This window comes from Phyllobates terribilis, unplaced genomic scaffold (genome assembly GCF_046119375.1).
Source record: "Phyllobates terribilis strain yellow unplaced genomic scaffold, ASM4611937v1 Scaffold_14__1_contigs__length_39327217, whole genome shotgun sequence".
NCBI lineage: Eukaryota > Metazoa > Chordata > Amphibia > Anura > Dendrobatidae > Phyllobates > Phyllobates terribilis.
In genome coordinates, this window is record NW_027362774.1 from 35,788,798 (window position 1) to 35,932,976 (window position 144,179).

At 47.5% G+C, this 144,179-nt stretch overlaps 1 protein-coding gene across 2 annotated transcripts; it reads left to right on the forward strand.

Annotated features, from left to right (window-relative positions):
- Positions 1 to 31,942: 31,942 nt before the first annotated feature.
- Positions 31,943 to 97,399, forward strand: CRISPLD2 (cysteine rich secretory protein LCCL domain containing 2). Of its 2 annotated transcripts, none has more exons than XM_073659910.1 (15): positions 31,943 to 32,279; positions 43,930 to 44,185; positions 73,592 to 73,710; positions 73,795 to 73,927; positions 74,178 to 74,293; positions 74,580 to 74,680; positions 77,176 to 77,355; positions 80,309 to 80,369; positions 81,155 to 81,221; positions 87,997 to 88,127; positions 88,203 to 88,246; positions 91,406 to 91,478; positions 91,585 to 91,660; positions 93,688 to 93,821; positions 95,669 to 97,399. In XM_073659910.1, exons 2-15 carry the CDS (start codon positions 43,955 to 43,957, stop codon positions 95,721 to 95,723), a joined length of 1,521 nt encoding a protein of 506 aa, XP_073516011.1. In that variant the 5' UTR covers positions 31,943 to 32,279; positions 43,930 to 43,954; the 3' UTR covers positions 95,724 to 97,399. The 2 variants fall into 2 exon arrangements, with proteins under 2 accessions (XP_073516011.1, XP_073516010.1); XM_073659909.1 differs by lacking the exon at positions 31,943 to 32,279 and adding an exon at positions 41,723 to 41,939.
- The last annotated feature ends 46,780 nt before the right edge of the window (positions 97,400 to 144,179 follow it).

Genomic DNA, 144,179 nt, shown 5'->3' on the forward strand with positions numbered 1-144,179 from the left:
ACACAGTATCCAGATGAGGTCTGAACAAGGAGGAGTAGAGGAGGATAATGACTTCACGTGATCTAGACTCTATGCTTCTCCTAATACCTCCCAGAACTGGACACCGTATCCAGATGAGGTCTGACCCAGGAGGAGTAGAGGGGATAATGACTTCACGTGATCTAGACTCTATGCTTCTCCTAATACCTCCCAGAACTGGATACAGTATCCAGATGAGGTCTGACTAAGGAGGAGTAGAGAGGGATATTGACTTCACGTGATCTAGACTCTATGCTTCTCCTAATACCTCCCAGAACTGGATACAGTATCCAGATGAGGTCTGACCAAAGAGGAGTAGAGGGGATAATGACTTCACGTGATCTAGACTCGATGCTTCTCCTAATACCTTCCAGAACTGGACACAGTATCCAGATGAGGTCTGACCAAGGAGGAGTAGAGGGGGATAATTACTTCACGTGATCTAGACTCTATGCTTCTCCTAATACCTCCCAGAACTGGACACAGTATTCAGATGAGGTCTGACCAAGGAGGAGTAGAGGGGATAATGACTTCACGTGATCTAGACTCTATGCTTCTCCTAATACCTCCCAGAACTGGACACAGTATCCAGATGAGGTCTGACCAAGGAGGAGTAGAGGAGGATAATGACTTCACGTGATCTAGACTCTATGCTTCTCCTAATACCTCCTAGAACTGGATACAGTATCCAGATGAGGTCTGACCAAAGAGGAGTAGAGGGGATAATGACTTCACGTGATCTAGACTCGATGCTTCTCCTAATACCTCCCAGAACTGGACACAGTATCCAGATGAGGTCTGACCAAAGAGGAGTAGAGGTGGATAATGACTTCACGTGATCTAGACTCTATGCTTCTCCTAATACCTCCCAGAACTGGACACAGTATCCAGATGAGGTCTGACCAAGGAGGAGTAGAGGGGATAATTACTTCACATGATCTAGACTCTATGCTTCTCCTAATACCTCCCAGAACTGGGCACAGTATCCAGATGAGGTCTGACCAAGGAGGAGTAGAGAGGGATAATGACTTCACGTGATCTAGACTCTATGCTTCTCCTAATACCTCCCAGAACTGGACACAGTATCCAGATGAGGTCTGACCAAGGAGGAGTAGAGGAGGATAATTACTTCACGTGATCTAGACTCTATGCTTCTCCTAATACCTCCCAGAACTGGACACAGTATCCAGATGAGGTCTGACCAAGGAGGAGTAGAGGGGATAATTACTTCACGTGATCTAGACTCTATGCTTCTCCTAATACCTCCCAGAACTGGACACAGTATCCAGATGAGGTCTGACCAAGGAGGAGTAGAGAGGGATAATGACTTCACGTGATCTAGACTCTATGCTTCTCCTAATACCTCCCAGAACTGGACACAGTATCCAGATGAGGTCTGACCAAGGAGGAGTAGAGGAGGATAATTACTTCACGTGATCTAGACTCTATGCTTCTCCTAATACCTCCCAGAATTGGACACAGTATCCAGATGAGGTCTGACCAAGGAGGAGTAGAGGGGGATAATGACTTCACGTGATCTAGACTCTATGCTTCTCCTAATACCTCCCAGAGCTGGACGCAGTATCCAGATGAGGTCTGACCAAGGAGGAGTAGAGGGGATAATGACTTCACGTGATCTAGACTCTATGCTTCTCCTAATACCTCCCAGAACTGGACACAGTGTCCAGATGAGGTCTGACCAAGGAGGAGTAGAGGGTATAATTACTTCACGTGATCTAGACTCTATGCTTCTCCTAATACCTCCCAGAACTGGACACCGTATCCAGATGAGGTCTGACCAAGGAGGAGTAGAGGGGGATAATGACTTCACGTGATCTAGACTCTATGCTTCTCCTAATACCTCCCAGAACTGGACACAGTATCCAGATGATGTCTGACCAAGGAGGAGTAGAGGGGATAATGACTTCACGTGATCTAGACTCTATGCTTCTCCTAATACCTCCCAGAACTGGACACAGTATCCAGATGATGTCTGACCAAGGAGGAGTAGAGGGGATAATGACTTCACGTGATCTAGACTCTATGCTTCTCCTAATACCTCCCAGAACTGGACGCAGTATCCAGATGAGGTCTGACCGAGGAGTAGAGGGGGATAATTACTTCACGTGATCTAGACTCGATGCTTCTCCTAATACCTCCCAGAACTGGACACAGTATCCAGATGAGGTCTGACCAAAGAGGAGTAGAGGGGATAATGACTTCACCTGATCTAGACTCTGTCTTCTCCTAATACCTCCCAGAACTGTACACAGTATCCAGATGAGGTCTGACCAAGGAGGAGTAGAGGGGATAATGACTTCACGTGATCTAGACTCTATGCTTCTCCTAATACCTCCAGAACTGGACACAGTATCCAGATGAGGTCTGACCAAGGAGGAGTAGAGGGGGATAATGACTTCACGTGATCTAGACTCTATGCATCTCCTAATACCTCCCAGAACTGGACACAGTATCCAGATGAGGTCTGACCAAGGAGGAGTAGAGGGGGATAATGACTTCACGTGATCTAGACTCTATGCTTCTCCTAATACCTCCCAGAACTGGACGCAGTATCCAGATGAGATCTGACCAAGGAGGAGTAGAGGGGGATAATTACTTCACGTGATCTAGACTCTATGCTTCTCCTAATACCTCCCAGAACTGGACGCAGTATCCAGATGAGATCTGACCAAGGAGGAGTAGAGGGGGATAATTACTTCACGTGATCTAGACGCTATGCTTCTCCTAATACCTCCAGAACTGGACACAGTATCCAGATGAGTTCTGACCAAGGAGGAGTAGAGGGGGATAATGACTTCACGTGATCTAGACTCTATGCTTCTCCTAATACCTCCCAGAACTGGACACAGTATCCAGATGAGGTCTGACCAAGGAGGAGTAGAGGGGGATAATTACTTCACATGATCCAGACTCTATGCTTCTCCTAATACCTCCCAGAACTGGACGCAGTATCCAGATGAGGTCTGACCAAGGAGGAGTAGAGGGGGATAATGACTTCACGTGATGTAGACTCGATGCTTCTCCTAATACCTCCCAGAACTGGACACAGTATCCAGATGATGTCTGACCAAGGAGGAGTAGAGGGGGATAATGACTTCACGTGATCTAGACTCTATGCTTCTCCTAATACCTCCCAGAACTGGGCACAGTATCCAGATGAGGTCTGACCAAGGAGGAGTAGAGGAGGTTAATGACTTCACGTAATCTAGACTCTTTGCTTCTCCTAATACCTCCCAGAACTGGACACAGTATCCAGATGAGGTCTGACCAAGGAGGAGTAGAGGGGGATAATTACTTCACGTGATCTAGACTCTATGCTTCTCCTAATACCTCCCAGAACTGGACACAGTATCCAGATGAGGTCTGACCAAGGAGAAGTAGAGGGAGGATAATTACTTCACGTGATCTAGATTCTATGCTTCTCCTAATACCTCCCAGAACTGGACGCAGTATCCAGATGAGGTCTGACCAAGGAGGAGTAGAGGAGATAATTACTTCACATGATCTAGACTCTATGCTTCTCCTAATACCTCCCAGAACTGGACACAGTATCCAGATGAGGTCTGACCAAGGAGCAGTAGAGGAGGATAATTACTTCACGTGATCTAGACTCTATGCTTCTCCTAATACCTCGCAGAACTGGATACAGTATCCAGATGAGGTCTGACCAAGGAGGAGTAGAGGGGATAATTACTTCAGGTGATCTAGACTCTATGCTTCTCCTAATACCTCCCAGAACTGGGCACAGTATCCAGATGAGGTCTGACCAAAGAGGAGTAAAGTGCGATAATGATTTCACGTGATCTAGACTCTATGCTTCTCCTAATAACTCCCAGAACTGGACACAGTATCCAGATGAGGTCTGACCAAGGAAGAGTAGAGGGGATAATGACTTCACGTGATCTAGACTCTATGCTTCTCTTCATACATCCCAGAACTGGACACAGTATCCAGATGAGGTCTGACCAAGGAGGAGTAGAGGAGGATAATGACTTCACGTGATCTAGACTCTATGCTTCTCCTAATACCTCCCAGAACTGGACACCGTATCCAGATGAGGTCTGACCCAGGAGGAGTAGAGGGGATAATGACTTCACGTGATCTAGACTCTATGCTTCTCCTAATACCTCCCAGAACTGGATACAGTATCCAGATGAGGTCTGACCAAGGAGGAGTAGAGAGGGATATTGACTTCACGTGATCTAGACTCTATGCTTCTCCTTGTTATGATCTGCTACTAAAGCTAAGGAAAGAGAGGAGATCTGTCCCTACTATAAGACTCAGCTGAATCCCTACGATGTAACAGGGAACCTGATCCTGCGATCAGACTTGCTAAAGTCCTAATCTAGTCTGTACGGAGACCTATAGATGTGGGGAGGGAATCCCTACAAGTACTAAGGACTGGGAGGAATATGGGACACCTCCTAACAGAAATAGTAGCAGACAGACGAACAAACAAAATAGATAGAACATAGAGGTCCGTAGACCAAGCAAACTAACAGAGTTAGATACAGAGCACAGGCTAGCTAGAAAGTAGATATACAATGAAGTCCAGCAAAGCCAGAAGGGCGGAGCAGGATTAAATAGGCCAACAAGGTCATGTGACCAGCAAAGGAAAAAAAACCTAACAGCAAGGTTCTAACAGTACCCCCCCTTCTAAGAGGATCCTCCGGATCCCCTAGGACCAGGCTTATCAGGAAATCTCCTGTGAAACGCTCTGATAAGTCTGGACGCGGAAACATCATCTGACCTCACCCAAGAGTTATCCTCGGGACCGAAACCTTTCCAGGCCACAAGATACTGCAAACTACCTCTATACCGTCTAGAGTCAAGGATGCGAGAAATTTCATATTCCCCGTCCTCCACCACCGGAGGAACAGAGGCAGAGGCGTCACCATCCGACACAACAGCTTTTTTTAACAGAGAGACATGAAAGACCGGATTAATTCTCCAGGAGGTAGGAACCTCCAACCTAACAGCAGATTGGTTGACAACCTGAAGCACCTTAAAGGGCCCTACAAACTTGGGACCCAATTTCTTAGAAGGAATCCTCAACCGCAGATTCCTAGAGGACAACCAAACCATGTCACCAACAGCGAACAAAACCTCCTGTCGTTTCCTATCAAAGTAGTCTTTAGATTTTCTGTTGGCCTCCTGAAGATTACCACGCACATCCGTCCAAACTCTTTCCAAATCACCGGAAAAATTCTCCTCCTCAGGCACGGCAGATCCCAACTTGGAGAACGACCCAAACGACGGATGTCTCCCAGAACAACAAAAAAAAGGCGAACAACCAGCAGAAGAAGATGTATGATTGTTCAGAGCAAATTCGGCAAGTGGCAGAAACTCAGACCACCCCTCTTGATTGTCTGCCACAAAACAACGCAAGAACTGCTCAACATCCTGGTTTTTCCTTTCTGTCTGGCCATTAGATTCAGGATGATATCCGGACGAAAACGACAAATGAATTCCCAACCTGTCACAAAAGGCACGCCAAAAACGAGCCACGAACTGAGGACCCCTATCAGAAACAATGTCAGTAGGAACGCCATGAAGTCTGACAATTTCCTTGACAAAGGCCTTAGCGAGAGTTTTAGCGCAGGGCAGTTTGACGAAGGGAACCAAGTGACACATCTTGCTAAAACGGTCCACGACCACCCAGATGACAGTAAAACCCTCAGAGGGGGGAAGGTCAGTTATAAAGTCCATAGCCAAATGTGTCCAAGGAGCACTGGGGACCTCCAAAGGACAAAGCAACCCCGCAGCAGGAGTATGTGAGGACTTAGATCTAGCACATATAGTACATTGGCGCACCCACTTAATGACTTCCTTCTGCCATCCAGGCCACCAAAAACTGCGACCCACCAGTCTCTTGGTCTCAGAGATTCCGGGATGACCTGCCAACCGAGATTCGTGACACTCAACAAACAAATCTCTCCTAAAGGTCCCAGGCACAAACAACCTCCCATGAGGAGTGTTAGATGGGGCATTCTCCTGAGCTTTAAGAATCTCATCTTCCAAAACGGAGTCTAAAGCAGCTATCACAACACCTTCTTGTAAAATGTTTTCCTCTTTCTCAGCACCGACTATGGGAGAAAAACTGCGAGATAAGGCATCCGCCTTAACATTCTTAGTACCAGGGATGTAAGTAACGGAGAAATTAAACCGCGAGAAAAACAGTGCCCACCTAGCCTGACGGGCATTCAGGCGCTTGGCAGCATCAAGATATATCAGATTTTTATGATCCGTAAGAACCTGAACGGGAAATTCCGCACCTTCCAAGAAGTGGCGCCAGTGTTCAAATGCGAGTTTAATAGCCAATAATTCCCGATTACCAATATCGTAATTCAGTTCAGTCTCCGAAAATTTTTTTGAAAAAAAGGCACAGGGATGTAATCCATCCCCGTTATCCTGAGACAATACTGCGCCAACTCCCACAGAGGAAGCATCAACCTCAACCAAAAACGGCCTAGTAACATCAGGCTGCATAAGGATGGGAGCAGAGGTGAACCTCTCCTTGAGATACACAAAAGCTTCAATGGCCTCAGAAGACCACTGAACCGCACCAGCACCTTTCCTGGTGAGATCAGTCAGAGGTTTGACAATACTAGAAAATTTTTTTATGAATTTTCTGTAGTAATTGGCGAAACCCAAAAACCTCTGTATTGATTTCAAACCAATAGGCCTAGGCCATTCCTGCACAGCCTGAACCTTAACCGGATCCATCTCAAAACCTTTGCTGGAGATAATGTAGCCCAAAAAACTAATTCTCTGTACAGCGAACTCACATTTCTCCAGCTTAGCAAAAAGCGAATTGTCCATTAATAACTGTAATACCTCACGCACGCTCCGCCAATGAGACTCCAGATCTGGCGAATAAATCAAAATGTCATCCAAATACACAACCACATTTTTACCGATCAAAGGTCTAAGGATGTCATTAATCAGATTCTGAAAAAATGCAGGAGCATTAGTAAGACCAAAAGGCATAACCAGATTCTCAAAATGACCCACAGGAGTGTTAAAAGCAGTCTTCCATTCATCACCCTCCTTCATGCGCAACAGATTGTATGCTCCCTTAAGGTCAATTTTAGAGAACCACTTGGCCCCCACTAACTGGTTAAACAGATCAGGAATCAATGGCAGTGGGTAAGGATTGCGTACCGTAATTTTGTTAATCTCACGAAAATCCAGACAAGGACGTAAACCGCCGTCCTTTTTTTTTACAAAAAAAAATCCAACCGCCACAGGAGACTTAGAGGGCCTAATGTGACCGGCGGCCAAACTTGTCTGTATGTATTCCTCCAAAGCCTTCCTCTCAGGAATGGTAAGGTTAAATAAACGACTTTTAGGAAGAGTCGCTCCAGGGACAAATTCAATAGAACAATCATAGTCTCTATGGGGAGGCAAAACCTGCGATTCTTTCTCAGAAAAAACTCTCCAAAAATCCTGAATAGGAACAGGCAATTCTCCCCTATCCAAAGCTGCAATACGCCCGTTACAACACTTGTCATAACATTTATGGCTCCAGGATTTAATTTCACTGGTAGAGCAATCCAGTACAGGATTGTGAAATTTTAACCAGGGCAAACCCAATATTACTGGAGAAGGCAAGTTATTCAACACTACCAAATCCAATTTCTCATGGTGAACACCATTAATAGTGAGAGGAAATTCACTGACCTTGAGAGTAATATTCTTCAAAGGGGAGCCATCCACAGAAACCACAGCAATGGGGGATGATAAAGGTTCAGGTTTTAAATTGAGTTTTTCCACGAATCCCCCATCAATTACATTCAGTGTAGACCCGCAATCAACAAACACCCGAAATTCCATTAATTTTTTCTGAGCAATCGTGGAAGCAGCTAAAAATACACCCTTGGAATTTAAACAGGCAATACGGGCGTGACTGACCATTTTTTTTTCTTTCTTCATACGAAGCTCACAGCCTTTAATCAAATGACCAGATTTTCCACAATAGAAGCACAAGCCTTCCGAAAAACGACGGTCTTTTTCTTGAGAGCGAGGTGCCACCGATCCAATCTCCATCGGTTCACCACTGTTAGTGCACACATTATCATAACCAGAAACTGACATAGCAGAGGATTTGCTCTCATTAACCCTAGCACGCAGTCTTCTATCCACCCGTATAGCTAATTGCATAGCCTGTTGCAAATCCTCAGGTGTAGGATAAGCAATTAGCAGGTCTTTAACCCTTTCACTGAGCCCAGCAAGAAATAGACTTTTCAGAGCAGAATCGTTCCACCCTGTTTGAGTGGACCAACGACGAAAATGTGTACAATATTTTTCCACATTACCCGATCCTTGTTTTAGACGTCTCAACTCAGTCTCAGCTGATGCGACACGGTCAGGATCATCATATAATAGTCCCAAAGCAGAAAAAAAACTATCCACTGATCTGAAGCATGAATCACTAGGTTGCAAAGAAAAGGCCCACTCCTGAGGCTCTTTGCGCAAAAGTGACATTATGAACCCTACGCGCTGGGATTCATCCCCAGAGGACTTAGGTCTCAAACGAAAATACAATAAGCAAGCATTTTTAAATGAAAAAAATTCTCGGTGTTCACCAAAAAATAAATCCGGCAAACATACCTTAGGCTCCAAGAAATGTGCTCCAGGACAGTTACTCACGTGCTGACGGAGTTCGGCCACCTCCAGAGAGAGTCCCTGCAGGCGATGAGCCAAATCCTGAACCGACACCATGATGGAACAGAAAAATCTTTCCTTAGAGAATTTGCAGGCTGGACTTACTGTTATGTTCTGCTACTAAAGCTAAGGAAAGAGAGGAGATCTGTCCCTACTATAAGACTCAGCTGAATCCCTACGATGTAACAGGGAACCTGATCCTGCGATCAGACCTGCTAAAGTCCTAATCTAGTCTGTACGAAGACCTATAGATGTGGGGAGGGAATCCCTACAAGTACTAAGGACTGGGAGGAATATGGGACACCTCCTAACAGAAATAGTAGCAGACAGACGAACAAACAAAATAGATAGAACATAGAGGTCCGTAGACCAAGCAAACTAACAGAGTTAGATACAGAGCACAGGCTAGCTAGAAAGTAGATATACAATGAAGTCCAGCAAAGCCAGAAGGGCGGAGCAGGATTAAATAGGCCAACAAAGTCATGTGACCAGCAAAGGAAAAAAAACCTAACAGCAAGGTTCTAACACTCCTAATACCTCCCAGAACTGGATACAGTATCCAGATGAGGTCTGACCAAAGAGGAGTAGAGGGGATAATGACTTCACGTGATCTAGACTCGATGCTTCTCCTAATACCTCCCAGAACTGGACACAGTATCCAGATGAGGTCTGACCAAGGAGGAGTAGAGGGGGATAATTACTGCACGTGATCTAGACTCTATGCTTCTCCTAATACCTCCCAGAACTGGACACAGTATCCAGATGAGGTCTGACCAAGGAGGAGTAGAGGGGATAATTACTTCACGTGATCTAGACTCTATGCTTCTCCTAATACCTCCCAGAACTGGGCACAGTATCCAGATGAGGTCTGACCAAAGAGGAGTAAAGTGCGATAATGACTTCACGTGATCTAGACTCTATGCTTCTCCTAATAACTCCCAGAACTGGACACAGTATCCAGATGAGGTCTGACCAAGGAAGAGTAGAGGGGATAATGACTTCACGTGATCTAGACTCTATGCTTCTCTTCATACATCCCAGAACTGGACACAGTATCCAGATGAGGTCTGAACAAGGAGGAGTAGAGGAGGATAATGACTTCACGTGATCTAGACTCTATGCTTCTCCTAATACCTCCCAGAACTGGACACCGTATCCAGATGAGGTCTGACCCAGGAGGAGTAGAGGGGATAATGACTTCACGTGATCTAGACTTTATGCTTCTCCTAATACCTCCCAGAACTGGATACAGTATCCAGATGAGGTCTGACCAAGGAGGAGTAGAGAGGGATATTTACTTCACGTGATCTAGACTCTATGCTTCTCCTAATACCTCCCAGAACTGGATACCGTATCCAGATGAGGTCTGACCAAAGAGGAGTAGAGGGGATAATGACTTCACGTGATCTAGACTCGATGCTTCTCCTAATACCTCCCAGAACTGGACACAGTATCCAGATGAGGTCTGACCAAGGAGGAGTAGAGGGGGATAATTACTTCACGTGATCTAGACTCTATGCTTCTCCTAATACCTCCCAGAACTGGACACAGTATCCAGATGAGGTCTGACCAAGGAGGAGTAGAGGGGATAATGACTTCACGTGATCTAGACTCTATGCTTCTCCTAATACCTCCCAGAACTGGACACAGTATCCAGATGAGGTCTGACCAAGGAGGAGTAGAGGAGGATAATTACTTCACGTGATCTAGACTCTATGCTTCTCCTAATACCTCCCAGAACTGGATACAGTATCCAGATGAGGTCTGACCAAGGAGGAGTAGAGGGGATAATGACTTCACGTGATCTAGACTCGATGCTTCTCCTAATACCTCCCAGAACTGGACACAGTATCCAGATGAGGTCTGACCAAAGAGGAGTAGAGGCGGATAATGACTTCAAGTGATCTAGACTCTATGCTTCTCCTAATACCTCCCAGAACTGGACACAGTATCCAGATGAGGTCTGACCAAGGAGGAGTAGAGGGGATAATTACTTCAGGTGATCTAGACTCTATGCTTCTCCTAATACCTCCCAGAACTGGGCACAGTATCCAGATGAGGTCTGACCAAAGAGGAGTAAAGTGCGATAATGATTTCACGTGATCTAGACTCTATGCTTCTCCTAATAACTCCCAGAACTGGACACAGTATCCAGATGAGGTCTGACCAAGGAAGAGTAGAGGGGATAATGACTTCACGTGATCTAGACTCTATGCTTCTCTTCATACATCCCAGAACTGGACACAGTATCCAGATGAGGTCTGACCAAGGAGGAGTAGAGGAGGATAATGACTTCACGTGATCTAGACTCTATGCTTCTCCTAATACCTCCCAGAACTGGACACCGTATCCAGATGAGGTCTGACCCAGGAGGAGTAGAGGGGATAATGACTTCACGTGATCTAGACTCTATGCTTCTCCTAATACCTCCCAGAACTGGATACAGTATCCAGATGAGGTCTGACCAAGGAGGAGTAGAGAGGGATATTGACTTCACGTGATCTAGACTCTATGCTTCTCCTAATACCTCCCAGAACTGGATACAGTATCCAGATGAGGTCTGACCAAAGAGGAGTAGAGGGGATAATGACTTCACGTGATCTAGACTCGATGCTTCTCCTAATACCTCCCAGAACTGGACACAGTATCCAGATGAGGTCTGACCAAGGAGGAGTAGAGGGGGATAATTACTGCACGTGATCTAGACTCTATGCTTCTCCTAATACCTCCCAGAACTGGACACAGTATCCAGATGAGGTCTGACCAAGGAGGAGTAGAGGGGATAATGACTTCACGTGATCTAGACTCTATGCTTCTCCTAATACCTCCCAGAACTGGACACAGTATCCAGATGAGGTCTGACCAAGGAGGAGTAGAGGAGGATAATGACTTCACGTGATCTAGACTCTATGCTTCTCCTAATACCTCCCAGAACTGGATACAGTATCCAGATGAGGTCTGACCAAAGAGGAGTAGAGGGGATAATGACTTCACGTGATCTAGACTCGATGCTTCTCCTAATACCTCCCAGAACTGGACACAGTATCCAGATGAGGTCTGACCAAAGAGGAGTAGAGGCGGATAATGACTTCAAGTGATCTAGACTCTATGCTTCTCCTAATAACTCCCAGAACTGGACACAGTATCCAGATGAGGTCTGACCAAGGAGGAGTAGAGGGGATAATTACTTCACGTGATCTAGACTCTATGCTTCTCCTAATACCTCCCAGAACTGGACACAGTATCCAGATGAGGTCTGACCAAGGAGGAGTAGAGGGGGTAATGACTTCACGTGATCTAGACTCTATGCTTCTCGTAATACCTCCCAGAACTGGACACAGTATCCAGATGAGGTCTGACCAAGGAGAAGTAGAGGGAGGATAATTACTTCACGTGATCTAGATTCTATGCTTCTCCTAATACCTCCCAGAACTGGACGCAGTATCCAGATGAGGTCTGACCAAGGAGGAGTAGAGGGGATAATTACTTCACATGATCTAGACTCTATGCTTCTCCTAATACCTCCCAGAACTGGACACAGTATCCAGATGAGGTCTGACCAAGGAGCAGTAGAGGAGGATAATTACTTCACGTGATCTAGGCTCTATGCTTCTCCTAATACCTCCCAGAATTGGACACAGTATCCAGATGAGGTCTGACCAAGGAGGAGTAGAGGGGATAATTACTTCAGGTGATCTAGACTCTATGCTTCTCCTAATACCTCCCAGAACTGGGCACAGTATCCAGATGAGGTCTGACCAAAGACGAGTAAAGTGCGATAATGACTTCACGTGATCTAGACTCTATGCTTCTCCTAATAACTCCCAGAACTGGACACAGTATCCAGATGAGGTCTGACCAAGGAAGAGTAGAGGGGATAATGACTTCACGTGATCTAGACTCTATGCTTCTCTTCATACATCCCAGAACTGGACACAGTATCCAGATGAGGTCTGACCAAGGAGGAGTAGAGGAGGATAATGACTTCACGTGATCTAGACTCTATGCTTCTCCTAATACCTCCCAGAACTGGACACCGTATCCAGATGAGGTCTGACCCAGGAGGAGTAGAGGGGATAATGACTTCACGTGATCTAGACTCGATGCTTCTCCTAATACCTCCCAGAACTGGACACAGTATCCAGATGAGGTCTGACCAAGGAGGAGTAGAGGGGGATAATTACTTCACGTGATCTAGACTCTATGCTTCTCCTAATACCTCCCAGAACTGGACACAGTATCCAGATGAGGACTGACCAAAGAGGAGTAGAGGGGATAATTACTTCACGTGATCTAGACTCTATGCTTCTCCTAATACCTCCCAGAACTGGACACAGTATCCAGATGAGATCTGACCAAGGAGGAGTAGAGGGGATAATGACTTCATGTGATCTAGACTCTATGCTTCTCCTAATACCTCCCAGAACTGGATACAGTATCCAGATGAGGTCTGACCAAGGAGGAGTAGAGAGGGATATTGACTTCACGTGATCTAGACTCTATGCTTCTCCTAATACCTCCCAGAACTGGATACAGTATCCAGATGAGGTCTGACCAAAGAGGAGTAGAGGGGATAATGACTTCACGTGATCTAGACTCGATGCTTCTCCTAATACCTCCCAGAACTGGACACAGTATCCAGATGAGGTCTGACCAAGGAGGAGTAGAGGGGGATAATTACTTCACGTGATCTAGACTCTATGCTTCTCCTAATACCTCCCAGAACTGGACACAGTATCCAGATGAGGTCTGACCAAGGAGGAGTAGAGGGGATAATGACTTCACGTGATCTAGACTCTATGCTTCTCCTAATACCTCCCAGAACTGGACACAGTATCCAGATGAGGTCTGACCAAGGAGGAGTAGAGGAGGATAATGACTTCACGTGATCTAGACTCTATGCTTCTCCTAATACCTCCCAGAACTGGATACAGTATCCAGATGAGGTCTGACCAAAGAGGAGTAGAGGGGATAATGACTTCACGTGATCTAGACTCGATGCTTCTCCTAATACCTCCCAGAACTGGACACAGTATCCAGATGAGGTCTGACCAAAGAGGAGTAGAGGCGGATAATGACTTCAAGTGATCTAGACTCTATGCTTCTCCTAATACCTCCCAGAACTGGACACAGTATCCAGATGAGGTCTGACCAAGGAGGAGTAGAGGGGATAATTACTTCAGGTGATCTAGACTCTATGCTTCTCCTAATACCTCCCAGAACTGGGCACAGTATCCAGATGAGGTCTGACCAAAGAGGAGTAAAGTGCGATAATGATTTCACGTGATCTAGACTCTATGCTTCTCCTAATAACTCCCAGAACTGGACACAGTATCCAGATGAGGTCTGACCAAGGAAGAGTAGAGGGGATAATGACTTCACGTGATCTAGACTCTATGCTTCTCTTCATACATCCCAGAACTGGACACAGTATCCAGATGAGGTCTGACCAAGGAGGAGTAGAGGAGGATAATGACTTCACGTGATCTAGACTCTATGCTTCTCCTAATACCTCCCAGAACTGGACACCGTATCCAGATGAGGTCTGACCCAGGAGGAGTAGAGGGGATAATGACTTCACGTGATCTAGACTCTATGCTTCTCCTAATACCTCCCAGAACTGGATACAGTATCCAGATGAGGTCTGACCAAGGAGGAGTAGAGAGGGATATTGACTTCACGTGATCTAGACTCTATGCTTCTCCTAATACCTCCCAGAACTGGATACAGTATCCAGATGAGGTCTGACCAAAGAGGAGTAGAGGGGATAATGACTTCACGTGATCTAGACTCGATGCTTCTCCTAATACCTCCCAGAACAGGACACAGTATCCAGATGAGGTCTGACCAAGGAGGAGTAGAGGGGGATAATTACTGCATGTGATCTAGACTCTATGCTTCTCCTAATACCTCCCAGAACTGGACACAGTATCCAGATGAGGTCTGACCAAGGAGGAGTAGAGGGGATAATTACTTCACGTGATCTAGACTCTATGCTTCTCCTAATACCTCCCAGAACTGGACACAGTATCCAGATGAGGTCTGACCAAGGAGGAGTAGAGGAGGATAATGACTTCACGTGATCTAGACTCTATGCTTCTCCTAATACCTCCCAGAACTGGATACAGTATCCAGATGAGGTCTGACCAAAGAGGAGTAGAGGGGATAATGACTTCACGTGATCTAGACTCGATGCTTCTCCTAATACCTCCCAGAACTGGACACAGTATCCAGATGAGGTCTGACCAAGGAGGAGTAGAGGGGATAATTACTTCACGTGATCTAGACTCTATGCTTCTCCTAATACCTCCCAGAACTGGACACAGTATCCAGATGAGGTCTGACCAAGGAGGAGTAGAGGGGGTAATGACATCACGTGATCTAGACTCTATGCTTCTCCTAATACCTCCCAGAACTGGACACAGTATCCAGATGAGGTCTGACCAAGGAGAAGTAGAGGGAGGATAATTACTTCACGTGATCTAGATTCTATGCTTCTCCTAATACCTCCCAGAACTGGACGCAGTATCCAGATGAGGTCTGACCAAGGAGGAGTAGAGGGGATAATTACTTCACATGATCTAGACTCTATGCTTCTCCTAATACCTCCCAGAACTGGACACAGTATCCAGATGAGGTCTGACCAAGGAGCAGTAGAGGAGGATAATTACTTCACGTGATCTAGACTCTATGCTTCTCCTAATACCTCGCAGAACTGGATACAGTATCCAGATGAGGTCTGACCAAGGAGGAGTAGAGGAGGATAATTACTTCACATGATCTAGACTCTATGCTTCTCCTAATACCTCCCAGAATTGGACACAGTATCCAGATGAGGTCTGACCAAGGAGGAGTAGAGGGGATAATTACTTCAGGTGATCTAGACTCTATGCTTCTCCTAATACCTCCCAGAACTGGGCACAGTATCCAGATGAGGTCTGACCAAAGAGGAGTAAAGTGCGATAATGACTTCACGTGATCTAGACTCTATGCTTCTCCTAATAACTCCCAGAACTGGACACAGTATCCAGATGAGGTCTGACCAAGGAAGAGTAGAGGGGATAATGACTTCACGTGATCTAGACTCTATGCTTCTCTTCATACATCCCAGAACTGGACACAGTATCCAGATGAGGTCTGACCAAGGAGGAGTAGAGGAGGATAATGACTTCACGTGATCTAGACTCTATGCTTCTCCTAATACCTCCCAGAACTGGACACCGTATCCAGATGAGGTCTGACCCAGGAGGAGTAGAGGGGATAATGACTTCACGTGATCTAGACTCGATGCTTCTCCTAATACCTCCCAGAACTGGACACAGTATCCAGATGAGGTCTGACCAAGGAGGAGTAGAGGGGGATAATTACTTCACGTGATCTAGACTCTATGCTTCTCCTAATACCTCCCAGAACTGGACACAGTATCCAGATGAGGACTGACCAAAGAGGAGTAGAGGGGATAATTACTTCACGTGATCTAGACTCTATGCTTCTCCTAATACCTCCCAGAACTGGACACAGTATCCAGATGAGATCTGACCAAGGAGGAGTAGAGGGGATAATGACTTCACGTGATCTAGACTCTATGCTTCTCCTAATACCTCCCAGAACTGGATACAGTATCCAGATGAGGTCTGACCAAGGAGGAGTAGAGAGGGATATTGACTTCACGTGATCTAGACTCTATGCTTCTCCTAATACCTCCCAGAACTGGATACAGTATCCAGATGAGGTCTGACCAAAGAGGAGTAGAGGGGATAATGACTTCACGTGATCTAGACTCGATGCTTCTCCTAATACCTCCCAGAACTGGACACAGTATCCAGATGAGGTCTGACCAAGGAGGAGTAGAGGGGGATAATTACTTCACGTGATCTAGACTCTATGCTTCTCCTAATACCTCCCAGAACTGGACACAGTATCCAGATGAGGTCTGACCAAGGAGGAGTAGAGGGGATAATGACTTCACGTGATCTAGACTCTATGCTTCTCCTAATACCTCCCAGAACTGGACACAGTATCCAGATGAGGTCTGACCAAGGAGGAGTAGAGGAGGATAATGACTTCACGTGATCTAGACTCTATGCTTCTCCTAATACCTCCCAGAACTGGATACAGTATCCAGATGAGGTCTGACCAAAGAGGAGTAGAGGGGATAATGACTTCACGTGATCTAGACTCGATGCTTCTCCTAATACCTCCCAGAACTGGACACAGTATCCAGATGAGGTCTGACCAAAGAGGAGTAGAGGCGGATAATGACTTCAAGTGATCTAGACTCTATGCTTCTCCTCATACCTCCCAGAACTGGACACAGTATCCAGATGAGGTCTGACCAAGGAGGAGTAGAGGGGATAATTACTTCAGGTGATCTAGACTCTATGCTTCTCCTAATACCTCCCAGAACTGGGCACAGTATCCAGATGAGGTCTGACCAAAGAGGAGTAAAGTGCGATAATGACTTCACGTGATCTAGACTCTATGCTTCTCCTAATAACTCCCAGAACTGGACACAGTATCCAGATGAGGTCTGACCAAGGAAGAGTAGAGGGGATAATGACTTCACGTGATCTAGACTCTATGCTTCTCTTCACACATCCCAGAACTGGACACAGTATCCAGATGAGGTCTGACCAAGGAGGAGTAGAGGAGGATAATGACTTCACGTGATCTAGACTCTATGCTTCTCCTAATACCTCCCAGAACTGGACACCGTATCCAGATGAGGTCTGACCCAGGAGGAGTAGAGGGGATAATGACTTCACGTGATCTAGACTCTTTGCTTCTCCTAATACCTCCCAGAACTGGATACAGTATCCAGATGAGGTCTGACCAAGGAGGAGTAGAGAGGGATATTGACTTCACGTGATCTAGACTCTATGCTTCTCCTAATACCTCCCAGAACTGGATACAGTATCCAGATGAGGTCTGACCAAAGAGGAGTAGAGGGGATAATGACTTCACGTGATCTAGACTCGATGCTTCTCCTAATACCTCCCAGAACTGGACACAGTATCCAGATGAGGTCTGACCAAGGAGGAGTAGAGGGGGATAATTACTTCACGTGATCTAGACTCTATGCTTCTCCTAATACCTCCCAGAACTGGACACAGTATCCAGATGAGGTCTGACCAAGGAGGAGTAGAGGGGATAATTACTTCACGTGATCTAGACTCTATGCTTCTCCTAATACCTCCCAGAACTGGACACAGTATCCAGATGAGGTCTGACCAAGGAGGAGTAGAGGAGGATAATGACTTCACGTGATCTAGACTCTATGCTTCTCCTAATACCTCCCAGAACTGGATACAGTATCCAGATGAGGTCTGACCAAAGAGGAGTAGAGGGGATAATGACTTCACGTGATCTAGACTCGATGCTTCTCCTAATACCTCCCAGAACTGGACACAGTATCCAGATGAGGTCTGACCAAAGAGGAGTAGAGGCGGATAATGACTTCAAGTGATCTAGACTCTATGCTTCTCCTAATACCTCCCAGAACTGGACACAGTATCCAGATGAGGTCTGACCAAGGAGGAGTAGAGGGGATAATTACTTCACGTGATCTAGACTCTATGCTTCTCCTAATACCTCCCAGAACTGGACACAGTATCCAGATGAGGTCTGACCAAGGAGGAGTAGAGGGGGTAATGACTTCACGTGATCTAGACTCTATGCTTCTCCTAATACCTCCCAGAACTGGACACAGTATCCAGTTGAGGTCTGACCAAGGAGAAGTAGAGGGAGGATAATTACTTCACGTGATCTAGATTCTATGCTTCTCCTAATACCTCCCAGAACTGGACGCAGTATCCAGATGAGGTCTGACCAAGGAGGAGTAGAGGGGATAATTACTTCACATGATCTAGACTCTATGCTTCTCCTAATACCTCCCAGAACTGGACACAGTATCCAGCTGAGGTCTGACCAAGGAGGAGTAGAGGAGGATAATTACTTCACGTGATCTAGACTCTATGCTTCTCCTAATACCTCGCAGAACTGGACACAGTATCCAGATGAGGTCTGACCAAGGAGGAGTAGAGGGGGATAATTACTTCACGTGATCCAGACTCTATGCTTCTCCTAATACCTCCCAGAACTGGACGCAGTATCCAGATGAGGTCTGACCAAGGAGGAGTAGAGGGGGATAATGACTTCACGTGATCTAGACTCGATGCTTCTCCTAATACCTCCCAGAACTGGACACAGTATCCAGATGATGTCTGACCAAGGAGGAGTAGAGGGGGATAATGACTTCACGTGATCTAGACTCTATGCTTCTCCTAATACCTCCCAGAACTGGGCACAGTATTAAGATTAGGTCTGACCAAGGAGGAGTAGAGGAGGTTAATGACTTCACGTAATCTAGACTCTATGCTTCTCCTAATACCTCCCAGAACTGGACACAGTATCCAGATGAGGTCTGACCAAGGAGGAGTAGAGGGGGATAATGACTTCACGTGATCTAGACTCTATGCTTCTCCTAATACCTCCCAGAACTGGACACAGTATCCAGATGAGGTCTGACCAAGGAGAAGTAGAGTGAGGATAATTACTTCACGTGATCTAGATTCTATGCTTCTCCTAATACCTCCCAGAACTGGACGCAGTATCCAGATGAGGTCTGACCAAGGAGGAGTAGAGGGGATAATTACTTCACATGATCTAGACTCTATGCTTCTCCTAATACCTCCCAGAACTGGACACAGTATCCAGATGAGGTCTGACCAAGGAGCAGTAGAGGAGGATAATTACTTCACGTGATCTAGACTCTATGCTTCTCCTAATACCTCGAAGAACTGGATACAGTATCCAGATGAGGTCTGACCAAGGAGGAGTAGAGGAGGATAATTACTTCACATGATCTAGACTCTATGCTTCTCCTAATACCTCCCAGAACTGGACACAGTATCCAGATGAGGTCTGACCAAGGAGGAGTAGAGGGGATAATTACTTCAGGTGATCTAGACTCTATGCTTCTCCTAATACCTCCCAGAACTGGGCACAGTATCCAGATGAGGTCTGACCAAAGAGGAGTAAAGTGCGATAATGACTTCACGTGATCTAGACTCTATGCTTCTCCTAATAACTCCCAGAACTGGACACAGTATCCAGATGAGGTCTGACCAAGGAAGAGTAGAGGGGATAATGACTTCACGTGATCTAGACTCTATGCTTCTCTTCATACATCCCAGAACTGGACACAGTATCCAGATGAGGTCTGACCAAGGAGGAGTAGAGGAGGATAATGACTTCACGTGATCTAGACTCTATGCTTCTCCTAATACCTCCCAGAACTGGACACCGTATCCAGATGAGGTCTGACCCAGGAGGAGTAGAGGGGATAATGACTTCACGTGATCTAGACTCTATGCTTCTCCTAATACCTCCCAGAACTGGATACAGTATCCAGATGAGGTCTGACCAAGGAGGAGTAGAGAGGGATATTGACTTCACGTGATCTAGACTCTATGCTTCTCCTAATACCTCCCAGAACTGGATACAGTATCCAGATGAGGTCTGACCAAAGAGGAGTAGAGGGGATAATGACTTCACGTGATCTAGACTCGATGCTTCTCCTAATACCTCCCAGAACTGGACACAGTATCCAGATGAGGTCTGACCAAGGAGGAGTAGAGGGGGATAATTACTTCACGTGATCTAGACTCTATGCTTCTCCTAATACCTCCCAGAACTGGACACAGTATCCAGATGAGGTCTGACCAAGGAGGAGTAGAGGGGATAATGACTTCACGTGATCTAGACTCTATGCTTCTCCTAATACCTCCCAGAACTGGACACAGTATCCAGATGAGGTCTGACCAAGGAGGAGTAGAGGAGGATAATGACTTCACGTGATCTAGACTCTATGCTTCTCCTAATACCTCCCAGAACTGGATACAGTATCCAGATGAGGTCTGACCAAAGAGGAGTAGAGGGGATAATGACTTCACGTGATCTAGACTCGATGCTTCTCCTAATACCTCCCAGAACTGGACACAGTATCCAGATGAGGTCTGACCAAAGAGGAGTAGAGGCGGATAATGACTTCAAGTGATCTAGACTCTATGCTTCTCCTAATACCTCCCAGAACTGGACACAGTATCCAGATGAGGTCTGACCAAGGAGGAGTAGAGGGGATAATTACTTCAGGTGATCTAGACTCTATGCTTCTCCTAATACCTCCCAGAACTGGGCACAGTATCCAGATGAGGTCTGACCAAAGAGGAGTAAAGTGCGATAATGACTTCACGTGATCTAGACTCTATGCTTCTCCTAATAACTCCCAGAACTGGACACAGTATCCAGATGAGGTCTGACCAAGGAAGAGTAGAGGGGATAATGACTTCACGTGATCTAGACTCGATGCTTCTCTTCATACATCCCAGAACTGGACACAGTATCCAGATGAGGTCTGACCAAGGAGGAGTAGAGGAGGATAATGACTTCACGTGATCTAGACTCTATGCTTCTCCTAATACCTCCCAGAACTGGACACCGTATCCAGATGAGGTCTGACCCAGGAGGAGTAGAGGGGATAATGATTTCACGTGATCTAGACTCTATGCTTCTCCTAATACCTCCCAGAACTGGATACAGTATCCAGATGAGGTCTGACCAAGGAGGAGTAGAGAGGGATATTGACTTCACGTGATCTAGACTCTATGCTTCTCCTAATACCTCCCAGAACTGGATACAGTATCCAGATGAGGTCTGACCAAAGAGGAGTAGAGGGGATAATGACTTCACGTGATCTAGACTCGATGCTTCTCCTAATACCTCCCAGAACTGGACACAGTATCCAGATGAGGTCTGACCAAGGAGGAGTAGAGGGGGATAATTACTTCACGTGATCTAGACTCTATGCTTCTCCTAATAGCTCCCAGAACTGGACACAGTATCCAGATGAGGTCTGACCAAGGAGGAGTAGAGGGGATAATTACTTCACGTGATCTAGACTCTATGCTTCTCCTAATACCTCCCAGAACTGGACACAGTATCCAGATGAGGTCTGACCAAGGAGGAGTAGAGGAGGATAATGACTTCACGTGATCTAGACTCTATGCTTCTCCTAATACCTCCCAGAACTGGATACAGTATCCAGATGAGGTCTGACCAAAGAGGAGTAGAGGGGATAATGACTTCACGTGATCTAGACTCGATGCTTCTCCTAATACCTCCCAGAACTGGACACAGTATCCAGATAAGGTCTGACCAAAGAGGAGTAGAGGCGGATAATGACTTCAAGTGATCTAGACTCTATGCTTCTCCTAATACCTCCCAGAACTGGACACAGTATCCAGATGAGGTCTGACCAAGGAGGAGTAGAGGGGGTAATGACTTCACGTGATCTAGACTCTATGCTTCTCCTAATACCTCCCAGAACTGGACACAGTATCCAGATGAGGTCTGACCAAGGAGAAGTAGAGGGAGGATAATTACTTCACGTGATCTAGATTCTATGCTTCTCCTAATACCTCCCAGAACTGGACGCAGTATCCAGATGAGGTCTGACCAAGGAGGAGTAGAGGGGATAATTACTTCACATGATCTAGACTCTATGCTTCTCCTAATACCTCCCAGAACTGGACACAGTATCCAGATGAGGTCTGACCAAGGAGGAGTAGAGGAGGATAATTACTTCACATGATCTAGACTCTATGCTTCTCCTAATACCTCCCAGAACTGGACACAGTATCCAGATGAGGTCTGACCAAGGAGGAGTAGAGGAGGATAATTACTTCACGTGATCTAGACTCTATGCTTCTCCTAATACCTCGCAGAACTGGATACAGTATCCAGATGAGGTCTGACCAAGGAGGAGTAGAGGAGGATAATTACTTCACATGATCTAGACTCTATGCTTCTCCTAATACCTCCCAGAACTGGACACAGTATCCAGATGAGGTCTGACCAAGGAGGAGTAGAGGGGATAATTACTTCAGGTGATCTAGACTCTATGCTTCTCCTAATACCTCCCAGAACTGGGCACAGTATCCAGATGAGGTCTGACCAAAGAGGAGTAAAGTGCGATAATGACTTCACGTGATCTAGACTCTATGCTTCTCCTAATAACTCCCAGAACTGGACACAGTATCCAGATGAGGTCTGACCAAGGAAGAGTAGAGGGGATAATGACTTCACGTGATCTAGACTCTATGCTTCTCTTCATACATCCCAGAACTGGACACAGTATCCAGATGAGGTCTGACCAAGGAGGAGTAGAGGAGGATAATGACTTCACGTGATCTAGACTCGATGCTTCTCCTAATACCTCCCAGAACTGGACACCGTATCCAGATGAGGTCTGACCCAGGAGGAGTAGAGGGGATAATGACTTCACGTGATCTAGACTCTATGCTTCTCCTAATACCTCCCAGAACTGGACACAGTATCCAGATGAGGTCTGACCAAGGAAGAGTAGAGGGGATAATGACTTCACGTGATCTAGACTCTATGCTTCTCTTCATACATCCCAGAACTGGACACAGTATCCAGATGAGGTCTGACCAAAGAGGAGTAGAGGGGATAATGACTTCACGTGATCTAGACTCTATGCTTCTCCTAATACCTCCCAGAACTGGACACAGTATCCAGATGAGGTCTGACCAAGGAGGAGTAGAGGGGATAATGACTTCACGTGATCTAGACTCTATGCTTCTCCTAATACCTCCCAGAACTGGATACAGTATCCAGATGAGGTCTGACCAAGGAGGAGTAGAGAGGTATATTGACTTCACGTGATCTAGACTCTATGCTTCTCCTAATACCTCCCAGAACTGGATACAGTATCCAGATGAGGTCTGACCAAAGAGGAGTAGAGGGGATAATGACTTCACGTGATCTAGACTCGATGCTTCTCCTAATACCTCCCAGAACTGGACACAGTATCCAGATGAGGTCTGACCAAGGAGGAGTAGAGGGGGATAATTACTTAACGTGATCTAGACTCTATGCTTCTCCTAATACCTCCCAGAACTGGACACAGTATCCAGATGAGGTCTGACCAAGGAGGAGTAGAGGGGATAATGACTTCACGTGATCTAGACTCTATGCTTCTCCTAATACCTCCCAGAACTGGATACAGTATCCAGATGAGGTCTGACCAAGGAGGAGTAGAGAGGTATATTGACTTCACGTGATCTAGACTCTATGCTTCTCCTAATACCTCCCAGAACTGGATACAGTATCCAGATGAGGTCTGACCAAAGAGGAGTAGAGGGGATAATGACTTCACGTGATCTAGACTCGATGCTTCTCCTAATACCTCCCAGAACTGGACACAGTATCCAGATGAGGTCTGACCAAGGAGGAGTAGAGGGGGATAATTACTTAACGTGATCTAGACTCTATGCTTCTCCTAATACCTCCCAGAACTGGACACAGTATCCAGATGAGGTCTGACCAAGGAGGAGTAGAGGGGATAATTACTTCACGTGATCTAGACTCTATGCTTCTCCTAATACCTCCCAGAACTGGACACAGTATCCAGATGAGGTCTGACCAAGGAGGAGTAGAGGGGGTAATGACTTCACGTGATCTAGACTCTATGCTTCTCCTAATACCTCCCAGAACTGGACACAGTATCCAGATGAGGTCTGACCAAGGAGGAGTAGAGGGGATAATGACTTCACGTGATCTAGACTCTATACTTCTCCTAATACCTCCCAAAACTGGACACAGTATCCAGATGAGGTCTGACCAAGGAGGAGTAGAGAGGATAATTACTTCACGTGATCTAGACTCTGTGCTTCTCCTAATACCTCCCAGATCTGGACACAGTATCCAGATGAGGTCTGACCAAGGAGGAGTAGAGGGGGTAATTACTTCACGTGATCTAGACTCTATGCTTCTTCTAATACCTCCCAGAACTGGACGCAGTATCCAGATGAGGTCTGACCAAGGAGGAGTAGAGGGGATAATGACTTCACGTATTCTAGACTCGATGCTTCTCCTAATACCTCCCAGATCTGGACACAGTATCCAGATGAGGTCTGACCAAGGAGGAGTAGAGGAGATAATGACTTCACGTGATCTAGACTCTATGCTTCTCCTAATACCTCCCAGAACAGGACACAGTATCCAGATGAGGTCTGACCAAGGAGGAGTAGAGAGGATAATGACTTCACGTGATCTAGACTCTATGCTTCTCCTAATACATCACAGAGCTTTATTTGCCTTTTTTGCTGCTGCATCACCCTGTTGACTCCTGTTCAGTCTATGATCTATTAGTATACCCAAGTCTTTCACATGTGCTGTTGCTTAGCTCTATTCCTCCCATTCTGTATATGCTTTTTCATTTTTCTTGCCCAGATGTAGTACTTTGCATTTCTCCTTGTTATAAACCATTCTGTTACTTGCTGCCCACAGTTCCAGCTTGTTTAGATCTTTCTGGATCCTCTCTGTCTCTTCTCTAGTATTAGCTATCCCTCCTAGCTTTGTGTCATCAGCATATTTAACCAGTTTTCCCTCAATTTCTTCATCTAAATCATTGATAAACACAGGTCCCAGGACAGAGCCTTGTGGTCCCCACTTAAGACATTCTTCCAACTGGATGTGCCACCATTTATGACCAGTCTTTGGGTCCGATCACTGAGCCAGTTATGAATCCACCTAACAGTTGCCTTGTCCATTCCATAGTTGGTCATTTTTTCAATAAGGATGGTGCGAGATACATTGTCAGATGCTTTACTGAAGTCAAGAAATAGTATATCTACTGCGTTTCCCTCATCCACACGGTCAGTGATTCCATCATAGAAGGAAATTAAGTTAGTCTGACATGACTATGCTGGCTCCGATTAATCACTTCATTCTGATAAAGGTACTTGCACACATGTTGTTTAATAATTTGTTCAAAGATCTTTCCTGGTATAGAAGTCAGACTCACTGGCCTATAGTTCCCTTGGTCCACCTTCTTCCCCTTTTTGAAAAGTGATGTCATCATATACCAAGATTAGTGATGTCATCATATATAGAGGCGAGTGATGTCGTCATACAGAGAGGCGATGATATGTACAGAGCTGAGTGACCTCATCCATACAGAGGAGAATGTTGTCGTCACCCCGCAGATGCAGATTTCTTGTGAGTTGATTTGAACTTTTCCTGACGGTTTTGAGCTTCAGTATCAGGAGGCCGTGAACGCGTGTCGCCCTCTGCTGGTCACAGCAGCTGATGGACTCCATGAAAAGTAGGTGAGTAGAAAAGGAAAAAAAAAAGCGGCACTATTCCGATCGCATACCTTGGTTGTGATCAGACGATACTTGTTTCCTACGGCCGATGCCGGGACTGACGGGGTCTTGTATTCAATAGAAGGCAGATGGAGGCGGCTCTGATACACGGGATGTTCCTGGATGAAGCTTTATTCTTCTAACACAAGATTAAATCATGGAGCCAGGGAAGCGGCGATCCTGACGGACAACGGCCGCTCCGCGCCTGGATGACGGCCGCTCCGCGCCTGGATGACGGCCGCTCCGCGCCTGGATGACGCTTCATCCGGTCCAGGTACAAACAGGACGTGGGGGAAAGGCTCTGAGGTAGAGAAGGCGCCTGCTGTCCGCGTCACATCCACAGTCCGAAGAGAAGGCGCCTGCTGCCCGTGTCACCTCCACAGTCCGAAGAGAAGACGCCTGCTGCCCGCGTCACCTCCACAGTCCGAAGAGAAGGCGCCTGCTGTCCGCGTCACCTCCACAGTCCGAAGAGAAGGCGCCTGCTGCCCGTGTCACCTCCACAGTCCGAAGAGAAGGCGCCTGCTGCCCGCGTCACCTCCACAGTCCGAAGAGAAGGCGCCTGCTGCCCGCGTCACCTCCACAGTCCGAAGAGAAGGCGCCTGCTGCCCGCGTCACATCCACAGTCCGAAGAGAAGGCGCCTGCTGCCCGCGTCACATCCACAGTCCGAAGAGAAGGCGCCTTCTGCCCGCGTCACCTCCACAGTCCGAAGAGAAGACGCCTGCTGCCCGCGTCACATCCACAGTCCGAAGAGAAGGCGCCTGCTGCCCGCGTCACATCCACAGTCCGAAGAGAAGGCGCCTGCTACCCGCGTCACATCCACAGTCCGAAGAGAAGGCGCCTTCTGCCCGCGTCACCTCCACAGTCCGAAGAGAAGGCTCCTTCTGCCCGCGTCACCTCCACAGTCCGAAGAGGAGGCGCCTGCTGCCCGCGTCACATCCACAGTCCGAAGAGAAGGCGTCTGCTGCCCGCGTCACCTCCACAGTCCGAAGAGAAGGCGCCTTCTGCCCGCGTCACATCCACAGTCCGAAGAGAAGACGCCTGCTGCCTGCGTCACATCCACAGTCCGAAGAGAAGGCACTTGCTGCCCGCGTCACCTCCACAGTCCGAAGAGAAGGCGTCTGCTGCCCGCGTCACATCCACAGTCCGAAGAGAAGGCGCCTGCTGCCCGCGTCACCTCCACAGTCCGAAGAGAAGGCGTCTGCTGCCCGCGTCACATCCACAGTCCGAAGAGGAGGCGCCTGCTGCCCGCGTCACATCCACAGTCTGAAGAGAAGGCGCCTTCTGCCCGCGTCACCTCCACAGTCCGAAGAGAAGGCTCCTTCTGCCCGCGTCACCTCCACAGTCCGAAGAGGAGGCGCCTGCTGCCCGCGTCACATCCACAGTCCGAAGAGAAGGCGCCTGCTGCCCGCGTCACCTCCACAGTCCGAAGAGAAGGGGCCTTCTGCCCGCGTCACATCCACAGTCCGAAGAGAAGACGCCTGCTGCCTGCGTCACATCCACAGTCCGAAGAGAAGGCGCCTGCTGCCCGCGTCACCTCCACAGTCCGAAGAGAAGGCGTCTGCTGCCCGCGTCACATCCACAGTCCGAAGAGAAGGCGCCTGCTGCCCGCGTCACCTCCACAGTCCGAAGAGAAGGCGTCTGCTGCCCGCGTCACATCCACAGTCCGAAGAGGAGGCGCCTGCTGCCCGCGTCACCTCCACAGTCCGAAGAGAAGGCGCCTGCTGCCCGCGTCACATCCACAGTCCGAAGAGGAGGCGCCTGCTGCCTGCGTCACCTCCACAGTCCGAAGAGAAGGCGCCTTCTGCCCGCGTCACATCCACAGTCCGAAGAGGAGACGCCTGCTGCCCGTGTCACATCCACAGTCCGACAATTAGTTTGTAACATCAACAACAATAATACATTAAATTATAATAACATAGTCATTTAGACTTTATCATTAAATCCGGCAGGATCCCCGGCTCCATGATTTAATCGTGTGAATAAAACTTCATCCAGGAACATCCCGTGTATCCATCCCATGTATCCGTCCCGTGTATCCGCCCGGTGTATCCGTCTCTTGTATCCGTCTTGTGTATCTGTCCGGTGTATCCCTCCCGTGTATCCGACCCATGTATCCGTCCCATGTATCCGCCCTGTGTATCCGTCTCGTGTATCCCTCCCGTGTATCCGCCCGGTGTATCCCTCCTGTCTATCCGTCTCGTGTATCCTTCCGGTGTATCCCTCCCGTCTATCCGTCTCGTGTATCCGTCCGGTGTATCCCTCCCGTCTATCCATCTCGTGTATCCGTCCGGTGTATCCCTCCCGTCTATACGTCTCGTGTATCCGTCCGGTGTATCCCTCCCGTCTATCCATCTCGTGTATCCGTCCGGTGTATCCCTCCCGTCTATCCGTTTCGTGTATCCCTCCCGTCTATCCGTCTCATGTATCCCTCCCGTGTATCCGTCTCGTGTATCCCTCCCGTGTATCCGTCTCATGTATGCCTCCCGTGTATCCGTCTCGTGTATCCCTCCCGTCTATCCGTCTCGTGTATCCCTCCCGTCTATCCGTCTCGTGTATCCCTCCCGTCTATCCGTCTCGTGTATCCGTCCGATGTATCCCTCCCGTCTATCCGTCTCGTGTATCCGTCCAATGTATCTCTCCCGTCAATCCGTCTCGTGTATCTGTCCGATATTTCCCTCCCGTCTATCCGTCTCGTGTATCCGTCCGGTGTATCCCTCCCGTCTATCCGTCTCGTGTATCCGTCCGGTGTATCCCTCCCGTCTATCCGTCTCGTGTATCCGTCCGGTGTATCCTTCCCGTCTATCCGTCTCGTGTATCCGTCCGGTGTATCCCTCCCGTCTATCCATCCCGTGTATTCCTCCCGTCTAACCATCCCGTGTATTCCTCCTGTCTATCTGTCTCGTGTATCCACCCCGTGTATCTGTCTCGTGTATCCTACCCGTGTATTCCTCCTGTCTATCCGTCTCGTGTATCCGTCCCGTGATGGTCCTTGGACCCGATGTGCAGCTTCTCCATCCATGGGGCTGTGGCGTGCAGAGGATCACACCATCCTCTGGGACTTTACCTGAAGGTGACAGATCTGTGAATCCTGTATTTCGGCTCCATCACCTGTTTTGTGGCAGATATCCTGCTTGTTGATGGTTTCCATTGATATCCAGATGATCTGACTGTCACAGTATTACTTAGCGGCTCCTCTGCCGGCGAGTATGATCCTGACTACATAGATCGTCAGCTCTGTGCTCCGGTGTGTTCTGTATCTAAAGGCCGCCGGGACGGTAACCGACCTCCAGAGCCCTGTCTGCGGGTAGATGTTATCTGCTGCATTATCCCTGTACTGTGACATCACTCTTTGTATTATCCCTGTACGGTGACATCCCTGTGTGTATTATCCCTGTACTGTGACATCACTGTGTGTACTATCCCTGTATTGTGACATCACTGTTTATTATCCCTGTACTGTGACATCACTGTGTGTATTATCCCTGTACTGTGACATCACTGTGTGTATTATCCCTGTACTGTGACATCACTGTTTATTATCCCTGTACTGTGACATCACTGTGTGTATTATCCCTGTACTGTGACATCACTGTGTGTATTATCCCTGTACTGTGACATCACTGTGTATATTATCTCTGTACTGTGACATCACTGTGTGTATTATCCCTGTACTGTGACATCACTGTGTGTATTATCTCTGTACTGTGACATCACTGTGTATTATCCCTGTGCTGTGACATCCCTGTGTGTATTATCCCTGTACTGTGACATCACTGTGTGTATTATCTCTGTACTGTGACATCACTGTGTATTATCCCTGTGCTGTGACATCCCTGTGTGTATTATCCCTGTGCTGTGACATCACTGTGTGTATTATCCCTGTACGGTGACATCCCTGTGTGTATTATCCCTGTGCTGTGACATCACTGTGTGTATTATCCCTGTGCTGTGACATCACTGTGTGTATTATCCCTGTGCTGTGACATCACTGTGTGTATTATCCCTGTGCTGTGACATCCCTGTGTGTATTATCCCTGTGCTGTGACATCACTGTGTGCATTATCCCTGTATGGTGACATCCCTGTGTGTATTATCCCTGTACGGTGACATCCCTGTGTGTATTATCCCTGTGCTGTGACATCGCTGTGTGTATTATCTCTGTACTGTGACATCCCTGTGTGTATTATCCCTGTGCTGTGACATCACTGTGTGTATTATCCCTGTGCTGTGACATCACTGTGTGTATTATCCCTGTGCTGTGACATCACTGTGTGTATTATCCCTGTGCTGTGACATCACTGTGTGTATTATCTCTGTGCTGTGACATCACTGTGTGTATTATCCCTGTACTGTGACATCACTGTGTGTATTATCCCTGTGCTGTGACATCACTGTGTGTATTATCTCTGTGCTGTGACATCACTGTGTGCATTATCTCTGTACTGTGACATCACTGTGTGCATTATCCCTGTGCTGTGACATCACTGTGTGTATTATCTCTGTGCTGTGACATCACTGTGTGTATTATCTCTGTGCTGTGACATCACTGTGTGTATTATTCCTGTGCTGTGACATCACTGTGTGTATTATCCCTGTACTGTGACATCACTGTGTGCATTATCTCTGTACTGTGACATCACTGTGTGTATTATCCCTGTGCTGTGACATCACTGTGTGTATTATCTCTGTGCTGTGACATCACTGTGTGTATTATCTCTGTGCTGTGACATCACTGTGTGTATTATCCCTGTGCTGTGACATCACTGTGTGTATTATCTCTGTGCTGTGACATCACTGTGTGTATTATCCCTGTACTGTGACATCACTGTGTGTATTAACCCTGTACTGTGACATCACTGTGTGCATTATTCCTGTGCTGTGACATCACTGTGTGTATTATCCCTGTACTGTGACATCACTGTGTGCATTATCTCTGTACTGTGACATCACTGTGTGTATTATCCCTGTGCTGTGACATCACTGTGTGTATTATTCCTGTGCTGTGACATCACTGTGTGTATTATCCCTGTACTGTGACATCACTGTGTGCATTATCTCTGTACTGTGACATCACTGTGTGTATTATCTCTGTGCTGTGACATCACTGTGTGTATTATTCCTGTGCTGTGACATCACTGTGTGTATTATCCCTGTACTGTGACATCACTGTGTGCATTATCTCTGTACTGTGACATCACTGTGTGTATTATCCCTGTGCTGTGACATCACTGTGTGTATTATCCCTGTGCTGTGACATCACTGTGTGTATTATTCCTGTGCTGTGACATCACTGTGTGTATTATTCCTGTGCTGTGACATCACTGTGTGCATTATCTCTGTACTGTGACATCACTGTGTGTATTATCCCTGTGCTGTGACATCACTGTGTGTATTATCCCTGTGCTGTGACATCACTGTGTGTATTATCTCTGTGCTGTGACATCACTGTGTGTATTATCCCTGTACTGTGACATCACTGTGTGTATTATCCCTGTACTGTGACATCCCTGTGTGTATTATCCCTGTACTGTGACATCACTGTGTGTATTATCCCTGTACTGTGACATCACTGTGTGCATTATCTCTGTACTGTGACATCACTGTGTGTATTATCCCTGTGCTGTGACATCACTGTGTGTATTATCTCTGTTCTGTGACATCACTGTGTGTATTATCCCTGTACTGTGACATCACTGTGTGTATTATCCCTGTACTGTGACATCACTGTGTGCATTATCTCTGTACTGTGACATCACTGTGTGTATTATCCCTGTGCTGTGACATCACTGTGTGTATTATCTCTGTGCTGTGACATCACTGTGTGTATTATCCCTGTACTGTGACATCACTGTGTGTATTATCCCTGTACTGTGACATCCCTGTGTGTATTATCCCTGTACTGTGACATCCCTGTGTGTATTATCCCTGTACTGTGACATCACGATGGGTATATAGCAGTCCTGTGGCACCATTACTCTTCCTTTCCCCGTCAGCAGAGCAGCTGTGCTGGTGGGAGGGTCGTGGTGCCCCCTGCTCGGACCTGTGGGCGCTCCTGCTGCCGCCGTGGTCCCTGCACACTCCGGCGGCTGCTCCTGCGGCGGTCACCTCGCTGCTGCTGCTGCTGCTTCTGCTGCTGTTATCTTCTCCCGGAGCCTTCACCCTCCGATGTCTTCATTTCGTCAGTGAAGAAAAACTTGCCAAGAAAATCGACTTCCAGGAAAAGCTCGTCAGTCCCCGCAGAGTATAAATAGGAGGAAGCCGGAGCCTGGAGTCAGATCACAGGAGGCAGCGGACCCCTGAGCGTGTGCGGAGCGAGCACAGGACCCCCGGCCTCTATATAGCAGGTAGGACCCCCAGCCTCTATATAACAGGTAGGACCCCCAGCCTCCGTGTAACTGGTAGGACCTCCAGCCTCTATATAACAGGTAGGACCCTCAACCTCTATATAACAGGTAGGACCCCCAGCCTCTATATAACAGGTAGTACCCCCTGCCTCTATATAGCAGGTAGGACCCCCAGCCTCTTTATAACAGGTAGGACCCCCAGCCTCTATATAACGGGTAGGACCTCCAGCCTCTATATAACAGGTAGGACCCTCAACCTCTATATAACGGGTAGGACCCCCGGCCTCTATATAACGGGTAGGATCCCCGGCCTCTATATAACAGGTAGGACCCCCATCCTCTATATAACAGGTAGGACCCACGGCCTCTATATAACAGGTAGGACCCCCCATCCTCTGTATAACAGGTAGGACCTCCAGCCTCTATATAGCAGGTAGGGCCCCATTGGCCTCTATATAACAGGTAGGACCCTCGGCCACTATATAATGGGTAGGACCCCCGGCCTCTATATAACAGGTAGGACCCCCAGCCTCTATCTAACAGTTAGGACCCCCCCCATCCTCTGTATAACAGGTAGGACCCCCCATCCTCTATATAACAGGTAGGACCCCCCATCCTCTATATAACAGGTAGGACCCCCAGCCTCTATATAACAGGTAGGACCCCCATCCTCTGTATAACAGGTAGGACCCCCATCCTCTGTATAACAGGTAGGACCTCCAGCCTCTATATAGCAGGTAGGGCCCCATTGGCCTCTATATAACAGGTAGGACCCTCGGCCTCTATATAACGGGTAGGACCCCCGGCCTCTATATAACAGGTAGGACCCCCATCCTTTATATAACAGGTAGGACCCACGGCCTCTATATAACAGGTAGGACCCCCGGCCTCTATATAACGGGTAGGACCCCCGGCCTCTATATAACAGGTAGGACCCACAGCCTCTATATAACAGGTAGGACCCCCCATCCTCTGTATAATAGGTAGGACCTCCAGCCCCTATATAGCAGGTAGGACCCTCGGCCTCTATATAATGGGTAGGACCCCCAGCCTCTATATAACAGGTAGGATCCCCGGCCTCTATATAACAGGTATGACCCCCAGCCTCTATCTAACAGGTAGGACCCCCCCATCCTCTGTATAATAGGTAGGACCCCCCATCCTCTGTATAACATGAGTAGGACCCCCGACCTCTATATAACAGGTAGGACTCCCGTCCTCTATATAACAGGTAGGACCCCCATCCTCTGTATAACATGAGTAGGACCCCCGACCTCTATATAACAGGTAGGATCCCCGGCCTCTATATAACCGGTAGGACCCCCGGCCTCTATATAACAGGAAGGACCCCCCATCCTCTATATAACAGGTAGGACCCCCCATCCGCTACATAACAGGTAGGATCCCCTGACTCTATATCACAGGTAGGGCCCCCATCCTCTACATAACAGGTAGGACCCTCAGCCTCCATATAACAGGTAGGACCCCCATCCTCTACATAACAGGTAGGACCCCCGGCCTCTATATAACAGGTAGGACCCCCCCATCCTCTGTATAACAGGTAGGACCCCCATCCTCTATATAACAGGTAGGACCCCCCATCCTCTGTATAACAGGTAGGACCCCCTTCCTCTATATAACAGGTAGGACCCCCGGCCTCTATATAACAGGTAGGACCCCCGGCCTCTATATAACAGGTAGGACCCCCCATCCTCTGTATAACAGGTAGGACCCCCATCCTCTATAACAGGTAGGACCCCCATCCTCTATATAACAGGTAGGACCCCCATCTTCTATATAACAGGTAGGACCCCCATCCTCTATATAACAGGTAGGACCCCCCATCCTCTGTATAACAGGTAGGACCCCCTCGGCCTCTATATAACAGGTAGGACCCCCGGCCTCTATATAACATGCCTGGTTTCTCCGATCAGGCATGGAGTAGTAGTCTGAGCATACTAGGAGTAGTGGTCCCAGGTCTCGGGGGCTTCGCTGTGTATTTGGGTGGTTCCTCTATGACATGGAGTATTGTGGTGCACACAGTCACCGGCCACTCTGATATTTCTTGCTGGGACTTGTAGTTCGTGGTGATGACTGTTCTCTGGTCATGGTGGCTTTTCTGGCAGATTGTGGGAATGAACTGCGGAGGGCGCTGTGCGAGGATGATGGGAGTGATCGGGGACAATGATGGGATATCGTCTCTGTATACGGGGGAGATGTGGGAACTACATACATTCCTGTATAAGGGGGGCTGCAGGGACCCCAATGTTCCCTCTCCATGTATAATAGCGCCATGGTCGGACCCCTCCTCGGTGAGTAATGCCGTTGTGGTCGGGGGTCTCAGGCTGAGGCTCGGGGGTGTCCGGAGGACAAGGATTTGGCGACTCTTACGGTTTCTGTGATTCACGGTGACGGAGAATATTCCATGAGGCTGAATCAACTGAGCCTCCGAGGACAGGACCCATCCTGCGGCCGCTGGGGATGATGAGAGCTGTAGTTCTGAAACGGTAACGTGAGAGTGATGAGAGTTGTACTTGTGCTCTGGGCTGCAGAGGTCACCATGTGTAGATCCACCGATCCTACATATACCGTCACCACGTACATATATACATTATATATACTCCCCAGTAACATCCAGAGCTGCAAACACCATTCTGCCAACATCTACTGTGACACTCAACTGGTACTACAACTCCCAGAATGCATCACTGCAAGACATGACTTCAGCCCTAGGAAGCAAGCTGAGCCGTGTATCTAATCCTCTCCTGTGTGATACTCTCTGCTGAGCCGTGTATCTAATCCTCTCCTGTGTGATACTGTCTGCTGAGCCATGTATCTAATCCTATCCTGTGTGATACTGTCTGCTGAGCTGTATCTAATCCTATCCTGTGTAATACTGTCTGCTGAGCTGTGTATCTAATCCTGTCCTGTGTGATACTCTCTGCTGAGCCGTGTATCTAATCCTCTCCTGTGTGATACTGTCTGCTGAGCCATGTATCTAATCCTCTCCTGTGTGATACTGTCTGCTGATCCGTGTATCTAATCCTATCCTGTGTGATACTGTCTGCTGAGCCGTGTATCTAATCCTCTCCTGTGTGATACTGTCTGCTGAGCTGTGTATCTAATCCTCTCCTGTGTGATACTGTCTGCTGAGCCATGTATCTAATCCTATCCTGTGTGATACTGTCTGCTGAGCCGTGTATCTAATCCTCTCCTGTGTGATACTGTCTGCTGAGCTGTGTATCTAATCCTCTCCTGTGTAATACTGTCTGCTGAGCCATGTATCTAATCCTCTCCTGTGTGATACTCTCTGCTGAGCCGTGTATCTAATCCTATCCTGTGTGATACTGTCTGCTGAGCTGTGTATCTAATCCTATCCTGTGATACATCTGCTGAGCCGTGTATCTAATCCTCTCCTGTGTGATACTGTCTGCTGAGCCGTGTATCTAATCCTATCCTGTGTGATACTGTCTGCTGAGCTGTGTATCTAATCCTCTCCTGTGTAATACTGTCTGCTGAGCCATGTATCTAATCCTCTCCTGTGTGATACTCTCTGCTGAGCCGTGTATCTAATCCTATCCTGTGTGATACTGTCTGCTGAGCTGTGTATCTAATCCTCTCCTGTGTAATACTGTCTGCTGAGCCGTGTATCTAATCCTCTCCTGTGTGATACTCTCTGCTGAGCCGTGTATCTAATCCTCTCCTGTGTGATACCGTCTGCTGAGCCATGTATCTAATCCTATCCTGTGTGATACTGTCTGCTGAGCCGTGTATCTAATCCTCTCCTGTGTGATACTCTCTGCTGAGCCGTGTATCTAATCCTATCCTGTGTGATACTCTCTGCTGAGCCGTGTATCTAATCCTCTCCTGTGTGATACCGTCTGCTGAGCCATGTATCTAATCCTCTCCTGTGTGATACTGTCTGCTGAGCCGTGTATCTAATCCTCTCCTGTGTGATACTGTCTGCTGAGCCGTGTATCTAATCCTCTCCTGTGTGATACTGTCTGCTGAGCCATGTATCTAATCCTCTCCTGTGTGATACCGTCTGCTGAGCCATGTATCTAATCCTCTCCTGTGTGATACTGTCTGCTGAGCCGTGTATCTAATCCTCTCCTGTGTGATACCGTCTGCTGAGCCATGTATCTAATCCTCTCCTGTGTGATACTGTCTGCTGAGCCGTGTATCTAATCCTTTCCTGTGTGATACTGTCTGCTGAGCCGTGTATCTAATCCTCTCCTGTGTGATACCGTCTGCTGAGCCATGTATCTAATCCTCTCCTGTGTGATACTGTCTGCTGAGCCGTGTATCTAATCCTATCCTGTGTGATACTGTCTGCTGAGCTGTGTATCTAATCCTCTCCTGTGTGATATTGTCTGCTGAGCCGTGTATCTAATCCTCTCCTGTGTGATACTGTCTGCTGAGCCGTGTATCTAATCCTCTCCTGTGTGATACTGTCTGCTGAGCCGTGTATCTAATCCTTTCCTGTGTGATACTGTCTGCTGAGCCATGTATCTAATCCTCTCCTGTGTGATACTGTCTGCTGAGCCGTGTATCTAATCCTCTCCTGTGTGATACTGTCTGCTGAGCCATGTATCTAATCCTCTCCTGTGTGATACTGTCTGCTGAGCCGTGTATCTAATCCTATCCTGTGTGATACTGTCTGCTGAGCTGTGTATCTAATCCTCTCCTGTGTGATATTGTCTGCTGAGCTGTGTATCTAATCCTCTCCTGTGTGATATTGTCTGCTGAGCCGTGTATCTAATCCTCTCCTGTGTGATACTGTCTGCTGAGCCGTGTATCTAATCCTTTCCTGTGTGATACTGTCTGCTGAACCTTGTATCTAATCCTCTCCTGTGTGATACTGTCTGCTGAGCCGTGTATCTAATCCTATCCTGTGTGATACTGTCTGCTGAGCCGTGTATCTAATCCTCTCCTGTGTGATATTGTCTGCTGAGCCGTGTATCTAATCCTCTCCTGTGTGATATTGTCTGCTGAGCCGTGTATCTAATCCTTTCCTGTGTGATACTGTCTGCTGAACCTTGTATCTAATCCTTTCCTGTGTGATACTGTCTGCTGAACCTTGTATCTAATCCTCTCCTGTGTGATACTGTCTGCTGAGCCGTGTATCTAATCCTCTCCTGTGTGATACTGTCTGCTGAGCCGTGTATCTAATCCTCTGCTGTGTGATACTGTCTGCTGAGCCGTGTATCTAATCCTATCCTGTGTGATACTGTCTGCTGAGCCGTTTATCTAATCCTATCCTGTGTGATACTGTCTGCTGAGCCGTGTATCTAATCCTTTCCTGTGTGATACTGTCTGCTGAGCCGTGTATTTAATCCTCTCCTGTGATACATCTGCTGAGCCGTGTATCTAATCCTCTCCTGTGTGATACTGTCTGCTGAGCCGTGTATCTAATCCTCTCCTGTGTGATACTGGCTGCTGAGCCATGTATCTAATCCTTTCCTGTGTGATACTGTCTGCTGAGCCGTGTATCTAATCCTTTCCTGTGTGATACTGTCTGCTGAGCTGTGTATCTAATCCTCTCCTGTGTGATACTGTCTGCTGAGCCGTGTATCTAATCCTATCCTGTGTGATACTGTCTGCTGAGCCGTGTATCTAATCCTGTCCTGTGTGATACTGTCTGCTGAGCCGTGTATCTAATCCTTTCCTGTGTGATACTGTCTGCTGAGCTGTGTATCTAATCCTCTCCTGTGTGATACTGTCTGCTGAGCCGTGTATCTAATCCTATCCTGTGTGATACTGTCTGCTGAGCCGTGTATCTAATCCTGTCCTGTGTGATACTGTCTGCTGAGCCGTGTATCTAATCCTTTCCTGTGTGATACTGTCTGCTGAGCTGTGTATCTAATCCTCTCCTGTGTGATACTGTCTGCTGAGCCGTGTATCTAATCCTATCCTGTGTGATACTGTCTGCTGAGCCGTGTATCTAATCCTCTCCTGTGATACTGTCTGCTGAGCCATGTATCTAATCCTCTCCTGTGTGATACTGTCTGCTGAGCCGTGTATCTAATCCTCTCCTGTGTGATACTGTCTGCTGAGCCGTGTATCTAATCCTCTCCTGTGTGATACTGTCTGCTGAGCCTTGTATTTAATCCTATCCTGTGTGATACTGTCTGCTGAGCCGTGTATCTAATCCTATCCTGTGTGATACTGTCTGCTGAGCCGTGTATCTAATCCTGTCCTGTGTGATACTGTCTGCTGAGCCGTGTATCTAATCCTTTCCTGTGTGATACTGTCTGCTGAGCTGTGTATCTAATCCTCTCCTGTGTGATACTGTCTGCTGAGCCGTGTATCTAATCCTATCCTGTGTGATACTGTCTGCTGAGCCGTGTATCTAATCCTGTCCTGTGTGATACTGTCTGCTGAGCCGTGTATCTAATCCTTTCCTGTGTAATACTGTCTGCTGAGCTGTGTATCTAATCCTCTCCTGTGTGATACTGTCTGCTGAGCCGTGTATCTAATCCTATCCTGTGTGATACTGTCTGCTGAGCCGTGTATCTAATCCTCTCCTGTGTGATACTGTCTGCTGAGCCGTGTATCTAATCCTATCCTGTGTGATACTGTCTGCTGAGCCGTGTATCTAATCCTGTCCTGTGTGATACTGTCTGCTGAGCCGTGTATCTAATCCTCTCCTGTGTGATACTGTCTGCTGAGCCTTGTATTTAATCCTATCCTGTGTGATACTGTCTGCTGAGCCGTGTATCTAATCCTATCCTGTGTGATACTGTCTGCTGAGCTGTGTATCTAATCCTCTCCTGTGTGATACTGTCTGCTGAGCCGTGTATCTAATCCTCTCCTGTGTGATACTGTCTGCTGAGCCTTGTATTTAATCCTATCCTGTGTGATACTGTCTGCTGAGCCTTGTATTTAATCCTATCCTGTGTGATACTGTCTGCTGAGCCTTGTATTTAATCCTATCCTGTGTGATACTGTCTGCTGAGCCTTGTATTTAATCCTATCCTGTGTGATACTGTCTGCTGAGCCGTGTATCTAATCCTATCCTGTGTGATACTGTCTGCTGAGCCGTGTATCTAATCCTCTCCTGTGTGATACTGAGCTGTGTATCTAATCTTCTCCTGTGTGATACTGAGCTGTGTATCTCAGCGCGTCCAGCATGTGGGGGTCTGGGGGTCGGTGTCTCGGCGGTGCACCGCGGAGGGTTAATGCTCGGAGGCTTCTGGAATGTTCCTCTTTTCTCTCTTGTACATTTCCGGTTTTAGTGTTATGGGAAAATCGCAGTTTACATATTTATGAGGCCAAATGTTCAGAATGTGAGGACTGACGACCAGCACAGCGCCCCCCACAGACTGGAGCGGTGCGAAGCCCCCCCACAGACTGGAGTCCCCCACAGACTGGAGCATTGCAGAGCCCCACAGACTGGAACGGTGTGGAGCCCCGAACAGGCCGGAGCGGAGCCCACCACAGACTGGAGCATTGCAGAGCCCTACAGACTGGAACGGTGCAGAGCCCACCACAGACTGGAGCGGAGCCCCCCACAGGCCGGAGCGGTGCAGAACCCCCAACAGACTGGAACGGTGCGGAGCCCCCAACAGGCCGGAGCGGAGCCCACCACAAACGAGTGATGCGCAGCCCCCCCACAGGCCGGAGTGGTGCAGAGCCCCCCACAGGCCAGAGCGGTGCAGAGCCCCCCACAGACTGGAACCCCCCCCCACAGGCCAGAGCTTCTTACAGGCCGGAGCGGTGTGGAGCCCCCTAAAAAACTGGAGCCTACCCCCATAGGCCAGAGCAGTGTGGAGCCCCCCCATAGGTCGAAGCAGTGCGGAGCCCCCCATAAACCGCCGCGGAGCCCCACTGAGGCTGTGCAGTCACTACATGCTATGATGACTGAACTGAACGAATCATCTGTCCTGTTGCCCATAGCAACCAATCAGAGTGCAGCTTACAGATAATATCCCTCCTGCAAGCTATGGAAGCTGCAATGTGATTGGCTGGGGGGACAGTTCTGATGATTGAAACCACTGACGGCCGATCTCACCATGACGACAGCGCTGTGATCACCGAGAACAGGTCCCAGGATGCCAGTCAGCTGCTGCAGAACCTCTTATCTCTGTATAAAAGGACAGTAGTTCTGTGTTGGGGGAGGATGATGGGCTGAGTAGTCCTGAGCATGAAATGACGGGCTGAGTAGTCCTGTGTTTGGGGAGGATGATGGGCTGAGTAGTCCTGTGTTTGGCGAGGATGATAGGCTGAGTAGTCCTGTGTTTGGCGAGGATGATGGGCTGAGTAGTCCTGTGTTTGGGGAGGATGATGGGCTGAGTAGTCCTGTGTTGAGGGAGGATGATGGGCTGAGTAGTCCTGTGTTTGGGGAGGATGATGGGCTGAGTAGTCCTGTGTTTGGGGAGGATGATGGGCTGAGTAGTCCTGTGTTTGGGAAGGATGATGGGCTGAGTAGTCCTGTGTTTGGGGAGGATGATGGGCTGAGTAGTCCTGTGTTTGGGGAGGATGATGGGCTGAGTAGTCCTGTGTTGAGGGAGGATGATGGGCTGAGTAGTCCTGTGTTTGGCGAGGATGATGGGCTGAGTAGTCCTGTGTTGAGGGAGGATGATCGGCTGAGTAGTCCTGTGTTTGGGGAGGATGATGGGCTGAGTAGTCCTGTGTTTGGCGAGCATGATGGGCTGAGTAGTCCTGTGTTTGGGGAGGATGATGGGCTGAGTAGTCCTGTGTTTGGGGAGGATGATGGACTGAGTAGTCCTGTGTTGGGGAGGATGATGGGCTGAGTAGTCCTGTGTTGAGGGAGGATGATGGGCTGAGTAGTCCTGTGTTGGGTAGGATGATGGGCTGAGTAGTCCTGTGTTTGGGGAGGATGATGGGCTGACTAGTCCTGTGTTTGGCGAGGATGATGGGCTGAGTAGTCCTCTGTTGAGGGAGGATGATCGGCTGAGTAGTCCTGTGTTTGGGGAGGATGATGGGCTGAGTAGTCCTGTGTTTGGCGAGCATGATGGGCTGAGTAGTCCTGTGTTTGGGGAGGATGATGGGCTGAGTAGTCCTGTCTTTGGGGAGGATGATGGGCTGAGTAGTCCTGTGTTTGGGGAGGATGATGGACTGAGTAGTCCTGTGTTGGGGAGGATGATGGGCTGAGTAGTCCTGTGTTGAGGGAGGATGATGGGCTGAGTAGTCCTGTGTTTGGGGAGGATGATGGGCTGAGTAGTCCTGTGTTTGGGAAGGATGATGGGCTGAGCAGTCCTGTGTTTGGGGAGGATGATGGGCAGAGCCCCCCACAGGCCGGAGCGGTGCAGAGCCCCCCACAGACTGGAACTCCCCCCCACAGGCCAGAGCTTCTTACAGGCCGGAGCGGTGTGGAGCCCCCTAAAAAACTGGAGCCTACCCCCATAGGCCAGAGCAGTGTGGAGCCCCCCCATAGGTCGGAGCAGTGCGGAGCCCCCCATAAACCGCCGCGGAGCCCCACTGAGGCTGTGCAGTCACTACATGCTATGATGACTGAACTGAACGAATCATCTGTCCTGTTGCCCATAGCAACCAATCAGAGTGCAGCTTACAGATAATATCCCTCCTGCAAGCTATGGAAGCTGCAATGTGATTGGCTGGGGGGACAGTTCTGATGATTGAAACCACTGACGGCCGATCTCACCATGACGACAGCGCTGTGATCACCGAGAACAGGTCCCAGGATGCCAGTCAGCTGCTGCAGAACCTCTTATCTCTGTATAAAAGGACAGTAGTTCTGTGTTGGGGGAGGATGATGGGCTGAGTAGTCCTGAGCATGAAATGACGGGCTGAGTAGTCCTGTGTTTGGGGAGGATGATGGGCTGAGTAGTCCTGTGTTTGGGGAGGATGATGGGCTGAGTAGTCCTGTGTTTGGCGAGGATGATGGGCTGAGTAGTCCTGTGTTTGGGGAGGATGATGGGCTGAGTAGTCCTGTGTTGAGGGAGGATGATGGGCTGAGTAGTCCTGTGTTTGGGGAGGATGATGGGCTGAGTAGTCCTGTGTTTGGGGAGGATGATGGGCTGAGTAGTCCTGTGTTTGGGGAGGATGATGGGCTGAGTAGTCCTGTGTTTGGGGAGGATGATGGGCTGAGTAGTCCTGTGTTGAGGGAGGATGATGGGCTGAGTAGTCCTGTGTTTGGCGAGGATGATGGGCTGAGTAGTCCTGTGTTGAGGGAGGATGATCGGCTGAGTAGTCCTGTGTTTGGGGAGGATGATGGGCTGAGTAGTCCTGTGTTTGGCGAGCATGATGGGCTGAGTAGTCCTGTGTTTGGGGAGGATGATGGGCTGAGTAGTCCTGTGTTTGGGGAGGATGATGGGCTGAGTAGTCCTGTGTTTGGGGAGGATGATGGACTGAGTAGTCCTGTGTTGGGGAGGATGATGGGCTGAGTAGTCCTGTGTTGAGGGAGGATGATGGGCTGAGTAGTCCTGTGTTGGGTAGGATGATGGGCTGAGTAGTCCTGTGTTTGGGGAGGATGATGGGCTGACTAGTCCTGTGTTGAGGGAGGATGATGGGCTGAGTAGTCCTGTGTTTGGCGAGGATGATGGGCTGAGTAGTCCTCTGTTGAGGGAGGATGATCGGCTGAGTAGTCCTGTGTTTGGGGAGGATGATGGGCTGAGTAGTCCTGTGTTTGGCGAGCATGATGGGCTGAGTAGTCCTGTGTTTGGGGAGGATGATGGGCTGAGTAGTCCTGTGTTTAGGGAGGATGATGGGCTGAGTAGTCCTGTGTTTGGGGAGGATGATGGACTGAGTAGTCCTGTGTTTGGGGAGGATGATGGACTGAGTAGTCCTGTGTTGAGGGAGAATGATGGGCTGAGTAGTCCTGTGTTTGGGGAGGATGATGGGCTGAGTAGTCCTGTGTTTGGGAAGGATGATGGGCTGAGTAGTCCTGTGTTTGGGGAGGATGATGGGCTGAGTAGTCCTGTGTTTGGGGACGATGATGGGCTGAGTAGTCCTGTGTTTGGGGACGATGATGGGCTGAGTAGTCCTGTGTTTGGGGAGGATGATGGGCTGAGTAGTCCTGTGTTTGGGGAGGATGATGGGCTGAGTAGTCCTGTGTTTGGGGAGGATGATGGGCTGAGTAGTCCTGTGTTTGGGGAGGATGATGGGCTGAGTAGTCCTGTGTTTGGGGAGGATGATGGGCTGAGTAGTCCTGTGTTTGTGGAGGATGATGGGCTGAGTAGTCCTGTGTTTGGGGAGGATGATGGGCTGAGTAGTCCTGTGTTGAGGGAGGATGATAGGCTGAGTAGTCCTGTGTTGGGTAGGATGATGGGCTGAGTAGTCCTGTGTTGGGTAGGATGATAGGCTGAGTAGTCCTGTGTTTGGGGAGGATGATGGGCTGAGTAGTCCTGTGTTTGGCGAGGATGATGGGCTGAGTAGTCCTGTGTTGGGTAGGATGATGGGCTGAGTAGTCCTGTGTTTGTGGAGGATGATGGGCTGAGTAGTCCTGTGTTGGGTAGGATGATAGGCTGAGTAGTCCTGTGTTGGGGAGGATGATGGGCTGAGTAGTCCTGTGTTGGGTAGGATGATGGGCTGAGTAGTCCTGTGTTGGGTAGGATGATGGGCTGAGTAGTCCTGTGTTGGGGAGGATGATGGGCTGAGTAGTCCTGTGTTGGGGAGGATGATGGGCTGAGTAGTCCTGTCTCTATCTCTCTGTGTTTTCTCTTAGACGTGACCATTTCCATCTCCTCATCATGAGTCTGTGGCTTCTGCTGCTCGGCGCCGTCCTGCTGGTGGACCAGTGTCACTGCATGTTCCTGGCCAATGACACCTTCCTGGAGAACTTCCTGGGCAAATACACGGCCAGCGCCGGACATTCGAGAAGCCGACGCGCTATAGCCAGGTCCGACCGGGAGGAAATCGTGCATCTCCACAACAAGCTACGAGGACAAGTACACCCATCATCCTCCAACATGGAGTACATGGTGAGTGCGCTCCACCCTGCATTACGGTGTATGTAGTCAGATCTGCTCCTGGGAAAGCTGGGTCATGGCCACTGGGAACACTGAGACTCACTCAGCTTTCCAGGGCCCCTGAATGGCAATGTTGCAAGTTTTGTAGTGATAACCTCCAACATCTGCATATCACTCAGGATAGCCCCAGGATGAAGACCCCCTGTACTGGCAGCCATATTGGAAGGTAGATCTGACGGCCCACGGCCGGGCCCGACCACCGCTCAGCGCGAAGCCTCCCTCTCACAGAGTGGAATGATCGGTGCCCTCCAGCAGCACAGAGTGTTTCAGGAGAGGCCGTGCTGCTGTGTGGTGCCTTATGATCGGGGCCCTCCAGCAGCACAGAGTGTTTCAGGAGAGGCCGTGCTGGTGTGTGGCGGTATGATCGGGATATTCCAGCAGCACAGAGTGTTTCAGGAGAGGCCGTGCTGGTGTGTGGCGCGGTAAGATTGGGGTCCTCCAGCAGCACAGAGTGTTTCAGGAGATGCCGTGTGGTGCGGTATGATCGGGGTCCTCCAGCAGCACAGAGTGTTTCAGGAGAGGCCGTGCTGCTGTGTGGTGCCGTATGACCGGGGTCCTCCAGCAGCACAGAGTGTTTCAGGAGAGGCCGTGCTGCTGTGTGGTGCGGTATGACCGGGGCCCTCCATCAGCACAGAAGTGTTTCAGGAGAGGCCATGCTCGTGTGTGGTGCGGTATGATCGGGGCCCTCCAGCAGCACAGAGTGTTTCAGGAGAGGCCGTGCTGCTATGTGGTGCGGTATGATCGGGGTCCTACAGCAGCACAGAGTGTTTCAGGAGAGGCCGTGTTGGTGTGTGGCGGTATGGTCGGGGTCCACCAGCAGCACAGAGTGTTTCAGAAGAGGCCGTGCTGGTGTGTGGCATGGTATGATTGGGGCCCTCCAGCAGCACAGAGTGTTTCAGGAGAGGCCGTGTTGGTATGTGGTGCGGTATGACCGGGGTCCTCCAGCAGCACAGAGTGTTTCAGGAGAGGCCATGCTGCTGTGTGGTGCGGTATGATCGGGGTCCTCCAGCGGCACAGAGTGTTTCAGAAGAGGCCGTGCTGCTGTGTGGTGCGGTATGATTGGGGTCCTCCAGCAGCACAGAGTGTTTCAGGAGAGGCCGTGCTGCTGTGTGGCATGGTATGATCGGGGTCCTCCAGCAGCACAGAGTGTTTCAGGAGAGGCCGTGCTGCTGTGTGGTGCGGTATGATTGGGGCCCTCCAGCAGCACAGAGTGTTTCAGGAGAGGCCATGCTGCTATGTGGTGCGGTATGATTGGGGTCCACCAGCAGCACAGAGTGTTTCAGGAGAGGCCGTGCTGCTATGTGGCATGGTATGATCGGGGTCCTCCAGCAGCACAGAGTGTTTCAGGAGAGGCCATGCTGCTATGTGGTGCGGTATGATCGGGGTCCTCCAGCAGCACAGAGTGTTTCAGGAGAGGCCGTGTTGGTGTGTGGCGGTATGATCGGGGTCCACCAGCAGCACAGAGTGTTTCAGGAGAGGCCGTGCTGGTGTGTGGCGCGGTAAGATTGGGGTCCTCCAGCAGCACAGAGTGTTTCAGGAGATGCCTTGTGGTGCGGTATGATTGGGATCCTCCAGCAGCACAGAGTGTTTCAGGAGAGGCCGTGCTGCTATGTGGTGCGGTATGATTGGGGTCCTCCAACAGCACAGAGTGTTTCAGGAGAGGCCGTGCTGCTATGCGGTGCGGTATGATCGGGATCCTCCAACAGCACAGAGTGTTTCAGGAGAGGCCGTGCTGCTATGTGGTGCGGTATGATCTGGATCCTCCAACAGCACAGAGTGTTTCAGGAGAGGCCGTGCTGCTATGTGGTGCGGTATGATCTGGGTCCTCCAACAGCACAGAGTGTTTCAGGAGAGGCCGTGCTGCTATGTGGTGCGGTATGATCGGGGTCCTCCAACAGCACAGAAGTGTTTCAGGAGAGGTCGTGTGGTGCGGTATGATTGGGATCCTCCAGCAGCACAGAGTGTTTCAGGAGATACCTTGTGGTGCGGTATGATCGGGGTCCTCCAGCAGCACAGAATGTTTCAGGAGAGGCCTTGTGGTGCGGTATGATCGGGATCCTCCAGCAGCACAGAGTGTTTCAGGAGAGGCCGTGCTGCTATGTGGTGCGGTATGATCTGGGTCCTCCAACAGCACAGAGTGTTTCAGGAGAGGCCGTGCTGCTGTGTGGTGCGGTATGATCGGGGTCCTCCAACAGCACAGAAGTGTTTCAGGAGAGGCCGTGTGGTGCGGTATGATTGGGGTCCTCCAGCAGCACAGAGTGTTTCAGGAGAGGCCGTGTTGGTGTGTGGCGGTATGGTCGGGGTCCACCAGCAGCACAGAGTGTTTCAGGAGAGGCCGTGCTGGTGTGTGGCATGGTATGATTGGGGCCCTCCAGCAGCACAGAGTGTTTCAGGAGAGGCCGTGTTGGTGTGTGGCGTGGTATGATTGGGGTCCTCCAGCAGCACAGAGTGTTTCAGGAGAGGCCGTGCTGGTGTGTGGCGTGGTATGATCGGGGTCCTCCAGCAGCACAGAGTGTGTCAGGAGAGGCCATGCTGGTGTGTGGCGTGGTATGACCGGGGTCCTCCAGCAGCACAGAGTGTTTCAGGAGAGGCCGTGCTGCTGTGTGGCGTGGTATGACCGGGGTCCTCCAGCAGCACAGAGTGTTTCAGGAGAGGCTGTGCTGCTATGTGGTGCGGTATGATGGGGGTCCTCCAGCAGCACAGAGTGTTTCAGAAGAGGCCGTGCTGCTGTGAGGTGCGGTATGATCGGGGTCCTCCAGCAGCACAGAGTGTTTCAGGAGAGGCCGTGCTGCTATGCGGTGCGGTATGATCGGGGTCCTCCAGCAGCACAGAGTGTTTCAGGAGAGGCCGTGGTGCTGTGTGGTGCGGTATGATTGGGGTCCACCAGCAGCACAGAGTGTTTCAGAAGAGGCCGTGCTGCTATGCGGTGCGGTATGATCGGGGTCCTCCAGCAGCACAGAGTGTTTCAGGAGAGGCCGTGCTGCTATGCGGTGCGGTATGATCGGGGTCCACCAGCAGCACAGAGTGTTTCAGAAGAGGCCGTGCTGCTATGCGGTGCGGTATGATCGGGGTCCACCAGCAGCACAGAGTGTTTCAGGAGAGGCCGTGCTGCTATGCGGTGCGGTATGACCGGGGTCCTCCAGCAGCACAGAGTGTTTCAGGAGAGGCCGTGCTGCTATGCGGTGCGGTATGACCGGGGTCCTCCAGCAGCACAGAGTGTTTCAGAAGAGGCCGTGCTGCTATGCGGTGCGGTATGATCGGGGTCCTCCAGCAGCACAGAGTGTTTCAGGAGAGGCCGTCCTGCTATGCGGTGCGGTATGATCGGGGTCCACCAGCAGCACAGAGTGTTTCAGGAGAGGCCGTGCTGGTGTGTGGCGCGGTATGATCGGGGTCCTCCAGCAGGACAGAATGTTTCAGGAGAGGCCGTGCTGCTATGTGGTGCGGTATGATCGGGGTCCTCCAGCAGCACAGAATGTTTCAGGAGAGGCCGTGCTGCTATGAGGTGCGGTATGACCGGGGCCCTCCAGCAGCACAGAATGTTTCAGGAGAGGCCGTGCTGCTATGAGGTGCGGTATGACCGGGGCCCTCCAGCAGCACAGAGTGTTTCAGAAGAGGCCGTGCTGCTGTGTGGTGCGGTATGATCGGGGTCCTCCAGCAGCACAGAGTGTTTCAGGAGAGGCCGTGCTGCTATGTGGTGCGGTATGATCGGGGCCCTCCAGCAGCACAGAGTGTTTCAGGAGAGGCCGTGCTGCTGTGTGGTGCGGTATGACCGGGGTCCTCCAGCAGCACAGAGTGTTTCAGGAGAGGCCGTGCTGCTATGTGGTGCGGTATGATCTGGGTCCTCCAACAGCACAGAGTGTTTCAGGAGAGGCCGTGCTGCTGTGTGGTGCGGTATGATCGGGGTCCTCCAACAGCACAGAAGTGTTTCAGGAGAGGCCGTGTGGTGCGGTATGATTGGGGTCCTCCAGCAGCACAGAGTGTTTCAGGAGAGGCCGTGTTGGTGTGTGGCGGTATGGTCGGGGTCCACCAGCAGCACAGAGTGTTTCAGGAGAGGCCGTGCTGGTGTGTGGCGTGGTATGATTGGGGTCCTCCAGCAGCACAGAGTGTTTCAGAAGAGGCCGTGCTGCTGTGAGGTGCGGTATGATCGGGGTCCTCCAGCAGCACAGAGTGTTTCAGGAGAGGCCGTGCTGCTATGCGGTGCGGTATGATCGGGGTCCACCAGCAGCACAGAGTGTTTCAGAAGAGGCCGTGCTGCTATGCGGTGCGCTATGATCGGGGTCCTCCAGCAGCACAGAGTGTTTCAGGAGAGGCCGTGCTGCTATGCGGTGCGGTATGATCGGGGTCCACAAGCAGCACAGAGTGTTTCAGAAGAGGCCGTGCTGCTATGCGGTGCGGTATGATCGGGGTCCTCCAGCAGCACAGAGTGTTTCAGGAGAGGCCGTGCTGCTATGCGGTGCGGTATGATCGGGGTCCACCAGCAGCACAGAGTGTTTCAGGAGAGGCCGTGCTGGTGTGTGGCGCGGTATGATCGGGGTCCTCCAGCAGCACAGAATGTTTCAGGAGAGGCCGTGCTGCTGTGTGGTGCGGTATGATCGGGGTCCTCCAGCAGCACAGAGTGTTTCAGGAGAGGCCGTGCTGCTATGAGGTGCGGTATGACCGGGGCCCTCCAGCAGCACAGAGTGTTTCAGGAGAGGCCATGCTGCTATGTGGTGCGGTATGATCGGGGTCCACCAGCAGCACAGAGTGTTTCAGAAGAGGCCGTGCTGCTGTGTGGTGCGGTATGATTGGGGCCCTCCAGCAGCACAGAGTGTTTCAGGAGAGGCCGTGTGGTGCGGTATAATCTGGGTCCTCCAGCAGCACAGAGTGTTTCAGAAGAGGCCGTGCTGCTATGCGGTGCGGTATGATCGGGGTCCTCCAGCAGCACAGAGTGTTTCAGGAGAGGCCGTGCTGCTATGTGGTGCGGTATGATCGGGGCCCTCCAGCAGCACAGAGTGTTTCAGAAGAGGCCGTGCTGCTATGCGGTGCGGTATGATCGGGGTCCTCCAGCAGCACAGAGTGTTTCAGGAGAGGCCGTGCTGCTGTGTGGTGCGGTATGACCGGGGTCCTCCAGCAGCACAGAGTGTTTCAGGAGAGGCCGTGCTGCTGTGTGGTGCGGTATGATCGGGGTCCTCCAGCAGCACAGAGTGTTTCAGGAGAGGCCGTGCTGCTGTGTGGCATGGTATGATTGGGGCCCTCCAGTAGCACAGAGTGTTTCAGGAGAGGCCGTGTTGGTGTGTGGTGCGGTATGACCGGGGTCCTCCAGCAGCACAGAGTGTTTCAGGAGAGGCCATGCTGCTATGTGGTGCGGTATGATCGGGGTCCACCAGCAGCACAGAGTGTTTCAGGAGAGGCCGTGCTGCTATGTGGTGCGGTATGATCGGGGTCCTCCAGCAGCACAGAGTGTTTCAGGAGAGGCCGTGCTGCTATGTGGTGCGGTATGATCGGGGTCCTCCAGCAGCACAGAGTGTTTCAGGAGAGGCCGTGCTGCTATGTGGTGCAGTATGATCGGGGTCCTCCAGCAGCACAGAGTGTTTCAGGAGAGGCCGTGCTGCTATGTGGTGCGGTATGATCGGGGTCCTCCAGCAGCACAGAGTGTTTCAGGAGAGGCCGTGCTGCTATGTGGTGCGGTATGATCGGGGTCCTCCAGCAGCACAGAGTGTTTCAGGAGAGGCCATGCTGCTGTGTGGTGCGGTATGATCGGGGTCCTCCAGCAGCACAGAGTGTTTCAGGAGAGGCCGTGCTGCTATGTGGTGCGGTATGATCTGGGTTCTCCAACAGCACAGAGTGTTTCAGGAGAGGCCGTGCTGCTGTGTGGTGCGGTATGATCGGGGTCCTCCAACAGCACAGAAGTGTTTCAGGAGAGGCCGTGTGGTGCGGTATGATTGGGGTCCTCCAGCAGCACAGAGTGTTTCAGGAGAGGCCGTGTTGGTGTGTGGCGGTATGGTCGGGGTCCACCAGCAGCACAGAGTGTTTCAGGAGAGGCCGTGCTGGTGTGTGGCGTGGTATGATTGGGGTCCTCCAGCAGCACAGAGTGTTTCAGGAGAGGCCGTGCTGGTGTGTGGCGTGGTATGACCGGGGTCCTCCAGCAGCACAGAGTGTGTCAGGAGAGGCCATGCTGGTGTGTGGCGTGGTATGACCGGGGTCCTCCAGCAGCACAGAGTGTGTCAGAAGAGGCCGTGCTGCTATGTGGTGCGGTATGATCGGGGTCCTCCAGCAGCACAGAGTGTTTCAGGAGAGGCCGTGCTGCTATGCGGTGCGGTATGATCGGGGTCCACCAGCAGCACAGAGTGTTTCAGAAGAGGCCGTGCTGCTATGCGGTGCGCTATGATCGGGGTCCTCCAGCAGCACAGAGTGTTTCAGGAGAGGCCGTGCTGCTATGCGGTGCGGTATGATCGGGGTCCACCAGCAGCACAGAGTGTTTCAGAAGAGGCCGTGCTGCTATGCGGTGCGGTATGATCGGGGTCCTCCAGCAGCACAGAGTGTTTCAGGAGAGGCCGTGCTGCTATGCGGTGCGGTATGATCGGGGTCCACCAGCAGCACAGAGTGTTTCAGGAGAGGCCGTGCTGGTGTGTGGCGCGGTATGATCGGGGTCCTCCAGCAGCACAGAATGTTTCAGGAGAGGCCGTGCTGCTATGTGGTGCGGTATGACCGGGGTCCTCCAGCAGCACAGAATGTTTCAGGAGAGGCCGTGCTGCTATGAGGTGCGGTATGACCGGGGTCCTCCAGCAGCACAGAGTGTTTCAGGAGAGGCCATGCTGCTATGTGGTGCGGTATGATCGGGGTCCACCAGCAGCACAGAGTGTTTCAGAAGAGGCCGTGCTGCTGTGTGGTGCGGTATGATTGGGGCCCTCCAGCAGCACAGAGTGTTTCAGGAGAGGCCGTGTGGTGCGGTATAATCTGGGTCCTCCAGCAGCACAGAGTGTTTCAGGAGAGGCCGTGCTGCTATGCGGTGCGGTATGATCGGGGTCCTCCAGCAGCACAGAGTGTTTCAGGAGAGGCCGTGCTGCTGTGTGGTGCGGTATGACCGGGGTCCTCCAGCAGCACAGAGTGTTTCAGGAGAGGCCGTGCTGCTGTGTGGTGCGGTATGATCGGGGTCCTCCAGCAGCACAGAGTGTTTCAGGAGAGGCCGTGCTGCTGTGTGGTGCGGTATGATCGGGGTCCTCCAGCAGCACAGAGTGTTTCAGGAGAGGCCGTGTTGGTGTGTGGTGCGGTATGACCGGGGTCCTCCAGCAGCACAGAGTGTTTCAGGAGAGGCCATGCTGCTGTGTGGTGCGGTATGATCGGGGTCCTCCAGCAGCACAGAGTGTTTCAGGAGAGGCCGTGCTGCTGTGTGGTGCGGTATGATCTGGGTCCTCCAGCAGCACAGAGTGTTTCAGGAGAGGCCATGCTGCTATGTGGTGCGGTATGATCGGGGTCCACCAGCAGCACAGAGTGTTTCAGGAGAGGCCGTGCTGCTATGTGGTGCGGTATGATCGGGGTCCTCCAGCAGCACAGAGTGTTTCAGGAGAGGCCGTGCTGCTATGTGGTGCGGTATGATCGGGGTCCTCCAGCAGCACAGAGTGTTTCAGGAGAGGCCGTGCTGCTATGCGGTGCGGTATGATCGGGGTCCTCCAGCAGCACAGAGTGTTTCAGGAGAGGCCGTGCTGCTGTGTGGCGGTATGGTCGGGGTCCACCAGCAGCACAGAGTGTTTCAGGAGAGGCCGTGCTGCTATGCGGTGCGGTATGATCGGGGTCCACCAGCAGCACAGAGTGTTTCAGGAGAGGCCGTGCTGCTATGTGGTGCGGTATGATCGGGGTCCTCCAGCAGCACAGAGTGTTTCAGGAGAGGCCGTGCTGCTATGCGGTGCGGTATGATCGGGGTCCACCAGCAGCACTGAGTGTTTCAGGAGAGGCCGTGCTGCTGTGTGGTGCGGTATGATCGGGGTCCTCCAGCAGCACAGAGTGTTTCAGGAGAGGCCGTGCTGCTATGTGGTGCGGTATGACCGGGGTCCTCCAGCAGCACAGAGTGTTTCAGGAGAGGCCGTGCTGCTATGTGGTGCGGTATGATCGGGGTTCTCCAGCAGCACAGAGTGTTTCAGAAGAGGCCGTGCTGCTATGTGGTGCGGTATGATCGGGGTCCTCCAGCAGCACAGAGTGTTTCAGGAGAGGCCGTGCTGCTATGCCGTGCGGTATGATCGGGGTCCTCCAGCAGCACAGAGTGTTTCAGGAGAGGCCGTGCTGCTATGCGGTGCGGTATGATCGGGGTCCTCCAGCAGCACAGAGTGTTTCAGGAGAGGCCGTGCTGCTATGTGGTGCGGTATGACCGGGGTCCTCCAGCAGCACAGAGTGTTTCAGGAGAGGCCGTGCTGCTATGTGGTGCGGTATGACCGGGGTCCTCCAGCAGCACAGAGTGTTTCAGGAGAGGCCGTGCTGCTATGTGATGCGGTATGACCGGGGTCCTCCAGCAGCACAGAGTGTTTCAGGAGAGGCCGTGCTGCTGTGTGGTGCGGTATGATCGGGGTTCTCCAGCAGCACAGAGTGTTTCAGAAGAGGCCGTGCTGCTGTGTGGTGCGGTATCACCGGGGTCCTCCAGCAGCACAGAGTGTTTCAGGAGAGGCCGTGCTGCTATGCGGTGCGGTATGATCGGGGTCCTCCAGCAGCACAGAGTGTTTCAGGAGAGGCCGTGCTGCTATGCGGTGCGGTATGATCGGGGTCCTCCAGCAGCACAGAGTGTTTCAGGAGAGGCCGTGCTGCTGTGTGGTGCGGTATGATCGGGGTCCACCAGCAGCACAGAGTGTTTCAGAAGAGGCCGTGCTGCTATGCGGTGCGGTATGACCGGGGTCCTCCAGCAGCACAGAGTGTTTCAGGAGAGGCCGTGCTGCTATGCGGTGCGGTATGATCGGGGTCCACCAGCAGCACAGAGTGTTTCAGGAGAGGCCGTGCTGCTATGTGGTGCGGTATGATCGGGGTCCTCCAGCAGCACAGAGTGTTTCAGGAGAGGTCGTGCTGCTATGTGGTGCAGTATGATCGGGGTCCTCCAGCAGCACAGAGTGTTTCAGGAGAGGCCGTGCTGCTATGTGGTGCGGTATGATCGGGGTCCTCCAGCAGCACAGAGTGTTTCAGGAGAGGCCATGCTGCTATGTGGTGCGGTATGATCGGGGTCCTCCAGCAGCACAGAGTGTTTCAGGAGAGGCCATGCTGCTGTGTGGTGCGGTATGATCGGGGTCCTCCAGCAGCACAGAGTGTTTCAGGAGAGGCCGTGCTGCTATGTGGTGCGGTATGATCGGGGTCCTCCAGCAGCACAGAGTGTTTCAGGAGAGGCCGTGCTGCTGTGTGGTGCGGTATGATCGGGGTCCTCCAGCAGCACAGAGTGTTTCAGGAGAGGCCGTGCTGCTATGTGGTGCGGTATGATCGGGGTCCTCCAGCAGCACAGAGTGTTTCAGGAGAGGCCGTGCTGCTGTGTGGTGCGGTATGATCGGGGTCCTCCAGCAGCACAGAGTGTTTCAGGAGAGGCCGTGCTGCTGTGTGGTGCGGTATGATCGGGGTCCTCCAGCAGCACAGAGTGTTTCAGGAGAGGCCGTGCTGCTGTGTGGTGCGGTATGATCGGGGTCCTCCAGCAGCACAGAGTGTTTCAGGAGAGGCCGTGCTGCTGTGTGGTGCGGTATGATCGGGGTCCTCCAGCAGCACAGAGTGTTTCAGGAGAGGCCGTGCTGCTATGTGGTGCGGTATGATCGGGGTCCTCCAGCAGCACAGAGTGTTTCAGGAGAGGCCGTGCTGCTATGTGGTGCGGTATGATCGGGGTCCTCCAGCAGCACAGAGTGTTTCAGGAGAGGCCGTGCTGCTATGTGGTGCGGTATGATCGGGGTCCTCCAGCAGCACAGAGTGTTTCAGGAGAGGCCGTGCTGCTGTGATCCTGCCGTCATGTGGATGATGGACTCAACCTGGTGGAATAATGAGAACAAGGGGAACAAGAGAATAATCGCCTCCTGCTGCCACATCACATTATCCTGCTCCGCTGCCAGAGATCAGCGAACAGCAGCGCCACCTACTGGACATACAACCCAGAAAAACACAGTGATCAGCGGTGCCCCCCAGCATGGTGCCGCTGATCTCCAGGACTGTTATATAATGTATGGGGCTACAATGGGAAATGTGATCTGTGCACAGTGCAGGAGGCGGAGGGCCCCACCAGTGGATACAGGGCCCCACCAGTGGATACGGGGCCCCACCAGTTGATTCAGGCCCCACCAGTTGATTCAGGCCCCACCAGTTGATACGGGCCCCACCAATGAATACAGGGCCCCACCAGTGGATACGGGGCCCCACCAGTGGATACGGGCCCCCACCAGTGGATACAGGGCCCCACCAGTGGATACGGGGCCCCACCAGTTGATACAGACCCCACCAGTCGATACAGGGCCCCACCAGTGGATACGGGCCCCACCAGTTGATACAGACCCCACCAATGAATACGGGGCCCCACCAGTTGATACAGACCCCACCAATGAATACAGGGCCCCACCAGTGGATACAGGCCCCACCAGTTGATACAGACCCCACCAGTGGATACAGGGCCCCACCAGTGGATACGGGCCCCACCAATGAATACAGGGCCCCACCAATGAATACAGGGCCCCACCAGTGGATACGGGCCCCCACCAGTGGATACGGGCCCCCACTAGTGGATACAGGCCCCTTTCTGGCGCTGACGCTTTGGCGGTGAAGGGGTTATTCTGGCTACAAGAATAGATGAGGTGGCGGCCCCCGGGGTCGGTTATTGGAGGTGACTCCTCTGCCCACAGCGGCAGCAGCCGGGCAAGAAAGAGCCTCATTCTAGGGCTGTGGAAAAGTACAGGGAAGAGCTGGCAGAGGCGGCGGGACGAGTGCCATGAAAGCTGCAGCCGCGGGACCTCGCTGCCCGGTCCGAGGTGACCTGAGGTGACTGCACCAGACACCGAGCAAGGCAGGAGGGAAGGTACAGGGTCCTGCGCCCACCAGGAACACACATGGCACAGACGTCCCACACTCAAAACATCCCTGTACAGACCCCTCACATGGGACCGGGAGTAATCTACTGGATCCAAATGTACAGCTTGTGCTCATGATCTGATTGGTCACAGACACATCTGCTCTTCTGAATGTTTTCCATGATCCGATTGGTTGCAGGGTGATTTCTTATGATTATGTTGATGGATAGATTATCTGTCCAGTGATCTAGTTTTATAAATAGTCTCACGATTTGATTGGCTGCTGGGTGATCTAGTCTTATAAACAATCAGATCATGTGAAATGTCACAAGACTGGATCACCCCTCAGCCAATGAGACCATCCTGCAACCAATCAGATCATGAGAGTGTTAATAAGACCAGATCACCCTGCAGCCATTCTCCTGATCTGGTTGGCTGCGGGGTGATCCAGTCTTGTAGATATTCTCCTGATCTGATTGGCTGCGGGGTGATCCAGTCTTGTAGATATTCTCCTGATCTGATTGGCTGCGGGGTGATCCAGTCTTGTAGATATTCTGATCTGATTGGCTACGGGGTGATCCAGTCTTGTAGATATTCTCCTGATCTGATTGGCTGCAGGGTGATCCAGTCTTGTAGATCTTCTCCTGATCTGATAAGCTGCAGGGTGATCCAGTCTTGTAGATATTCTCCTGATCTGATTGGCTGCGGGGTGATCCAGCCTTGTAGATATTCTCCTGATCTGATAGGCTGCAGGGTCATCCAGTCTTGCAGATATTCTCCTGATCTGATAGGCTGCGGGGTGATCCAGTCTTGTAGATATTCTCCTGATCTGATAGGCTGCAGGGTCATCCAGTCTTGTAGATATTCTCCTGATCTGATTGGCTGTGGGGTGATCCAGTCTTGTAGATATTCTCCTGATCTGATTGGCTGCAGGGTGATCCAGTCTTGTAGATCTTCTCCTGATCTGATAAGCTGCAGGGTGATCCAGTCTTGTAGATATTCTCCTGATCTGATAGGCTACAGGGTCATCCAGTCTTGCAGATATTCTCCTGATCTGATTGGCTATGGGGTGATCCAGTCTTGTAGATATTCTCCTGATCTGATTGGCTGCGGGGTGATCCCAGTCTTGTAGATATTCTCCTGATCTGATTGGCTGCTGGGTGATCCAGTCTTGTAGATATTCTCCTGATCTGATTGGCTGCTGGGTGATCCAGTCTTGTAGATATTCTCCTGATCTGATTGGCTGCTGGGTGATCCAGTCTTGTAGATATTCTCCTGATCTGATTGGCTGCTGGGTGATCCAGTCTTGTAGATATTCTCCTGATCTGATAGGCTGTGGGGTGATCCAGTCTTGTAGATATTCTCCTGATCTGATTGGCTATGGGGTGATCCAGTATAGTAGATATTCTCCTGATCTGATAGGCTACGGGGTGATCCAGTCTTGTAGATATTCTCCTGATCTGATTGGCTGTCACAGGATCCACCACTACTCTCATCTGGAGGCCGGGGGTCTCTGCTGCTGGACCCCATAGTCTGCACTCGTCTATTAGGGGAAATTTCCCAATGACGCAGAGATCGTCCCTTTATAAGTGAAGTAACCTTCCCCCGCATCCTCGAGGTGCCGGCGGCCAGAAGCCGAGAGCTGGATTATGTCTTATTGTAGCTGGATGCTTAGCCGTGATGGCACAAGATGCGATGCAGCAGCTGTGGCCATGAAATACACAGAAGCCTCAGCGCTCAGACGGCTCCGCGGCCTCCGAGCTCCTGTAGATTTTCCATCGTGGATCACAGCCAAAAGCCAATGTAAAAAATCCATAGATCCGAGCCGCAGAGTTACTGTATGGAAAATCCAGAGGCCACGCTGACGGGAAGAGGCGCCCACGTCACTGAGCTACTGTGTGCCCACCGCAGCGGGCCAACTACAACCCCCACCCTCCACAGGAAAACATCAGGGAGAGGCATGGGGGATGTATGCCGAGCGATCTGATGGCGCCGCTGATCTCTAGTGATGGATAGGTGGCATTCTCAGTGATGTCACCGCTGATCTCTGGTGATGGATAGGAGGCATTCTCAGTGATGTCACCGCTGATCTCTAGTGATGGATAGGCGGCATTCTCAGTGATGTCACCGCTGATCTCTGGTGATGGATAGGAGGCATTCTCAGTGATGTCACCTCTGATCTCTGGTGATGGATAGGTGGCATTCTCAGTGATGTCACCGCTGATCTCTAGTGATGGATAGGCGGCATTCTCAGTGATGTCACCGCTGATCTCTAGTGATGGATAGGAGGCATTCTCAGTGATGTCACCGCTGATCTCTGGTGATGGATAGGCGGCATTCTCAGTGATGTCACCGCTGATCTCTAGTGATGGATAGGCGGCATTCTCAGTGATGTCACCGCTGATCTCTAGTGATGGATAGGCGGCATTCTCAGTGATGTCACCGCTGATCTCTGGTGATGGATAGGCGGCATTCTCAGTGATGTCACCGCTGATCTCTGGTGATGGATAGGAGGCATTCTCAGTGATGTCACCGCTGATCTCTAGTGATGGATAGGCGGCATTCTCAGTGATGTCACCGCTGATCTCTGGTGATGGATAGGAGGCATTCTCAGTGATGTCACCGCTGATCTCTGGTGATGGATAGGAGGCATTCTCAGTGATGTCACCGCTGATCTCTGGTGATGGATAGGTGGCATTCTCAGTGATATCACCGCTGATCTCTGGTGATGGATAGGAGGCATTCTCAGTGATGTCACCGCTGATCTCTGGTGATGGATAGGCGGCATTCTCAGTGATGTCACCGCTGATCTCTGGTGATGGATAGGAGGCATTCTCAGTGATGTCACCACTGATCTCTGGTGATGGATAGGCGGCATTCTCAGTGATGTCACCGCTGATCTCTGGTGATGGATAGGAGGCATTCTCAGTGATGTCACCACTGATCTCTGGTGATGGATAGGCGGCATTCTCAGTGATGTCACCACTGATCTCTGGTGATGGATAGGAGGCATTCTCAGTGATGTCACCGCTGATCTCTGGTGATGGATAGGCGGCATTCTCAGTGATGTCACCGCTGATCTCTGGTGATGGATAGGAGGCATTCTCAGTGATGTCACCACTGATCTCTAGTGATGGATAGGAGGCATTCTCAGTGATGTCACCACTGATCTCTAGTGATGGATAGGAGGCATTCTCAGTGATGTCACCGCTGATCTCTAGTGATGGATAGGTGGCATTCTCAGTGATGTCACCGCTGATCTCTGGTGATGGATAGGAGGCATTCTCAGTGATGTCACCACTGATCTCTGGTGATGGATAGGCGGCATTCTCAGTGATGTCACCACTGATCTCTAGTGATGGATAGGAGGCATTCTCAGTGATGTCACCACTGATCTCTAGTGATGGATAGGAGGCATTCTCAGTGATGTCACCGCTGATCTCTGGTGATGGATAGGAGGCATTCTCAGTGATGTCACCACTGATCTCTAGTGATGGATAGGAGGCATTCTCAGTGATGTCACTGCTGATCTCTGGTGATGGATAGGAGGCATTCTCAGTGATGTCACTGCTGATCTCTGGTGATGGATAGGAGGCATTCTCAGTGATGTCACCGCTGATCTCTAGTGATGGATAGGCGGCATTCTCAGTGATGTCACCGCTGATCTCTGGTGATGGATAGGAGGCATTCTCAGTGATGTCACCTCTGATCTCTGGTGATGGATAGGTGGCATTCTCAGTGATGTCACCGCTGATCTCTAGTGATGGATAGGCGGCATTCTCAGTGATGTCACCGCTGATCTCTAGTGATGGATAGGAGGCATTCTCAGTGATGTCACCGCTGATCTCTGGTGATGGATAGGCGGCATTCTCAGTGATGTCACCTCTGATCTCTAGTGATGGATAGGCGGCATTCTCAGTGATGTCACCGCTGATCTCTGGTGATGGATAGGCGGCATTCTCAGTGATGTCACCTCTGATCTCTGGTGATGGATAGGCGGCATTCTCAGTGATGTCACCGCTGATCTCTAGTGATGGATAGGCGGCATTCTCAGTGATGTCACCGCTGATCTCTAGTGATGGATAGGCGGCATTCTCAGTGATGTCACCGCTGATCTCTGGTGATGGATAGGCGGCATTCTCAGTGATGTCACCGCTGATCTCTGGTGATGGATAGGAGGCATTCTCAGTGATGTCACCTCTGATCTCTAGTGATGGATAGGCGGCATTCTCAGTGATGTCACCGCTGATCTCTAGTGATGGATAGGCGGCATTCTCAGTGATGTCACCGCTGATCTCTAGTGATGGATAGGCGGCATTCTCAGTGATGTCACCGCTGATCTCTGGTGATGGATAGGCGGCATTCTCAGTGATGTCACCGCTGATCTCTGGTGATGGATAGGAGGCATTCTCAGTGATGTCACCGCTGATCTCTAGTGATGGATAGGCGGCATTCTCAGTGATGTCACCGCTGATCTCTGGTGATGGATAGGAGGCATTCTCAGTGATGTCACCGCTGATCTCTGGTGATGGATAGGAGGCATTCTCAGTGATGTCACCGCTGATCTCTGGTGATGGATAGGTGGCATTCTCAGTGATATCACCGCTGATCTCTGGTGATGGATAGGAGGCATTCTCAGTGATGTCACCGCTGATCTCTGGTGATGGATAGGCGGCATTCTCAGTGATGTCACCGCTGATCTCTGGTGATGGATAGGAGGCATTCTCAGTGATGTCACCACTGATCTCTGGTGATGGATAGGCGGCATTCTCAGTGATGTCACCGCTGATCTCTGGTGATGGATAGGAGGCATTCTCAGTGATGTCACCACTGATCTCTGGTGATGGATAGGAGGCATTCTCAGTGATGTCACCACTGATCTCTGGTGATGGATAGGCGGCATTCTCAGTGATGTCACCGCTGATCTCTGGTGATGGATAGGAGGCATTCTCAGTGATGTCACCACTGATCTCTAGTGATGGATAGGAGGCATTCTCAGTGATGTCACCACTGATCTCTAGTGATGGATAGGAGGCATTCTCAGTGATGTCACCACTGATCTCTGGTGATGGATAGGCGGCATTCTCAGTGATGTCACCACTGATCTCTAGTGATGGATAGGAGGCATTCTCAGTGATGTCACCACTGATCTCTAGTGATGGATAGGAGGCATTCTCAGTGATGTCACCGCTGATCTCTGGTGATGGATAGGAGGCATTCTCAGTGATGTCACCACTGATCTCTAGTGATGGATAGGAGGCATTCTCAGTGATGTCACTGCTGATCTCTGGTGATGGATAGGAGGCATTCTCAGTGATGTCACTGCTGATCTCTGGTGATGGATAGGAGGCATTCTCAGTGATGTCACCACTGATCTCTAGTGATGGATAGGAGGCATTCTCAGTGATGTCACCACTGATCTCTAGTGATGGATAGGCGGCATTCTCAGTGATGTCACCACTGATCTCTAGTGATGGATAGGAGGCATTCTCAGTGATGTCACTGCTGATCTCTGGTGATGGATAGGAGGCATTCTCAGTGATGTCACTGCTGATCTCTGGTGATGGATAGGAGGCATTCTCAGTGATGTCACCACTGATCTCTAGTGATGGATAGGAGGCATTCTCAGTGATGTCACCACTGATCTCTAGTGATGGATAGGCGGCATTCTCAGTGATGTCACCGCTGATCTCTGGTGATGGATAGGAGGCATTCTCAGTGATGTCACCACTGATCTCTGGTGATGGATAGGCGGCATTCTCAGTGATGTCACCACTGATCTCTGGTGATGGATAGGAGGCATTCTCAGTGATGTCACCACTGATCTCTGGTGATGGATAGGAGGCATTCTCAGTGATGTCACCACTGATCTCTAGTGATGGATAGGAGGCATTCTCAGTGATGTCACCACTGATCTCTGGTGATGGATAGGCGGCATTCTCAGTGATGTCACCGCTGATCTCTGGTGATGGATAGGCGGCATTCTCAGTGATGTCACCACTGATCTCTAGTGATGGATAGGAGGCATTCTCAGTGATGTCACCACTGATCTCTAGTGATGGATAGGAGGCATTCTCAGTGATGTCACCACTGATCTCTAGTGATGGATAGGCGGCATTCTCAGTGATGTCACCACTGATCTCTGGTGATGGATAGGCGGCATTCTCAGTGATGTCACTGCTGATCTCTAGTGATGGATAGGCGGCATTCTCAGTGATGTCACCACTGATCTCTAGTGATGGATAGGCGGCATTCTCAGTGATGTCACCGCTGATCTCTGGTGATGGATAGGAGGCATTCTCAGTGATGTCACCACTGATCTCTAGTGATGGATAGGAGGCATTCTCAGTGATGTCACCACTGATCTCTAGTGATGGATAGGCGGCATTCTCAGTGATGTCACCACTGATCTCTAGTGATGGATAGGCGGCATTCTCAGTGATGTCACCGCTGATCTCTGGTGATGGATAGGAGGCATTCTCAGTGATGTCACCGCTGATCTCTGGTGATGGATAGGAGGCATTCTCAGTGATGTCACCTCTGATCTCTGGTGATGGATAGGCGGCATTCTCAGTGATGTCACCGCTGATCTCTGGTGATGGATAGGAGGCATTCTCAGTGATGTCACCACTGATCTCTGGTGATGGATAGGAGGCATTCTCAGTGATGTCACCACTGATCTCTGGTGATGGATAGGAGGCATTCTCAGTGATGTCACCACTGATCTCTGGTGATGGATAGGAGGCATTCTCAGTGATGTCACCACTGATCTCTGGTGATGGATAGGAGGCATTCTCAGTGATGTCACCACTGATCTCTAGTGATGGATAGGAGGCATTCTCAGTGATGTCACCACTGATCTCTGGTGATGGATAGGCGGCATTCTCAGTGATGTCACTGCTGATCTCTGGTGATGGATAGGAGGCATTCTCAGTGATGTCACTGCTGATCTCTGGTGATGGATAGGAGGCATTCTCAGTGATGTCACCACTGATCTCTAGTGATGGATAGGAGGCATTCTCAGTGATGTCACCACTGATCTCTAGTGATGGATAGGAGGCATTCTCAGTGATGTCACTGCTGATCTCTGGTGATGGATAGGCGGCATTCTCAGTGATGTCACCGCTGATCTCTAGTGATGGATAGGCGGCATTCTCAGTGATGTCACCTCTGATCTCTGGTGATGGATAGGAGGCATTCTCAGTGATGTCACCGCTGATCTCTAGTGATGGATAGGAGGCATTCTCAGTGATGTCACTGCTGATCTCTGGTGATGGATAGGCGGCATTCTCAGTGATGTCACCACTGATCTCTAGTGATGGATAGGCGGCATTCTCAGTGATGTCACCACTGATCTCTGGTGATGGATAGGCGGCATTCTCAGTGATGTCACCGCTGATCTCTAGTGATGGATAGGAGGCATTCTCAGTGATGTCACCGCTGATCTCTGGTGATGGATAGGAGGCATTCTCAGTGATGTCACCGCTGATCTCTAGTGATGGATAGGAGGCATTCTCAGTGATGTCACCGCTGATCTCTAGTGATGGATAGGAGGCATTCTCAGTGATGTCACTGCTGATCTCTGGTGATGGATAGGAGGCATTCTCAGTGATGTCACTGCTGATCTCTGGTGATGGATAGGCGGCATTCTCAGTGATGTCACCGCTGATCTCTGGTGATGGATAGGTGGCATTCTCAGTGATGTCACTGCTGATCTCTAGTGATGGATAGGTGGCATTCTCAGTGATGTCACAGCTGATCTCTAGTGATGGATAGGTGGCATTCTCAGTGATGTCACAGCTGATCTCTAGTGATGGATAGGAGGCATTCTCAGTGATGTCACTGCTGATCTCTGGTGATGGATAGGCGGCATTCTCAGTGATGTCACCGCTGATCTCTAGTGATGGATAGGTGGCATTCTCAGTGATGTCACCGCTGATCTCTAGTGATGGATAGGTGGCATTCTCAGTGATGTCACAGCTGATCTCTAGTGATGGATAGGTGGCATTCTCAGTGATGTCACCGCTGATCTCTAGTGATGGATAGGTGGCATTCTCAGTGATGTCACCGCTGATCTCTAGTGATGGATAGGTGGCATTCTCAGTGATGTCACTGCTGATCTCTGGTGATGGATAGGCGGCATTCTCAGTGATGTCACCGCTGATCTCTAGTGATGGATAGGTGGCATTCTCAGTGATGTCACTGCTGATCTCTGGTGATGGATAGGAGGCATTCTCAGTGATGTCACCGCTGATCTCTAGTGATGGATAGGAGGCATTCTCAGTGATGTCACCGCTGATCTCTGGTGATGGATAGGCGGCATTCTCAGTGATGTCACCTCTGATCTCTAGTGATGGATAGGTGGCATTCTCAGTGATGTCACCGCTGATCTCTGGTGATGGATAGGAGGCATTCTCAGTGATGTCACCGCTGATCTCTAGTGATGGATAGGTGGCATTCTCAGTGATGTCACCGCTGATCTCTGGTGATGGATAGGCGGCATTCTCAGTGATGTCACCTCTGATCTCTGGTGATGGATAGGCGGCATTCTCAGTGATGTCACCTCTGATCTCTGGTGATGGATCGGGGGCATTCTCAGTGATGTCACCGCTGATCTCTGGTGATGGATAGGCGGCATTCTCAGTGATGTCACCTCTGATCTCTGGTGATGGATAGGCGGCATTCTCAGTGATGTCACCGCTGATCTCTGGTGATGGATAGGCGGCATTCTCAGTGATGTCACCGCTGATCTCCGGTGATGGATAGGAGGCATTCTCAGTGATGTCACCTCTGATCTCCGGTGATGGATAGGCGGCATTCTCAGTGATGTCACCGCTGATCTCTGGTGATGGATAGGCGGCATTTTCAGTGATGTCACCGCTGATCTCTAGTGATGGATAGGTGGCATTCTCAGTGATGTCACAGCTGATCTCTAGTGATGGATAGGTGGCATTCTCAGTGATGTCACCGCTGATCTCTAGTGATGGATAGGTGGCATTCTCAGTGATGTCACAGCTGATCTCTAGTGATGGATAGGTGGCATTCTCAGTGATGTCACCGCTGATCTCTAGTGATGGATAGGTGGCATTCTCAGTGATGTCACCGCTGATCTCTAGTGATGGATAGGTGGCATTCTCAGTGATGTCACTGCTGATCTCTGGTGATGGATAGGCGGCATTCTCAGTGATGTCACCGCTGATCTCTAGTGATGGATAGGTGGCATTCTCAGTGATGTCACTGCTGATCTCTGGTGATGGATAGGAGGCATTCTCAGTGATGTCACCGCTGATCTCTAGTGATGGATAGGAGGCATTCTCAGTGATGTCACCGCTGATCTCTGGTGATGGATAGGCGGCATTCTCAGTGATGTCACCTCTGATCTCTAGTGATGGATAGGTGGCATTCTCAGTGATGTCACTGCTGATCTCTGGTGATGGATAGGAGGCATTCTCAGTGATGTCACCTCTGATCTCTGGTGATGGATCGGGGGCATTCTCAGTGATGTCACCGCTGATCTCTAGTGATGGATAGGTGGCATTCTCAGTGATGTCACCGCTGATCTCTGGTGATGGATAGGCGGCATTCTCAGTGATGTCACCTCTGATCTCTGGTGATGGATAGGCGGCATTCTCAGTGATGTCACCTCTGATCTCTGGTGATGGATCGGGGGCATTCTCAGTGATGTCACCGCTGATCTCTGGTGATGGATAGGCGGCATTCTCAGTGATGTCACCTCTGATCTCTGGTGATGGATAGGCGGCATTCTCAGTGATGTCACCGCTGATCTCTGGTGATGGATAGGCGGCATTCTCAGTGATGTCACCGCTGATCTCCAGTGATGGATAGGAGGCATTCTCAGTGATGTCACCTCTGATCTCCGGTGATGGATAGGCGGCATTCTCAGTGATGTCACCGCTGATCTCTGGTGATGGATAGGCGGCATTTTCAGTGATGTCACCGCTGATCTCTAGTGATGGATAGGAGGCATTCTCAGTGATGTCACCTCTGATCTCTGGTGATGGATAGGCGGCATTCTCAGTGATGTCACCGCTGATCTCTAGTGATGGATAGGTGGCATTCTCAGTGATGTCACCGCTGATCTCTAGTGATGGATAGGAGGCATTCTCAGTGATGTCACCTCTGATCTCTAGTGATGGATAGGAGGCATTCTCAGTGATGTCACCGCTGATCTCTGGTGATGGATAGGCGGCATTCTCAGTGATGTCACCGCTGATCTCTAGTGATGGATAGGAGGCATTCTCAGTGATGTCACCGCTGATCTCTGGTGATGGATAGGCGGCATTCTCAGTGATGTCACCGCTGATCTCTGGTGATGGATAGGAGGCATTCTCAGTGATGTCACCGCTGATCTCTGGTGATGGATAGGCGGCATTCTCAGTGATGTCACCGCTGATCTCTAGTGATGGATAGGTGGCATTCTCAGTGATGTCACCGCTGATCTCTAGTGATGGATAGGAGGCATTCTCAGTGATGTCACCTCTGATCTCTGGTGATGGATAGGCGGCATTCTCAGTGATGTCACCTCTGATCTCTGGTGATGGATAGGAGGCATTCTCAGTGATGTCACCGCTGATCTCTGGTGATGGATAGGAGGCATTCTCAGTGATGTCACCGCTTATCTCTAGTGATGGATAGGCGGCATTCTCAGTGATGTCACCGCTGATCTCTGGTGATGGATAGGCGGCATTCTCAGTGATGTCACCGCTGATCTCTGGTGATGGATAGGTGGCATTCTCAGTGATGTCACCGCTGATCTCTGGTGATGGATAGGTGGCATTCTCAGTGATGTCACCTCTGATCTCTGGTGAAGGATAGGCGGCATTCTCAGTGATGTCACCGCTGATCTCTGGTGATGGATAGGAGGCATTCTCAGTGATGTCACTGCTGATCTCTGGTGATGGATAGGCGGCATTCTCAGTGATGTCACTGCTGATCTCTGGTGATGGATAGGCGGCATTCTCAGTGATGTCACCGCTGATCTCTAGTGATGGATAGGAGGCATTCTCAGTGATGTCACCGCTTATCTCTAGTGATGGATAGGCGGCATTCTCAGTGATGTCACCGCTTATCTCTAGTGATGGATAGGCGGCATTCTCAGTGATGTCACCGCTGATCTCTGGTGATGGATAGGCAGCATTCTCAGTGATGTCACTGCTGATCTCTGGTGATGGATAGGCGGCATTCTCAGTGATGTCACCGCTGATCTCTAGTGATTGATAGGCGGCATTCTCAGTGATGTCACCGCTGATCTCTAGTGATGGATAGGAGGCATTCTCAGTGATGTCACCGCTGATCTCTAGTGATGGATAGGCGGCATTCTCAGTGATGTCACCGCTGATCTCTAGTGATGGATAGACGGCATTCTCAGTGATGTCACCGCTGATCTCTAGTGATGGATAGGCGGCATTCTCAGTGATGTCACTGCTGATCTCTAGTGATGGATAGGCGGCATTCTCAGTGATGTCACCGCTGATCTCTAGTGATGGATAGACGTCATTCTCAGTGATGTCACCGCTGATCTCTAGTGATGGATAGGCGTCATTCTCAGTGATGTCACCGCTGATCTCTAGTGATGGATAGGCGGCATTCTCAGTGATGTCACCGCTGATCTCTGGTGATGGATAGGAGGCATTCTCAGTGATGTCACCGCTGATCTCTGGTGATGGATAGGCGGCATTCTCAGTGATGTCACCGCTGATCTCTAGTGATGGATAGGCGGCATTCTCAGTGATGTCACCGCTGATCTCTAGTGATGGATAGGCGGCATTCTCAGTGATGTCACTGCTGATCTCTAGTGATGGATAGGCGGCATTCTCAGTGATGTCACCGCTGATCTCTAGTGATGGATAGGCGGCATTCTCAGTGATGTCACCGCTGATCTCTAGTGATGGATAGACGGCATTCTCAGTGATGTCACCGCTGATCTCTAGTGATGGATAGGCGGCATTCTCAGTGATGTCACTGCTGATCTCTAGTGATGGATAGGCGGCATTCTCAGTGATGTCACCGCTGATCTCTAGTGATGGATAGACGTCATTCTCAGTGATGTCACCGCTGATCTCTAGTGATGGATAGGCGTCATTCTCAGTGATGTCACCGCTGATCTCTAGTGATGGATAGGCGGCATTCTCAGTGATGTCACCGCTGATCTCTAGTGATGGATAGGCGGCATTCTCAGTGATGTCACCGCTGATCCCTGGTGATGGATAGGCGGCATTCTCAGTGATGTCACCGCTGATCTGTGGTGATGGATAGGCGTCATTCTCAGTGATGTCTTCGCTGATCTCTGGTGATGGATAGGCGGCATTCTCAGTGATGTCACCGCTGATCTCTAGTGATGGATAGGAGGCATTCTCAGTGATGTCACCGCTGATCTCTAGTGATGGATAGGAGGCATTCTCAGTGATGTCACCGCTGATCTCTGGTGATGGATAGGCGGCATTCTCAGTGATGTCACCGCTGATCTCTAGTGATGGATAGGCGGCATTCTCAGTGATGTCACTGCTGATCTCTAGTGATGGATAGGAGGCATTCTCAGTGATGTCACCGCTGATCTCTAGTGATGGATAGGAGGCATTCTCAGTGATGTCACCGCTGATCTCTAGTGATGGATAGGAGGCATTCTCAGTGATGTCACCGCTGATCTCTAGTGATGGATAGGAGGCATTCTCAGTGATGTCACCGCTGATCTCTAGTGATGGATAGGAGGCATTCTCAGTGATGTCACCGCTGATCTCTAGTGATGGATAGGAGGCATTCTCAGTGATGTCACTGCTGATCTCTAGTGATGGATAGGCGGCATTCTCAGTGATGTCACTGCTGATCTCTAATGATGGATAGGAGGCATTCTCAGTGATGTCACCGCTGATCTCTAGTGATGGATAGGTGGCATTCTCAGTGATGTCACCGCTGATCTCTAGTGATGGATAGGCGGCATTCTCAGTGATGTCACTGCTGATCTCTGGTGATGGATAGGCGGCATTCTCAGTGATGTCACCGCTGATCTCTGGTGATGGATAGGAGGCATTCTCAGTGATGTCACCGCTGATCTCTAGTGATGGATAGGCGGCATTCTCAGTGATGTCACCGCTGATCTCTGGTGATGGATAGGCGGCATTCTCAGTGATGTCACCTCTGATCTCTGGTGATGGATTAGCGGCATTCTCAGTGATGTCACCGCTGATCTCTAGTGATGGATAGGCGGCATTCTCAGTGATGTCACTGCTGATCTCTGGTGATGGATAGGAGGCATTCTCAGTGATGTCACCTCTGATCTCTAGTGATGGATAGGCGGCATTCTCAGTGATGTCACCGCTGATCTCTGGTGATGGATAGACGGCATTCTCAGTGATGTCACCGCTGATCTCTGGTGATGGATAGACGGCATTCTCAGTGATGTCACCGCTGATCTCTGGTGATGGATAGGCGGCATTCTAAGTGATGTCACCGCTGATCTCTAGTGATGGATAGGCGGCATTCTCAGTGATGTCACCTCTGATCTCTAGTGATGGATAGGCGGCATTCTCAGTGATGTCACCGCTGATCTCTGGTGATGGATAGGAGGCATTCTCAGTGATGTCACTGCTGATCTCTGGTGATGGATAGGCGGCATTCTCAGTGATGTCACTGCTGATCTCTGGTGATGGATAGACGGCATTCTCAGTGATGTCACTGCTGATCTCTGGTGATGGATAGGTGGCATTCTCAGTGATGTCACTGCTGATCTCTGGTGATGGATAGACGGCATTCTCAGTGATGTCACCGCTGATCTCTGGTGATGGATAGGCGGCATTCTCAGTGATGTCACTGCTGATCTCTGGTGATGGATAGGCGGCATTCTCAGTGATGTCACTGCTGATCTCTAGTGATGGATAGGCGGCATTCTCAGTGATGTCACCGCTGATCTCTGGTGATGGATAGGCGGCATTCTCAGTGATGTCACTGCTGATCTCTAGTGATGGATAGGAGGCATTCTCAGTGATGTCACTGCTGATCTCTGGTGATGGATAGGCGGCATTCTCAGTGATGTCACCGCTGATCTCTAGTGATGGATAGGCGGCATTCTCAGTGATGTCACCGCTGATCTCTGGTGATGGATAGACGGCATTCTCAGTGATGTCACTGCTGATCTCTGGTGATGGATAGGTGGCATTCTCAGTGATGTCACTGCTGATCTCTAGTGATGGATAGGAGGCATTCTCAGTGATGTCACCACTGATCTCTAGTGATGGATAGGCGGCATTCTCAGTGATGTCACCACTGATCTCTAGTGATGGATAGGCGGCATTCTCAGTGATGTCACCACTGATCTCTAGTGATGGATAGGCGGCATTCTCAGTGATGTCACCACTGATCTCTAGTGATGGATAGGCGGCATTCTCAGTGATGTCACCACTGATCTCTAGTGATGGATAGGCGGCATTCTCAGTGATGTCACCGCTGATCTCTGGTGATGGATAGGCGGCATTTTCAGTGATGTCACTGCTGATCTCTGGTGATGGATAGGCGGCATTCTCAGTGATTTCACTGCTGATCTCTGGTGATGGATAGGCGGCATTCTCAGTGATGTCACTGCTGATCTCTGGTGATGGATAGGCGGCACTCTCAGTGATGTCACCGCTGATCTCTGGTGATGGATAGGAGGCATTCTCAGTGATGTCACCGCTGATCTCTGGTGATGGATAGGCGGCATTCTCAGTGATGTCACTGCTGATCTCTAGTGATGGATAGGCGGCATTCTCAGTGATGTCACTGCTGATCTCTAGTGATGGATAGGAGGCATTCTCAGTGATGTCACTGCTGATCTCTAGTGATGGATAGGCGGCATTCTCAGTGATGTCACCGCTGATCTCTAGTGATGGATAGGAGGCATTCTCAGTGATGTCACTGCTGATCTCTAGTGATGGATAGGCGGCATTCTCAGTGATGTCACCGCTGATCTCTAGTGATGGATAGGCGGCATTCTCAGTGATGTCACTGCTGATCTCTGGTGATGGATAGGCGGCATTCTCAGTGATGTCACTGCTGATCTCTAGTGATGGATAGGCGGCATTCTCAGTGATGTCACCGCTGATCTCTAGTGATGGATAGGAGGCATTCTCAGTGATGTCACCGCTGATCTCTAGTGATGGATAGGTGGCATTCTCAGTGATGTCACCTCTGATCTCTGGTGATGGATAGGAGGCATTCTCAGTGATGTCACCGCTGATCTCTGGTGATGGATAGGCGGCATTCTCAGTGATGTCACTGCTGATCTCTGGTGATGGATAGGCGGCATTCTCAGTGATGTCACCGCTGATCTCTGGTGATGGATAGGAGGCATTCTCAGTGATGTCACCGCTGATCTCTGGTGATGGATAGGCGGCATTCTCAGTGATGTCACCGCTGATCTCTAGTGATGGATAGACGGCATTCTCAGTGATGTCACCGCTGATCTCTAGTGATGGATAGGCGGCATTCTCAGTGATGTCACTGCTGATCTCTAGTGATGGATAGGCGGCATTCTCAGTGATGTCACCGCTGATCTCTAGTGATGGATAGACGTCATTCTCAGTGATGTCTTCGCTGATCTCTGGTGATGGATAGGCGGCATTCTCAGTGATGTCACCGCTGATCTCTAGTGATGGATAGGCGGCATTCTCAGTGATGTCACCGCTGATCTCTGGTGATGGATAGGCGGCATTCTCAGTGATGTCACTGCTGATCTCTAGTGATGGATAGGCGGCATTCTCAGTGATGTCACTGCTGATCTCTAGTGATGGATAGGAGGCATTCTCAGTGATGTCACCGCTGATCTCTAGTGATGGATAGGAGGCATTCTCAGTGATGTCACCGCTGATCTCTAGTGATGGATAGGCGGCATTCTCAGTGATGTCACTGCTGATCTCTGGTGATGGATAGGCGGCATTCTCAGTGATGTCACTGCTGATCTCTGGTGATGGATAGGAGGCATTCTCAGTGATGTCACCGCTGATCTCTAGTGATGGATAGGCGGCATTCTCAGTGATGTCACCGCTGATCTCTAGTGATGGATAGGTGGCATTCTCAGTGATGTCACCGCTGATCTCTAGTGATGGATAGGCGGCATTCTCAGTGATGTCACTGCTGATCTCTGGTGATGGATAGGCGGCATTCTCAGTGATGTCACTGCTGATCTCTGGTGATGGATAGGAGGCATTCTCAGTGATGTCACCGCTGATCTCTAGTGATGGATAGGCGGCATTCTCAGTGATGTCACCGCTGATCTCTGGTGATGGATAGGCGGCATTCTCAGTGATGTCACCTCTGATCTCTGGTGATGGATTAGCGGCATTCTCAGTGATGTCACCGCTGATCTCTAGTGATGGATAGGCGGCATTCTCAGTGATGTCACCGCTGATCTCTGGTGATGGATAGGAGGCATTCTCAGTGATGTCACCTCTGATCTCTAGTGATGGATAGGCGGCATTCTCAGTGATGTCACCGCTGATCTCTGGTGATGGATAGACGGCATTCTCAGTGATGTCACCGCTGATCTCTGGTGATGGATAGACGGCATTCTCAGTGATGTCACCGCTGATCTCTGGTGATGGATAGGCGGCATTCTCAGTGATGTCACCGCTGATCTCTAGTGATGGATAGGCGGCATTCTCAGTGATGTCACCTCTGATCTCTAGTGATGGATAGGCGGCATTCTCAGTGATGTCACCGCTGATCTCTGGTGATGGATAGGAGGCATTCTCAGTGATGTCACTGCTGATCTCTGGTGATGGATAGGCGGCATTCTCAGTGATGTCACTGCTGATCTCTAGTGATGGATAGGCGGCATTCTCAGTGATGTCACCGCTGATCTCTGGTGATGGATAGACGGCATTCTCAGTGATGTCACTGCTGATCTCTGGTGATGGATAGGTGGCATTCTCAGTGATGTCACCACTGATCTCTAGTGATGGATAGGCGGCATTCTCAGTGATGTCACCACTGATCTCTAGTGATGGATAGGCGGCATTCTCAGTGATGTCACCGCTGATCTCTGGTGATGGATAGGCGGCATTCTCAGTGATGTCACTGCTGATCTCTGGTGATGGATAGGCGGCATTCTCAGTGATTTCACTGCTGATCTCTGGTGATGGATAGGCGGCATTCTCAGTGATGTCACCGCTGATCTCTAGTGATGGATAGGAGGCATTCTCAGTGATGTCACCTCTGATCTCTAGTGATGGATAGGTGGCATTCTCAGTGATGTCACCTCTGATCTCTGGTGATGGATAGGAGGCATTCTCAGTGATGTCACCGCTGATCTCTGGTGATGGATAGGCGGCATTCTCAGTGATGTCACCGCTGATCTCTGGTGATGGATAGGCGGCATTCTCAGTGATGTCACCGCTGATCTCTAGTGATGGATAGGTGGCATTCTCAGTGATGTCACCTCTGATCTCTGGTGATGGATAGGAGGCATTCTCAGTGATGTCACCGCTGATCTCTGGTGATGGATAGGCGGCATTCTCAGTGATGTCACTGCTGATCTCTGGTGATGGATAGGCGGCATTCTCAGTGATGTCACCGCTGATCTCTAGTGATGGATAGGCGGCATTCTCAGTGATGTCACCTCTGATCTCTGGTGATGGATAGGCGGCATTCTCAGTGATGTCTCCGCTGATCTCTGGTGATGGATAGACGTCATTCTCAGTGATGTCACCGCTGATCTCTGGTGATGGATAGGCGGCATTCTCAGTCACCGCTGATAAATACTGCAGCCATTAGACTTGATTGCTTGTATGGTAAAGACCCCTTTTCTCAGCACCAGGGGCTCCTGCTAGGGGATCTGTGGGGGGGCATTCTGGAGTTAACCCTTTCCTCCCTGCAGGGACGGTCCCTTGTCGGTAATGAGTCGGAGCAGGGGGAGCTGAGAGTCTCTGTATGACCTGAGCACAGCAGGTGACGGAGCTGATCCGCCGCAGGTCCGCGGTCACATGTCCGGCCCGGACACTGCAGCACATTGTCTGGGTCGTGGTTTCTGACCTGCGATGGACATCTGCTTGTTCTGTAGCTCGTGACTTCGGGGGGAGATGGAGAAACTCCTGATTACGTTTTCCCATCAGATGTTGTAGTGTTTGCTTTCTGTAAACTCTCTTCTTGCTGCCAGTGACTGATAACCTCATTGATTGACATCCAGGGGCGGCCCGGCCTTGGGCTGAGGACGATCCGCTGCTGATGGTCTGTGACAGTGTATCAGGCCGTTATCGGTGACATTAGGGTCTCCAGTACTCGGCCTGAAGGGGCTTTTAGCCCCTGGATGCAACATGTTACCATTCAGTGACAAGAAGCGGTGCAGCAGCTCAGAGAACTAAACCCAAGTGTTTTTTCCCTGCAGACGTGGGACGATGAGCTGGAGCGCTCGGCGGAGGCCTGGGCCCAGCAGTGCTTGTGGGAGCACGGACCCCCCGGGCTGCTCATGGCCATCGGGCAGAATCTGGCGGTGCACTGGGGCAGGTGAGGACGGGGGGCAGGCGAGGACGGGGGGCGCGGCATCACCGCTCTGTGATAAGCCCTAACCTGTATAATGTCCTCACCTAGGTATCGCTCTCCGGCATTTCACGTCCAGTCCTGGTATGACGAGGTGAAGGACTACACCTATCCGTACCCCCACGAGTGTAACCCTTTCTGCCCGGACCGGTGCTCGGGACCCATGTGCACCCATTACACCCAGGTAAGTGATGCAGGTGCATGCTGGGAGTGCCAGCCACTATAGGGGCCATCGGGCACTGGTCCCTGCACATCCCCACCGCGCTGACAGATCTGCCATTGACTCAGCTGGAGACCTGGTCTGGGATTGTACCTGCCATGTTCCGCCTGCGGTTTAGCTGAGGTCTCCCCCGGCCCCCCGACCTCCCAGGCGTCTGACCACGGCTGACCCGTCTCCGACCTGCTGCCATTCATCTCGTCTTTTCCATCTCCAGATTGTCTGGGCCACAACCACTAAAGTGGGCTGCGCGGTGAACGTCTGCAAGAGGATGAACGTGTGGGGGGAGATCTGGGAGAACGCCGTCTACCTCGTCTGCAACTACTCTCCAAAGTGAGTGCGGTCCCGGCACAAGCGCACCTTTCATCACACTCCACACCCAGCGTCACAGGGACATGTGATGGGCCGAACAGCAGCTGCCGGTGTGATAAGTGGCGCCATCAGACCGTTCTCTGCACATCTGCATCAACCGCACACTGCCGCCATTCATCAGCAGCACGGAGGACTCTGCTGCACGGAGGACTCTGCTGCACGGAGGACTCTGCTGCACGGAGGACTCTGCTGCACGGAGGACTCTGCTGCACGGCTCGTAGTGATAAGACTTCATGTTCCTTTTCAGGGGAAACTGGATTGGGGAAGCCCCTTATAAGAATGGCCGACCGTGCTCCGAGTGTCCACCCAGCTATGGCGGCAACTGCAAAAATAACCTCTGCTACAAAGGTAAAGATCTGTAGTGGGACATTAACGGGTAAAATGTAAGGATCACCCTCCCTGAAGATCAGTCATGGGGGGATAGCTCCGTCCTCTCTGTGATCGGGGGGATACCTCTGTCCTCTCTGTGATCGGGGGGATAGCTCCATCCTGTCTGTGATCAGGGGGATAGCACCGTCCTCTCTGTGATCGGGGAGATAGCTCCGTCCTTCCCTCATTGATCGGGGGGATACCTCCTTCCCTCCTCTCAGTGATCAGGGGGATAGATCCTTCCCTCCTCTCAGTGATCAGGGGGATAGATTCTTCCCTCCTCTCAGTGATTGGGGGGATAGCTCCTTCCATCCTCTCAGTGATTGGGGGGATATCTCCATCCTCCTCTCAGTGATCGGGGGGATAGCTCCGTCCTCCTCTCTGTGATCGAGGGGATAGCTCCATCCTCTCTGTGATCGGGGGGATACCTCTGTCCTCTCTGTGATCGTGGGGATAGCTCCATCCTTCCCTCATTGATTGGGGGGTACCTCCTTCCCTCCTCTCAGTGATCGGGGAGATGGCTCCGTCCTCCTCTCAGTGATCGGGGTGATAGATCCTTCCTTCCTCTCAGTGATCAGGGGGGATATCTCCGTCCTCCTCTCAGTGATCGGGAGGATACCTCCTTCCCTCCTCTCAGTGATCAGGGGGGATATCTCCGTCCTCCTCTCAGTGATCGGGGGATAGCTACTTCCCTCCTCTCAGTGATCAGGGGGGATATCTCCGTCCTCCTCTCAGTGATCGGGAGGATACCTCCTTCCCTCCTCTCAGTGATCAGGGGGGATATCTCCGTCCTCCTCTCAGTGATCGGGGGATAGCTACTTCCCTCCTCTCAGTGATCGGGGGGGATATCTCCGTCCTCCTCTCAGTGATCGGGGGGATGTCTCCGTCCTCCTCTCAGTGATCGGGGGGATGTCTCCGTCCTCCTCTCAGTGATCGGGGGGGATGTCTCCGTCCTCCTCTCAGTGATCTTGGGGGATATCTCCGTTCTCCTCTCAGTGATCAGGGGGGATAGCTGCGTCCTCCTCTCAGTGATCGGGGGGGATATCTCCTTCCCTCCTTTCAGTGATCGGGGGATAGCTCTGTCATCCTCATAATGATTGGGGGGGTTAGCTCCATCCTGTCTCTGACCGGAAGTGATGGCTCCGTCCTCCTCTCAGTGATCAGAGGGGATAGCTCCGTCCTCCTCTCAGTGATCGGGGGGATATTTCAATCCTCCTCTCAGTGATGAGGGGATATCTCCGTCCTCCTCTCAGTGATCAGGGGGGATAGCGCCGTCCTCCTCTCAGTGATCGGGGAAATAGCTCCATCCTCTTCTCACTGATAGGGGAGATGGCTCCATTCCTCCTCTCTGTGGTCGGGGGGATAGCTCCGTCCTCCTCTCAGTGATCGGGGGATAGCTCCTTCCCTCCTCTCTGTGCTTGGGGGGATAGATGTTTCATCCTCATAATGATTGGGGTGGCTAGCTCCATCCTGTCTATGACTGGAAGTGATAGCTCCGTCCTCCTCTCAGTGATCGGGGGGATTAGCTCCGTCCTCTCAGTGATCGGGGGGATTAGCTCCGTCCTTTCAGTGATTGAGGGGATAGCTCCGTCCTCTCAGTGATCGGAGGGATAGCTCCGTCCTCTCAGTGATCGGGGGGATAGCTCCGTCCTCTCAGTGATCGGGGGGATAGCTCCGTCCTCTCAGTGATCGGGGGATAGCTCCGTCCTCTCAGTGATCGGGGGCATGTTAGCTCCGTCCTCCTCTCGGTGATCGGGGGGATTAGCTCCGTCCTCCTCTCAGTGATCGGGGGGACTAGCTCCGTCCTCCTCTCAGTGATCGGGAGCAGCTTCGTCCTCCTCCGCTCATGCGGGGCGTGCGTACGCTCCCTGTGATCTGCCCCTTTATTTCTATAGTATCTGCCTGCAGCTTGCGGATTACGTGTCTGTTGCACATTTTGGTCTGTGATGTGATTTTCATCATCCGCCCGTTGCGGCAGCAGAATTTATGTGCCGCCATTACGGCACAGTGAGATTTACAAGTACCGTCTAGGTCTTGGCTTCCAGACGGCAGATGATGCTCCGTTCATTCCTTTCTTGACCTTGCAGATTATGGGAATATCTTGTTCCATCCATCCTATAATACCCAGAGCAGTATAACTCCCATCCTCCCGCCTATGCCTGTTGGCTGTACTACTTCCAGTTCTTTGCTGTCTGTCCTATGAGTCCTCAGTGGCTTTTGTGTTGGACGCAGGGCGAGTCTTGTAGATTGTCCTGAACCTTCCAGCGCTCGACCTCTTGTGCTTCTGCTGCTGCTTGTGCGGAGCGATGTCCTCGTGTGTGGACGGAGGCAGAGAAGTGATTGCCATAAGCGTAGCCTCCTGTCCTGGGCGAGGGTCTTGGGTGGGGATCCTGGGCGAGGGTCCTGGGCAGTGGTCCGGGCTCTGGTAAAACGCTCAGTGATGTTTTATCACACACTGTCCTGTTCTTCTGCAGGTGACAAGCACGCCGGCACGGTGGAGACTGATGAAACCAATGAGGTCGAATCTCCTCGTGTCCCTGAGGAGACGCTGATCTGGGTACATGAAAAGATCAACAAGCCCAAAGTGGTGCCAAAAACACCGCAGCCAAAAACACCGCAGCCAAAAACACCGCAGCACACCGAGAACTTGATGAGTAAGTGCCGCATACAAGACACATGGCCGCACTGCAGGAATAGTAAGAATAGGGAGCCGCAGGCTGACACTGAGACTGCAGACTCACTGGAGGCTGGCGGTGACATCACTGAGACTGCAGAGTCACTGGAGACCGGCGGTGACATCACTGAGACTGCAGAGTCACTGGAGCCCGGCGGTGACATGACTGAGACTGCAGAGTCACTGGAGCCCGGCGGTGACATGACTGAGACTGCAGACTCACTGGAGGCCGGCGGTGACATCATTGAGACTGCAGAGTCACTGGAGCCCGGCGGTGACATGACTGAGACTGCAGAGTCACTGGAGCCCGGCGGTGACATGACTGAGACTGCAGAGTCACTAGAGGCCGGTGGTGACATCACTGAGACTGCAGAGTCACTGGAGACCGGCGGTGACATCACTGAGACTGCAGAGTCACTGGAGCCCGGCGGTGACATGACTGAGACTGCAGAGCCACTGGAGACCGGCGGTGACATGACTGAGACTGCAGAGTCACTGGAGACCGGTGGTGACATGACTGAGACTGCAGTCACTGGAGACCGGCGGTGACATGACTGAGACTGCAGAGTCACTGGAGCCCGGCGGTGACATCACTGAGACTGCAGATGACTGAGACTGCAGAGTCACTGGAGACCGGCAGTGACATGACTGAGACTACAGATCACTGGAGACCGGCGGTGACATGACTGAGACTGCAGAGTCACTGGAGACCGGCGGTGATATCACTGAGACTGCAGAGTCACTGGAGCCCGGCGGTGACATCACTGAGACTGCAGAGTCACTGGAGCCCGGCGGTGACATGACTGAGACTGCAGAGTCACTGGAGACCGGCGGTGACATCACTGAGACTGCAGATCACTGGAGACCTGCGGTGACATGACTGAGACTGCAGAGTCACTGGAGACCTGCGGTGACATGACTGAGACTGCAGAGTCACTGGAGACCTGCGGTGACATGACTGAGACTGCAGAGTCACTGGAGCCCGGCGGTGACATGACTGAGACTGCAGAGTCACTGGAGACCGGCGGTGACATCACTGAGACTGCAGAGTCACTGGAGCCCGGCGGTGACATGACTGAGACTGCAGAGCCACTGGAGACCGGCGGTGACATGACTGAGACTGCAGAGTCACTGGAGACCGGTGGTGACATGACTGAGACTGCAGTCACTGGAGACCGGCGGTGACATGACTGAGACTGCAGAGTCACTGGAGCCCGGCGGTGACATCACTGAGACTGCAGAGTCACTGGAGACCGGCGGTGACATGACTGAGACTACAGATCACTGGAGACCGGCGGTGACATGACTGAGACTGCAGAGTCACTGGAGACCGGCGGTGATATCACTGAGACTGCAGAGTCACTGGAGCCCGGCGGTGACATCACTGAGACTGCAGAGTCACTGGAGCCCGGCGGTGACATGACTGAGACTGCAGAGTCACTGGAGACCGGCGGTGACATCACTGAGACTGCAGATCACTGGAGACCTGCGGTGACATGACTGAGACTGCAGAGTCACTGGAGACCTGCGGTGACATGACTGAGACTGCAGAGTCACTGGAGCCCGGCGGTGACATCATCACTGAGACTGCAGAGTCACTGAAGACCGGCGGTGACATCACTGAGACTGCAGAGTCACTGGAGACCGGCGGTGACATCATCACTGAGACTGCAGAGTCACTGGAGATCGGCGGTGACATCACTGAGACTGCAGATCACTGGAGACCTGCGGTGACATGACTGAGACTGCAGAGTCACTGGAGACCTGCGGTGACATGACTGAGACTGCAGAGTCACTGGAGCCCGGCGGTGACATCATCACTGAGACTGCAGAGTCACTGGAGACCGGCGGTGACATCACTGAGACTGCAGAGTCACTGGAGACCGGCGGTGACATCATCACTGAGACTGCAGAGTCACTGGAGACCGGCGGTGACATGACTGAGACTGCAGAGTCACTGGAGACCGGCGGTGACATGACTGAGACTGCAGAGTCACTGGAGACCGGCGGTGACATGACTGAGACTGCAGAGTCACTGGAGACCGGCGGTGACATGACTGAGACTGCAGAGTCACTGGAGACCGGCGGTGACATGACTGAGACTGCAGAGTCACTGGAGACCGGCGGTGACATGACTGAGACTGCAGAGTCACTGGAGCCCGGCGGTGACATGACTGAGACTGCAGAGTCACTGGAGCCCGGCGGTGACATGACTGAGACTGCAGAGTCACTGGAGACCGGCGGTGACATGACTGAGACTGCAGAGTCACTGGAGACCGGCGGTGACATGACTGAGACTGCAGAGTCACTGGAGCTCGGCGGTGACATGACTGAGACTGCAGAGTCACTGGAGACTGGCTATGACATGACTGAGACTGCAGAGTCACTGGAGACTGGCTATGACATGACTGAGACTGCAGAGTCACTGGAGACCGGCGGTGACATCACTGAGACTGCAGAGTCACTGGAGACCGGCGGTAACATGACTGAGACTGCAGAGTCACTGGAGCTCGGCGGTGACATGACTGAGACTGCAGAGTCACTGGAGACTGGCTATGACATCACTGAGACTGCAGACTCACTGGAGACCGGCGGTGACATCACTGAGACTGCAGACTCACTGGAGACCGGCGGTGACATGACTGAGACTGCAGACTCACTGGAGACCGGCGGTGACATCACTGAGACTGCAGACTCACTGGAGACCGGCGGTGACATGACTGAGACTGCAGACTCACTGGAGACCGGCGGTGACATCACTGAGACTGCAGACTCACTGGAGACCGGCGGTGACATCACTGAGACTGCAGACTCACTGGAGCCCGGCGGTGACATCACTGAGACTGCAGACTCACTGGAGACTGGCGGTGACCTCTCTGAGAAAGCGGTGCTATCAGTTAATTGATTTCTATTTTTTTATTTTTTTTTTTTAGCTCAAGTCATCAAATGTGAGACCCGAATGAGGGACAAGTGTAAGGGATCCACCTGTAACAGGTGCGCGCTCTCTCTGTAATCCGCTTTTGTGTGATATTTTTGTACATTGCTGTGCAGGGGAGCTGCGGTTCACACTTCAGCACCTGCAGCTTCTGATACTTTTGCGGTTTTGTGCTCTGGCTGGAGGAGGGGGATGCAGCTGCAGCTCTCTGTGTCTGCAGCTATAGGAGGAAACATCTGATTGGCTCAGTGAACACAGCGCTGACATCACACTGGGAAGAGCCCGCCCACTCAGCAGGCACTGCGGGAGCAGGGAGATCCCGCGCACCTGCAGCAGGTTCCTCTCCCCTCTGCAGTGAGATCGCAGTGGTGCAGGGGAGTGTAATCTTCTGGGGCTGGAGGAGACGCCCTGCCCTGTGCCTGGGAGGTTTCTTTCCTGTGTGAACTGTCGGATTTACACTGAACGCAGGATTTTTGTCTACATGCGGAGGCTCCAGATCCTCCACTTACAGGTCACTTAAAGGGGAACTCCGGGCAGTCGTGTCTCCGTCTCTGGACCTTCTGCTGTGTCTCCGCCCTCGAACCTCAGGATTTAGGAGCAGATTGAATTAACCCCTCCCACTTGCCACATCAGAGTTGGCTGCAGTTGGATCTCAGTCCTGAAGCTCCTCCCATTTTCTGTGCAGGGAGTGTACAAGACAGAAACAGCAAGAGCAGAATACCTGAGAACGCGAGCAGATGTCACATGTTATTTCAGTTCACCATGTCCTGCATGCTGATGTTCTCCCAGATCGGTGACCGGTGATGCTCTGGTGGATTTCTCTTACGGTTTTTATTGGTTCCAGGTATTTCTGTCCGGCCGGATGCGCCAGTAAGAAGGTGAAGATCTTTGGGACCCTTTTCTATGAAAGCGTAAGTGTCGCCTGGAGATTATATTATACTAGATATTGAACCCGTTCTATCCCGGGTGGCTAGAATTCTTATCGGTATATGTTCCCCCATTCTGGTCCCCAATCCTGGTATATGCTCCCCTATCCTGGTATATGCTCCCCCATCCTGGTGTATGCTCCCCCATCCTGGTATATGCTCCCTCATCCTGGTATATGCTCCCTCATCCTGGTCCCCCATCCTGGTATATGCTCCCCCATCCTGGTCCCCCATACTGGTATATGTTCCCGCATCCTGGTATATGCTCCCCCATCCTGGTATATGCTCCTCCATCCTGGTATATGCTCCCCCATCCTGGTTCCCCATCCTGGTATATGCTCCCCCATCCTGGTGTATGCTCCCCCATCCTAGTATATGCTCCCTCATCCTGGTCCCCCATCCTGGTATATGCTCCCCCATCCTGGTATATGCTCCCCCATCCTGGTCCCCCATACTGGTATATGTTCCCGCATCCTGGTATATGCTCCTCCATCCTGGTATATGCTCCCCCATCCTGGTCCCCCATCCTGGTATATGCTCCCCCATCCTGGTCCCCCATCCTGGTATATGTTCCCCCATCCTGGTATATGCTCCCCCATCCTGGTCCCCCATCCTGGTATATGTTCCCCCATCCTGGTATATGCTCCTCCATCCTGGTCCCCCATCCTGGTATATGTTCCCCCATCCTGGTATATGTTCCCCCATCTTGGTATATGCTCCCCCATCCTGGTATATGTTCCCCCATCCTGGTATATGCTCCCCTACAGGGCCAGCTCCAGGTTTTTGTGGGCCCTGGGCGAAAGAGTCTCAGTGGCCCCTTTAGCACATACCATGATTCATGATGCAGAGATACCGCAGAGAAATATAAGTATACAACACAGGGCCCAGCCTGCCACCTCATCCTTCACATATGCAAACATGCGCACACACACAGTATGCAGACAAGCACGCACACACAGTACGCAGACAAGCACGCACACACAGTACGCAGACAAGCACGCACACACACACAGTACGCACATGCACACACAGTACACAGACACACACACAATACGCAGACACGCACACACACAATACGCAGACACGCACACACACAATACGCAGACACGCACACACACAATACGCAGACACACACACACAATACGCAGACACGCACACAATACGCAGACACACACACACAATACGCAGACACGCACACAATACGCAGATACGCACACACACAATACGCAGACACGCACAATATGCAGACACACACACAATACGCAGACATGCACACAATACGCAGACACGCACACACACAATACGCAGACACGCACACACACAATACGCAGACACACACACACAATATGCAGACACGCACACAATACGCAGACACGCACACACACAATACGCAGACACGCACACACACAATACGCAGACACGCACACACACAATACGCAGACACGCACACACACAATACGCAGACACACACACAATACGCAGACACACACACACAATACGCAGACACGCACACAATACGCAGACACACACACAATACGCAGACACGCACACAATACGCAGATACGCACACACACAATACGCAGACACGCACAATATGCAGACACACACACAATACGCAGACATGCACACAATACGCAGACACGCACACACACAATACGCAGACACACACACACAATACGCAGACACGCACACACACAATACGCAGACACGCACACACACAATACGCAGACACGCACACACACACACAATACGCAGACACGCACACAATACGCAGACACGCACACAATACGCAGACACGCACACACACAATACGCAGACACGCACACAATACGCAGACACGCACGCACACAATACGCAGACACGCACGCACACAATACGCAGACACGCACGCACACAATACGCAGACACGCACGCACACAATACGCAGACACGCACGCACACAATACGCAGACACGCACGCACACAATACGCAGACACGCACGCACACAATACGCAGACACGCACAATATGCAGACACACACACAATACGCAGATACGCACACACACAATACGCAGACACGCACAATATGCAGACACACACACAATACGCAGACATGCACACAATACGCAGACACGCACACACACAATACGCAGACACACACACACAATACGCAGACACGCACACAATACGCAGACACGCACGCACACAATACGCAGACACGCACACACACAATACGCAGACACGCACACACACAATACGCAGACACGCACACACACAATACGCAGACACGCACACACACAATACGCAGACACGCACACACACAATACGCAGACACGCACACACACAATACGCAGACACGCACACAATACGCAGACACACACACACACAATACGCAGACACGCACACAATACGCAGATACGCACACACACAATACGCAGACACGCACAATATGCAGACACACACACAATACGCAGACATGCACACAATACGCAGACACGCACACACACAATACGCAGACACGCACACACACAATACGCAGACACACACACACACAGTACGCAGACACACACACACAATACGCAGACACGCACACACACAATACGCAGACACGCACACACACAATACGCAGACACGCACACACACACACAATACGCAGACACGCACACAATACGCAGACACGCACACACACAATACGCAGACACGCACACACAATACGCAGACACGCACACACACAATACGCAGACACGCACACAATACGCAGACACGCACACACACAATACGCAGACACACACACACAATACGCAGACACGCACACACACAATACGCAGACACGCACACAATACGCAGACACGCACACACACAATACGCAGACACGCACACAATACGCAGACACACACACAATACGCACACGCACGCACACAATACGCAGACACGCACGCACACAATACGCAGACACGCACGCACACAATACGCAGACACGCACGCACACAATACGCAGACACGCACGCACACAATACGCAGACACGCACGCACACAATACGCAGACACGCACGCACACAATACGCAGACACGCACGCACACAATACGCAGACACGCACACACAGTGCACAGACATGCGCATGCACACGGTATGCAGGCATGCACACACACACACATGAACATGGTACACAGATATACACACAATACGCAGACACGCACAGATACATACACATACAAATTTGAACACGTTCTTAAAAACACATATAAAACGGACATAAATATATATACACAGACATTCACATCATGCATGCACACACACATAAGAAATATTTTTTATATGGGGATTGGGGAAGCTCGCTCACCTGCCCCCGGCCTGTGTCCCGTCCAGCTCCTCAGTCATGTGGCAGTGCAGGGCCTCAGGCGTGTCACATGGCCCTGGACCATCAGGGGGCCCACTCGCCGTCAGGGCCCAGGCCGCTTCCACGGCATCTGTGCAGGGCCGCCGGTGCTGTTCAAGCCCTGCTTTGCTACATGCAGCAGCAGCAGTGTGCGGTCATTGTGCTGCTGCTCCACCAATCAGGCCCAGTGCTGTCACTTTCCAGACATGGCCGCGCGCTGTGCGGCTGTGTCTGGTAGTAATGACGCAGCAGGTGCGACACACAAGCACAATTAAAGGCGCAGTGTCGCCCCTACGTGTCATTACTACCAGACACAGCCGCACTGCACACAGCGTGCGGCCATGTCTTGAAAGTGACAGCACTGGGCCTGATTGGTGGAGCAGCAGCACAATGACCGCACACTGCTGCTGCATGTAGCAGAGCAGGGCTTGAACAGCACCGGCGGCCCTGCACAGATGCCGGGGAAGCAGCCCGGGCCCCGATAACGAGTGGGCCCCCCTGATGGTCCAGGGCCCTGCACTTGCACGGGTACGCTGGGTGCTGACGCCGGCCCTGCTCCCCCATCCTGCTCCCCCATCCTGCTCCCCCATCCTGGTCCCCCATCCTGGTATATGTTCCCGCATCCTGGTATATGCTCCTCCATCCTGGTCCCCTATTGTGGTATATGTTCCCCCATCCTGGTCCCCTATCGTGGTCTATGCCCCACATCCTGGTATATGCTCCTCCATCCTGGTCCCCCATCCTGGTATATGTTCCCCTATCGTGGTATATGTTCCCCCATCCTGGTCCCCTATCTTGGTATATGCCCCCCCATCCTGGTCCCCCATCCTGTTATGTGCTCCCCCATCCTAGTCCATGCTCCCCCATCCTGGTATATGCTCCCCTATCCTGGTATATGCTCCCCCATCTTGGTATATGCTCCCCTATCCTGCTCCACCATCTTGGTATATGCTCTCTCCCCATCCTGGTATATACTCCTCCATCCTGGTATATGTTCCCCTATCCTGGTATATGCTCTCTCCCCATCCTGGTATATACTCCCCCATCCTGGTATATGCTCCCCTATCCTGCTCCACCATCCTGGTATATGCTCTCCCATCCTGGTCCCCTATCCTTGTATATGCTCTCCCATCCTGGTCCCCCATCCTGTTATGTGCTCCCCCATTCTGGTCCATGTTCCCCCTTCCATCCATCCATAAAAAAAAAAAATACACTCCTCACCTTTCCACCGCCCCCCTGCAGCGCTTCGCCTGTGTCATTTTACTAAAATGGCACCGGAATCAGCACCTGTGCATAGCGCAATATCCGGCGCTATTTTATTGGACACAAATGTGCACAGTGTATTCAACAAAATGGCGCCGGAGTATTCGCATACCGCACTGTCTGGCGCCATTTTGTCTAAGACACTATGCAAATTTGTCTTCACTAAAATGGCGCCGGATATTGGCCTATGGCCCGAACAGCGCCACACTCCTCCCTGGCTTAAACAGGTCTGTCTTTATGGCGCAGGACATCGCGGTATGCGTTCAATGCCTACGTATACCGCAATCTCCGGCACCACACTCCTCTTACCTGTCTGAGATGTGGATGTGTCTTTCTGTCTGCGGCCGGACTGGGCAGGCGCATTGCGCAGTCTATAGAGGCTTCGGATAAAAGGACGCATCCCTGATTATAGATAGGAGGCCCAGCAGCGGCCGTGGGTCCCTGAGATGCAGAAGGGGCCCCACAGGGCTCAAGTTCACCTCCCTGACCACGAACTGTGCAGGTATATAGGGGCCCTCAGTATCAGAACTAAGTCATAGCTCCTCTCCACCAAGACAAGGGGTGAATAGGCAGCGGTTTAGAGTTGTGATGGAGGAACCATACTCCCAGGGCTCACAACATGCTTCTCCGTGCCCCCATACTTCTGCCTATGCCTCTTCTCTTTCTTTGCTTCTCCCCTTTTGTTGCCCCTACCATTTCATCCCCCCTCACTTTCTTTGCCCCTCCCTTTTCATTACCCCTCCCCTTTCTTTGCCCCTCCCTTTACCCCTCCCCTTTCTTTGCCCCTCCCCTTATCCCTCCCCTTTCTTTGCCCCTCCCTTTATCCCTCCCCTTTCTTTGCCCCTCCCTTTATCCCTCCCCTTTCTTTGCCCCTCCCTTTATCCCCCCTTGCTTTGCCCCTCCCTTTATCCCTCCCCTTGCTTTGCCCCTCCCTTTATCCCTCCCCTTTCTTTGCCCCTCCCTTTATCCCTCCCCTTTCTTTGCCCCTCCCTTTATCCCTCCCCTTTCTTTGCCCCTCCCTTTATCCCTCCCCTTTCTTTGCCCCTCCCTTTATCCCTCCCCTTTCTTTGCCTCTCCCTTTATCCCTCCCCTTTCTTTGCCCCTCCCTTTATCCCTCCCCTTTCTTTGCCTCTCCCTTTATCCGTCCCCTTTCTTTGCCCCTCCCTTTATCCCCCCCTTGCTTTGCCCCTCCCTTTATCCCTCCCCTTTCTTTGCCCCTCCCTTTATCCCTCCCCTTTCTTTGCCCCTCCCTTTATCCCTCCCCTTTCTTTGCCCCTCCCCTTCTTTCTATGCTACTCCTTTTCCTTTGCCCCTCCTGTTTTCTCTCTTCAATGCTCCTCACCTTAATTTTTACCACTCCTTCCAGTTTCCCTTTTCCTTCTATTTTCTTCCCTTCCTGTCTTTCTGCCCCTTCCCTTTTTCTCTGACTTTCCCATTTTTTGCCTTCCTTCATGTCTCTGCCACTCCCCTTCCGGCCTAGGCTCCTCCCCTTTTTTTGCTCCTTCCTCTCCCTGTCTCTGCTCTACCATTCCTCTTACTGCTCCTCCTCTTCCCGTCTCTGATGCTCCGTTTCCTCTGCTCCTCCCCTTCCTATTCTTTTCCCCTTCTCTCTCTGCATCTTACTCTTCCTGTCTATTCTCCTCCCCTTCCTGTGTCTGTGCATTGCTCAACCTGTCTTTTCCCCTCCCCTTCCTGTTTATGCTCCTCCCCTTCCTGTATATGCCCCTCCCTTTTCTGTATATGCCCCTCCCCTTCCTACACATGCTCCTCTCCTTCCTACACATGCTCCTCTCTTTCCTGTGTATATGTCCCCTTCCTACATATGCTCCTCCCCTTTCTAGATATATGGCCCCCTTCCTACATGTGCTCCTCCCTTTCATATGTATGTGCTCCTCCCCTTCCTACACATGCCCCTCCCCTTTCCTATACATGCCCCTTCCCTTTCCTACACATGCTCCTCCCTTTCATATGTATGTGCTCCTCCCCTTCCTACACATGCCCCTCCCCTTTCCTATACATGTCCCTCCCCTTTCCTACACATGCTCCTCCCTTTCATATGTATATGCTCCTCCCCTTCCTACATATGCCCCTCCCCTTTCCCGGTTCACACATCTCACTGGTGCGGTTTCCTCTCCTCTAGATGTCCAGCCTATGCAGAGCGGCCATACATTATGGGGTCATCGATAACAATGGCGGCCTGGTGGACATCACCCGGAAAGGGCGACTGCAGTTCTTTGTGAAGTCCACCCGGAACGGCGTGGAGTCTCTGAGGTAAAATGGCGCATTATGTGTCCGACTGTGAAATCCCAGAATCCCAGAAGCTGACGATCCCTTTATCTCCCTCAGTAAATTCAAGCCAGGAAATTCATTCATGGTGTCGAAGGTGACAGGTGAGATCTGCGGGGCGGGGTATATAGAGCGCATGGGGGGTATATAGAGCGCACGGGGGGTATATAGAGCGCACGGGGGGTATATAGAGCCCACGGGGGGTATATAGAGCACACGGGGGGTATATAGAGCGCACAGGGGGGTATATAGAGCGCATGGGGGGTATATAGAGCGCACGGGGGGTATATAGAGCGCACAGGGGTATATAGAGCACACGGGGGGTATATAGAGCGCACAGGGGGGTATATAGAGCGCATGGGGGGTATATAGAGCGCACGGGGGGTATATAGAGCGCACAGGGGTATATAGAGCACACGGGGGGTATATAGAGCGCACAGGGGGGTATATAGAGCGCACGGGGGTATATAGAGCGCACGGGGGGTATATAGAGCGCACGGGGGTATATAGAGCGCACAGGGGGTATATAGAGCGCACAGGGGGGTATATAGAGCGCATGGGGGGTATATAGAGCGCACGGGGGGTATATAGAGCGCACGGGGGGTATATAGAGCCCACGGGGGGTATATAGAGCACACGGGGGGTATATAGAGCGCACAGGGGGGTATATAGAGCGCATGGGGGGTATATAGAGCGCACGGGGGGTATATAGAGCGCACAGGGGTATATAGAGCACACGGGGGGTATATAGAGCGCACAGGGGGGTATATAGAGCGCATGGGGGGTATATAGAGCGCACGGGGGGTATATAGAGCGCACAGGGGTATATAGAGCACACGGGGGGTATATAGAGCGCACAGGGGGGTATATAGAGCGCACGGGGGTATATAGAGCGCACGGGGGGTATATAGAGCGCACGGGGGTATATAGAGCGCACAGGGGGTATATAGAGCACACGGGGGGTATATAGAGCGCACAGGGGGGTATATAGAGCACACGGGGGGGTATATAGAGCGCACGGGGGTATATAGAGCGCACGGGGGGTATATAGAGCGCACGGGGGGTATATAGAGCGCACGGGGGGTATATAGAGCACACGGGGGGTATATAGAGCGCACAGGGGGGTATATAGAGCGCACAGGGGGGTATATAGAGCGCACAGGGGGGTATATAGAGCGCACGGGGGGTATATAGAGCGCACGGGGGGTATATAGAGCACACGGGGGTATATAGAGCACACGGCGGGTATATAGAGCGCACAGGGGGGTATATAGAGCGCACGGGGGTATATAGAGCGCATGGGGGGTATATAGAGCGCACGGGGGTATATAGAGCGCACAGGGGGGTATATAGAGCGCACAGGGGGGTATATAGAGCGCACGGGGGTATATAGAGCGCACGGGGGGTATATAGAGCGCACAGGGGGGTATATAGAGCGCACGGGGGTATATAGAGCGCACGGGGGTATATAGAGCGCATGGGGGGTATATAGAGCGCACGGGGGGTATATAGAGCGCAGGGGGGTATATAGAGCGCAGGGGGGTATATAGAGCGCACGGGGGGTATATAGAGCGCACGGGGGTATATAGAGCACACGGGGGGTATATAGAGCGCACGGGAGTATATAGAGCGCACGGGGGGTATACAGAGCGCACGGGAGTATATAGAGCGCACTGGGGTATATAGAGCGCACGGGGGTATATAGAGCGCACGGGGGGTATATAGAGCACACGGGGGGTATATAGAGCACACGGGGGTATATAGAGCGCACGGGGGGTATATAGAGCGCACGGGGGGGTATGTAGAGCGCGGGGTGGGTATATAGAGCGCTCGGGGGTATATAGAGCGCACGGGGGTATATAGAGTGCACGGGGGTATATAGAGCGCATGGGGGGTGTATATGGGGGTATATAGAGCGCACGGGGGAGTATATGGGGGTATATAGAGCGCATGGGGGGTTATATGGAGGTATATAGAGCGCACGGGGGGTATATATGGGGGTATATAGAGCGCACAGGGGGTATATGGGGGTATATAGAGCGCACGGGGGGTATATATGGGGGTATATAGAGCGCATGGGGGGGTATATGGGGGTATATGCAGGTGTATAAAGGTTATAGGGGGATATATAATGTGAGTGGGGTATATTACCTTCTGTACATGTTATGTGTGTGGGGGGCATATTATATGTATGGAGTACATTTCGGTATATGACGTGTTTGGGGGACATATTGGGGTATGTAATGTGTTTTGGGGGGTATATTGAGGTATGTAATGTGTATGGGGGTATATTGGGGTATGTAATGTGTATGGGGAGCATATGATGTGTTTGGTGGGTATATTGGGGTATATGATGTGTTTGGGGGGGTATATTGGGGTATATGGCGTGTTTGGGGGGGTATATTGGGGTATATGATGTGTTTGGGGGGTATATTGGGGTGTATATTGGGGTATATGATGTGTTTGGGGGGGTATATTGGGGTATGTAATGTGTTTGGGGGGGTATATTGAGGTATGTAATGTGTATGGGGAGCATATGATGTGTTTGGTGGGTATATTGGGGTATATGATGTGTTTGGGGAGGTATATTGGGGTATATGGCGTGTTTGGGGGGGTATATTGGGGTATATGATGTGTTTGGGGGGTATATTGGGGTATATGATGTGTTTGGGGGGGTATATTGAGGTATGTAATGTGTATGGGGAGCATATGATGTGTTTGGTGGGTATATTGGGGTATATGATGTGTTTGGGGGGGTATATTGGGGTATGTAATGTGTTTGGGGGGGTATATTGAGGTATGTAATGTGTATGGGGAGCATATGATGTGTTTGGTGGGTATATTGGGGTATATGATGTGTTTGGGGAGGTATATTGGGGTATATGGCGTGTTTGGGGGGGTATATTGGGGTATATGATGTGTTTGGGGGTATATTGGGGTATATGATGTGTTTGGGGGGGTATATTGGGGTATGTAATGTATTTGGGGGGGTATATTGAGGTATGTAATGTGTATGGGGAGCATATGATGTGTTTGGTGGGTATATTGGGGTATATGATGTGTTTGGGGAGGTATATTGGGGTATATGGCGTGTTTGGGGGGGTATATTGGGGTATATGATGTGTTTGGGGGGTATATTGGGGTATATGATGTGTTTGGGGGGCATATTGGGGTATGGCATGTGTGGGGGTATACGGCGCAGTCCTCCAGGCCATGTGGCGGTATTATGGCCGCATAGATCTAATGTCTCGCTCCTTCCTCAGTGCAGACCATTGACTGTTACTCCTCGGTGGCGGAGATTTGCCCGTATGAGAAGCCGGGGAAGCACTGCCCCAGGTACATACCGGAGTGAACCGGGGGAGGGTGATGTGGGGACGTGGTGGGAGATGGTCTATGTCTCTGTCTTTGAGCCCCGGTATTAACCATTTCACCCCCTGCACAGGTTCTCCTGCCCCGGCCGCTGTAAGGACGAGCCCTCGCACTGGGCGCCCGTCATCGGCTCCAGCATTTACGCAGATGTAAGTAGTGTCTGTAACATGGGCGTCATGTGGGCGGGCGATGCCCGCGCGCTATGTGACCCGGCTGGGCATTCTTCAGATTATTCAGCGCCTGTCGGTGACTGGCATCAGTGACCGGTCTGCCCCGCGGCCGCACCGGGGCCCACACACCGCGCTGCAGACAATGGCAGAGCATTCTGTACCGCCTGGGATACACTGGAAAGCTCCGGCATTGTGAGTGCAGCTCTGGATGTGACTGGAGTACAGATGTGACACCACCGGGGCCTGATGTATACGGAGCTCATGTGCGGCTGATCTGCAGGGCACACAATGGGGGGCCGCACCGATACACGTCTGGGGGGCCATCAGGAGTCCTGCAGCTCCAGCACATGCTGTGCTCTTGTGGCGCCTTACAATCAGGAGGATTGTCTATGTAACAAATCCTCAGCTGTGTATAGAAATTACATGCATGTGATCGGCACATTTTTTGGGCTCATGCGCTAGAAAACGGTAGAAACCTTCAGTCTGAGCTCAGTGCCGTTTACCACAGCGGCTGAGCACCAGCCCCGTCCCGGGTGTGTGGACACTGCTGTATATCAGGACCACAGCGGCCGAGCACCGGCCCCGTCCCGGGTGTGTGGACACTGCTGTATATCAGGACCACAGCGGCCGAGCACCGGCCCCGTCTCGGGTGTGTGGACACTGCTGTATATCAGGACCACAGCGGCCGAGCACCGGCCCCGTCCCTGGTGTATGGACACTGCTGTATATCAGGACCACAGCGACTGAGCACCGGCCCCGTCCCGGGTGTGTGGACACTGCTGTATATCAGGACCACAGCGGCCGAGCACCAGCCCCGTCCCGGGTGTGTGTACACTGCTGTATATCAGGACCACAACGGCCGAGCACCGGCCCCGTCCCGGGTGTGTGGACACTGCTGTATATCAGGACCACAGCGGCTGAGCACCAGCCCCGTCCCGGGTGTGTGGACACTGCTGTATATCAGGACCACAGCGGCCGAGCACCGGCCCCGTCCCGGGTGTGTGGACACTGCTGTATATCAGGACCACAGCGGCCAAGCACCGGCCCCGTCCCTGGTGTATGGACACTGCTGTATATCAGGACCGTCCCCGATGTGTGGACACTGCTGTATATCAGGACCGTCCCCGGTGTGTGGACACTGCTGTATATCAGGACTAGAGCAGAGGGTCCCACGACCTCATGGACCTCCTTCAAGAATCACTGACGCTTTCTTCCAAGCTCTGGAGACGGATATAGAGGCCGGAGAATGGCTCCCAGGACCGATGCCAGCGCCGACTGTTCCCATATACGGGCACCGAGCCTGTGTCAAGTGACAGCACAGTGCGCCAGGAGAACTCTGAGAAAGCAAAACCATGGCGTCACCCGCTAATATACACCAGCAATAGACTGTGTAACCGGCGGCGCTGACAACCAATCATCCAGGCTGGTTGTCAGCAGTGATAGATGAGGAGCTGGAGCTGTAGTACAAGGGGTGTGGTCTCCTGTCATATCAGTGATGTCATCACCAGGGGCGGAGTGTCCTATGATATCAGTGATGTCATCACCAGGGGCGGAGTGTCCTATGATATCAGTGATGTCATTACCAGGGGGTGGAGTGTCCTATGATATCAGTGATGTCATCACCAGGGGGCGGCGTGTCGTATGATATCAGTGATGTCACTAGCAGGGGCTGAGTGTCCTATTATATCAGTGATGTCATCACCACGGGGCGGCGTGTCCTATTATATCAGTGATGTCATCACCAGGGGTGGAGTGTCCTATGATATCAGTGATGTCACTAGCAGGGGCTGAGTGTCCTATTATATCAGTGATGTCATCACCACGGGGCGGCGTGTCCTATGATATCAGTGATGTCATCACCAGGGGCGGAGTGTCCTATGATATCAGTGATGTCATCACCACGGGGCGGCGTGTCCTATGATATCAGTGATGTCACTAGCAGGGGCGGGGTTATGGTCACATGTTCCTGTGTTGGTTGTCCGTGGTGACATCGTCTTCTCTTCCAGACGTCCAGCATTTGTCGGACGGCGGTGCACGCCGGTGTGATTAAGGACGAGTCTGGGGGATACGTGGACGTGATGCCCGTGGATAGGAAAAATCATTACATCGGCTCCAAGAAAAACGGGATCCACTCGGAAAGGTAATAACATTGTGAGGCTCGTGACCCGGGGCCTTAAAGGGAATGTCCAGTGTTATGTATACATGTGCCCTCTAGCTGCGGCCTCCTCGGATTGTCAGCCCGTGCCCCCTCGTTACTGTCCCCTGTGGTCTTTCACCTGTGGATCATACTCTTTCCCCCCAGGCAGCTGTGGGGTTAATTTCCCCATCAGACGCGGTGCTGACCTCCTGCCGCCATCATAGATCACTGCGCGGTGTCTCTGGCGCCAGATCACAAATCCAGACATAATTCAGGATAGCATTACCATTGTGTCATTGGAAAAGGGGGACGGAGCGTCCGCTCCAGGGTTGCCAGGCAGCGTCCGCTCCAGGGTTGCCAGGCAGCGTCCGCTCCAGGGTTGCCAGGCAGCGTCCGCTCCAGGGTTGCCAGGCAGCGTCCGCTCCAGGGTTGCCAGGCAGCGTCCGCTCCAGGGTTGCCAGGCAGCGTCCGCTCCAGGGTTGCCAGGCAGCGTCCCCTCCAGGGTTGCCAGGCAGCGTCCCCTCCAGGGTTGCCAGGCAGCGGCCCCTCCAGGGTTGCCAGGCAGCGTCCGCTCCAGGGTTGCCAGGCAGCGTCCGCTCCAGGGTTGCCAGGCAGCGTCCGCTCCAGGGTTGCCAGGCAGCGTCCGCTCCAGGGTTGCCAGGCAGCGTCCGCTCCAGGGTTGCCAGGCAGCGTCCGCTCCAGGGCTGCCAGGCAGCGGCCCCTCCAGGGCTGCCAGGCAGCGGCCCCTCCAGGGCCGCCAGGCAGCGGCCCCTCCAGGGTCGCCAGGCAGCGGCCCCTCCAGGGTCGCCAGGCAGCGGCCCCTCCAGGGTCGCCAGGCAGCGGCCCCTCCAGGGTCGCCAGGCAGCGGCCCCTCCAGGGTCGCCAGGCAGCGGCCCCTCCAGGGTCGCCAGGCAGCGTCCGCTCCAGGGTCGCCAGGCAGCGTCCGCTCCAGGGTCGCCAGGCAGCGTCCGCTCCAGGGTCGCCAGGCAGCGTCCGCTCCAGGGTCGCCAGGCAGCGTCCGCTCCAGGGTCGCCAGGCAGCGTCCGCTCCAGGGTCGCCAGGCAGCGTCCGCTCCAGTGTCGCCAGGCAGCGTCCCCTCCAGGGTTGCCAGGCAGCGGCCCCTCCAGGGTTGCCAGGCAGCGGCCCCTCCAGGGTCGCCAGGCAGCGGCCCCTCCAGGGTCGCCAGGCAGCGTCCGCTCCAGGGTTGCCAGGCAGCGTCCGCTCCAGGGTTGCCAGGCAGCGTCCGCTCCAGGGTTGCCAGGCAGCGGCCCCTCCAGGGCTGCCAGGCAGCGGCCCCTCCAGGGCTGCCAGGCAGCGGCCCCTCCAGGGTTGCCAGGCAGCGTCCGCTCCAGGGTTGCCAGGCAGCGTCCGCTCCAGGGTTGCCAGGCAGCGTCCGCTCCAGTGTTGCCAGGCAGCGTCCCCTCCAGGGTTGCCAGGCAGCGTCCCCTCCAGGGTTGCCAGGCAGCGGCCCCTCCAGGGTTGCCAGGCAGCGGCCCCTCCAGGGTTGCCAGGCAGTGTCCGCTCCAGGGTTGCCAGGCAGCGTCCGCTCCAGGGTTGCCAGGCAGCGTCCGCTCCAGGGTTGCCAGGCAGCGTCCGCTCCAGGGTTGCCAGGCAGCGGCCCCTCCAGGGCTGCCAGGCAGCGGCCCCTCCAGGGCTGCCAGGCAGCGGCCCCTCCAGGGTCGCCAGGCAGCGTCCGCTCCAGGGTCGCCAGGCAGCGTCCGCTCCAGGGTCGCCAGGCAGCGTCCCCTCCAGGGTCGCCAGGCAGCGGCCCCTCCAGGGTCGCCAGGCAGCTTTTCTGGAGGGACCTTTATGACTCTGAATCATTCTGACTCCGATTGTTTTGTGTTCAGCATTAGGAACCGTAAAGAAGGTAAAGCGTTCCGAGTATTTGCCGTGAAGCAATAACAAGGAGACCCGATCTGGTGGGACATTCCCGAAGATTGAGGAGGCCGAGCGTCCCCCCATCTTGTCTGCTTTTTGGAATCGGGTCACCCTATCAGCCACCTCCTGAATGTCGTCACCTCACTCCATTCTGAGGATTTGTATGGCGGCTGCCTCCGGAGCTGAACTCATCTGAGCTGGGGGAACAGTTATCAGTCGAGAACTAAACAAAGACTTGTGTCCAGCAGAAGCCCCCATAACTCAGCAGCGTGTGGGGTCACTAATAAGCCGACCCAAATCCTGCTGGAGAATTTCTGCTGAAATTTGGGTTCTGCGGGGGTGGGGCCATCAGGGGCGGGGCTGCTCCCACCACAATACCCCTCCCCCTTGGTCTTGTATATAGTTTCCTTTTGTATTGTCTTATGATCTTTGGTTTTTATACAGCAGTGCTGGCGCTTGTTATTTTATATGGGGGATACTCGCCCTCTATGTGTATATATATATATATTCGTGTATGTGCTGTGGACATTGTCAGGACCCCCCTCCTGCACATCATCAGCTCTGGGGGGCCACACAGGGTTGGGATTTCAATTATCAGGCGGCAGCTCCTGACTGCAACCATTATTATATATACAGTGATTGTACATAGGAATCGCTGCTCCGCACAATCCTCCTCCGGGGGGCAGTAGTAACAGACCCTCGTCCGCCCCCCCATGGATAATAAATATTTGGGCAGCGAGCCTGCTTCATACACAGAGTCTCCGCCGGCGTCTGACCCGGCCGATGTGTCCGGTCACAGAGTGATCCCGGTGTAACGAGGCGTCTGCTCCATTCACTGACAGGAGCGGGCGCTTTGTTCTCCATCATTGTCAGGGTCTCTATTAGAAGGTGGCGGGACTTCACATTACACAACAACACCGACCCTTTACACCAATACCACCCATCTGTTACATAGTGGATTTATAGGACCGACCCTTAATTATCCCTGAGCTAAAGCCTCTGTCCCCAGAGCTGAACTCTCACTGCACAGAAATCGCACAACAAATATTCCTGCATCTTATATCTCTAGTTTGTATCCGGAAACTGCATAATGTCTCCTCCAAACATTATGTAATACTAATATGTATGTGCAAAACTCCATAAGCAGGGGCGTCACCCTAGCAGCAGAATCGTGAGTGCAGCTCCGGAGTATAATACAGAATCAGGAGAAGTGGTATAATGTACGTACACAGTGACTGCACCAGCAACACAGTGAGTGCTTCTCCGGAGAATAACACAGGATGTAACTCAGGATCAGTAATACAATGTATACAATATATAGTGACTCCACCAGCAGAATAGTGAGTGCAGCTCTGGAGTATAATACAGGAGGTAACTCAGGATCAGTAATGTAATGTATGTACACAGTGACTGCACCAGCAGAATAGTGAGTGCAGCTCTGGAGTATAATACCGGATAAGTAATGTAATGTATGTACACAGTGACTCTGCTGATTATGGAGACAAAAGTTTAGCATTGTGTGAGTAAGACAGATACTAAATATTTAAAATCGGGGATCATTGTGACCAGTGATAAATGCTGAAGATTCCTAGGGGGTGCTTTTCTGATAAGTTTTGTACCTGGTGCTAAATTTATACCATACATGGGAGAACAGGAAGTTTTATATACACCTTTGTAATAAATATGTTGATGAAAATGAATTGTGATAGATTCCATTTGGCCTCCAGAGTATCCGCATAAAATCCGACACCCCGAACATCCTAAAAGGATCTATTATGAATAACTACTATAATACTGCTCCTATGTACAAGAATATAACTACTTTAATACTGCTCCTATGTACAAGAATATAACTACTATAATACTGCTCCTATGTACAAGAATATAACTACTATAATACTGCCCCTCTGTACAAGAATATAACTACTATAATACTGCCCCCTATGTACAAGAATATAACTACTATAATACTGCCCCTATGTATAAGAATATAACTACTATAATACTGCCCCTATGTACAAGAATATAACTACTATAATACTGTCCCTATGTACAAGAATATAACTACTATAATACTGCCCCCTATGTACAAGAATATAACTACTATAATACTGCCCCTATGTACAAGAATATAACTACTATAATACTGCTCCTATGTACAGGAATATAACTACTATAATACTGCCCCTATGTACAAGAATATAACTACTATAATACTGCTCCTATGTACAGGAATATAACTACTATAATACTGCCCCTATGTACAAGAATATAACTACTATAATACTGCTCCTATGTACAAGAATATAACTACTATAATACTGCCCCTATGTATAAGAATATAACTACTATAATACTGCCCCTATGTACAAGAATATAACTACTATAATACTGTCCCTATGTACAAGAATATAACTACTATAATACTGCCCCCTATGTACAAGAATATAACTACTATAATACTGCCCCCTATGTACAAGAATATAACTACTATAATACTGCCCCTATGTACAGGAATATAACTACTATAATACTGCCCCTGTGTACAAGAATATAACTACTATAATACTGCCCCCTATGTACAAGAATATAACTACTATAATACTGCCCCCTATGTACAAGAATATAACTACTATAATACTGCCCCTGTGTACAAGAATATAACTACTATAATACTGCCCCTATGTACAGGAATATAACTACTATAATACTGCCCCTATGTACAAGAATATAACTACTATAATACTGCTCCTATGTACAAGAATATAACTACTATAATACTGCTCCTATGTACAAGAATATAACTACTATAATACTGCCCCTATGTACAAGAATATAACTACTATAATACTGCTCCCTATGTACAAGAATATAACTACTATAATACTGCTCCTATGTACAAGAATATAACTACTATAATACTGCCCCCTATGTACAAGAATATAACTACTATAATACTGCTCCTATGTACAAGAATATAACTACTGTAACGGGTCTGGGAGGCGGAACCTCTGGGCTACTATACAAGGGAGCGGGTGGCGACCAGGCAGGCAGTCACAGCAGGTGACCGGGACAGTCTCTGGGTGTACGGGCAGGAGGTCACGGCAAGTGATCAGGGCAGTCTCTGGAAGAACGGGCTGGAGGTCACGGCAAGTGACCGGGGCAGTCTCTGGAAGAACGGGCTGGAGGTCACGGCAAGTGACCGGGGCAGTCTCTAGGTAAGGGGTAGGTACGACCTGTGATGGCTGAACCTCCAGGTAGGCTAGCAAGGCAGATGGAGGATGTGTGCTCCCAAGTGAGCAAGCGAGAGTCTCTGGAATAGTAGGTGGTCACAGCACGTGACAGCGGAGACTCCGGGCAGGCAAGCAGGCAGGTAGCGGAGAAGCGCTCCCAGGTGAGCGGGCAGGCTGGTAACAGGAAATCAGGCAGGATTAGGACAGCAAGCTGGCAGGAATCTGGCAGGTAACTGGCAACGGGACCTGAGGGCTGAAGCAGAGTAGAACGGTGCAACAACATTGCTCGGGCACCTCCATTTTGGAGGAGGTGCCTTATATATGGTGAAGTCCTCCGGCCATTGGCCGGGGACTCCTTAGGACGGCGCGCGCGGCCCCTTTAAGAGGGAGGGAGGGCGCGCGCGCGCGCCCTAAGCACAGTGGCCGGGAAGGAGCGCGCGCTGCCAGCAGAGCGGGAGAGGGACGCCGGGCACGGAGCAGAGCGGTGAGGGGAACAGCGTCCCTGCCTAGCAGAGGGCAGGGACGCCGGCGCTACAGTACCCCCCCCCTTTAGGCCCCCCCTTTTTTAGGCCAGATAGAAATTTAGCTAGGATGAGAGGGGCATGGATGTTCTCCCGGGGCTCCCACGTTCTCTCCTCAGGACCAAACCCCTTCCAATCTACCAGAAAAAAGGTCTTTCCTCTTACCCTTTTGGTGGCCAGAATGTTCTCTACCTCAAACTCGTCCTCAGCAGAAACCGGAGCAGGAGGCGTACCTGTAGACTTGGAAAAAGAGTTAAGCACCACGGGTTTGAGGAGAGATACATGGAAGGAGTTGAGGATCCGTAAGTTGGCCGGGAGTTTCAATTTATAGGCCACCGGGTTGATCTGACTGATGACCTCCAGAGGACCGATGAACCGAGGCCCTAACTTGTAAGAAGGTATCTTGAGTCGAACATATTTAGATGAGAGCCAGACTTTATCTCCGGGACGAAATTGTGGAGGATCCAGGCGTTTTTTGTCAGCGTGTCTTTTCATACGCTCGGATGACAGAAGGAGTGCGGACCGGGTACTCTCCCATATGGAGGAAAATTTGCTAACGAGAGATTCCGCAGCCGGGTTGTCCACAGAGGTGGAGACAGGAAAAGGAATCCGAGGATGCTGACCAAAGACTACAAAAAACGGGGATTTGGAGGAGGATTCGCTCTCGTGATTATTATAAGAGAACTCGGCCCATGGTAGGAGATCCACCCAGATCAGAATGGTGGGCATTAACGAAGTGCCGGAGGTAACTGGTCAGGTTCTGATTGATCCGCTCCACTTGACCATTGGACTGTGGGTGGTAAGCGGAAGAGAAGTCCAGGGTGACGTCTAGCAGTTTACAAGTGGCTCTCCAGAAACGTGAGGTGAACTGTACCCCACGATCCGACACGATGTGGAGGGGCAGGCCATGAAGACGGAAGATGTGGCGGATAAAGTCTTTAGCCAGCTCGGGTGCAGACGGGAGGCCAGGCAGGGGAATAAAGTGAGCCATCTTGGAAAAGCGGTCAGCGACCACCCAAATGACCGTACAACCGGCAGAGACGGGGAGATCAGTTATAAAGTCCATTGCTATATGCTGCCAGGGGGCGGCAGGTACAGGAAGCGGAAGGAGGCGTCCGGCTGGCAGATGTCTCGGGACTTTGTTGCGGGCGCAGGACACACAGGCAGAAACAAAGTCTATTATGTCCTTGTGCAGGGTAGGCCACCAATAGTGCCGGGCAATAAGCTGGAGGGTCTTTTTCTGACCGGCGTGGCCAGCTAGTTTAGACGAATGGCCCCAGTGTAGGATCTTCTCCCGATCAGGTACCGATACGAACGTCTTACCGGGAGGGAGACGATTTAGACTCACGGGAGCCACCTGCATTACTCTGGCGGGATCGATGATATGTTTAGGTTCTTCCTCGAGATCGGACACCAGAAAGGATCGGGACAAGGCGTCTGCTTTGACGTTTTTGTCAGCCGGGCGAAAATGAAGAACAAAATCAAAGCGAGCAAAAAACAAGGACCACCGGGCTTGGCGCGGGTTAAGTCTCTGGGCATGCTGGAGGTAAGCCAAGTTCTTGTGGTCAGTGTAAATTATTACCGGATGAAGAGCCCCCTCGAGTAGGTAACGCCACTCCTCCAACGCCAGCTTGATGGCCAATAACTCTCGGTCTCCTATGGAATAGTTGCGCTCAGAAGAGGAGAAGAGTTTGGAGAAGAAGCCACAAGTTACCATTCTCCCGGAAGATGATTTTTGAGTAAGTACCGCTCCGGCTCCAGAGGAGGAGGCGTCAACTTCCAGGAAGAACTGCTTGTTGCCGTCCGGGCGATGCAGCACCGGGGCGGAAGAGAAGGCCTGTTTTAGGGAAAGAAAGGCCTCCTCTGCTTCGGGCGGCCATTCTCTGGGATTAGTACCCTTACGGGTGAGCGCGGAAATTGGGGCAGTCCGGGAAGAGAAGTGCGGGATGAAGAGGCGGTAATAGTTGGCGAAGCCCAGGAACCGTTGAATAGCCTTCAACCCCTCTGGTCGGGGCCATTTCTCGATGGCAGACAGTTTCTCAGGATCCATTTGTAGGCTGGTCTGAGAGATAATGTAGCCCAGAAACGGAAGCGAGGTCTGCTCAAAGAGGCACTTCTCATATTTAGCGTAGAGATGGTTCTGCCTGAGCCTGAGCAGGACCTGATGAACATCCCTCCGGTGAGTCTGGAGATCCGGAGAGAAGACCAAGATGTCGTCCAGGTACACCACTACGCAGGAGTAGAGAAGGTCCCGGAAGATGTCATTGACCAACTCTTGAAAGACGGCAGGAGCGTTACAGAGGCCAAAGGGCATTACCAGATATTCATAGTGACCGTCCCGGGTGTTGAATGCCGTCTTCCATTCATCCCCCTGACGGATACGGACCAGGTTGTACGCCCCACGGAGGTCCAGTTTGGTGAAGATTCTAGCCCCCCTCAGACGATCAAATAACTCCGGAATGAGCGGAAGGGGGTACTTATTCTTCACCGTGATCTGGTTAAGGCCTCTATAGTCTATACAGGGACGGAGAGAGCCCTCCTTCTTTTTGACGAAAAAGAAGCCTGCTCCCGCCGGGGAGGTAGATTTCCGGATGAATCCCCTGGCCAGATTCTCCTCAATATATTCGGACATCGACCGGGTCTCAGCAGCGGATAATGGATAAATACGCCCACGGGGAGGAGAAGTACCAGGTAACAGGTCGATAGGGCAGTCGTATGGTCTATGAGGGGGTAGTGTCTCTGCCTCCTTTTTATTAAAGACATCAGCATAAGACCAATAAGGAATCGGAAGTCCAGGTAGATTAGCTGGGGTAGGAGAAGGACGGACGGGATGAACGGGAACCAGACAGGTCTTATGGCAGCCCTGTCCCCAGCGAAGGACTTCTCCGGTCTGCCAGTCAAGAACGGGTGCATGTTTCTGGAGCCAAGGTAGACCTAGCAAGACGGCGTGAGAGAGTCCAGGCAGAACATGGAAGGAGATACTTTCAGAATGCAGCATTCCCACCTGCAGAGTAATGGATTCGGTGATGAGTTGGATGGGGCGTGGTAAGAGCACCCCATCCACGGCAGCAACAGACAAGGGTACAGCCAGAGGTTTGGTGGGGATGCGGTATTTCTCTACCAGGGACTGTGAAATAAGATTCCCGGCTGCTCCAGAGTCCAGTTGGGCTAGTTCGAAATAACGGTTCTCCCCGTAGACGATTGAAACTGACAACAGCAGGGATGGAGAGGATTTATTCTTGTCTAGGTGGACCTCTCTGAGCGAACCTAGACACAGGCGTTTCCCGACCTCTCCGGGCAGGTACGGATCCGGTGCTCCTTACTGCCACAGTAGAAGCAGGTCCCCTCGGCACGGCGTAAGTCCTGACGGGTCTTGACCATCTTGGTCTGGTCGACCTGCATAGGCTCAGGAGAGTGTACCTGGTTAGAGACAGAAGGAGTGACGGGTTTCTGAAAAGTAGGAGCTAGACGTGGTAACCTCCTCTCACGGGTGACCTCTCTGGCACGCTCCTGGAACCGTAGGTCAATCCGGGTGGCAAGAGTTATTAAGTCATCGAGAGTGGTAGGAATGTCCCGACCGGCAAGTTCATCTTTAATACGGCCGGACAGACCCTCCCAGAAGATGGAAACCAGAGCGTCGTTATCCCAGGCCAGCTCCGAGGCAAGGGTACGGAACCGTATGGCATATTGGCCCACGGTGAGACTTTCCTGACGGAGGCGTAGCAACGATGATGCGGATGAGGTCTTCCGTCCGGGTTCGTCGAAGACTTTCCGGAAAGCCGTGAGAAAAGCAGGCAAGTTGGACACCAGGGGGTCTCCTCTCTCCCATAGAGGATTTAGCCAGGCCAGGGCCTCCCCGGTGAGATGGGACATGATGAATGCAATTTTGGCTCGGTCGGAGTTAAACTGGTGGGACAATAGTTCAAAGTGCAGGGTGCACTGATTTATGAAGCCCCGAGCCTGGGCTGAGTCGCCTCCGAAGCGAGGAGGTGCAGAAAGCCGAGGTCCGGGGTAGGATATCATGGTGTTAGTGAACAGCGGAGCTGCCGGATTGCGAGACATGGCACTGGCGGTGGTTGTTGGTGGAACAGTCAGAGTGTCCAGGCGAGTATTGACATTCCGCAGGTGACCCAGGATGGACTCCTGTTGGGACCTTTGACGGGACAGTTCATGACACAGGTCCGAGAGCGAGGGAGCTTGGGTGCCACCGGGTTCCATGGCCCGAGCAAACTGTAACGGGTCTGGGAGGCGGAACCTCTGGGCTACTATACAAGGGAGCGGTCCTTGTAAGGGAGCGGGTGGCGACCAGGCAGGCAGTCACAGCAGGTGACCGGGACAGTCTCTGGGTGTACGGGCAGGAGGTCACAGCAAGTGACCGGGGCAGTCTCTAGGTAAAGGGTAGGTACGACCTGTGATGGCTGAACCTCCAGGTAGGCTAGCAAGGCAGATGGAGGATGTGTGCTCCCAGGTGAGCAAGCGAGAGTCTCTGGAATAGCAGGTGGTCACAGCACGTGACGGCGGAGCCTCCAGGTAGGCTAGCAGGCAGGTAGCGGAGAAGCGCTCCCAGGTGAGCGGGCAAGAGTCTGGAATAGCTGGTGGTCACAGCACGTGACAGCGGAGCCTCCGGGCAGGCAAGCAGGCAGGTAGCGGAGAAGCGCTCCCAGGTGAGCGGGCAAGCTGGTCCATAGACAGACTGACCGGAGTTGTAAGGCAGACCGTCGGACCTCAGGCAAGCAGGCAGGTGGCTGATGTGCGCTCCCAGGTGTGCGGGCAAGTTGGTCCTTAGACAGACTGACTGGAGTTGTAAGGCAGACCGTCGGACCTCAGGCAGGCAGGCAGGTAACAGGAAATCAGGCAGGATTAGGACAGCAAGCTGGCAGGAATCTGGCAGGTAACTGGCAGGTAACTGGCAACGGGACCTGAGGGCTGAAGCAGAGTAGAACGGTGCAACAACATTGCTCGGGCACCTCCATTTTGGAGGAGGTGCCTTATATATGGTAAAGTCCTCCGGCCATTGGCCCGGGGACTCCTTAGGACGGCGCGCGCGGCCCCTTTAAGAGGGAGGGAGGGCGCGCGCCCTAAGCACAGTGGCCGGGAAGGAGCGCGCGCTGCCAGCAGAGCGGGAGAGGGACGCCGGGCACGGAGCAGAGCGGTGAGGGGAACAGCGTCCCTGCCTAGCAGAGGGCAGGGACGCCGGCACTACAACTACTATAATACAGCTACTATGTACAAGAATATAACTACTATAATAATACTGTCCCTATGTACAAGAATATAACTACTATAATACTGTCCCTATGTACAAGAATATAACTACTATAATACTGTCCCTATGTACAAGAATATAACTACTATAATACTGCACCCTATGTACAAGAATATAACTACTATAATACTGCCCCCTATGTACAAGAATATAACTACTATAATACTGCCCATATGTACAAGAATATAACTACTATAATACTGCTCCCTATGTACAAGAATATAACTACTATAATACTGCCCCCTATGTACAAGAATATAACTACTATAATACTGCTCCCTATGTACAAGAATATAGCTACTATAATACTGCCCCTATGTACAAGAATATAACTGCTATAATACTGCCCCCTATGTACAAGAATATAACTACTATAATACTGCTCCTATGTACAAGAATATAACTACTATAATACTGCCCCTATGTACAAGAATATAACTACTATAATACTGCTCCTATGTACAAGAATATAACTACTATAATACTTCTCCTATGTACAAGAATATAACTACTATAATACTGCCCCCTATGTACAAGAATATAACTACTATAATACTGCTCCTATGTACAAGAATATAACTACTATAATACTGCTCCTATGTACAAGAATATAACTACTATAATACTGCTCCTATGTACAAGAATATAACTACTATAATACTGCCCCCTATGTACAAGAATATAACTACTATAATACTGCTCCTATGTACAAGAATATAACTACTATAATACTGCCCCCTATGTACAAGAATATAACTACTATAATACTGCACCTATGTACAAGAATATAACTACTATAATACTGCTCCTATGTTCAAGAATATAACTACTATAATACTGCCCCCTATGTACAAGAATATAACTACTATAATACTGTCCCTATGTACAAGAATATAACTACTATAATACTGCACCCTATGTACAAGAATATAACTACTATAATACTGTCCCTATGTACAAGAATATAACTACTATAATACTGCCCCCTATGTACAAGAATATAACTACTATAATACTGCCCATATGTACAAGAATATAACTACTATAATACTACCCCTATGTACAAGAATATAACTGCTATAATACTGCCCCCTATGTACAAGAATATAACTACTATAATACTGCTCCTATGTACAAGAATATAACTACTATAATACTGCTCCTATGTACAAGAATATAACTACTATAATACTACCCCTATGTACAAGAATATAACTGCTATAATACTGCCCCCTATGTACAAGAATATAACTACTATAATACAGCCCCTATGTACAAGAATATAACTACTATAATACTGCTCCTATGTACAAGAATATAACTACTATAATACTGCCCCCTATGTACAAGAATATAACTACTATAATACTGCACCTATGTACAAGAATATAACTACTATAATACTGCTCCCTATGTACAAGAATATAACTACTATAATACTGCCCCTATGTACAAGAATATAACTACTATAATACTACTCCTATATACAAGAATATAACTACTATAATACTGCTCCCTATGTACAAGAATATAACTACTATAATACTGCCCCCTATGTACAAGAATATAACTACTATAATACTGCCCCTATGTACAAGAATATAACTACTATAATACTACTCCTATATACAAGAATATAACTGCTATAATACTGCCCCCTATGTACAAGAATATAACTACTATAATACTGCCCCTATGTACAAGAATATAACTACTATAATACTACTCCTATATACAAGAATATAACTACTATAATACTGCTCCTATGTACAAGAATATAACTGTAGCGCCGGCGTCCCTGCCCTCTGCTAGGCAGGGACGCTGTTCCCCTCACCTCTCTGCTCCATGCCCGGCGTCCTCCTCCCGCTCTGCTGGCAGCGCGCGCTCCTTCCCGGCCACTGTGCTTAGGGCGCGCGCGCGCGCTCTCCCTCCCTCTTAAAGGGGCCGCGCGCGCCGTCCTAAGGAGTCCCCGGCCAATGGCCGGAGGACTTCACCATATATAAGGCACCTCCTCCAAAATGGAGGTGCCCGAGCAATGTTGTTGCACTGTTCACTACTCTGCTTCAGCCCTCAGGTCCCGTTGCCAGTTACCTGCCAGATACCTGCCAGATTCCTGCCAGCTTGCTGTCTTATTCCTGCCTGATTATCTGCTACCTGCCTGCTAGTCTGAGGTCCGATGGTCTGCCTTACTACTCCTGTAAGTCTGTCTATGGACCAGCTTGCCTGCTCACCTGGGAGCACACATCTGCTACCTGCTTGCTAGCCTACCTGGAGGCTCCGCCGTCACGTGCTGTGACCACCCGCCTGTCCAGAGACTTCTGCCCGCTCACCTGGGAGCACACATCTGCTACCTGCTTGCTAGCCTACCTGGAGGCTCCGCCGTCACGTGCTGTGACCACCTGCCTGTCCAGTGACTCCTGCCCGCTCACCTGGGAGCGCTCATCTGCTGCCTGTCTCCTAGCCTACCTGGAGGCTCTGCCGTCACGTGCTGTGACCACCCGCCTGTCCAGAGACTTCTGCCCGCTCACCTGGGAGCGCTCTTCTGCCGCCTGTCTGTTGGTCTTCCTGGAGGCTCCGCCGTCACATGCTGTGACCACCCGTTCATCCAGAGACTCTCGCCTGCTCACCTGGGAGCTCACGTCTATCATCAGCCGCCACAGGTCGTACCAACCCTTTACCCAGAGACTGCCCCGGTCACTTGCCGTGACCATCTGCCCGTTCATCCAGAGACTGCCCCGGTCACTTGCCGTGACCATCTGCCCGTTCATTCAGAGACTGCCCCGGTCACTTGCCGTGACCATCTGCCCGTTCATTCAGAGACTGCCCCGGTCACTTGCCGTGACCTCCAGCCCGTTCACTCAGAGACTGCCCCGGTCACTTGCCGTGACCATCTGCCCGTTCATTCAGAGACTGCCCCGGTCACTTGCCGTGACCATCTGCCCGTTCATTCAGAGACTGCCCCGGTCACTTGCCGTGACCATCTGCCCGTTCATTCAGAGACTGCCCCGGTCACTTGCCGTGACCTCCTGCCCGTTCATCCAGAGACTGCCCCGGTCACTTGCCGTGACCTCCAGCCCGTTCACTCAGAGACTGTCCCGGTCACCTGCTGTGACTTCCTGCCTGTCTTCCCTGGTCGCCACCCGCTCCCTTACAAGGACCGCCCCCTTGTATAGTAGCTCAGAGGTTCCGCCTCCCAGACCCATTACAGTTTGCTCGGGCCCTGGAACCCGGTGGCACCCAAGCTCCCTCGCTCTCGGACCTGTGTCATGAACTGTCCCGTCAAAGGTCCCAACAGGAGTCCATCCTGGGTCACCTGCGGAATGTCAATACTCGCCTGGACACTCTGACTGCTCCACCAGCAACCTCCGCCAGTGCCATGTCTCGCAATCCGGCAGCTCCGCTGCCCACTAATACCATGGTATCCTACCCCGGACCCCGGCTTTCTGCACCTCCTCGCTTCGGAGGCAACTCCGCCCAGGCTCAGGGCTTCATAAATCAGTGCACCCTGCACTTTGAACTATTGTCCCACCAGTTTAACTCCGACCGAGCCAAAATTGCATTTATCATGTCCCATCTCACCGGGGAGGCCCTGGCCTGGCTAAATCCTCTATGGGAGAGAGGAGACCCCCTGGTGTCCAACCTGCCTGCTTTTCTCACGGCTTTCCGGAAAGTCTTCGACGAACCCGGACGGAAGACCTCATCCGCATCATCACTGCTACGCCTCCGTCAGGGAAGTCTCACCGTGGGCCAATATGCCATACGGTTCCGTACCCTTGCTTCGGAGCTGGCCTGGGATAACGACGCTCTGGTATCCGTCTTCTGGGAGGGTCTGTCCGGCCGTATTAAAGATGAACTTGCCGGTCGGGACATCCCTACCACTCTCGATGACCTAATAACTCTTGCCACCCGGATTGACCTACGGTTCCAGGAGCGTGCCAAAGAGGTCACCCGTGAGAGGAGGTTACCACGTCTAGCTCCTACTTTTCAGAAACCCGTCACTCCCTCCGTCTCTACCCAGGTACACTCTCCTGAGCCTATGCAGGTCGACCAGACCAAGATGGTCAAAACTCGTCAGGACTTACGCCGTGCCGAGGGGAGCTGCTTCTACTGTGGCAGTAAGGAGCACCGGATCCGTACCTGCCCGGAGAGGTCGGGAAACGCCTGTGTCTAGGTTCGCTCAGAGAGGTCGACCTAGACAAGAATAAATCCTCTCCATCTCTGCTGTTGTCAGTCTCAATCGTCTGCGGGGAGAACCGTTATTTCGAACTAGCCCAACTTGACTCTGGAGCAGCCGGGAATCTTATTTCACAGTCCCTGGTAGAGAAATACCGCATCCCCACCAAACCTCTGGCTGTACCCTTGTCTGTTGCTGCCGTGGATGGGGGTCTCTTACCACGCCCCATCCAACTCATCACCGAATCCATTACTCTGCAGGTGGGAATGCTGCATTCTGAGAGTATCGCCTTTCATGTTCTGCCTGGACTCTCCCACGCCCTCTTGCTAGGCCTACCTTGGCTCCAGAGACATGCACCCGTGCTTGACTGGCAGACCGGAGAAGTCCTTCGCTGGGGACAGGACTGCCATGAGACCTGTCTGGTTCCCGTCCATCCCGTCCGTCCTTCTCCTACCCCAGCTAATCTACCTGGACTTCCGATTCCTTATTGGTCTTATGCTGATGTCTTTAATAAAAAGGAAGCAGAGACACTACCCCCTCATAGACCATACGACTGCCCTATCGACCTGTTACCTGGTACTACTCCTCCCCGTGGGCGTATTTATCCATTATCCGCTGCTGAGACCCGGTCGATGTCCGAATATATTGAGGAGAATCTGGCCAGGGGATTCATCCGGAAATCTACCTCCCCGGCGGGAGCAGGCTTCTTTTTCGTCAAAAAGAAGGACGGCTCTCTCCGTCCCTGTATAGACTATAGAGGCCTTAACCAGATCACGGTGAAGAATAAGTACCCCCTTCCGCTCATTCCGGAGTTATTTGATCGTCTGAGGGGGGCTAGAATCTTCACCAAACTGGACCTCCGTGGGGCGTACAACCTGGTCCGTATCCGTCAGGGGGATGAATGGAAGACGGCATTCAACACCCGGGACGGCCACTATGAATATCTGGTAATGCCCTTTGGCCTCTGTAACGCTCCTGCTGTCTTTCAAGAGTTGGTCAATGACATCTTCCGGGACCTTCTCTACTCCTGCGTAGTGGTGTACCTGGACGACATCTTGGTCTTCTCTCCGGATCTCCAGACTCACCGGAGGGACGTTCGTCAGGTCCTGCTCAGGCTCAGGCAGAATCACCTCTTCGCTAAATACGAGAAGTGCCTCTTTGAGCAGACCTCGCTTCCGTTTTTGGGCTACATTATTTCTCAGACCGGCCTACGAATGGATCCAGAGAAACTGTCTGCCATCGAGAAATGGCCCCGACCAGAGGGGTTGAAGGCTATTCAACGGTTCCTGGGCTTCGCCAACTATTACCGCCTCTTCATCCCGCACTTCTCTTCCCGGACTGCCCCAATTTCCGCGCTCACCCGTAAGGGTACTAATCCCAGAGAATGGCCGCCCGAAGCAGAGGAGGCCTTTCTTTCCCTAAAACAGGCCTTCTCTTCCGCCCCGGTGCTGCATCGCCCGGACGGCAACAAGCAGTTCTTCCTGGAAGTTGACGCCTCCTCCTCTGGAGCCGGAGCGGTACTTACTCAAAAATCATCTTCCGGGAGAATGGTAACTTGTGGCTTCTTCTCCAAACTCTTCTCCTCTTCTGAGCGCAACTATTCCATAGGAGACCGAGAGTTATTGGCCATCAAGCTGGCGTTGGAGGAGTGGCGTTACCTACTCGAGGGGGCTCTTCACCCGGTAATAATTTACACTGACCACAAGAACTTGGCTTACCTCCAGCATGCCCAGAGACTTAACCCGCGCCAAGCCCGGTGGTCCTTGTTTTTTGCTCGCTTTGATTTTGTTCTTCATTTTCGCCCGGCTGACAAAAACGTCAAAGCAGACGCCTTGTCCCGATCCTTTCTGGTGTGCGATCTCGAGGAAGAACCTAAACATATCATTGATCCCGCCAGAGTAATGCAAGTGGCTCCCGTGAGTCTAAATCGTCTCCCTCCCGGTAAGACGTTTGTTTCAGTACCTGATCGGAAGAAGATCCTACACTGGGGCCATTCGTCTAAACTAGCTGGCCACGCCGGTCAGAAAAAGACCCTCCAGCTTATTACCCGGCACTACTGGTGGCCTACCCTGCACAAGGACGTAATATACTTTGTTTCTGCCTGTGTGTCCTGCGCCCGCAACAAAGTCCCGAGACAACTGCCAGCCGGTCGCCTCCTTCCGCTTCCTGTGCCTGCTGCCCCCTGGCAGCATATTGCTATGGACTTCATAACTGATCTCCCCGTCTCCGCCGGTTGTACGGTCATTTGGGTGGTCGCTGATCGCTTTTCCAAGATGGCTCACTTTATTCCCCTGCCAGCCCTCCCGTCTGCACCCGAGCTGGCTAAAGACTTTATCCGCCACATCTTCCGTCTTCATGGCCTGCCCCTCCACATCGTGTCGGATCGTGGGGTACAGTTCACCTCACGTTTCTGGAGAGCCACTTGTAAACTGCTAGACGTCACCCTGGACTTCTCTTCCGCTTACCACCCACAGTCCAATGGTCAAGTGGAGCGGATCAATCAGAACCTGACCAGTTACCTCCGGCACTTCGTTAATGCCCATCATTCAGACTGGGTGGATCTCCTGCCATGGGCCGAGTTCTCTTATAATAATCACCAGAGCGAATCCTCCTCCAAATCCCCGTTTTTTGTAGTCTTCGGTCAGCATCCTCGGATTCCTTTTCCTGTCTCCGCCTCTGTGGACAACCCGGCTGCGGAATCTCTCGTTAGCAAATTTTCCTCCATTTGGGAGAGTACCCGATCCGCACTCCTTCAGTCGTCCGAACGGATGAAAAGACACGCTGACAAAAAACGCCTGGATCCTCCACAATTTCGTCCTGGAGATAAAGTCTGGCTCTCATCTAAGTATGTCCGACTCAAGACACCTTCTTACAAGTTAGGGCCTCGGTTCATCGGTCCTCTGGAGGTCATCAGTCAGATCAACCCGGTGGCCTATAAATTGAAACTCCCGGCCAACTTACGGATCCCTAACTCCTTCCATGTATCTCTCCTCAAACCTGTGGTACTTAACTCTTTTTCCAAGTCTACAGGTACGCCTCCTGCTCCGGTTTCTGCTGAGGACGAGTTTGAGGTAGAGAACATTCTTGCCACCAAAAGGGTAAGAGGAAAGACCTTTTTTGTGGTATAGTGGAAGGGGTTTGGTCCTGAGGAGAGAACGTGGGAGCCCCGGGAGAACATCCATACCCCTCTTATCCTAGCTAAATTTCTGTCTGGCCTAAAAAAGGGGGGGCCTAAAGGGGGGGGTACTGTAGCGCCGGCGTCCCTGCCCTCTGCTAGGCAGGGACGCTGTTCCCCTCACCTCTCTGCTCCGTGCCCGGCGTCCTCCTCCCGCTCTGCTGGCAGCGTGCGCTCCTTCCCGGCCACTGTGCTTAGGGCGCGCGCGCGCGCTCTCCCTCCCTCTTAAAGGGGCCGCGCGCGCCGTCCTAAGGAGTCCCCGGCCAATGGCCGGAGGACTTCACCATATATAAGGCACCTCCTCCAAAATGGAGGTGCCCGAGCAATGTTGTTGCACCGTTCTACTCTGCTTCAGCCCTCAGGTCCCGTTGCCAGTTACCTGCCAGATACCTGCCAGATTCCTGCCAGCTTGCTGTCTTATTCCTGCCTGATTATCTGCCACCTGCCTGCTTGCCTGAGGTCTGACGGTCTGCCTTCCAACTCCTGTCAGTCTGTCTATGGACCAGCTTGCCTGCTCACCTGGGAGCGCTCATCTGCTGCCTGTCTCCTAGCCTACCTGGAGGCTCCGCCGTCACTTGCCGTGACCACCCGCCTGTCCAGAGACTTCTGCCCGCTCACCTGGGAGCGCTCTTCTGCCGCCTGTCTGTTGGTCTTCCTGGAGGCTCCGCCGTCACATGCTGTGACCACCCGTTTATCCAGAGACTCTCGCCTGCTCACCTGGGAGCTCACGTCTACCATCAGCCGCCACAGGTCGTACCAACCCTTTACCCAGAGACTGCCCCGGTCACTTGCCGTGACCATCTGCCCGTTCATCCAGAGACTGCCCCGGTCACTTGCCGTGACCATCTGCCCGTTCATTCAGAGACTGCCCCGGTCACTTGCCGTGACCTCCAGCCCGTTCACTCAGAGACTGTCCCGGTCACCTGCTGTGACTTCCTGCCCGTCTTCCCTGGTCGCCACCCGCTCCCTTACAAGGACCGCCCCCTTGTATAGTAGCTCAGAGGTTCCGCCTCCCAGACCTGTTACAATAACTACTATAATACTGCCCCCTATGTACAAGAATATAACTACTATAATACTGCTCCTATGTACAAGAATATAACTACTGTAATACTGCCCCCTATGTACAATAATATAACTACTATAATACTGCTCCTATATACAAGAATATAACTACTATAATACTGCCCCCTATGTACAAGAATATAACTACTATAATACTGCCCCCTATGTACAAGAATATAACTACTATAATACTGCCCCCTATGTACAAGAATATAACTACTATAATACTGCTCCTATGTACAAGAACATTACTACTATAATACTCCCCCCATGTACAAGAATATAACTACTATAATACTGCCCCTATGTACAAGAATATAACTACTATAATACTGCCCCTATGTACAAGAATATAACTACTATAATACTGCCCCCTGTGTACAGGATATAACTACTATAATACTGCCTCCTATGTACAAGAATATAACTACTATAATACTGCCCCTATGTACAGGAATATAACTACTATAATACTGCCCCCTATGTACAATAATATAACTACTATAATACTCCTCCTATATACAAGAATATAACTACTATAATACTGCCCCCTATGTACAAGAATATAACTACTATAATACTGCTCCTATGTACAAGAATATAACTACTATAATACTGCCTTCTATGTACAAGAATATAGCTACTATAATACTGCCCCTATGTACAAGAATATAACTACTATAATACTGCTCCTATGTACAAGAATATAACTACTATAATACTGCCCCCTATGTACAAGAATATAACTACTATAATACTGCTCCTATGTACAAGAATATAACTACTATAATACTGCCCCCTATGTACAATAATACAACTACTATAATACTGCTCCTATGTACAAGAATATAACTACTATAATACTGCCCCCTATGTACAAGAATATAACTACTATAATACTGTCCCCTATGTACAAGAATAGAACTACTATAATACTGCTCCTATGTACAAGAATATAACTACTATAATACTGCTCCTATGTACAAGAATATAACTACTATAATACTGCTCCTATGTACAAGAATATAACTACTATAATACTGCTCCTATGTACAAGAATATAACTACTATAATACTCCCCCCATGTACAAGAATATAACTACTATAATACTGCCTCCTATGTACAAGAATATAACTACTATAATACTGCCCGCTATATACAAGAATATAACTACTATAATACTGCTCCTATGTACAAGAATATAACTACTATAATACTGCCCCTGTGTACAAGAATATAACTACTATAATACTGCCCCCTATGTACAATAATATAACTTCTATAATACTGCTCCTATATACAAGAATATAACTACTATAATACTGCTCCTATGTACAAGAACATTACTATAATACTGCTCCTATGTACACGAATATAACTACTATAATACTGCCACTATGTACAAGAATATAACTACTAAAATACTGCTCCTATATACAAGAATATAACTACTATAATACTGCTCCTATGTACAAGAATATAACTACTATAATACTGCTCCTATGTACAAGAACATAACTACTATAATACTGCCCCCTATGTACAAGAATATAACTACTATAATACTGCTCCTATGTACAAGAATATAACTACTATAATACTGCTCCTATGTACAAGAATATAACTGCTATAATACTGCCCCCTATGTACAAGAATATAACAACTATAATACTGCTCCTATGTACAAGAATATAACTACTATAAAATACTGCTCCTATGTACAAGAATATAACTACTATAATACTGCCCCCTATGTACAGGAATATCACTACTATAATACTGCCCCTATGTGCAAGAATATAACTACTATAATACTGCCCCTATGTGCAAGAATATAACTACTATAATACTGCCCCTATGTGCAAGAATATAACTACTATAATACTGCCCCTATGTGCAAGAATATCACTACTATAATACTGCCCTTATGTACAAGAATATAACTACTATAATACTGCCCTCTATGTACAAGAATATAACTACTATAATACTGCCCCTATGTACAAGAATATAACTACTATAATACTGCCCCTATGTACAAGAATATAACTACTATAATACTGCCCCCTATGTACAGGAATATCACTACTATAATACTGCCCTTATGTGCAAGACTATAACTACTATAATACTGCCCCCTATGTACAAGAATATAACTACTATAATACTGCCCCTATGTACAAGAATATAACTACTATAATATTGCCCCCTATGTACAGGAATATAACTACTGTAATACTGCCCCTATGTACAGGAATATCACTACTATAATACTGCCCCTATGTACAGGAATATAACTACTATAATACTGCCTCCTATGTACAGGAATATCACTACTATAATACTGCCCCTATGTGCAAGACTATAACTACTATAATACTGCCCCCTATGTACAAGAATATAACTACTATAATACTGCCCCTATGTGCAAGACTATAACTACTATAATACTGCCCCCTATGTACAAGAATATAACTACTATAATACTGCCCCTATGTACAAGAATATAACTACTATAATACTGCCCCTATGTACAAGAATATAACTACTATAATACTGCCTCCTATGTACAGGATTATAACTACTGTAATACTGCCCCTATGTACAGGAATATCACTACTATAATACTGCCCCTATGTACAAGAATATAACTACTATAATACTGCCCCTATGTACAGGAATATAACTACTATAATACTGCCCCTATGTACAAGAATATAACTACTATAATACTGCTCCTATGTACAGGAATATAACTACTATAATACTGCTCACTATGTACAAGAATATAACTACTATAATACTGCCCCTACGTACAAGAATATAACTAATATAATACTGCCCCTATGTACAAGAATATAACTACTATAATACTGCCCCTATGTACAAGAATATAACTACTATAATACTGCCCCTATGTACAGGAATATAACTACTATAATACTGCCCCTATGTACAGGAATATAACTACTATAATACAGCTCCTATGTACAAGAATATAACTACTATAATACTGCCCCTATGTACAAGAATTTAACTACTATAATACTGCCCCTATGTACAGGAATATAACTACTATAATACTGCCCCTATGTACAGGAATATAACTACTATAATACAGCTCCTATGTACAAGAATATAACTACTATAATACTGCCCCTACGTACAAGAATATAACTAATATAATACTGCCCCTATGTACAAGAATATAACTAATATAATACTGCCCCTATGTACAAGAATATAACTGCTATAATACTGCCCCTATGTACAAGAATATAACTACTATAAAAATGCCCCTATGTACAAGAATATAACTACTATAATACTGCCCCTATGTACAAGAATATAACTACTATAATACTGCCCCTATGTACAAGAATATAACTACTATAATACTGCTCCTATGTACAAGAATATAACTGCTATAATACTGCCCCCTATGTACAAGAATATAACAACTATAATACTGCCCCTACGTACAAGAATATAACTAATATAATACTGCCCCTATGTACAAGAATATAACTACTATAATACTGCTCACTATGTACAAGAATATAACTACTATAATACTGCCCCTACGTACAAGAATATAACTAATATAATACTGCCCCTATGTACAAGAATATAACTACTATAATACTGCCCCTATGTACAAGAATATAACTACTATAATACTGCCCCTATGTACAGGAATATAACTACTATAATACTGCCCCTATGTACAGGAATATAACTACTATAATACTGCCCCTATGTACAAGAATATAACTACTATAAAAATGCCCCTATGTACAAGAATATAACTACTATAATACTGCCCCTATGTACAAGAATATAACTACTATAATACTGCCCCTATGTACAAGAATATAACTACTATAATACTGCCCCTATGTACAAGAATGTAACTACTATAATACTGCTCCTATGTACAAGAATATAACTGCTATAATACTGCTCCTATGTACAAGAATATAACTAATATAAAATACTGCTCCTATGTACAAGAATATAACTACTATAATACTGCCCCCTATGTACAGGAATATCACTACTATAATACTGCCCCTATGTGCAAGAATATAACTACTATAATACTGCCCCTATGTGCAAGAATATAACTACTATAATACTGCCCCTATGTGCAAGAATATAACTACTATAATACTGCCCCTATGTGCAAGAATATCACTACTATAATACTGCCCCTATGTACAAGAATATAACTACTATAATACTGCCCTCTATGTACAAGAATATAACTACTATAATACTGCCGCTATGTACAAGAATATAACTACTATAATACTGCCCCTATGTACAGGAATATAACTACTATAATACTGCCTCCTATGTACAGGAATATCACTACTATAATACTGCTCCTATGTACAGGAATATAACTACTATAATACTGCTCCCTATGTGCAAGACTATAACTACTATAATACTGCCCCCTATGTACAAGAATATAACTACTATAATACTGCCCCTATGTACAAGAATATAACTACTATAATACTGCCCCTATGTACAAGAATATAACTACTATAATATTGCCCCCTATGTACAGGAATATCACTACTATAATACTGCCCCTATGTACAAGAATATAACTACTATAATACTGCCCCTATGTACAAGAATATAACTACTATAATACTGCCTCCTATGTACAGGATTATAACTACTGTAATACTGCCCCTATGTACAGGAATATCACTACTATAATACTGCCCCTATGTACAAGAATATAACTACTATAATACTGCCCCTATGTACAGGAATATAACTACTATAATACTGCCCCTATGTACAAGAATATAACTACTATAATACTGCTCCTATGTACAGGAATATAACTACTATAATACTGCTCACTATGTACAAGAATATAACTACTATAATACTGCCCCTATGTACAAGAATATAACTAATATAATACTGCCCCTATGTACAAGAATATAACTACTATAATACTGCCCCTATGTACAAGAATATAACTACTATAATACTGCCCCTATGTACAGGAATATAACTACTATAATACTGCCCCTATGTACAGGAATATAACTACTATAATACTGCCCCTATGTACAAGAATATAACTACTATAAAAATGCCCCTATGTACAAGAATATAACTACTATAATACTGCCCCTATGTACAAGAATATAACTACTATAATACTGCCCCTATGTACAAGAATATAACTACTATAATACTGCCCCCTATGTACAAGAATATAACTACTATAATACTGTTCCTATGTACGGGAATATAACTACTATAATACTGCTCCTATGTACAAGAATATAACTACTATAATACTGCCCCTATGTACAAGAATATATCTAATATAATACTGCTCCTATGTACAAGAATATAACTACTATAATACTGCCCCTATGTACAAGAATATAACTACTATAATACTGCCCCTATGTACAAGAATATAACTACTATAATACTGCCCCTATGTACAAGAATATAACTACTATAATACTGCCCCTATGTACAAGAATATAACTACTATAATACTGCCCCTATGTACAAGAATATAACTACTATAATACAGCCCCCTATGTACAAGAATATAACTACTATAATACTGCCCCCTATGTACAAGAATATAGCCACTATAATACTGCCCCCTATGTACAAGAATATAACTACTATAATACTGCTCCCTATGTACAAGAATATAACTACTATAATACTGCCCCTATGTACAAGAATATAACTACTATAATACTGCCCCTATGTACAAGAATATAACTACTATAATACTGCCCCTATGTACAAGAATATAACCACTATAATACTGCCCCCTATGTACAAGAATATAACCACTATAATACTGCCCCCTATGTACAAAAATATAACTACTATAATACTACCCCTATGTACAAGAATATAACTACTATAATACTGCCCCTATGTACAAGAATATAACTACTATAATACTGCCCCTATGTACAAGAATATAACTACTATAATACTGCTCCTATGTACAAGAATATAACTACTATAATACTGCCCCTATGTACAAGAATATAACTACTATAATACTGCCCCTATGTACAAGAATATAACTACTATAATACAGCCCCCTATGTACAAGAATATAGCTACTATAATACTGCCCCTATGTACAGGAATATAACTACTATAATACTGCCCCTATGTACAGGAATATAACTACTATAATACTGCCCCTATGTACAAGAATATAACTACTATAATACTGCCCCTATGTACAAGAATATAACTACTATAATACTGCTCCTATGTACAAGAATATAACTACTATAATACTGCCCCTATGTACAGGAATATAACTACTATAATACTGCCCCCTATGTACAGGAATATAACTACTATAATACTGCCCCTATGTACAGGAATATAACTACTATAATACTGCCCCTATGTACAAGAATATAACTACTATAATACTGCCCCTATGTGCAGGAATATAACTACTATAATACTGCCCCTATGTACAAGAATATATCTACTATAATACTGCCGCTATGTACAGGAATATAACTACTATAATACTGCCCCTATGTACAAGAATATAACTACTATAATACTGCCCCTATGTACAGGAATATAACTACTATAATACTGCCCCTATGTACAAGAATATAACTACTATAATACTGCCCCTATGTACAGGAATATAACTACTATAATACTGCCCCTATGTACAAGAATATAACTACTATAATACTGCCCCTATGTACAGGAATATAACTACTATAATACTGCCCCTATGTACAGGAATATAACTACTATAATACTGCCCCTATGTACAAGAATATAACTACTATAATACTGCCCCTATGTACAGGAATATAACTACTATAATACAGCCCCCTATGTACAAGAATATAACTACTATAATACTGCCCCTATGTACAAGAATATAACTACTATAATACTGCCCCTATGTACAGGAATATAACTACTATAATACTGCCCCTATGTACAAGAATATAACTACTATAATACTGCCCCTATGTACAAGAATATAACTACTATAATACTGCCCCTATGTACAAGAATATAACTACTATAATACTGCCCCTATGTACAAGAATATAACTACTATAATACTACCCCTATGTGCAAGAATATAACTACTATAATACTGCTCCAATGTACAAGAATATAACTACTATAATACTGCCCCTATGTACAAGAATATAACTACTATAATACAGCCCCCTATGTACAAGAATATAACTACTATAATACTGCCCCTATGTACAAGAATATAAATTCTATAATACTGCCCCTATGTACAAGAATATAACTACTATAATACTGCTCCCTATGTACAGGAATATAACTACTATAATACTGCTCCTATGTACAAGAATATAACTACTATAATACTGCCCCTATGTACAAGAATATAACTACTATAATACTGCTCCCTATGTACAAGAATATAACTACTATAATACTGCCCCTATGTACAAGAATATAACTAATATAATACTGCCCCTATGTACAAGAATATAACTAATATAATACTGCCCCTATGTACAAGAATATAACTACTATAATACTGCCCCTATGTACAAGAATATAACCACTATAATACTGCTCCTATGTACAAGAATATAACTACTATAATACTGCCCCTATGTACAGGAATATAACTACTATAATACTGCCCCTATGTACAGGAATATAACTACTATAATACTGCCCCTATGTACAAGAATATAACTACTATAAAATTGCCCCTATGTACAAGAATATAACTACTATAATACTGCCCCTATGTAGAAGAATATAACTACTATAATACTGCCCCTATGTACAAGAATATAACTACTATAATATAGCCCCCTATGTACAAGAATATAACTACTATAATACTGCCCCCTATGTACAAGAATATAACTACTATAATACTGCTCCTATGTATTGGAATATAACTACTATAATACTGCTCCTATGTACAAGAATATAACTACTATAATACTGCCCCTATGTACAAGAATATATCTAATATAATACTGCTCCTATGTACAAGAATATAACTACTATAATACTGCCCCTATGTACAAGAATATAACTACTATAATGCTGCCCCTATGTACAAGAATATAACTACTATAATACTGCCCCTATGTACAAGAATATAACTACTATAATACTGCCACTATGTACAAGAATATAACTACTATAATACTGCCCCTATGTACAAGAATATAACTACTATAATACAGCCCCCTATGTACAAGAATATAACTACTATAATACTGCCCCCTATGTACAAGAATATAACCACTATAATACTGCCCCCTATGTACAAGAATATAACTACTATAATACTGCTCCCTATGTACAAGAATATATCTACTATAATACTGCCCCTATGTACAAGAATATAACTACTATAATACTGCTCCCTATGTACAAAAATATAACTACTATAATACTACCCCTATGTACAAGAATATAACTACTATAATACTGCTCCTATGTACAAGAATATAACTACTATAATACTGGCCCTATGTACAAGAATATAACCACTATAATACTGCCCCCTATGTACAAGAATATAACCACTATAATACTGCCCCCTATGTACAAAAATATAACTACTATAATACTACCCCTATGTACAAGAATATAACTACTATAATACTGCCCCTATGTACAAGAATATAACTACTATAATACTGCCCCTATGTACAAGAATATAACTACTATAATACTGCTCCTATGTACAAGAATATAACTACTATAATACTGCCCCTATGTACAAGAATATAACTACTATAATACTGCCCCTATGTACAAGAATATAACTACTATAATACAGCCCCCTATGTATAAGAATATAGCTACTATAATACTGCCCCTATGTACAGGAATATAACTACTATAATACTGCCCCTTTGTACAAGAATATAACTACTATAATACTGCCCCTATGTACAAAAATATAACTACTATAATACTGCCCCTATGTACAAGAATATAACTACTATAATACTGCTCCTATGTACAAGCATATAACTACTATAATACTGCCCCTATGTACAAGAATATAACTACTATAATACTGCCCCTATGTACAAGAATATAACTACTATAATACAGCCCCCTATGTACAAGAATATAACTACTATAATACTGCCCCCTATGTACAAGAATGTAACTACTATAATACTGCTCCTATGTACAAGAATATATCTAATATAATATTGCTCCTATGTACAAGAATATAACTACTATAATACTGCTCCTATGTACAAGAATATAACTACTATAATACTGCCCCTATGTACAGGAATATAAATACTATAATACTGCCACTATGTACAGGAATATAACTACTATAATACTGCCCCTATGTACAAGAATATAACTACTATAATACTGCCCCCTATGTACAAGAATATAACTACTATAATACTGCTCCTATATACAAGAATATAACTACTATAATACTGCCCTATGTACAAGAATATAACTACTATAATACTGCCCCCTATGTACAAGAATATAACTACTATAATACTGCCCCTATGTACAGGAATATAACTACTATTATACTGCCCCTATGTACAAGAATATAACTACTATAATACTGCCCTATGTACAAGAATATAACTACTATAATACTGCCCCTATGTACAAGAATATAACTACTATAATACTGCTCCCTGTGTACAGGATATAACTAGTATAATACTGCCCCCTATGTACAAGAATATAACTACTATAATACTGCCCCCTATGTACAAGAATATAACTACTATAATACTGCTCCTATGTACAAGAATATACAGTTATATGAAAAAGTTTGGGCACCCCTATTAATCTTAAGCTTAATGTTTTATAAAAATTGGTGTTTTTGCAGCAGCTCTTTCAGTTTGATATATGTAATAACTGTTGGACACAGTAATGTTTCTGCGTTGAAATGAGGTTTATTGTACTAACAGAAAATGTGCAATCTGCATTCAAACAAAATTTGACAGGTGCATAAGTATGGGCACCCCACCAGAAAAGTGTCATTAATATTTAGTAGATCCTCCTTTTGCCTCTAGTCGCTTCCTGTAGCTTTTAATGAGTTCCTGGATCCTGGATGAAGGTATTTTTGACCATTCCTCTTTACAAAACAATTCCAGTTCCTGTAAGTTTGATGGTCGCCGAGCATGGACAGCCCTCTTCAAATGATCCCCCAGATGGTCAATGATATTCAGGTCTGGGGACTGGGATGGCCATTCCAGAACATTGTAATTGTTCCTCTGCATGAATGCCTGAGTAGATTTGGAGCGGTGTTTTGGATCATTGTCTTGCTGAAAGATCCATCCCCTGCGTAACTTCAACTTTATCACTGATTCTTGAACATTATTGTCAAGAATCTGCTGATACTGAGTGGAATCCATGCGTCCCTCAACTTTAACAAGATTCCCGGTGCCGGCATTGGCCACACAGCCCCAAAGCATGATGGAACCTCCGCCAAATTTTACTGTGGGTAGCAAGTGTTTTTCTTGGAATGCTGTGTTTCTTTGCCGCCATGCATAACGCCCTTTTGTATGACCAAGCAACTCAATCTTGGTTTCATCAGTCCACAGGACCTTCTTCCAAAAAGAAATTGGCATCTCCAAATGTGCTTTTGCATACCTCAGCCGACTCTGTTTGTGGCGTGCTTGCAGAAATGGCTTATTTCGCATCACTCTCCCATACAGCTTCTCCTTGTGCAAAGTGCGTTGTATAGTTGACCGATCCACAGTGACACCATCTGCAGCAAGTTGATGCTGCAGCTCTCTGGAGGTGGTCTGAGGATTGTCCTTGACTGATCTCACCATTCTTCTTCTCTGCCTTTCTGATGTTTTTCTTGGCCTGCCACTTCTGGCCTTATCAAGAACTGTCCCTATGTTCCTCACAGTGGAAATTGACAGGTTAAATCTCTGAGACAGCTTTTTGTATCCTTCCCCTGAACAACTATGTTGAATAATCTTTGTTTTCAGATCATTTGACAGTTGTTTTGAGGAGCCCATGATGCCACTCTTCAGAGGAGATTCAAACAGGAGAACAACTTGCAAGTGGCCACTTTAAGTAGCTTTTCTCATGATTGCATACACCTGGCTATGAAGTTCAAAGCTCAATGAGGTTACAAAACCAAAAAAATGCTTTAGTAAGTCAGTAAAAAGTAGGTAGGAGTATTTAAAACAATAAAATGATAAGGGTGCCCATACTTATGCACCAGTCAAATTTTGTTTGAATGCAGATTGCACATTTTCTGTTAGTACAATAAACCTCATTTCAAGGCAGAAACATTACTGTGTCCAACAGTTATTACAATATATCAAACTGAAAGAGCTGCTGCAAAAACACCAATTTTTATAAAACATTAAGCTTAAGATTAATAGGGGTGCCCAAACTTTTTCATATAACTGTAACTACTATAATACTGCTCCCTATGTACAAGAATATAACTACTATAATACTGCCCCTATGTACAAGAATATAACTAATATAATACTGCCCCCTATGTACAAGAATATAACTACTATAATACTGCTCCTATGTACAATAATATAACTACTATAATACTGCCCCTATGTACAGGAATATAACTACTATAACACTGCTCCAATGTACAAGAATATAAGTACTATAATACTGCCCCCTATGTACAAGAATATAACTGCTATAATACTGCCCCTATGTACAAGAATATAACTACTATAATACTGCCTCTATGTACAAGAATATAACTACTATAACACTGCTCCAATGTACAAGAATATAAGTACTATAATACTGCCCCCTATGTACAAGAATATAACTACTATAATACTGCCCCCTATGTACAAGAATATAACTACTATAATACTGCCCCTATGTACAAGAATATAACTGCTATAATACTGCCCCCTATGTACAAGAATATAACTACTATAATACTACTCCCTATGTACAAGAATATAACTACTATAATACTGCTCCTATGTACAAGAATATAACTACTATAACACTGCTCCTATGTACAAGAATATAACTACTATAATACTGCCCCCTATGTACAAGAATATAACTACTATAATACTGCCCATATGTACAAGAATATAACTACTATAATACTGCCCCCTATGTACAAGAATATAACTACTATAATACTGCCCCTATGTACAAGAATATAACTACTATAATACTGCTCCTATGTATAAGAATATAACTACTATAATACTGCCCCCTATGTACAAGAATATAACTACTATAATACTGCCCCTATGTACAAGAATATAACTACTATAATACTGCTCCTATGTACAAGAATATAACTACTATAATACTGCTCCCTATGTACAAGAATATAACTACTATAATACTGCCCCTATGTACAAGAATAAAACTAATATAATACTGCCCCTATGTACAAGAATATAACTACTATAATACTGCCCCTATGTACAAGAATATAACCACTATAATACTGCTCCTATGTACAAGAATATAACTACTATAATACTGCCCCTATGTACAGGAATATAACTACTATAATACTGCCCCTATGTACAAGAATATAACTACTATAATACTGCCCCCTATGTACAAGAATATAACTACTATAATACTGCCTCCTATGTACAAGAATATAACTACTATAATACTGCCCCTATGTACAAGAATATAACTACTATAATACTGCCCCTATGTACAAGAATATAACTACTATAATATAGCCCCCTATGTACAAGAATATAACTACTATAATACTGCCCCCTATGTACAAGAATATAAATACTATAATACTGCTCCTATGTACGGGAATATAACTACTATAATACTGCTCCTATGTACAAGAATATAACTACTATAATACTGCCCCTATGTACAAGAATATATCAAATATAATACTGCTCCTATGTACAAGACTATAACTACTATAATACTGCCCCTATGTACAAGAATATAACTACTATAATACTGCCCCTATGTACAAGAATATAACTACTATAATACTGCCCCTATGTACAAGAATATAACTACTATAATACTGCCCCTATGTACAAGAATATAACTGCTATAATACTGCCCCCTATGTACAAGAATATAACTACTATAATACTACTCCCTATGTACAAGAATATAACTACTATAATACTGCTCCTATGTACAAGAATATAACTACTATAACACTGCTCCTATGTACAAGAATATAACTACTATAATACTGCCCCCTATGTACAAGAATATAACTACTATAATACTGCCCATATGTACAAGAATATAACTACTATAATACTGCCCCCTATGTACAAGAATATAACTACTATAATACTGCCCCTATGTACAAGAATATAACTACTATAATACTGCTCCTATGTATAAGAATATAACTACTATAATACTGCCCCCTATGTACAAGAATATAACTACTATAATACTGCCCCTATGTACAAGAATATAACTACTATAATACTGCTCCTATGTACAAGAATATAACTACTATAATACTGCTCCCTATGTACAAGAATATAACTACTATAATACTGCCCCTATGTACAAGAATAAAACTAATATAATACTGCCCCTATGTACAAGAATATAACTACTATAATACTGCCCCTATGTACAAGAATATAACCACTATAATACTGCTCCTATGTACAAGAATATAACTACTATAATACTGCCCCTATGTACAGGAATATAACTACTATAATACTGCCCCTATATACAGGAATATAACTACTATAATACTGCCCCTATGTACAAGAATATAACTACTATAATACTGCCCCCTATGTACAAGAATATAACTACTATAATACTGCCTCCTATGTACAAGAATATAACTACTATAATACTGCCCCTATGTACAAGAATATAACTACTATAATACTGCCCCTATGTACAAGAATATAACTACTATAATATAGCCCCCTATGTACAAGAATATAACTACTATAATACTGCCCCCTATGTACAAGAATATAAATACTATAATACTGCTCCTATGTACGGGAATATAACTACTATAATACTGCTCCTATGTACAAGAATATAACTACTATAATACTGCCCCTATGTACAAGAATATATCAAATATAATACTGCTCCTATGTACAAGACTATAACTACTATAATACTGCCCCTATGTACAAGAATATAACTACTATAATACTGCCCCTATGTACAAGAATATAACTACTATAATACTGCCCCTATGTACAAGAATATAACTACTATAATACTGCCCCTATGTACAAGAATAAAACTACTATAATACTGCCCCTATGTACAAGAATAAAACTACTATAATACTGCCCCTATGTACAAGAATATATCAAATATAATACTGCTCCTATATACAAGACTATAACTACTATAATACTGCCCCTATGTACAAGAATATAACTACTATAATACTGCCCCTATGTACAAGAATATAACTACTATAATACAGCCCCCTATGTACAAATATATAACTACTATAATATTGCCCCCTATGTACAAGAATATAACTACTATAATACTGCCCCCTATGTACAAGAATATAACTACTATAATACTGCTCCTATGTACAAGAATATAACTACTATAATACAGCTCCTATGTACGGGAATATAACTACTATAATACTGCCCCTATGTACAAGAATATAACTACTATAATACAGCCCCCTATGTACAAATATATAACTACTATAATACTGCCCCTATGTACAAGAATATAACTACTATAATATAGCCCCCAATGTACAAGAATATAACTACTATAATACTGCCCCCTATGTACAAGAATATAACTACTATAATACTGCTCCTATGTACGGGAATATAATTACTATAATACTGCTCCTATGTACAAGAATATAACTACTATAATACTGCCCCTATGTACAAGAATATATCAAATATAATACTGCTCCTATGTACAAGACTATAACTACTATAATACTGCCCCTATGTACAAGAATATAACTACTATAATACTGCCCCCTATGTACAAGAATATAACTACTATAATACTGCCCCTATGTACAAGAATATAACTACTATAATACTGCCCCTATGTACAAGAATAAAACTACTATAATACTGCCCCTATGTACAAGAATATAACTACTATAATACTGCCCCTATGTACAAGAATATATCAAATATAATACTGCTCCTATGTACAAGACTATAACTACTATAATACTGCTCCTATGTACAAGAATATAACTACTATAATACTGCCCCTATGTACAAGAATATAACTACTATAATACTGCCCCTATGTACAAGAATATAACTACTATAATACTGCCCCTATGTACAAGAATAAAACTACTATAATACTGCCCCTATGTACAAGAATATAACTACTATAATACTGCCCCTATGTACAAGAATATAACTACTATAATACAGCCCCCTATGTACAAATATATAACTACTATAATACTGCCCCCTATGTACAAGAATATAACTACTATAATACTGCCCCCTATGTACAAGAATATAACTACTATAATACTGCCCCTATGTACAGGAATATAACTACTATAATATTGCCCCTATGTACAGGAATATAACTACTATAATACTGCCCCTATGTACAAGAATATAACTACTATAATACTGCCCCCTATGTACAAGAATATAACTACTATAATACAGCTCCTATGTACGGGAATATAACTACTATATTACTGCTCCTATGTACAAGAATATAACTACTATAATACTGCCCCTATGTACAAGAATATATCTAATATAATACTGCTCCTATGTACAAGAATATAACTACTATAATACTGCCCCTATGTACAAGAATATAACTACTATAATACTGCCCCTATGTACAAGAATATAACTACTATAATACTGCCCCTATGTACAAGAATATAACTACTATAATACTGCCCCTATGTCCAAGAATATAACTACTATAATACTGCCCCTATGTACAAGAATATAACTACTATAATACAGCCCCCTATGTACAAGAATATAACTACTATAATACTGCCCCCTATGTACAAGAATATAACTACTATAATACTGCCCCCTATGTACAAGAATATAACTACTATAATACTGCCCCTTATGTACGAGAATATAACTACTATAATACTGCCCCTATGTACAGGAATATAACTACTATAATACTGCCCCTATGTACAAGAATATAACTACTATAATACTGCCCCTATGTACAGGAATATAACTACTATAATACTGCCCCTTATGTACGAGAATATAACTACTATAATACTGCCCCTATGTACAGGAATATAACTACTATAATACTGCCCCTATGTACAAGAATATAACTACTATAATACTGCCCCTATGTACAGGAATATAACTACTATAATACTGCCCCTATGTACAAGAATATAACTACTATAATACTGCCCCTATGTACAAGAATATAACTACTATAATACTGCCCCTATGTACAAGAATATAACTACTATAATACTGCCCTATGTACAAGAATATAACTACTATAATACTGCTCCAATGTACAAGAATATAACTACTATAATACTGCCCCTATGTACAAGAATATAACTACTATAATACAGCCCCCTATGTACAAGAATATAACTACTATAATACTGCCCCTATGTACAAGAATATAACTTCTATAATACTGCCCCTATGTACAAGAATATAACTACTATAATACTGCCCCTATGTACAAGAATATAACTACTATAATACTGCTCCCTATGTACAGGAATATAACTACTATAATACTGCTCCTATGTACAAGAATATAACTACTATAATACTGTCCCCTATGTACAAGAATATAACTACTATAATACTGCCCCTATGTACAAGAATACAACTACTATAATACTGCCCCTATGTACAAGAATATACTATAATACTGCCCCTATGTACAAGAATATAACTACTATAATACTGCCCCTATGTACAAGAATATAACTACTATAATACTGCTCCAATGTACAAGAATATAACTACTATAATACTGCCCCTATGTACAAGAATATAACTACTATAATACTGCTCCTATGTACTAGAATATAATTACTATAATACTGCCCCTATGTACAAGAATATAACTTCTATAATACTGCCCCTATGTACAAGAATATAACTACTATAATACTGCTCCTATGTACTAGAATATAACTAGTACAATACTGCCCCTATGTACAAGAATATAACTACTATAATACTGCCCCTATGTACAAGAATATAACTACTATAATACTGCCCCCTATGTACAAGAATATAACCACTATAATACTGCCCCTATGTACAGGAATATAACTACTATAATATTGCCCCTATGTACAAGAATATAACTACTATAATACTGCCCCTATGTACAAGAATATAACTACTATAATACTGCCCCTATGTACAAGAATATAACTACTATAATACTGCCCCCTGTGTACAGGATATAACTACTATAATACTGCCCCCTATGTACAAGAATATAACTACTATAATACTGCTCCTATGTGCAAGAATATAACTACTATAATACTGCCTCCTATGTACAAGAATATAACTACTATAATACTGCCCCTATGTACAGGAATATAACTACTATAATACTGCCCCCTATGTACAAGAATATAACTACTATAATACTGCCCCTATGTACAGGAATATAACTACTATAATACTGCCCCTATGTACAAGAATATAACTACTATAATACTGCCCCTATGTACAAGAATATAACTACTATAATACTGCCCCTATGTACAAGAATATAACTACTATAATACTGCCCCTATGTACAAGAATATAACTACTATAATACTGCCCCTATGTACAAGAATATAACTACTATAATACTGCTCCAATGTACAAGAATATAACTACTATAATACTGCCCCTATGTACAAGAATATAACTACTATAATACAGCCCCCTATGTACAAGAATATAACTACTATAATACTGCCCCTATGTACAGGAATATAACTTCTATAATACTGCCCCTATGTACAAGAATATAACTACTATAATACTGCTCCTATGTACTAGAATATAACTACTATAATACTGCCCCTATGTACAAGAATATAACTACTATAATACTGCTCCTATGTACAAGAACATAACTACTATAATACTGCCCCTATGTACAGGAATATAACTACTATAATACTGCCCCTATGTACAAGAATATAACTACTATAATACTGCTCCTATGTACAAGAATATAACTACTATAATACTGCCCCTATGTACAAGAATATAACTACTATAATACTGCTCCTATGTAAAAGAATATAACTACTATAATACTGCCCCTATGTACAAGAATATAACTACTATAATACTGCCCCTATGTACAAGAATATAACTACTATAATACTACTCCTATATACAAGAATATAACTACTATAATACTGCTCCAATGTACAGGAATATAACTATTATAATACTGCCCCTATGTACAAGAATATATCTAATATAATACTGCTCCTATGTACAAAAATATAACTACTATAATACTGCCCCCTATGTACAAGAATATAACTACTATAATACTGCTCCAATGTACAGGAATATAACTATTATAATACTGCCCCTATGTACAAGAATATATCTAATATAATACTGCTCCTATGTACAAGAATATAACCACTATAATACTGCTCCTATGTACAAGAATATAACTACTATAATACTGCTCCTATGTACAAGAATATAACTACTATAATACTGCCCCTATGTTCAGGAATATAACTACTATAATACTGCCCCTATGTACAGGAATATAACTACTATAATACTGCCCCTATGTACAAGAATATAACTACTATAATACTGCCCCCTGTGTACAGGATATAACTACTATAATACTGCCCCCTATGTATAAGAATATAACTACTATAATACTGCTCCTATGTGCAAGAATATAACTACTATAATACTGCCTCCTATGTACAAGAATATAACTACTATAATACTGCCCCTATGTACAGGAATATAACTACTATAATACTGCCCCTATGTACAAGAATATAGCTACTATAATACTGCCCCCTATGTACAAGAATATAACTACTATAATACTGCCCCTATGTACAAGAATATAACTACTATAATACAGCCCCCTATGTACAAGAATATAACTACTATAATACCGCCCCCTATGTACAAGAATATAACTACTATAATACTGCCCCCTATGTACAAGAATATAACTACTATAATACTGCCCCTATGTACAGGAATATAACTACTATAATACTGCCCCTATGTACAAGAATATAACTACTATAATACTGCCCCTATGTACAAGAATACAACTACTATAATACTGCCCCTATGTACAAGAATATAACTACTATAATACTGCCCCTATGTACAAGAATATAACTACTATAATACTGCTCCCTATGTACAAGAATATAACTACTATAATTCTGCCCCTATGTACAAGAATATAACTACTATAATACTGCCCCTATGTACAAGAATATAACTACTATAATACTGCCCCTATGTACAAGAATATAACCACTATAATACTGCCCCTATGTACAGGAATATAACTACTATAATACTGCCCCTATGTACAAGAATATAACTACTATAATACTGCCCCTATGTACAAGAATATAACTACTATAATACTGCCCCTATGTACAAGAATATAACTACTATAATATTGCCCCTATGTACAAGAATATAACTACTATAATATAGCCCCCTATGTAAAAGAATATAACTACTATAATACTGCCCCCTATGTACAAGAATATAACTACTATAATACTGCCCCTATGTACAAGAATATATCTAATATAATACTGCTCCTATGTACAAGAATATAACTACTATAATACTGCCCCTATGTACAGGAATATAACTACTATAATACTGCCCCTATGTACAGGAATATAACTACTATAATACTGCCCCTATGTACAGGAATATAACTACTATAATACTGCCCCTATGTACAAGAATATAACTGCTATAATACTGCCCCTATGTACAGGAATATAACTACTATAATACTGCCCCTATGTACAAGAATATAACTACTATAATACTGCCCCTATGTACAGGAATATAACTACTATAATACTGCCCCTATGTACAGGAATATAACTACTATAATACTGCCCCTATGTACAAGAATATAACTACTATAATACTGCCCCTATGTACAGGAATATAACTACTATAATACAGCCCCCTATGTACAAGAATATAACTACTATAATACTACCCCTATGTACAAGAATATAACTACTATAATACTGCCCCTATGTACAGGAATATAACTACTATAATACTGCCCCTATGTACAAGAATATAACTACTATAATACTGCCCCTATGTACAAGAATATAACTACTATAATACTGCCCCTATGTACAAGAATATAACTACTATAATACTGCCCCTATGTACAAGAATATAACTACTATAATACTGCCCCCTATGTACAAGAATATAACTACTATAATACTGCTCCAATGTACAAGAATATAACTACTATAATACTGCCCCTATGTACAAGAATATAACTACTATAATACAGCCCCCTATGTACAAGAATATAAGTTCTATAATACTGCCCCTATGTACAAGAATATAACTACTATAATACTGCTCCTATGTACTTGAATATAACTACTATAATACTGCCCCTATGTACAAGAATATAACTTCTATAATACTGCCCCTATGTACAAGAATATAACTACTATAATACTGCTCCTATGTACTAGAATATAACTACTATAATACTGCCCCTATGTACAAGAATATAACTACTATAATACTGCCCCTATGTACAAGAATATAACTACTATAATACTGCTCCTATGTACAAGAACATAACTACTATAATACTGCCCCTATGTACAGGAATATAACTACTATAATACTGCCCCTATGTACAAGAATATAACTACTATAATACTGCTCCTATGTACAAGAATATAACTACTATAATACTGCCCCTATGTACAAGAATATAACTACTATAATACTGCTCCTATGTACAAGAATATAACTACTATAATACTGCCCCTATGTACAAGAATATAACTACTATAATACTGCCCCTATGTACAAGAATATAACTACTATAATACAGCCCCCTATGTACAAGAATATAACTACTATAATACTGCCCCCTATGTACAAGAATATAACTACTATAATACTGCTCCTATGTACAGGAATATAACTACTATAATACTGCCCCTATGTACAAGAATATATCGAATATAATACTGCTCCTATGTACAAGAATATAACCACTATAATACTGCTCCTATGTACAAGAATATAACTACTATAATACTGCTCCTATGTACAAGAATATAACTACTATAATACTGCCCCTATGTTCAGGAATATAACTACTATAATACTGCCCCTATGTACAGGAATATAACTACTATAATACTGCCCCTATGTACAAGAATATAACTACTATAATACTGCCCCTATGTACAAGAATATAACTACTATAATACTGCCCCTATGTACAAGAATATGACTACTATAATACTGCCCCCTGTGTACAGGATATAACAACTATAATACTGCCCCCTATGTACAAGAATATAACTACTATAATACTGCTCCTATGTGCAAGAATATAACTACTATAATACTGCCTCCTATGTACAAGAATATAACTACTATAATACTGCCCCTATGTACAGGAATATAACTACTATAATACTGCCCCTATGTACAAGAATATAGCTACTATAATACTGCCCCCTATGTACAAGAATATAACTACTATAATACTGCCCCTATGTACAAGAATATAACTACTATAATACAGCCCCCTATGTACAAGAATATAACTACTATAATACTGCCCCCTATGTACAAGAATATAACTACTATAATACTGCCCCCTATGTACAAGAATATAACTACTATAATACTGCCCCTATGTACAGGAATATAACTACTATAATACTGCCCCTATGTACAAGAATATAACTACTATAATACTGCCCCTATGTACAGGAATATAACTACTATAATACTGCCCCTATGTACAAGAATATAACTACTATAATACTGCCTCTATGTACAGGAATATAACTACTATAATACTGCCCCTATGTACAAGAATATAACTACTATCATACTGCCCCTATGTACAGGAATATAACTACTATAATACTGCCCCTATGTACAAGAATATAACTGCTATAATACTGCCCCTATGTACAAGAATATAACTACTATAATACTGCCCCTATGTACAGGAATATAACTACTATAATACTGCCCCTATGTACAGGAATATAACTACTATAATACTGCCCCTATGTACAAGAATATAGCTACTATAATACTGCCCCTATGTACAGGAATATAACTACTATAATACAGCCCCCTATGTACAAGAATATAACTACTATAATACTACCCCTATGTACAAAAATATAACTACTATAATACTGCCCCTATGTACAGGAATATAACTACTATAATACTGCCCCTATGTACAATAATATAACTACTATAATACTGCCCCTATGTACAAGAATATAACTACTATAATACTGCCCCTATGTACAAGAATATAACTACTATAATACTGCCCCTATGTACAAGAATATAACTACTATAATACTGCTCCAATGTACAAGAATATAACTACTATAATACTGCCCCTATGTACAAGAATATAACTACTATAATACAGCCCCCTATGTACAAGAATATAACTACTATAATACTGCCCCTATGTACAAGAATATAACTTCTATAATACTGCCCCTATGTACAAGAATATAACTACTATAATACTGCTCCTATGTACTAGAATATAACTACTATAATACTGCCCCTATGTACAAGAATATAACTACTATAATACTGCTCCTATGTACAAGAACATAACTACTATAACACTGCCCCTATGTACAGGAATATAACTACTATAATACTGCCCCTATGTACAAGAATATAACTACTATAATACTGCTCCTATGTACAAGAATATAACTACTATAATACTGCCCCTATGTACAAGAATATAACTACTATAATACTGCTCCTATGTACAAGAATATAACTACTATAATACTGCCCCTATGTACAAGAATATAACTACTATAATACTGCCCCTATGTACAAGAATATAACTACTATAATACAGCCCCCTATGTACAAGAATATAACTACTATAATACTGCCCCCTATGTACAAGAATATAACTACTATAATACTGCTCCAATGTACAGGAATATAACTACTATAATACTGCCCCTATGTACAAGAATATATCTAATATAATACTGCTCCTATGTACAAGAATATAACCACTATAATACTGCTCCTATGTACAAGAATATAACTACTATAATACTGCTCCTATGTACAAGAATATAACTACTATAATACTGCCCCTATGTTCAGGAATATAACTACTATAATACTGCCCCTATGTACAGGAATATAACTACTATAATACTGCCCCTATGTACAAGAATATAACTACTATAATACTGCCCCCTGTGTACAGGATATAACTACTATAATACTGCCCCCTATGTACAAGAATATAACTACTATAATACTGCCCCCTATGTACAAGAATATAACTACTATAATACTGCCCCTATGTACAGGAATATAACTACTATAATACTGCCCCTATGTACAAGAATATAACTACTATAATACTGCCCCTATGGACAAGAATACAACTACTATAATACTGCCCCTATGTACAAGAATATAACTACTATAATACTGCCCCTATGTACAAGAATATAACTACTATAATACTGCTCCCTATGTACAAGAATATAACTACTATAATACTGCCCCTATGTACAAGAATATAACTAATATAATACTGCCCCTATGTACAAGAATATAACTACTATAATACTGCCCTATGTACAAGAATATAACCACTATAATACTGCCCCTATGTATAGGAATATAACTACTATAATACTGCCCCTATGTACAAGAATATAACTACTATAATACTGCCCCTATGTACAAGAATATAACTACTATAATACTGCCCCTATGTACAAGAATATAACTACTATAATATTACCCCTATGTACAAGAATATAACTACTATAATACTGCCCCTATGTACAAGAATATAACTACTATAATATAGCCCCCTATGTAAAAAAATATAACTACTATAATACTGCCCCCTATGTACAAGAATATAACTACTATAATACTGCCCCTATGTACAAGAATATATCTAATATAATACTGCTCCTATGTACAAGAATATAACCACTATAATACTGCCCCTATGTACAAGAATATATCTAATATAATACTGCTCCTATGTACAAGAATATAACTACTATAATACTGCCCCTATGTACAAGATCATAACTACTATAATACTGCCCCTATGTACAAGAATATAACTACTATAATACTGCCCCTATGTACAAGAATATAACTACTATAATACTGCCCCTATGTACAAGAATATAACTACTATAATACTGCCCCTATGTACAAGAATATAACTACTATAATACAGCCCCCTATGTACAAGAATATAACTACTATAATACTGCCCCCTACGTACAAGAATATAACTACTATAATACTGCCCCCTACGTACAAGAATATAACTACTATAATACTGCCCCTATGTACAAGAATATAACTACTATAATACTGCCCCTATGTACAAGAATATAACTACTATAATACAGCCCCCTATGTACAAGAATATAACTACTATAATACTGCCCCCTATGTACAAGAAAATAACTACTATAATACTGCCCCTTACGTACAAGAATATAACTACTATAATACTGCCCCTATGTACAAGAATATAACTACTATAATACTGCCCCTATGTACAAGAATATAACTACTATAATACTGCCCCTATGTACAAGAATATAACTACTATAATATTGCCCCTATGTACAAGAATATAACTACTATAATACTGCTCCTATGTACAAGAATATAACTACTATAATACTGCCCCTATGTACAGGAATATAACTACTATAATACTGCCCCTATGTACAAGAATATAACTACTATAATACTGCTCCTATGTACTAGAATATAACTACTATAATACTGCCCCTATGTACAAGAATATAACTACTATAATACTGCTCCTATGTACAAGAATATAACTACTATAATACTGCCCCTATGTACAAGAATATAACTACTATAATACAGCCCCTATGTACAAGAATATAACTACTATAATACAGCCCCCTATGTACAAGAATATAACTACTATAATACTGCCCCCTATGTACAAGAATATAACTACTATAATACTGCTCCAATGTACAGGAATATAACTACTATAATACTGCCCCTATGTACAAGAATATATCTAATATAATACTGCTCCTATGTACAAGAATATAACCACTATAATACTGCTCCTATGTACAAGAATATAACTACTATAATACTGCTCCTATGTACAAGAATATAACTACTATAATACTGCCCCTATGTTCAGGAATATAACTACTATAATACTGCCCCTATGTACAGGAATATAACTACTATAATACTGCCCCTATGTACAAGAATATAACTACTATAATACTGCCCCCTGTGTACAGGATATAACTACTATAATACTGCCCCCTATGTATAAGAATATAACTACTATAATACTGCTCCTATGTGCAAGAATATAACTACTATAATACTGCCTCCTATGTACAAGAATATAACTACTATAATACTGCCCCTATGTACAGGAATATAACTACTATAATACTGCCCCTATGTACAAGAATATAGCTACTATAATACTGCCCCCTATGTACAAGAATATAACTACTATAATACTGCCCCTATGTACAAGAATATAACTACTATAATACAGCCCCCTATGTACAAGAATATAACTACTATAATACTGCCCCCTATGTACAAGAATATAACTACTATAATACTGCCCCCTATGTACAAGAATATAACTACTATAATACTGCCCCTATGTACAGGAATATAACTACTATAATACTGCCCGTATGTACAAGAATATAACTACTATAATACTGCCCCTATATACAAGAATACAACTACTATAATACTGCCCCTATGTACAAGAATATAACTACTATAATACTGCCCCTATGTACAGGAATATAACTACTATAATACTGCTCCCTATGTACAAGAATATAACTACTATAATACTGCCCCTATGTACAAGAATATAACTAATATAATACTGCCCCTATGTACAGGAATATAACTACTATAATACTGCCCCTATGTACAAGAATATAACTACTATAATACTGCCCCTATGTACAAGAATATAACTACTATAATACTGCCCCTATGTACAAGAATATAACTACTATAATATTGCCCCTATGTACAAGAATATAACTACTATAATACTGCCCCTATGTACAAGAATATAACTACTATAATATAGCCCCCTATGTAAAAGAATATAACTACTATAATACTGCCCCCTATGTACAAGAATATAACTACTATAATACTGCCCCTATGTACAAGAATATATCTCATATAATACTGCTCCTATGTACAAGAATATAACCACTATAATACTGCCCCTATGTACAAGAATATATCTAATATAATACTGTTCCTATGTACAAGAATATAACTACTATAATACTGCCCCTATGTACAAGAATATAACTACTATAATACTGCCCCTATGTACAAGAATATAACTACTATAATACTGCCCCTATGTACAAGAATATAACTACTATAATACTGCCCCTATGTACAAGAATATAACTACTATAATACTGCCCCTATGTACAAGAATATAACTACTATAATACAGCCCCCTATGTACAAGAATATAACTACTATAATACTGCCCCCTATGTACAAGAATATAACTACTATAATACTGCCCCCTACGTACAAGAATATAACTACTATAATACTGCCCCTATGTACAAGAATATAACTACTATAATACTGCCCCTATGTACAAGAATATAACTACCATAATACAGCCCCCTCTGTACAAGAATATAACTACTATAATACTGCCCCCTATGTACAAGAATATAACTACTATAATACTGCCCCCTACGTACAAGAATATAACTACTATAATACTGCCCCTATGTACAAGAATATAACTACTATTATACTGCCCCTATGTACAAGAATATAACTACTATAATACTGCCCCTATGTACAAGAATATAACTACTATAATATTGCCCCTATGTACAAGAATATAACTACTATAATACTGCTCCTATGTACAAGAATATAACTACTATAATACTGCCCCTATGTACAAGAATATAACTACTATAATACTGCCCCTATGTACAAGAATATAACTACTATAATACTGCTCCTATGTACTAGAATATAACTACTATAATACTGCCCCTATGTACAAGAATATAACTACTATAATACTGCCCCTATGTACAGGAATATAACTACTATAATACTGCCCCTATGTACAAGAATATAACTACTATAATACTGCTCCTATGTACAAGAATATAACTACTATAATACTGCCCCTATGTACAAGAATATAACTACTATAATACTGCTCCTATGTACAAGAATATAACTACTATAATACTGCCCCTATGTACAAGAATATAACTACTATAATACTGCCCCTATGTACAAGAATATAACTACTATAATACAGCACCCTATGTGCAAGAATATAACTACTATAATACTGCCCCCTATGTACAAGAATATAACTACTATAATACTGCTCTTATGTACAGGAATATAACTACTATAATACTGCCCCTATGTACAAGAATATATCTAATATAATACTGCTCCTATGTACAAGAATATAACCACTATAATACTGCTCCTATGTACAAGAATATAACTACTATAATACTGCTCCTATGTACAAGAATATAACTACTATAATACTGACCCTATGTACAGGAATATAACTACTATAATACTGCCCCTATGTACAAGAATATAACTACTATAATACTGCCCCCTGTGTACAGGATATAACTACTATAATACTGCCCCCTATGTATAAGAATATAACTACTATAATACTGCTCCTATGTGCAAGAATATAACTACTATAATACTGCCTCCTATGTACAAGAATATAACTACTATAATACTGCCCCTATGTACAGGAATATAACTACTATAATACTGCCCCTATGTACAAGAATATAGCTACTATAATACTGCCCCCTATGTACAAGAATATAACTACTATAATACTGCCCCTATGTACAAGAATATAACTACTATAATACAGCCCCCTATGTACAAGAATATAACTACTATAATACTGCCCCCTATGTACAAGAATATAACTACTATAATACTGCCCCCTATGTACAAGAATATAACTACTATAATACTGCCCCTATGTACAGGAATATAACTACTATAATACTGCCCCTATGTACAAGAATATAACTACTATAATACTGCCCCTATGTACAAGAATACAACTACTATAATACTGCCCCTATGTACAAGAATATAACTACTATAATACTGCCCCTATGTACAGGAATATAACTACTATAATACTGCTCCCTATGTACAAGAATATAACTACTATAATACTGCCCCTATGTACAAGAATATAACTAATATAATACTGCCCCTATGTACAGGAATATAACTACTATAATACTGCCCCTATGTACAAGAATATAACTACTATAATACTGCCCCTATGTACAAGAATATAACTACTATAATACTGCCCCTATGTACAAGAATATAACTACTATAATATTGCCCCTATGTACAAGAATATAACTACTATAATACTGCCCCTATGTACAAGAATATAACTACTATAATATAGCCCCCTATGTAAAAGAATATAACTACTATAATACTGCCCCCTATGTACAAGAATATAACTACTATAATACTGCCCCTATGTACAAGAATATATCTAATATAATACTGCTCCTATGTACAAGAATATAACCACTATAATACTGCCCCTATGTACAAGAATATATCTAATATAATACTGTTCCTATGTACAAGAATATAACTACTATAATACTGCCCCTATGTACAAGAATATAACTACTATAATACTGCCCCTATGTACAAGAATATAACTACTATAATACTGCCCCTATGTACAAGAATATAACTACTATAATACTGCCCCTATGTACAAGAATATAACTACTATAATACTGCCCCTATGTACAAGAATATAACTACTATAATACAGCCCCCTATGTACAAGAATATAACTACTATAATACTGCCCCCTATGTACAAGAATATAACTACTATAATACTGCCCCCTACGTACAAGAATATAACTACTATAATACTGCCCCTATGTACAAGAATATAACTACTATAATACTGCCCCTATGTACAAGAATATAACTACTATAATACAGCCCCCTCTGTACAAGAATATAACTACTATAATACTGCCCCCTATGTACAAGAATATAACTACTATAATACTGCCCCCTACGTACAAGAATATAACTACTATAATACTGCCCCTATGTACAAGAATATAACTACTATAATACTGCCCCTATGTACAAGAATATAACTACTATAATACTGCCCCTATGTACAAGAATATAACTACTATAATATTGCCCCTATGTACAAGAATATAACTACTATAATACTGCCCCTATGTACAAGAATATAACTACTATAATACTGCCCCTATGTACAAGAATATAACTACTATAATACTGCTCCTATGTACTAGAATATAACTACTATAATACTGCCCCTATGTACAAGAATATAACTACTGTAATACTGCCCCTATGTACAGGAATATAACTACTATAATACTGCCCCTATGTACAAGAATATAACTACTATAATACTGCTCCTATGTACAAGAATATAACTACTATAATACTGCCCCTATGTACAAGAATATAACTACTATAATACTGCTCCTATGTACAAGAATATAACTACTATAATACTGCCCCTATGTACAAGAATATAACTACTATAATACTGCCCCTATGTACAAGAATATAACTACTATAATACAGCACCCTATGTACAAGAATATAACTACTATAATACTGCCCCCTATGTACAAGAATATAACTACTATAATACTGCTCTTATGTACAGGAATATAACTACTATAATACTGCCCCTATGTACAAGAATATATCTAATATAATACTGCTCCTATGTACAAGAATATAACCACTATAATACTGCTCCTATGTACAAGAATATAACTACTATAATACTGCTCCTATGTACAAGAATATAACTACTATAATACTGACCCTATGTTCAGGAATATAACTACTATAATACTGCCCCTATGTACAGGAATATAACTACTATAATACTGCCCCTATGTACAAGAATATAACTACTATAATACTGTCCCTATGTACAGGAATATAACTACTATAATACTGCCCCCTGTGTACAGGATATAACTACTATAATACTGCCCCCTATGTACAAGAATATAACTACTATAATACTGCTCCTATGTACAAGAATATAACTACTATAATACTGCCTCCTATGTACAAGAATATAACTACTATAATACTGCCCCTATGTACAAGAATATAACTACTATAATACTGCCCCTATGTACAAGAATATAACTACTATAATACTGCTCCAATGTACAAGAATATAACTACTATAATACTGCCCCTTTGTACAAGAATATAACTACTATAATACAGCCCCCTATGTACAAGAATATAACTACTATAATACTGCCCCTATGTACAAGAATATAACTTCTATAATACTGCCCCTATGTACAAGAATATAACTACTATAATACTGCCCCTATGTACAAGAATATAACTACTATAATACTGCTCCCTATGTACAGGAATATAACTACTATAATACTGCTCCTATGTACAAGAATATAACTACTATAATACTGTCCCCTATGTACAAGAATATAACTACTATAATACTGCCCCTATGTACAAGAATATAGCTACTATAATACTGCCCCCTATGTACAAGAATATAACTACTATAATACTGCTCCTATGTACAAGAATATAACTACTATAATACTG

Bases quoted from the DNA above. Each gene is read 5' to 3' on its own strand.
- CRISPLD2 (XM_073659909.1), top strand. From the start codon at position 41,878: ATGATTGAAACCACTGACGGCCGATCTCACCATGACGACAGCGCTGTG. The intron at 41,940-43,929 runs GTCCCAGGATGC...GTTTTCTCTTAG, and splicing joins GCTGTGATCACCGAGAACAG to ACGTGACCATTTCCATCTCC. The intron at 88,128-88,202 runs GTAAAATGGCGC...TATCTCCCTCAG, and splicing joins AACGGCGTGGAGTCTCTGAG to TAAATTCAAGCCAGGAAATT.